Here is a 144179-nt window from a genome sequence, read left to right on the forward strand (position 1 = left end):
TGCATTAGGTGCTGTGTGTTAGGAAAATGTTTACCTCTGCCTCATTGTGCATTCCCTGCATTGTGTACACTGTCTATGTTTGCTAAGCTGTCCTAGCAAGACTTTTATGGTGCCGTTTAGTTAAATCGTCCCCTGTGGCTTATATAATAGACTACAGTAGAAAGTTCACACTTACCACGACTCATATGGGTAAAACGCCAGCGCGGGAGAGTTACTATATATTGGGCCTGACTCTCTATGATTCGCTATTTAGAGAATTCGCAAGACGACTGATTATTGGACTGCTGCATATGTGCAATTTACAATAAAATGGCATTGTAGCAGCAGTTTCATTGACGGGAAGACGGCGATTCTGGGTGTGTTTGAAAAAAAACCCGGCGTGCCCAAGCGTTTTGGGGGAGGGTCTCGGACGTCACCGATCACCACTTTTCCAGCCTGCCTCAGTCGCAGATTAGCGACAGCCTCAGACACTCACAATTGCTAAGATGGAAAGTTGCCATACGGGTTCCGGGATTTGCAAATGCATCTGAGAATATATCACTATTTGTGATGCATTCTCAATTTTGTAAGGGGTGTTTTTATTCTACCTGTCTGTCTACTTGCAGCTCATTGTACAGAATTTCTGTATGTTCAATTTGCAAAGCTGCAACTCTAGTCACAAAGCAATACATTACACTATGGTGCCCTCATACATGCCAGGCGGGGGAAACAAGGGCATAGCTACCTTAGGTGCACCAGGTGCAGCTGCTATGAGGCTGTTACATGTGTATATACAGGGTGTAGCTACCATAGGTGCAGGGAGTGCAGCTGCTATGGGGCCCAGAGCTGAGAGGGGCCACCTTCCCTGTCACAGTTACATGTGTTATATACAGGGGTGTAGCTAGCATAGGTGCAGGGGGTGCAGCTGCTATGGGGCCCAGAGCTGAGAGGGGCCACCTTCCCTGTCACAGGTACATGTGTTATATACAGGGGGGTAGCTACCATAGGTGCAGGGAGTGCAGCTGCTATAGGGCCCAGAGCTGAGAGGAGCCGCCTTCCCTGTCACAGTTACATGTGTTATATACAGGGTGTAGCTACCATAGGTGCAGGCGGTGCAGCTGCTATGGGGCCCAGAGCTGAGAGGGGCCACCTTCCCTGTCACAGCTACATGTGTTATATACAGGGTGTAGCTGCCATAGGTGCAGGGGGTGCAGCTGCTATGGGGACAAGAGCTGAGAGGGGCCACCTTCCCTGTCATAGTTACATGTGTTATATACATGGGTGTAGCTACCATAGGTGCAGGAAGTGCAGCTGCTATGGGGCCCAGAGCTGAGAGGGGCCACCTTCCCTGTCACAGTTACATGTGTTATATACAGGAGTGTAGCTAGCATAGGTGCAGGGGGTGCAGCTGCTATGGGGCCCAGAGCTGAGAGGGGCCACCTTCCCTGTCACAGTTACATGTGTTATATACAGGGTGTAGCTACCATAGGTGCAGGGGGTGCAGCTGCTATGGGGCCCAGAGCTGAGAGGGGCCACCTTCCCTGTCACAGTTACATGTGTTATATACAGGGTGTAGCTACCATAGGTGCAGGGGGTGCAGCTGCTATGGGGCCCAGAGCTGAGAGGGGCCACCTTCCCTGTCACAGTGATAAGGTGTACACACGGTTCGACGTAGTCTACTTTTCCACTTGATTTTGCTTATATAATTGAATTGAAATCAAACACATACGAGAGGTACTGTCCACAGTGACCCTCACAAACGTTGCCTTGGGATCTACAATATTTGTAGTTGTGCCTCTAAATCTGTTCAGCGTAATGTGGTATAACATTAACTGGAGGGCATATATTGTTACATAAAATGATCTGGTGTATTGCAATGTGGCATAATATAACATGGAGATACTATAGGCCCTTATTCTGTTTCGGTCGGTACGGCCCGCGTGCGGCCGTACCGCCGATGTTTGGACTCTGCACATGCGCAGAGGTCAATCTGCGCATGTGCAGCCCCCTTCGCCGCAGACGTATTTCGTCCGCCGCAAAGGGGGCGTATAGGGGCGTGAGAGGCTTCATGCCCTCATTTCCCTATGTGTACGCCCCGCGTTTCATGGGCGTTCCCATGCAAACGCGGGGCGTATGCATGGTAATGAGGGCATGACGCCCTCATTACCATGACATGGGGGCGGAAAGCTGACGTCGCCGGATGTCAGCTTTCAGCCCCCATACAAGCTACCACACGGACGATTGTCCGTGTGGTCTTAGCTTGCGGGAGCTGCCGCGGCGTGCGGGCCTGCCTTCGATGGTCGACGACCATCGAATGCAGGGGGCAGCTCCCACCATGGTGGAGGCGTAGCCTCCACCATTTTAATGCGGATCGCCAGCCGTCCGTGTACGGACGGCCGTGGCGATCCGTCTGGTGGGCGGCCCTTGGTTTGTGCGGTCGGAGCCCCGTGTGCGGCTCTGACCGCACCAACCAGAATAAGGGCCATAGTTAGGCATAATATGAACTAGGGGTACTGTATGCCATTATGTGGCATTTTCTTGGGTGATCCTGCAGCCCTGTTGGTATATGACTAGAAGACGGCTACAGCTAGCATATCAGACAATACCGTTGGCATAACACTGGTCTAATACTGGTATTACCAGACAATACCCTTTCCACCACCAATATTATATAGGACTTGAGTGTATGCTGCTGCTGCCACCCTGCCTGGTATCTGGGCACAGACATCAGGGCCTCTGGCTGCACACTAGTGTGTTTGTTTGTGTAAATGTGTGTCCTCTTTGTTTGTGTGGGAATGTCTTTATATCTGTGCAGTTTCTCAACAGGAGTCCCAGCCAGAGACTCATTTAGTGCTGCCATAAATCCGTCACAGTGTTAAACTGAAACCCAAGTAGATGCTTGTTTAACACTCCCGGGCTAAGAGGAGCGAGCAAAACCAACAACTGCAGCAAATGAAGATCAAGGCAAATGGCTGCCCTGATCTCATTCCCAGACACACAAGTTAATAGGGTTAATGGTCGATCATTATTTCGGAAACAGTTAAATGACTTGTTCCGCCAGTCTCATATTTCCCTACCAAGTTACGGTAAAAGCTGACACTTATTTCCAGCTCAGCCGCCCCACAGATTAACACCAGCAAACTACGTAATTCCCATATCAAAATGTGGTGGTATTGTTTTGTATATGCAGTTACAGTCAGTCGTCCAGTATATCCCATTGTTCTGTGCGGGATTTCGTTTTTATGACTCATTTTCAGCACCGGTTGTAGGCATTCACCTCCTTATCTGGGAATAGAATATATACAGCGTCAGGAGTCCAAACCGTTATTAGGTGGCATCTGGGTAATTACCCGACACATCTCCAGAAATAACTGGTCTGTTTCAACTACAACCACCAGCAATTAAAAAGTTAATAATTCAGAAATTGCAGCAAAGACCATTTTAAAAGCATACCTATGCACTCTTCCAGGAGGTCTGTCAGACTCCTAATTTTTAGGGTAGTCCCCCCATGTTGAAGACCGAGATCACTATTGCACATACGCCATATTTTCTCTTTGAGCGAGGCTTCATTCGTTCAACCAAGATGGCCGCCATCTGTGCTTTTGCACATGCATCTCGTCAATGTTTTAGAACACCACAGTAGGACATGGACCTGTTTAACCGGTGGGTGACCCGTGTGTTTCCCTTCATGCTGAGAGTCTGTATATGCATAACTGTGTGAGTACAGCTGTACAGATCACATATATGCTGAGTAAACCACCCCACTAGTTAAGTGCCAAGCTGTCCACTGACTTAGGGCATCTGCTGGTGTCTAACCAATCCAATATAGACTCCCGCGCATGCCTTCTTTTTTATAAGTCCTGGGGTGTACACAGTAATTATAGAAATGTTGGGCTGCCCCAGGATTCCTTGGCTTTACTGCTAGCTCCTCCTTAGTGATAGGAGCTGGGTGCTCCAGATAATGTCACACTGCAGCATCAGGTTCTCATCACTGTGGAGGAGCTGCCATTTTGGTGTCACTCCCACTAAAGTACACACTCCCGTTGTGACGTATGTGCTCCCAGTGGAGTTTGGGTCTGGCATTCTCAGAGATAAAAAAAGGGCAGGATGTATTAAAATACATCGCCGCCCGCTGCAATGCCAGGGCATATGTACTAACATACGTGGCTGGCATTGCGGTGCGGTGATGGAGACCCCCCGCGATACCTGTACTGTGGTGTGCGGGCGGTCTCCATCTCCCTGCCGCCTGCTTCTCCTTTCATGCCAGGGACAGCTAAGCAGGCTGTCCCCAGCGCCTCCTCCCCCCCACCCCCCCCCCCCCCCACCCCCTGCAGCCGGAAGGATGTCCGGCTGCTTTTCTAGGGGGAGGAAAGGCTTACCTTCTGGGTCCAGGAGGACCAGGACTAAGGTAAGCCAGAGGGAAGGGGACAGACAGCAAAACAAATGTGGCCAAGTAGTGTAGAAAATATAAGTGCAGAACTGGTCACGTATTGGGAATTACAGAGCGACTCTTGCCTGAGGTGATAGGGTGGTAGCCTGACAATTAACCCATGCCTTATTATTATACACAGTACCACTCCCTCAGATCCACTGCCTTGCTTAAAGTTAAACTTCCAGCCACACACAGAGGAGAAAGCCATTTTGTGCTGGTCACTGTTGGCTCAGTTACAAGTTGCAACCTCAAGGAACCAGACTGGCCACAAAGTGTGCAGAGATTGGGGCAATCAATTTATCAAGGAAGGCAACCGCAATTAAGGGGGAAATCAGTTTACGTGAGGAGGGGTGAATTTTCTTTACATAGGGTGAATCAATTTATATATTTTTTTTCTCCAAGAGAACTGTTATTCTTTTTGTATTGTGTAAAGGACACTGGAATGCTTTTTTTCCCCTACTCTGCGATTGTGGAGTCTGTACTGTGCTCCTCGATACTGGTCTGGTGGGACTCCTCCAGCGAGAGAGACAAATTCAGGCTCCAAAAGGTAGTCAGAACTGCGGAGAAGATCATCTGGACGGACCTTCCCTCTGTCCAGAGCAAAAAAGCGGGCAACGAAGATAGTCAAGGACCAACTACATCCTGGCCATGGCTTGTTTAACCTGCTGCCATCAGGCAGACGCTACAGGGCTATTCCCACCAGGTCCACCAGAAGACTAAAAAGTTTCTTTCCTCAAGTGGTTCACCTGTTGACACGTGAACTCATGAACACCTCACTGTCTAGTCACACCATTACCCTTTGCACATAATCTAACAAGGTGTCCCCTCGGAATAACTTTCTGTATGACTGTACACGTTCCCCCACCTGTTTATATTGTTTATTGTTTATACCATATACTGTTTACTTGTTACCCTCCTGGCTGCTGCACAGCAAACCAGAAACAAATTCCTAGTATACGCAAGTATACTTGGCCAATAAAGCTGAATCTAATTTTCGTATTGAATGGCGACTACTAGGGTACTCTCTGTATTGAATGGTGATCACTGGTATGCTCTCTGTATGTTACGATGGTCACTAAGATGTATGGCGGTCACTAAGATGCTCTGTTTTAGTTAGAATTAAGTCATTTTGTTTTCTTTGACCAGTGGCGGATCCAAGGGGAGTAGCGGTTGGGGCGATCATACCGAGCTGCTGATGAGCCTGGCGGCACTCTGTCAGAGGAGGCACATTCTGAATCCTCTTGCTTATAGTCGACCTTAAAAAATGGAACATGCAAATTACAATTCTATTGGGGAATTGGTGGCCTACAATGCCGACTTTACAGTGGGAGATATTATCTTCTGCCCTGGCTCATTCATACATAAACAGGAAACAAACTGGAATAAAAACACGAGCGGGGGAAGTTTCATACATAGGCCCCGGTCTCCTTTAATATTATGACTGCATTCCCCTGCATGCAGCGACATTCACGCTCTGCTGCCACTGCTCCAGCAACACTCTTCCCAAAGCGGTTCCTTTGTTTACTCTCTCTCCGGCATGCACCTGTATTATGTCACTGCAAGGCATCACTACCTGCAAAGACCTATCTCATCTTGTCGGGAGCATGAAACCCTTTGCATAAAATAAACGTCTTTGACAGAGATAAGGAAGAGTAAAAGACATGTTTAAAAAACCTGTGACCGGCGTCTGACCCCTTTTTTCCTCACCCTCCCACCAATGGAGGGGAACAGCTGGGGGTCAGTGGGGTCAGGCTGCTGCTGCTGCCATCCTAAAAAATAATTTCTCCTGCCAGAAAGTATCAAAGTGCCTGGAATAGTGACCCTGCAAGGGGCAGCCTTCTGGTGAAAGGCTGCAATGTTTGCACTGCGGAGAAGGTCACCTGAGGTTAATATAGTATTAACATGTGGACTACAAATGTTCATTAAGTGCTTAAACAAGAGAGGGAGAGAGGTTTTCGGCCAGTGGAAGAGCACACAAGGCGGAGATGCCGGTCCCGGATGAGGCCCGAGGACCTGCCCGCTAAACTTCTGTAATTAACAACAGTGGGCATAATTCAGTCCTGACCGCAGGGCAAATTGTGCTGAAAATGGCCAAAACCATGCTGCACTGCAGGTGGGGCAGATGAGCGTTAGATTTGGGTGGGGGTGTGTTCACACTGAAATTTGCAGTGTAAAAATAAAGCAGCCAGTATTTACCCTCAGGGCTGCTGCTAGGAATGTTGGGGCCCGGGGCTGATTTTTAGTCCACACCCCCCACCCCCACATTACCGCCCCAATTCGGGTCCCAACCCCCTTCCGCTGCTGTGCTGCCTTCTGCTCAGTGCGCTGTGGATGAATGAAGCCCTGCTCCTAGAGTGCAGGCTTTTTTTCCTCTGGGCCCTGGCCACCAATTAAAATGTGGCACGGCTGGTGAGCCAATCAGAGCTCACATACTGTTAGCCAATCAGAGCGGCTGCCAGTGGTATGCATGCTCTAATTGGCTGCCAGTGTCCGGAGCTGAAGAAGCCTCTGGGACTCTGCAGGGCTTTGTTCAGCGCATTGAAAGCGCAGGCAGCACAGTGGAGGCAGTGACGGGTGCAGTGGGCAAAATGAGTTACCCGGGCCCTTCCCTCTCTATCAGAGAGGCCAGGCCCGGGGCAGCTGTACCCACAACACCCCCCTAATGGCAGCCCTGTTTACTCTGCACAGGCACAAAATAACTCACCCGAATCTAACTCTCTCTGCACGTTAAGGCGCGTACACATGGTGAGATATTGTAGGGAGATTTTGGCTAACCTTCTAGGAGATTTTGACTTGCTAGTCAAAATCTCCTGCCAAAATCTCACCGTGTACACCCCTCAACATCTGCCCCACCTGCAGTGCAGCATGTTTATGCCCATTTCTAGCACAAATTTGAACTGCAATCAGGTCTGAATTAGGCCAAAAGACCTTAATGATGATTATCAAGTTCTGACATCATCACGTTATGATGTCATGACATAATCAGTGACATTTGATTATGTCATCGCATTATTCAAACCTGAAAATGATAATGCACAATTCATACCATACTGTCATTTATAGGATGCCGATGCTACAGGCCCAGACTTTCAACCTGTGACTGTACGGAATATTGTATTGTGAAACTATAAGTCCCAGCATACCCTGCCACCTATCATGTAAGAAAGCATGCTGGGAAATGTAATTTAAACACATCAGAATGATCCTGCATGTAGAACAGGGATGGAGACTTTGGTAAATAGCCCCCCTGCAGAGCTACAGGTTGTTCGGTGACCTTAGTGACTTCTAATACACATATAATTCACAGTAGGGAGCAAATTATCCAATAAACCACAGCGGGGAGAATGGAACCTTTACAGAGCTAATGAAGATGATGAATAAAGACAATTTATCACATGTACAGTGTTACATTTTATTCAAGAGCAACTAATTACTTTGACCAATATATAAAATTGTCAGCAGTTATCATGTCAGGAGAGAACACCATCACGGAGGCAGCTTTTTCCCTATGCACACAGCATGGTTACCAACATCTTATAAGTACCCTCGGGGAGAACCTGGAATGCTGACAGAGGTGGGAGGTGCCAGGTGGCACACTTTGAATCTGTGTCCGTGGAGGACGGGAGTCTTAAAAGGCGTAATTCACCAAAAATCGAGTAATTAAGCCCATGGGAAAGTGAGCAGATCTGAGTGGTCACAAATTTAAGGTCTTCTGTATATTCTGGAAGCAAGTTTACTCATTAGTCTACTGCAGGCATGTCCAAACTGTGGCCCTCCAGCTGTTGTGAAACTACACATCCCAGCATGCCTTGCCACAGTTTTAGCATTCCCTAATAGCAAAGCTGTGGCAAGGCATGATGAGACTTGTAGTTTCACAACAGCTGGAGGGCCATAGTTTGGACATGCCTGTACTGGGAGAGATGTGTGCAGGGCACCAACTGGCATAGTGCAAACCTATGATATGTCATTAAACTTTAGCACTCTCTCTGCCCGTATAGGAACAATGCAATCTAATCATGATTGACAGTACCTGAGCATACCAATCACTCACGTATTTATTGCCTGTCATCTGTTTTGTACAGAGGCCTAGGGATGTCCATCCTTGCCATCGATGGCAATAGTGCAACTGACCATCGATAGTGGCACACTATGCAACAGATCACATCAATGTTTTTAACTATCAATGGTGATCTATTTTCTTTGACTGATTGGCCTGTGGGCCAATCAAAACATGAGGGTGGGGCTTCACAGGTGTTGTGGGTGGACTTATGATCCGTGTTTTGGCCCCTTGGGGGAAAACAGAAAAAAAAACTATTTGTTTATGCTTGACATCGATGGAGGGAAACCTTCTGGTTTTCCCCCATCGATGGCAAAACTATTCTACATCGACGATAAACCATCGATGATTTTGAATCATCGGTGGTCGATGGCCATCCCTACAGAGGCCACGTAACTGTTAAGGAATAAAAAGAAAAGAAAATCACTAAACTGTGCAGACAAACTCATATAATATATGCACAATGAGTGGACCTACCAACTTCAGAGGGGAACTGGCGTTCAGCCAATCAGACGCAGCTACAGTAGCTATTGTCGTCATCAACCATCAGCCCCCACTATTGATACGATTACTGATAGATGCATATGCATTTCTTAGGAGTAAATTTAATAAAGGGTGAGTTTTTAGAAGTGAGAGATGTTGTCCATAATAACCAATCATATTCAATCTACTATCCTCTAGAAGGTGCTAGATAAATGATAAGTAGAATTTATTTATTTACAGTTTCTTATATAGCGCAGCAGATTCCGTCGCGCTTTACAGTTGGAAACAGACATAAAACAAACTGGGTAGTAACAAACTCACATAGAGGTAGGAGGGCCCTTCTCGCAAGTTTACAATCTATATAATCTGATTGGTTGCCATAGGCAATGACTCCACTGGCTCACGTCTCCACTCTTTTCACGGCTTCATACATCTTCTCCGTAGAGCTTCCATTTAGCATAGGGTATGATGTACATTTTTTTTTTTTATAACTAGCTTGCAGAGAACTTAAACGTTAATCCTTGCCTCTCCTGTACATCAGTATTACCCTCACCAGGTTCTGTGAAAATAGGAGGTGAATGCCCCCTCCAGTTTAATATACACTCGTGACCCCTATGGCAGGCTCCTGCAGCCCAAGTACACCACCCGACACCCGTCACACCTAAGGGGTGATCTCATTGTCCTTCAGAATGCAAATAGTCACCACTACTCAACAAGGATCCGGGCCACTTTGTGCTGTGGTTATGGCACCGGGTGACTCCTATCTGGTGTTTCAGGTAAAACATCAGCACAAGGAATAAAAGTGGAACTGATCCCCTAATACAGGTAGAGTAGCCGACACAATTTGTGCCAGGTGGGTACTAGATTGCCCATCATGCAGACTCATTGAGAACTTGGTCATCGTATCTACAGTGCCCAACCCACAACAGCAGGAGAAGAACAAAACAGAGACTTTTAGTATATACATGGATAAGATTATATTGCTCCCGCCTGTCATCTGACTAATGAATTTATTATGACTTTGGCACAAGCAATGGCCGGTGGGCACAGAATCGGAGAGTTTGGTGAGATGAGACCAGTAAAGCTGACATTCTAGCCACAGACAATGAGATGACTTTTAGATGTGTTCCACCAAGTTCAGTAATTCAGACTTAGAAGTACTTATTCGGCAGCCGAGGTGACTCGGAGGGTCCGGTGCAATCTGCATGGGGCCGTGCATTGCATCAGAACCACTGTCATACCCCTTTCAGACAGAAAAATCCCAAAAACCCAGGTATTTCCCGGATACAAAAACCCGGGTACAACTAGGCAGCAAGGGGCTGACCCCCTTTCACACAGGAGCAAAAACCCGGGTATTTCCCGTGTCGACCCCTTTCACACAGAAGCCGGATTTTTCCTGCAAAACTCTGTGTGTCATAAGAAAAGGACAGTTTTAAAGGCACACAGAGATGAGATCATCAAAAGTGGGAGGTGTCTGCTCACTGCATTGCATTAAACATGGCTGACAAGTTGCAGAACCTGGAGGTCATGAGTGCTCTGTGTGTTTTGCTGCTTACAGCAAATCAGAGCATTATGCAGATGCTTACACTGTGCTACCTGGCACAGTGTTATGCCAGGAGGAGGAAGGCACAATTTTTGGTGGAGAGGGCTTCCACTCGACGCAGGTATTTGCACCGGAGGAGAGCCCTGATTTTGTCCAGTGTTACCTCTATCCTGAAGTCTACAAGTGCCTCAAACCGGTCGTTGTGGGCCAGAGACCGCAGGCATGGAGAAGCTTTCTGGGAGACTGTGGAAGCTTTTGCACCTGAGCAGTGGCTGGCACATTTCCGGATGTCACGAGCCACCTTCTACTACCTGCTGGAGCTGGTCACCCCGGCACTTACAAGGGGATGCACCAATTATCGGAAAACCATTGAGCCATGCAGGAGACTGGGGATTGTGTTGTGGTGGTACGCAACACCAGGGGAATACCGTACCATCTCATGTCTGTTTGGTGTGGGCATTTCTACGGTGTGTGTTCTAGTGCGGGAAGTGACACAGGCATTGTTGGAGAGCCTTTACAAGCGTTTCATCTGCTTACCACAAGGCGACCGACTGGATGAGACCATAACAGGTTTTCTGCGAAGAGGCTATCCGCAGTGTGCTGGAGCCATCGATGGGACACACATACCCATTATTGCACCCCCAGATAACCCAGCAGATTACCATAACCGTAAAGGTTGGCACTCCATCATCTTGCAGGCTGTGGTGGACCATAAGTATTGGTAAGTAGTACAGTATGCAGTATTTACATTAGTGATATGATTGGGCCGCACTGTATATTGTTAAACACAAATACATTTTCTGTTCAGTTTCACAGATGTCTACATTGGCTGGCCTGGTCGTGCTCATGACTCACGGGTACTTGTTCCAGATCGCGGAGGAGAAGAGAGGTGGCTGGTTGTTCCCTAGAGAGGTAACTTTGTCTATTTTTAAAAATGTGCTCTTTAACCACTACACTTGCCACCTATACAATTCTAATGTTTTTTTTATACCGTTACAGTGGTCAAAGTTTGTATCCGGGGTGGAGATCCCAGTCCATATTATTGGAGATGCGGCATACCCTTTGAGGCGTTGGCTTATGAAGGGCTTCACGCAACATATCCCACTGTCTCCTGACCAAGTCCACTACACCCACACTCTGAGCTCGGCTCGAATGGTGGTGGAAAACGCCTTTGGAAGACTAAAGGGGCGATGGCGGTGTCTACTGAAGAGGAATGACATTGCCATTACCCTGGTTCCAGATGTGGTGGCAGCTTGCTGCATTCTGCACAATGTGTGTGAGCTACAGAAAGAGAACTTTTTACCTGAGTGGAATGTGGAGGACTATGACCTGGCTGATACCCCTGTCGAATCAGCAGGGTACGAGGGTGAGACAAGTTGTTCCACCGCTGAGGTTATCCGTAACACCCTCACTATTAACTTACAGAGTATGACACAGTAGATAGAAGGACACATTGGTTGGATGTTTGAAAGAACTTGTTTTATTTTTCACAAAATATGTTTTATGCTTGTTAGTTCACTTTTAAATATAAAATGTTTTCAAATATATCTTTAGTGGTCATAAATACCCTTTCAACACTGAAACAACATTGAACTATTGCAACACGAGGTAGAATAAGTATTTAGCATAGGTCTTCTATCAGTGGTGGGTGAATAGGTTGTGCTGCCATCCAAGCTGGTATTGTACAGGGGAGACACATTAGTTTGACTGTCCAGCAGCCACACATTTTCATCCGGCACTGTATATATAAACACTTGTATTTGCAATTTTTGGTACCTGTAGGGCACAGGTCTTCAACCTGTGGCCCTTCAGATGTTGTGGAACTACATGTCCCCGCATGCCCTGAGTTTTTTTGCCATCCTACTATAGGAAAAAATGTGGCAATGTATGGTGGGACATGTAGTTTCACAACATCTGGAGGGCCACAGGTTGAAGACCTGTGCTGTAGGGCAATTCGAAACACTCTGGCTCCTGCCGGGCAGTGAAAACCCGCACGGCCAGGAATCTGTGCCGCACACAGCAGTTTACAATGATGGGATCCGGCTGAAACCAGGCGGCCTGGGTGAATGGTCACATCTGTGCCCATTATTAACTACGGTGTGTGGCACGGCTTCCTGGCCGTGCGGGGTTTCGCCATCCGACAGGAGTCGGAGTGTGTGAAATAGCCCTTATTACACCCCAAAAAAAATATAAATATATAAATATAAGCCCCAAACAGGGAATTTTTTTATTGCCTTAAAGATAAAGAAGAAGGCATTCTGTGTACACATTATAGATTATGTTCAGCCACATATCTAGAGTATACTCTATTTGTACACATTTAAATAAAAAATAAATTTGAGAACTTTGATTCAGCTCCAAACTGAAGAACCAAATGAGCTTTTTTGAGGCTCATAAACTAAAGAACCATAATACTCTACTGTGTACATCAACATGGAACACAGCATTTAACGGGCCTTGTAAGTGCCACTTTTTAAGCAAGAAAAATTGAACGAGCCCAGAAAAAAGAGAAAAAGAACAACCATATAGCAACATTACTACAAATGCCTGTAGGCAGTGCTGATTACAGTGCTAACAGGAGTGTTATGATTACTGGCATTCACTGAATCATCAGCATAATTTTTCACATTGCCATATTGCCTACTATATCCTGTGCCATTGACAGTATCATGCACTGTCTCCTGTGGACTGGTATTGGCATGTGGCCTACTTGGCTGTGTGGCATGTGAAAAATTATTGCCCATGTTTTCAGTATAACTACGCCCTTGGCCCTGCACAGTAGTTTGGCTTGAATTTGAAGGCATAAATGTATGGCCTCTGTGTGGAGGATTACAATAATCACCCTCAGCGTACGGACTACACAGCTTGTAAGGCTGCGGATTCTGTAATGTAGACACCATATTGGTAAGGAAGGTCATCTGTGCATCTCGATTTTCACGCGCTATGCGTTCGTGCAGACCCACCAACTGTGTGAGAAAGGAATCTTGCAACTTTCTCTCGTTGTCAAAGAAGCGCTGCAGTCGGGCATCCTCTTGAGTTTGAAATTCAAGATCGGACTCTCGGAGATGATCTACCAGGATTCTTGACATTGAGCGCGTAGCAAGCTCCATCTTAGACGTTTTTTTCTTCCTTGCAGGTACATCAAATACTAAAAATAAAGGAAAAATCATTACAATCCAATAGCAGCATGTCATTATTTTTATATATATATATATATATATATATATATATATATATATATATATATATATATATATATATATATATGTAAATATATATATAGAGAGAGAGAGAGACTACTACTACTACTGGTAGTGGGTGCGGGGTTGTTACCTGTGTTACAGTGGGACTACAGGTCCCAGCAAGCCTGCAACACGTGCTGATACTTGGGAGAACCACAGGTACCAGCATGTGGGGCATTAAAGGCCTGCTGATACCTATAGCCCCCTGTACATCTATTAAAATAGATACACAAACAATACTTGAAAAACTTACTGTTACGACGCAACGTTGGGGTCTCAGTCTGTGCAGGAGTGGGTGTCCCAGATGGAGTAATGGTGCTGGCTCCACTGTCCTCAACCTCAGCGTCTAATGGATCAATTGTGTCCTCCATGGCAGCAATAGGATCAGGGATGCTGTTGTCTATGCTGTCTTCCAACTCCATTATAGGTGGGCAAGATGGGCTGCATTCTGGAGTTATGTTCCGTGATGAAGCTGCACTGGATGATGATATGGCAACAGGGTTCACCAGGGCAGAATTGCCAAAGACCTCGTTACATTGGTCGAAGTAAACCCATTCCATCCTCCCAGCACCACTTTTCCTCCTGTTGTTGTCACAAACTTTGTTGTAGTACCTGCGCAGAGCTTTTAGTTTGTTGACAACCTGCTGCTGGGTACGCACAATGCCCCTTGAAGTGAGGACCTTGGCAATATTGGTGTAGACTACAGCGTCCTTCACTGTGCCAGTAATCTGTTTTCGGATTTCTTCCTCCCCTCTGACACTGAGCAGCTCACGGATCTCCTCATCTTTCCAGTGTGCCATGGCCATTTACTGCTGCGCTGCACGCCTCTGCCACGTGCGCTCAGCCAATCAGGGAACCTGTAAAGATCAGCCAATCACGCAGCGCCATGCTGCACAGCCAATCAGCATGATTTTTCAACAGTCGGGAGAAAAACACGGGTCGGACCCTTTCACACAGCCGCAAACACGTGTCTGACACGGGAAAAACCCAGGTAAATACCTGGGTCGAAGTCCCGGAACTTTAGACCCGTGTTGACCCTTTCAGACAGAAGAAAAACCCGTGTCGACACGGCAAGAGCAGGGAAATTACCGGGTCTTTTTTTCTGTCTGAAAGGGGTATCAGTCACCTTTTCTGCTGATTGATCGCTGCAATCTCAGGAAAAGAACCCAAATTGCAGCTACATCGCCCAGTGTAATTCCAGGGCCTTCAGACCTGGAATTACTCTGGTTATCAGTCATGACAGATAAAAGAGGACAAAAGACAGATACAGAGAATGCAATCTGGATAAAATAAACTCTGCAATTGAAAGCACAGACACAGCAGTTAAAGTGTCAGAGAATCACCCTTCCCATCTCTACAATCCCACTCATGTCCTACATAACTGCAGCCAGGGACACTCAGAAGAGGAAGGGAGCAGGCAAAGTGTCTGGGAATCAGCCTTCCCCACACTACCATCCCAAACATGTCCTACATACCTGCAGCCAGGGACACTCAGAAGAGGAAGGGAGCAGGCAAAGTGTCCGGGAATCACCCTTCCCCACTCTACAATCCCAACCATGTCCTACAAACCTGCAGCCAGGGACCCTCAGAAGAGGAAGGGAGCATGCAAAGTGTCCAGGAGTCACCCTTCCCCACTCTATAATCCCACTGATGTCCTACATACCTGCAGCCAACTCAGTGGCGTAACTATAAATTTTGCTCCCCCGCTGCCAAAAAGTTTGTGCCCCCCCCCCCCCCAGGCTCCTCTCCAGCGCGTTTCCCCAGCGTGAGGTGATGACGTCACACGCATAACGGAGAAGCTAAAGCATGATAGAGGAAGTGAAACCAGCAGAAACTGCGGATTCCCTTGGCTCTGACACATCCCAGGCCGCTCATCCGCCCGCCCATCCTGTACACAGTAGCCAATAGCCGGCTCTGTGTACAGTCAATTGAATCAGTGGGGGGGGGGGGGGATTTGTCGTCTCTGCCATGGCCGCACCCGCGCTGACTCGCCTCCGGTGCTCAGCCAGTGGGAAGTGGCAGGCAGCAGCATGTCAGTGTGTCCAGCGGGTGCTGGCGCCCACATAGACCCCACTGTGGCTTGCTCCCCCAAGCGGCAGCTGGGGCTGCCTTACAGTAGTTACACACAGAAGAGGAAGGGAGCAGGCAAAGTGTCCGGGAATCACCCTTCCCCATTCTACAATCCCACCCAAGTCCTACATACCTGCGACCAGGGACACTCAGAGGAGGAAGGGAGCAGGCAAAGTGACAGAGGATAACCCTTCCCCACTCTACAATTCCACCCAAGTCCTACTTTCCTGCAGTCAAGGATTCTCAGAGGAGGTTCCAGTGGCCATCCCTATGCTAAGGAGGGGATGCAATACTCTCGAGGTCTCCACGTCCCAGGGTGCAGAGTGATGGTTGGCCTTCACCCCCAGTCTGGGCATGCTGAAAAAAGAAGGCTGCTCCTATCTGACTCCTGCATCTACGGTACCTGAGCAAGGACATGAATTCCAATTACAATAGCAATCTGCTGGTGCGCCAGTGAGGACTACGCCCTCACCTTTGGGCACTCCAATAGAAACCTTGCAGGTTGGGGATACTGAGTCATTTAAAGTCCCAAAATGTAACCCCAGACTCTAATGTCCCCCAAGTAGACTAAAGAGAAATCCATTGGGAAAATTACACAAAAAACCCCAAAGATTTGAAAGAAAACCAGAATACTTCCATTTATAGAGCCAGAATCCTTTGTAGGGGCTGTTGCAAGGATCAAGTAGAGTACATGTGTTCTTAGTACTGTAGGGTAAGTGGCTGTTATCTGTACTCTAGTGTTAGATGTTGGACACTGATAAAATGCCCAGGAGAAAGGAATAGACAGTTTTACAGCATGTCAGTGTATTGTGTCCATAGACAGTTGGAATATTAGCTCTCTGCCCTGTAAACACCTCCAGCTGAGTCTAGTTACAATGTCTTTCCAAGGGCAGTAATTACATGACACCTATCCTTGACAAGAGCTTGATATCCTAACAACTCCCCTAGTCATATGCGACTTGCCCCTTGCACCAAGGTGACACTTCAAGAGGCTGCAGTGAAAGGACCTCTCTGTGACATACATAAGTGGTGTCTCACCTTCTCCCACAGCCAAGAGATTTATGTCTGTGCCGGAAATAGTGGACAGGTAGGACAGCAAAAACTGCAACCCAAACCTGATCGGGACTTGCCCTGCTAAAGGGGTGGGGGGGTTTAAAGGCTACAATATACTATGCGACTCAGGCCCGATTTCACCCGATATGGCGGATAGGGCCAAGAAATCAGGTGAAATCGTCCCAAATCGCATGTGTATGACATCCAATCCGATGCACGGTCCCATACACACCGGACCGCAGTCAGAGGTCGGAAGGGCTGCACGTAAGATAAGTAGTACGTGCACCAGTCAATGGAATTGCATCCAATACTAGGTGTGTGCCAACGGTGCCCTGACGGTTGGCGATCGGCGGGCGTCAGGCAGGATCATTTAAAATAAAAATCAAAATATTGAGCGGCTGCGGATTGGCTGAGGAAGCTTTCTCAGCCAATCAGCAGCTGTCCATTCATTTGAATGTTTTTTCTTTCTTAAATTATCCTGCCCCCGCCTGCAGCTCCCCGGGAGTTATAGGTGATAAATCTCATGTGATTTATCGCATGTAAAAATGACACATCAAGTGCCAAATGGTAAGTGAGCCCTCCCGGAGCTTGGTGCACATGCTGTAAGTGGCCAAACCTGCAATACTCCCTGAGAGCGATCTAATTGGATCTTCCAGCTAAAGGCTTGTGCTTAGGCTGCCTAGTGGATAACCCAGGTGTGATAAGGCAGGCACTGCCATAGTAAATGGAGCGGTTATTAACCCAGATCAGAATATCTCATTCTATGGCATTAAATTCTCCAGCAGTCGCCGCAACCTGAAACCAGCACGGTCATGTCATAGGTCACACTGCTGCCGGTACACATCCGGCAGAATACTAGAACATGCTTTGCTTGACCGCCGGAATGAGTGAACCCAAATACAGCTGACACACAGTATACTCCATAGCGTTAATATCCCTGATGCCATCGTACAAACTGGGCATAGGGCCTGATTCAGTAATAGGCGCTGATGCCGACGCAGTTGTGGATGTGTACACAGAGACTCTGAACAATCAGTGTATGCCGCATAACAGGTCTAATAACTGAGGGCATTGGAGATTTCCAAAGAGGACGTGTTCCCCAGATTTATACAGCCCATTCATAAAATGCTGGAGTTTCTCCATGTCTCTGCGCTTACAGAAAGTGAGGGTACAAGAGAAATCACTATAAGTTATTGTGGGTGCGCTCTAAAAGATCTACAGTATTTAGGTCAACGCCAAATGTCATTAGACCAACAGAAAAAAGTTGACAGCGGGGTAAGGCTGACATGCACAAAAGGGCTACAGGGTAAAAAAACTGACATGACGATCGTCAGGACACGGTAGACCCCTTTATTTATGTTTTGGGGTTAAATCTTGTATGTTTGTTAATATGTAACCACCATCAGAAAAAAAAGTGTACCCGCATCGGATAGCTGATCTTCGGGCAAAGTGGCACGCTCCACTACCACTGGGCTCGCCGGAGGTTACTATTCTCAATCATAGTCAGCATTTACAGTAAATCCACCAAATGTTGAGATAACGTAAACTCCCCCCCCCCCAAAAAAAAGAAGAATGTTGACCACTGTCACATTGACCTGTTGACCTTAAGCAGTGTTGACCTTTCACCTAGCGACCTTATAGTGTTGACCTACTGGCTATCACCCTAGGCACGGTCTGTACATCTTCCAGATACCAAGTAACAGTATATATGAAAACCCAACAAATCCTCTGTACATTTCTGTTGTGGTTCGGATTACCTACTGACCGGGCGGCGGTGGGCTTCCAAACTCTAACTTCCCAAACTGGTTCCTTCACTGAGGCGTTGTCAGAGGCCTTCTAAGATATCCATGGCAGAGCTGAGGAACAATAACAGAGTAAGTTGATAAACATGAAGGAATGAAACCAAAGAGCCATGGACACTTCATAAAAACAGGCTCAACCAGTTGAAAGTAGCGTTGTGTGACGGCTCATGTGCTGCACCCAAGCCATCCAAATTCATGTAGGGCCTATGAAGAGTTGGGCGGTTGGCTGAATAAATAGCAGAACTTTAGAAGAATAATGTCCGATACTCTACAGCGGCAGTCTAACACAAACACAAATCATTTTAGGCAATTTGATGTACAACTCAACCTGGAAGAGACATTGGTAGACCTCGCGATTTTGCCCCATGGTTTGATGGCCCAGAGATCACACCAATTGTTTGATATATATCATATACATTTACTAGGGATGACATTGGATACAATATCTGCTGCAGTCCCTCTATTTCCAATTGCAGATGTTGCCCTTATAGTTTTCTCTGGAGGGCTGCTTGGCTGTCAGGTTTACCAAGCTCCGGCAGCTATCACAATCTTTAATCAATCAAAGGATCCCTAAGATCCCTCCCCACTGCTACTGGAGCTGATGTGATCACTTCAGTTTTACTAATAACTAGGACACGTACTTGCCTACTTTTTGAGTTTCTTCGCCGGGAGAAGCCCAGAGAGGAGACTCTCTGCAGCACTTCCTGGGGTGGGGGCGGAGCTTCATGGCTTTAAGCCCTGCCCCAATAAGTCAACGTCGTGATTCGCGGCTCTTTGGGCAGTGGCTAAAATGTTGCAATTTTCTTCATTCTAGCTGATGTGGCTGGGCAAGGATGCGGGAGGCTTGCCCACTCTTCCAGAGGGGGAAGGCGACCAGATTTTTGGGAGCCCCTCAGCTATTCTGGGAGGTAGGTAAGGATCCTGGGACAGGAGGTGGAGGGGGAGGGAAAGTATACTTACCTGACCCATTGTTGATATTCAGTCCTTCAGGTGTTGGCATAGTTATTCGGAATGCCGGCATCCCAACTACCAGTCATCTGCAACATTCTCACTGGTCCGCTACTACACAATTTTCACTGCTTGATACAGCGCCTGCTACAGATTTCCATCACCCCACATGAACGCGCATCAACCCGGGATTCCTGGTAGAACCCGGAATCGACACGGGATGCGGTCAGTGTGAACAGGTATTCCGGGTCAGCGTGACCCAGATCCCATTCACCGCAGTGAAAATGCGCCGCTGGGAGGTGCTGACACCTCCCAGCCAAGCCTCCAGATGACGCCACCCGCCCGACTTCACTCCGGGTCGGGTGGCCAGTGTGAATTGGTACATTCCCGGGTAGTGTCTCGGTTGCACCTGGGAACACAGTCCCGGGTATGACCCGGGACTGCGAATGTGAAAGGGGTATAACAGAACCATTGGGGCCCAGGCCCTTGTAGTGATGGTAGGTCTTTGACATTCAGAAGGCAGCTGATCTCAGGTGTCAGGTGTCTTGTCAACGAGGATGTCCTAAAGAGCTTTAGAGGAATGCAGAACCGAAATGCCTCAATGAAGCCTCAGGGTCAAATCTGACCTACATGTTCTTGTCTATCGGTCTTGTTGCCCAAAGGCTGGTGCAGTATGTCAGAGTGAAGTTACTAAAGGTTCTAAAAATGAAAAGAGGTGATGTTCCCCAAAGTAACCAATCAGATTCGGTCTGTCATTTCTTTATTCCATGACAGACAGAATCAATCATGAATCGGGCCAGAACTCTGCAGCAGCATTGGAGAGACAGGGAAATAATAAAAAGGATAAATCAAATAATACACAAGTGAAAGTCATGTGTGTCAGGACACACGTGTAAGTTATCCAAGGGGGTATAATCATACGAACGAGAGTATGCACAAATCATATAATGCTCATACAGTCAGAGACAGTACAAAGGATGGGCTGTGTGTATAGCTAGATGCAGGGGGGAGAGGCCGACATGGGACATAAGGGTCAGAGGGCCCTGCTCGTTAGGGATTACAGCCTGGAGGGAGGCGGCAGGGGGAGACATGAGCTGAAGGTACAAGTAGGAGGAGATGTATCTCAAATTGTCACAGTCTTATCAATAGAGGTGATGAAACAATCCAATCTATTATACACTACTGCAAAGCTCCGGTCCTCCAAATTCCTGGAGGACTCCGTGTTATTAGAGTTAAAATATTACTGCTGGCTTCATGGTGGGATCTCAAGAGAGAGAGACCCCCAACTTGCTGCTACATTGGTCCCATTTGAAGGTCCCTCTGAGGACAGTGTAAGGTTTCATATGGAACATATCATACTGATGCAATATTTTGTAGCAGTCATTCGTAATAACTGTATTAGCACAAATGACAGAGAAGAGCTCAGCAGGTTCAGAGCAGGGTATCAATAGCAGACAGTCTGAAACTGGCATGTCCAAGCCTAATACACAAAAACTAATAACATCATGAATAATAGCAGGCTTGGATGGCCCAGTCAATGTGGCCACCTACTATGGTGGTGGGGTATAGCTCACAGACATCGTCTAGGTCAACAGTCATTATGTGGACAGAAAAAGGTCCACATTGACAAAAGCAAAAGGTTGACATGAGTTTTTCACTTTTTTCATGTTAATGTCAACACTTTAGCACGTGGAGCATAGGTGCCGATTCTGTGGGTGCTCAAGGGCCCGAGCACCCACAGAAATTAATGAGCACCCACGTGCCTGTAACTCCAGAGTCCCAATGCTGGGCCGCTGTATTTGCTTGTTGAGCCTTTTTAACAGGCTTGAGCACCCACCAGCAAAAACATAAATCGGCACCTCTGACGTGGAGCCCTAATTGACTTAGACATTGTCTGTCAGCCATCCTTATACAATACCGCGGTAACCCCACTTGATCAGGCTCCCCCACAAATCGGCGAAAATCTAACCGAAAAATGGAATAACAACGACAGTATAAAAAAAGGTTATTCGATTCTTTTGATTCCTGTTGACATAACATTTACTCATATGATGTTATTATTAAGCCAATATTTCTGAGCCTACTATGTAAAAAATCACGTTTCAGGCATTTTTTTTTTTTGTATCATTATCCGATACGATAATTTCACTTTCAATTTTTTTTTCGAACACTTGTCGCAAATTGTAGCCTAAAACAAAAACTCGTCAGCGCTCGGTAATTGCAAAAATTTTTGCTTTGAACATACTATAATTTAGGGAGCTCTGGGGCAGAGATCCATTGTGATGTTTTTCAGTAGCATACAGTGTGATTATGGCTATTACTGCGGCATTATTAAAGTGTTATTCCTACAAATCCCTCTTTAGCTCCGAGCTGTGGTGCCGGTGGAAGGTGGTGGAACATGGCAGTCCTCTTATCTCCCCATCAGCAGAGGAACGGCTATGTGATTCCTAAGTGGGCTATTAAGCACAAATGTGTGCAGCTAGGTTGGCCCCAACGCTTGACCTGTTTAACTTGATTTTTATTACTCTGAAGCCAAATCAACCATAATTGGCTGACTCACACAGCCCTGGGGTTTGTGTGGGAGATCAGACACAGGGGAAGGCTGCTACTCTCTACACTGATGTCAGTGGAGTGGTACTGCCCTTGGGTCAGGCAATTAAGTAAAGGACTAGCCATGGAATAGTGGGGCAATAAGCAAAGCATTATCGTAGGGTTGCCTATGGATACGTGAGCAACAAAGTACTCAGGATTGTTATCAACTATCGATGGTTTTATCCCGATGGTACATCATTTTACCACCAATTGGGTATTTCCGATTTCAAAATCAAATAGTTTTCACGTGCTGGACATGTGACCAATTGATGATCATGCGCATTCCCGAGCAATCAGCAGTTTTATAAAATGTATGGTTTCAGATTGATGGTTACGTTGTTGCTATCCAGGTCTGTCTGAGGAAGGGACCTGTAGCAAACCCAAGATGTCCCCCCGCCCTAGTAATCAAGCCCAATTGATCTTTTACAGCCCAGGTTAGGGCATACATGTCCTAATGTATGTAATATATGTACTGGATTATTCCCCCGAGGATCAGGAGTGTTGTGTGCATTACGCAAAACTCTGCATTAGGCGTCACACTTCGGAGTTCCTGTGAAACTAGCCAATGGGAGTCTGGGAGAGGGATTATGCAAATTCCCCAGTGCCTCATGTCCTGTGATGCACACAGAGCTGTAGATCCCTGGGCTAGCCAGCCAGCACATATATCAAATACATTACAACATGTATGTTTATCTGTGCAAGCAATGAACATTACTGGTGGCCATCTTGGTAGAAGGAATGAAGCTTCCCTGGAGAAGTAGCAACATGGAGTCTGCACACTGGAGAGCTCCACTTAAGTTGCATCATGGAGATCCACAGGCAATATAAGAAAATAAAGTTGACAAGAAATATTAAAGAAAATAATTTTGTTTTAAATAATTCTTTATAGATTAAAAAACATGTTTAAAAAAAAAAGTAAATGTTTTAACAATTGTCACCTTTAACGAGATGTAGTAGTGTTATGTTATACCCCTTTCACACTGCAATCCTGGGTCCTAACTGGGTGATAGAACAGCTCCCAGTACTGTGGTCAGAAGGTCGACATAATCATTATGTTGACAATGGGAAGATACACAGTCAAAAAGGTCGACATGAGATAGAGGCAGTATTACTAATAGAGACAAATGATAGGTGGATGAGGGTAGTAGTAGTAGTAGGGGTAGTGTTATTGATGCAGGATTATAGATGAGGGCAGTATACATAGTAGAGACACATGATAGGTGGATGAGGGTACATAGAAACATAGAAACATAGAATTTGACGGCAGATAAGAACCATTTGGCCCATCTAGTCTGCCCCTTTTTTACCCTTCAGGTAAACTCAACCCTTTTTAATCCTTATTTCTTTGTAAGGATATTCATATGCCTATCCCAAGCATGTTTAAATTGTTCTACTGTCTTAGCCTCTACCACCTCTGATGGGAGGCTATTCCACTTATCCACTACCCTTTCTGTGAAGTAATTCTTTCTAACATTTCCCCTGAACCTACCTCCCTCCAGTTTCAGTGCATGTCCTCGTGTTTTATTACTTGTTTTCCTTTGAAGAAAATTTCCCACCTGTACTATGTTAAAACCCTTGATATATTTGAAGATTTCTATCATGTCCCCCCTTTCCCTTCTCTGCTCCAAACTATACATGTTAAGATCTTTTAGTCTATCCAGGTAAGTTTTGTGATGTAGGCCATGCACCATTTTAGTTGCCCTTCTTTGTACACTCTCCAATGTATTTATATCCTTCTGAAGATATGGTCTCCAGAACTGGACACAGTATTCCAGATGAGGTCGTACCAATGACCTATAAAGTGGCATTATTACGTCTTTTTTTCTGCTACTGATTCCTCTCCCTATGCAACCAAGCATCTGACTAGCCTTCCTCATTGCTTTGTTACATTGCCTCCCTGCCTTTAAGTCACTTGAAATAGTGACTCCTAGATCTCTTTCCTCCTCAGTAGTTTCCATTATAGTACCCTTGATACTATATTGAGCCTTTGGGTTTTTGAGTCCCAAGTGCATAATTTTGCATTTTTTAGCATTAAACTGTAGTTGCCATTCTCTTGACCAATTCTCAAGTTTACTTAGATCATCAGTCATTTGATTTACCCCTCCTGGTGTGTCTACTCTGTTGCATATCTTTGTATCATCTGCAAAAAGGCATACTTTCCCTTCAATACCATTTGCAATGTCACTAACAAAGATATTAAAGAGCACTGGTCCAAGTACAGATCCCTGGGGTACTCCACTGGTAACATGTCCCTCCATAGAATGCACTCCATTTACGACAACTGTCTGTTTCCTATCCTGCAACCAGGTTCTTATCCATTTAATTGTTTTATAATCCAATCCCACACTTTCAAGTTTATTTAGCAGCCTGCGATGTGGGACAGTGTCAAATGCCTTACTAAAGTCTAGATATGCCACATCTACAGCCCCCCCTTCATCTGGTATTTTGGTCACGGAGTCAAAAAAGTCAATGAGACTTGTTTGGCATGATCTCCCTGCAGTAAAACCATGCTGTTTTGGATCCTGTAAGTTGTTTAATTTAAGATATTCCACTATTCTTTCTTTTAATAGTGTTTCCATTATTTTCCCTACTACTGATGTAAGGCTCACTGGTCTGTAGTTACTTGCTTCTTCTTTGCTTCCGCTTTTGTGCAGTGGAACTACATTTGCTTTTCTCCAGTCCTCTGGAACTGCACCTGTATCTAGTGACTGATTGAATAAATCTGTTAATGGCGCTACCAACACATCTTTTAGTTCTTTTAGTATCCTTGGATGCACTCCGTCTGGCCCCATTGATTTATCCACTTTCAGTCTTGAAAGTTCTGTTAGGACTTTCTCCCTAGTAAATGTACCTCCATCTACCTTATTTTTATGAATGTCCTTGCAACTTAACTGTGGTCCCTTCCCTTCTCCTTCTATAGTGAATACAGAGCAAAAGTAATTATTTAGATGATCTGCAATTGCCTTGTCTCCCTCCACCAAATTCTCAGTGTCTGTCCGCAGTCTTATTATTCCTCCATTTGATTTTCTCCTTTCATTTATATACTTAAAAAAAGTTTTGTTTCCTTTATCTACCGACTGAGCCATTTTCTCCTCAGCTTGTGCCTTGGCACGCCTGATCACTTTCTTAGCCTCTTTGCGTCTGGCAAGATACACTTCTTTGTCATTATTATTTTGAGTCTGCTTGTATGTCCTAAAGGCCATCTTTTTTGCTTTTACACTAGTTGATACCTCTTTTGTAAACCACACTGGCTTCCTTTTCCTGGTACTTTTCTTAACCCTTTTGATACAAAGGTCCGTTGCCTTTAGTATTGCACTTTTTAATTTTCTCCACCTCTCCTGCACTCCTTTCAAGTTCGTCCAATCCGCTAATGAGTCGCTTAAACATCTCCCCATTTTTGCAAAGTCAGCCTTCCTAAAATCCAACACCTTAGTTTTTGTGTGACTGGAGTTGGACCCTGCCTTGATACTAAACCATACTGCTTGATGATCACTGGATCCCAGGTTCTCACCCACATATATGTCTGATATCCTGTCACCATTTGTGAGTATTAAATCTAATATTGAGTCTTTGCGAGTAGGCTCCCTCACCAATTGCTTGAGAGAGGCTCCCTGTAGGGAATTTAGAAATTTGCCACTTGTAGATGATCTTGCAAAAGACTCCTCCCAATTCACATCAGGTAGATTAAAGTCTCCCATGATTATGACTTCCCCCTTTAAAGCCATTTTAGTGACATCAAGCAATAGGCTCCTGTCCAAATCCTGCCCCTGGCCTGGTGGCCTATAGATGACCCCAGTACGAATAATGTCCTTCTCCCCCATTTCTATGGTCACCCAAAGGGCCTCAGTTTTTTCTTCAATGTTTTGTATTAAAGTAGCATTTATGGTTTTCTTTACATACATTGCTACCCCTCCTCCGATTCTTCCCATTCTGTCCTTCCTAAATAAATTGTATCCTGGTATAGCTACGTCCCAGCCATGGTTCTCATTCCACCATGTCTCTGTGATAGCCACAATGTCTAGGTCATCCCTTGTCATTATTGCGATTAGATCAGGAATTTTGTCTCCTAGGCTTCTAGCGTTTGCACACATAGTTTTAAAAATTTTGCCTGTGCCTCTGTTATTCCTAGCCATGTTCATACAGTACAAAATCAAAATCTAAAGTTGAAATTACCTGTTTGATGATGTTGTTCAATGTCTGTTTTTATTTTTTTACTGTTCAGAAAAGCTGCAGGTCACTAATTCTAAGAATATAGTGAGTCTGTTCAGGTCAGGCTACACCTGAACACTAATGGCCAAAATGGTCAAAGGAGATAATTTGCACTGTGAAGGAGATAATTTGCACTGTGTTTGAGTAGACATCAGGCAGAATGCAACACTAAACTATACTTCACTGAACAACTTCACCAAACAAGTAATAACAATTACAAACAATTCATTAAATCAGAACTTTTCAAATCATACAAGAGTTTGCATAACACAGAAATAAAGAGAGCATATTGGAGATGAATTACATACTCATGAGGTATCAATGCAGTCCATGTGTGTTTTTGTTGATTTGGAGTAGTTTGCCTTCAGTTTTCCTTCGGTGTAACGCAGGTATAACGCTCGTAGTTATGACTCTGTTTTCCCACTTTAAAACGGTCCACTTCAATACAGGGCCACAGCTAAACTATGGCCACAGCCGTATGCAATGAGAACTAATATACTCTAACAATGCCTTCTTCCCAATTTCCAATAATTGGAAGAATCTACACCCTCAGTCCCCACCCCCTGCTATACAGAGCAATAAAAGTGGCTTACAAAAACAGTTCTGGCATTCCAGGATACTATATCTCTTTTAGAATAAAAAATACATGCCTCACTACACACAGGCAAGGTACTGTTGTTATTTACACAGATCAGATATTTGGTTGAATTTACCTATAAGACAATCCCACACACAAGGGATGCAATGTTCTGCAGTGAAGACACTTGCTTGCAAATGTACCCAATAGAGTTCAAAAGCATGTGGATGTTACAGCAGAGAGAGATAGTCTGCACGTATGCCTGTGACAAAGTTGAATTTACCTATAAGACAATCCCACACACAAGGGATGCAATGTTCTGCAGTGAAGACACTTGCTTGCAAATGTACCCAATAGAGTTCAAAAGCATGTGGATGTTACAGCAGAGAGAGATAGTCTGCACGTATGCCTGTGACAAAGTTGAATTTACCTATAAGACAATCCCACACACAAGGGATGCAATGTTCTGCAGTGAAGACACTTGCTTGCAAATGTACCCAATAGAGTTCAAAAGCATGTGGATGTTACAGCAGAGAGAGATAGTCTGCACGTATGCCTGTGACAAAGTTGAATTTACCTATAAGACAATCCCACACACAAGGGATGCAATGTTCTGCAGTGAAGACACTTGCTTGCAAATGTACCCAATAGAGTTCAAAAGCATGTGGATGTTACAGCAGAGAGAGATAGTCTGCACGTATGCCTGTGACAAAGTTGAATTTACCTATAAGACAATCCCACACACAAGGGATGCAATGTTCTGCAGTGAAGACACTTGCTTGCAAATGTACCCAATAGAGTTCAAAAGCATGTGGATGTTACAGCAGAGAGAGATAGTCTGCACGTATGCCTGTGACAAAGTTGAATTTACCTATAAGACAATCCCACACACAAGGGATGCAATGTTCTGCAGTGAAGACACTTGCTTGCAAATGTACCCAATAGAGTTCAAAAGCATGTGGATGTTACAGCAGAGAGAGATAGTCTGCACGTATGCCTGTGACAAAGTTGAATTTACCTATAAGACAATCCCACACACAAGGGATGCAATGTTCTGCAGTGAAGACACTTGCTTGCAAATGTACCCAATAGAGTTCAAAAGCATGTGGATGTTACAGCAGAGAGAGATAGTCTGCACGTATGCCTGTGACAAAGTTGAATTTACCTGTTGGAGACAAGGATAGAGGAGGGGTCAGATGAATCAACGCAGGTATAACGCTCGTAGTTATGACTCTGTTTTCCGACTTTAGTAGGGTAGTAGTGGGATACAGTATTATAGATGGGGGAAGTATTAGTAGTAGAGAAACATGATAGGTGGATGAGGGTAGTAGTACTGGGATACAGTATTATAGATGGAGGTAGTATTAGTAGTAGGGACACATGATAGGTGGATGAGGGTAGTAGTAGTGGGATACAGTATTATAGATGGGGGTAGTATTAGTAGTAGGGACACCTGATAGGTGGATGAGGGTAGTAGTACTGGGATACAGTATTATAGATGGAGGTAGTATTAGTAGTAGGGACACATGATAGGTGGATGAGGGTAGTAGTACTGGGATACAGTATTATAGATGGGGGAGGTATTAGTAGTAGAGACACATGATAGGTGGATGAGGGTAGTAGTACTGGGATACAGTATTATAGATGGAGGTAGTATTAGTAGTAGGGACACATGATAGGTGGATGAGGGTAGTAGTACTGGGATACAGTATTATAGATGGGGGTAGTATTAGTAGTAGAGACACATGATAGGTGGATGAGGGTAGTAGTGGGATACAGTATTATAGATGGGGGTAGTAGTAGAGACACATGATAGGTGGATGAGGGTTGTAGTAATGGGATACAGTATTATAGATGGGGGAAGTATTAGTAGTAGAGACACATGATAGGTGGATGAGGGTAGTAGTACTGGGATACAGTATTATAGATGGAGGTAGTATTAGTAGTAGGGACACATGATAGGTGGATGAGGGTAGTAGTAGTGGGATACAGTATTATAGATGGGGGTAGTATTAGTAGTAGGGACACCTGATAGGTGGATGAGGGTAGTAGTACTGGGATACAGTATTATAGATGGAGGTAGTATTAGTAGTAGGGACACATGATAGGTGGATGAGGGTAGTAGTACTGGGATACAGTATTATAGATGGGGGAGGTATTAGTAGTAGAGACACATGATAGGTGGATGAGGGTAGTAGTAATGGGATACAGTATTATAGATGGGGGAAGTATTAGTAGTAGGGACACATGATAGGTGGATGAGGGTAGTAGTAGTGGGATACAGTATTATAGATGGGGGAGGTATTACTAGTAGGGACACATGATAGGTGTATGAGGGTAGTAGTAGTGGGATACAGTATTATAGATGGGGGAGGTATTACTAGTAGAGACACATGATAGGTGGATGAGAGTAGTAGTGGGATACAGTATTATAGATGGGGTTAGTAGTAGAGACACATGATAGGTGGATGAGGGTAGTAGTAGTGGGATACAGTATTATAGATGGGGGTAGTATTAGTAGTAGGGACACATGATAGGTGGATGAGGGTAGTAGTACTGGGATACAGTATTATATAGATTGGGGTAGTATTAGTAGTAGGGACACATGATAGGTGGATGAGGGTAGTAGTAGTGGGATACAGTATTATAGATGGGGGTAGTAGTAGGGACACATGATAGGTGGATGAGGGTAGTAGTAGTGGGATACAGTATTATAGATGGGGTAGTATTAGTAGTAGAGACACATGATAGGTGGATGAGGGTAGTAGTAGTGGGATACAGTATTATAGATGGGGGTAGTATTAGTAGTAGGGACACATGATACGTGTATGAGGGTAGTAGTGGGATACAGTATTATAGATGGGGGTAGTAGTAGAGACACATGATAGGTGGATGAGGGTTGTAGTAGTGGGATACAGTATTATAGATGGGGGTAGTATTAGTAGTAGGGACACATGATAGGTGGATGAGGGTAGTAGTACTGGGATACAGTATTATATAGATTGGGGTAGTATTAGTAGTAGGGACACATGATAGGTGGATGAGGGTAGTAGTGGGATACAGTATTATAGATGGGGGTAGTATTAGTAGTAGGGACACATGATAGGTGGATGAGGGTAGTAGTACTGGGATACAGTATTATATAGATTGGGGTAGTATTAGTAGTAGGGACACATGATAGGTGGATGAGGGTAGTAGTAGTGGGATACAGTATTATAGATGGGGTAGTATTAGTAGTAGAGACACATGATAGGTGGATGAGGGTAGTAGTAGTGGGATACAGTATTATAGATGGGGGTAGTATTAGTAGTAGGGACACATGATAGGTGGATGAGGGTAGTAGTGGGATACAGTATTATAGATGGGGGTAGTAGTAGAGACACATGATAGGTGGATGAGGGTTGTAGTAGTGGCAGAGGCAGTATTACTAATAGAGACAAATGATAGGTGGATGAGGGTAGTAGTAGTGGGATACAGTATTATAGATGGGGTAGTATTAGTAGTAGAGACACATGATAGGTGGATGAGGGTAGTAGTAGTGGGATACAGTATTATAGATGGGGGTAGTATTAGTAGTAGGGACACATGATACGTGTATGAGGGTAGTAGTGGGATACAGTATTATAGATGGGGGTAGTAGTAGAGACACATGATAGGTGGATGAGGGTTGTAGTAGTGGGATACAGTATTATAGATGGGGGTAGTATTAGTAGTAGGGACACATGATAGGTGGATGAGGGTAGTAGTACTGGGATACAGTATTATATAGATTGGGGTAGTATTAGTAGTAGGGACACATGATAGGTGGATGAGGGTAGTAGTGGGATACAGTATTATAGATGGGGGTAGTATTAGTAGTAGGGACACATGATAGGTGGATGAGGGTAGTAGTACTGGGATACAGTATTATATAGATTGGGGTAGTATTAGTAGTAGGGACACATGATAGGTGGATGAGGGTAGTAGTAGTGGGATACAGTATTATAGATGGGGTAGTATTAGTAGTAGAGACACATGATAGGTGGATGAGGGTAGTAGTAGTGGGATACAGTATTATAGATGGGGGTAGTATAAGTAGTAGGGACACATGATAGGTGGATGAGGGTAGTAGTGGGATAAAGTATTATAGATGGGGGTAGTAGTAGAGACACATGATAGGTGGATGAGGGTTGTAGTAGTGGCAGAGGCAGTATTACTAATAGAGACAAATGATAGGTGGATGAGGGTAGTAGTAGTAGTAGGGGTAGTGTTATTGATGCAGGATTATAGATGAGGGCAGTATACATAGTAGAGACACATGATAGGTGGATGAGGGTAGTAGTGGGATACAGTATTATAGATGGGGGAAGTATTAGTAGTAGAGAAACATGATAGGTGGATGAGGGTAGTAGTACTGGGATACAGTATTATAGATGGAGGTAGTATTAGTAGTAGGGACACATGATAGGTGGATGAGGGTAGTAGTAGTGGGATACAGTATTATAGATGGGGGTAGTATTAGTAGTAGGGACACCTGATAGGTGGATGAGGGTAGTAGTACTGGGATACAGTATTATAGATGGAGGTAGTATTAGTAGTAGGGACACATGATAGGTGGATGAGGGTAGTAGTACTGGGATACAGTATTATAGATGGGGGAGGTATTAGTAGTAGAGACACATGATAGGTGGATGAGGGTAGTAGTACTGGGATACAGTATTATAGATGGAGGTAGTATTAGTAGTAGGGACACATGATAGGTGGATGAGGGTAGTAGTACTGGGTTACAGTATTATAGATGGGGGTAGTATTAGTAGTAGAGACACATGATAGGTGGATGAGGGTAGTAGTGGGATACAGTATTATAGATGGGGGTAGTAGTAGAGACACATGATAGGTGGATGAGGGTTGTAGTAATGGGATACAGTATTATAGATGGGGGAAGTATTAGTAGTAGAGACACATGATAGGTGGATGAGGGTAGTAGTACTGGGATACAGTATTATAGATGGAGGTATTATTAGTAGTAGGGACACATGATAGGTGGATGAGGGTAGTAGTAGTGGGATACAGTATTATAGATGGGGGTAGTATTAGTAGTAGGGACACCTGATAGGTGGATGAGGGTAGTAGTACTGGGATACAGTATTATAGATGGAGGTAGTATTAGTAGTAGGGACACATGATAGGTGGATGAGGGTAGTAGTACTGGGATACAGTATTATAGATGGGGGAGGTATTAGTAGTAGAGACACATGATAGGTGGATGAGGGTAGTAGTAATGGGATACAGTATTATAGATGGGGGAAGTATTAGTAGTAGGGACACATGATAGGTGGATGAGGGTAGTAGTAGTGGGATACAGTATTATAGATGGGGGAGGTATTACTAGTAGAGACACATGATAGGTGGATGAGAGTAGTAGTGGGATACAGTATTATAGATGTGGGTAGTAGTAGAGACACATGATAGGTGGATGAGGGTAGTAGTAGTGGGATACAGTATTATAGATGGGGGTAGTATTAGTAGTAGGGACACATGATAGGTGGATGAGGGTAGTAGTACTGGGATACAGTATTATATAGATTGGGGTAGTATTAGTAGTAGGGACACATGATAGGTGGATGAGGGTAGTAGTAGTGGGATACAGTATTATAGATGGGGGTAGTAGTAGGGACACATGATAGGTGGATGAGGGTAGTAGTAGTGGGATACAGTATTATAGATGGGGTAGTATTAGTAGTAGAGACACATGATAGGTGGATGAGGGTAGTAGTGGGATACAGTATTATAGATGGGGGTAGTAGTAGAGACACATGATAGGTGGATGAGGGTTGTAGTAGTGGGATACAGTATTATAGATGGGGGTAGTATTAGTAGTAGGGACACATGATAGGTGGATGAGGGTAGTAGTACTGGGATACAGTATTATATAGATTGGGGTAGTATTAGTAGTAGGGACACATGATAGGTGGATGAGGGTAGTAGTGGGATACAGTATTATAGATGGGGGTAGTATTAGTAGTAGGGACACATGATAGGTGGATGAGGGTAGTAGTACTGGGATACAGTATTATATAGATTGGGGTAGTATTAGTAGTAGGGACACATGATAGGTGGATGAGGGTAGTAGTAGTGGGATACAGTATTATAGATGGGGTAGTATTAGTAGTAGAGACACATGATAGGTGGATGAGGGTAGTAGTAGTGGGATACAGTATTATAGATGGGGGTAGTATTAGTAGTAGGGACACATGATAGGTGGATGAGGGTAGTAGTGGGATACAGTATTATAGATGGGGGTAGTAGTAGAGACACATGATAGGTGGATGAGGGTTGTAGTAGTGGGATACAGTATTATAGATGGGGTAGTATTAGTAGTAGGGACACATGATAGGTGGATGAGGGTTGTAGTAGTGGGATACAGTATTATAGATGGGGGTAGTAGTAGGCACACATGATAGGTGGATGAGGGTAGTAGTAGTGGGATACAGTATTATAGATGGGGTAGTATTAGTAGTAGAGACACATGATAGGTGGATGAGGGTAGTAGTAGTGGGATACAGTATTATAGATGGGGGTAGTATTAGTAGTAGGGACACATGATAGGTGGATGAGGGTAGTAGTAGTAGTGGGATACAGTATTATAGATGGGGGTAGTATTAGTAGTAGGGACACATGATAGGTGGATGAGGGTAGTAGTGGGATACAGTATTATAGATGGGGGTAGTATTAGTAGTAGGGACACATGATAGGTGGATGAGGGTAGTAGTACTGGGATACAGTATTATAGATGGAGGTAGTATTAGTAGTAGGGACACATGATAGGTGGATGAGGGTAGTAGTACTGGGATACAGTATTATAGATGGGGGTAGTATTAGTAGTAGGGACACCTGATAGGTGGATGAGGGTAGTAGTACTGGGATACAGTATTATAGATGGAGGTAGTATTAGTAGTAGGGACACATGATAGGTGGATGAGGGTAGTAGTACTGGGATACAGTATTATAGATGGGGGAGGTATTAGTAGTAGAGACACATGATAGGTGGATGAGGGTTGTAGTAATGGGATACAGTATTATAGATGGGGGAAGTATTAGTAGTAGGGACACATGGTAGGTGGATGAGGGTAGTAGTGGGATACAGTATTATAGATGGAGGTAGTATTAGTAGTAGAGACACATGATAGGTGGATGAGGGTAGTAGTGGGATACAGTATTATAGATGGGGGAAGTATTAGTAGTAGGGACACATGGTAGGTGGATGAGGGTAGTAGTGGGATACAGTATTATAGATGGGGGAAGTATTAGTAGTAGGGACACATGATAGGTGGATGAGGGTAGTAGTACTGGGATACAGTATTATAGATGGGGGTAGTATTAGTAGTAGAGACACATGATAGGTGGATGAGGGTAGTAGTAGTGGGATACAGTATTATAGATGGGGGAAGTATTAGTAGTAGGGACACATGATAGGTGGATGAGGGTAGTAGTAATGGGATACAGTATTATAGATGGAGGTAGTATTAGTAGTAGGGACACATGATAGGTGGATGAGGGTAGTAGTAGTGGAATACAGTATTATAGATGGGGGAAGTATTAGTAGTAGGGACACATGATAGGTGGATGAGGGTAGTAGTAGTGGGATACAGTATTATAGATGGGGTAGTATTAGTAGTAGGGAGTCAGGACACATGGTAGGTGGATGAGGGTAGTAGCAGGGCTATAGGATTATAGATGGGGGTAGAGTTAGTAGTAGGGACACATGCTAGGTGGATGATGGTAGTAGTAGTAGTGGGATACATTATTATAGATGGGGGTAGTATTAGTAGTGGGTGGATAAGGGTAGTAGTAGGGCTGTAGGATTATAGATGGGGGTAGTATTAGTAGTAGGGACACATGGTAGGCAGATGAGGGTAGTAGTAGGGCTGTAGGATTATAGATGGGGGTAGTATAAACATACATGGCATGGGAGGATAAGATCAGGACACTGGTAGTTCTCCGGGACCTGGGACACACTGTCCCCTCACAAGCTGAAATAACAATCGCCATATCTGCCTGCCAGCTCATTAATTATAAGGCACACAGATATGCCACTGGGCTGACAGATTGTACTTCTATAAACAATGTGTCTGAATGTGAAACTATTTAATACAGTCCTGTGTGTACCTACCCCTCACTCCATCATTGTAGATGTTCCCAATAAGCCTTGTATTGTGATGGACTGAAAGTGCCTGTGTGGCTCTATCTCTCACCCCCACCCCCTCCAGAACAGCGCAGTGGTTCTGCCCGCACGGGTTCTGTTGGAATGTAGTTCCTTTTCATGGAATGTGGATTGGGGGAGGCAGCATGACCCAGCATGTCACAAAAAGGGCACTGTGGGTTATGACCTTTTGATGAGGGAGGGGGAGAGGAGACACAAGAAATCCTGTTGTTTCACTTTTTAGGAGTAGTAGCAGCACCCTTCCTCGGACTGCAGTAATCATGTGCTGGGTGGAATGGGAGCTGCAGGCCAAGGAGGGGCCCCTGGGACTTTAAATAGAGGTTTGCAAAGTTGTAAAAAGAATATTAGAAGACAGGACCAGGTCAGCTCCATAAACTAGATGGTAACTTTCCAGGAGAGGCTGGGGAACATGCCTTAATAGCTGGACATTACAAAGCAGCGTGCACAGGGGTCGGCCTTAGCTAGTAATATGCCATTAGCGGCCATATACAGTGACCATTAAAGTCTGGTTTCTTGGAATGGCCCTTGGAAATAACACAGCGGGGCCAGTAGAACCTCGAAAGTCACAGTCGCCATAAATTGTCGCACCGGCGTTGGAGAAGCAACTCCCCCAATTACCTCCCATAAATGCTCACTGACTGTCAATCATTTTGCGGATAAACCCTCGTTGCCGCCGCTAATCAATGGCCGCCTGTGCGCAGTGCAACTATGATGCATGGCCAGCCCCCGCTAGGGATGGCCATCGATGGTTGCATCGATGGGGATACTGTAACCAGCCACCAACGGGTTATCCATCACATAGTTTAACTATAGATAGTTATCCATTTTTTTTGACTGACTGGCCCACGGGCCAATTATAGTGTGGGGGTGTGGCTTCACAGTTGGGGGCAGAGCTAAGCTCAATATCCTGGCACCTTGAAAAACAAAACAAAAAAACAACATCGGTTCTGCTGTGCCACCGATGTAGGGAAATCATCTGGTTCTCCCCCAGCGATGGCAAAAGTATTCGACATCAGCCATAAACCATCAATGATTTTGAATCATCGATGGCCATCCTTAACACTCAAAAATCGCTGAGGCCAGCAAAATTAAATTCCCCCAAATGAAGCACAAGCCAATCAGCTTTAACTGACATGTTACCGGATGTATTTGAAAAATGAAAGGAGCTCATTGGTTGGTGCTTTATCTCTCCACTGTATTTCTCCCCCCCAATATATTTTCCAGCAAGAAACCCTACTACACCCAAGGCAGCCATTTTTGTCACACTGCAACAGTTGAGGCACACATATGTAATATAAAGTACAAACTACCACAGACGGTGCAATGGATAGCATTACTGTTTCACAGCATTGAGGTCATGGGTTTGATTCTCACCATAGTCCTGTGTGGAGTTTGTATATTCTCCCAGTGCTTGAGTGGTTTTCCTCCAGGTACTCCGGTTTCCTCCCACATTCCAAAAATATACTGGTAGGTCAATTGGCTGCCAACAGAAAAATTAACCCTAGAATTAATGTGTTTAATGTATGTGGTAGGGTATATAGATTGCACGATTGGAATATGTGTGCACTATATAAATAACTGTTAATAAATTAATAAATATAAATAAATATATTACCCCCCAAAGTCATCAGTCTACCATTGTAAAGCGCAACGGAATCTGCTGCGCTGTATATAAATAAATAAATAAATATATAAATAAATCATTATTCATCCATACCATGACTGTACCGGAAGAGGCAGCCATATTGGACACAATACATAAACGGCCATCTTGGGCACACGACATAGGTAGAATAAGCACTTTGGGGATACAGTACATTATACAAACTACAGAGTGCCCACAGATTCTTAATACCCCATAGAGTATTATAAAACACTCACTGAGAATATCATACTTTAATTGTAAGCAGCAAAATATTTGTCCGCACTGTTTTTCAACCCCCCTGTGTGTAAGTCCTAATATCATTACACAACTAAGGCTTCTAAAACTAATAAAACAGTATAAACAATGTATAACAAATTTATTTTGATCAAAATATGATGAAAAACTTATTACTCAATAAATTATGATGTTCAACAGTCCTAGCTCAGTATCTTAGATACTCGCCTACTCTCCCAAATTATCCCGGAGATTCCCTGATACGGTAAACTCCTGAAGTGGGCGGGACCGCGATGACACAATTCGCTGTGCGTCATGACATCATGACCCCGCCTCCTGTATCTAAATGCAGGAGTTATGAAGTATGTTGCACCTGGGACCTCCCCTAATGGATCTCCCAAAGACATGAGTGATTACATGTATTTCCTCCCAATTTTAGGGTTAATTGTGTATGAGAATCTGCTTTCCCTCTGCTCATGAACCTGATATGAGTATAACCATTGTACTTTCCCCTAATACTAATTATCTGTTAGCAGAGATGCAAAGGGTCCACATAGAAGCACTTTATCTTATCTGGAAGAGGTTAGGTGGTGTCTGCTCCCTGTACAGGGAAAGGTCACTCTTGAAAATGTCCAGGAATCTGTCTGGCATCACCATCCAGGGTTAGAGTCCAGCTGAGTGCTCTCAGTTAGAGGGTCTGGGCAATTGTCTCTTTCATCAGACCACTTCTACACCTGCTGAAGTAGCTCTTAGACATGCAGTGTCCTTTACAGATAGGTGACAAGTGACTGCGTACAAGTGCTCCCAGCAGATTTGTCCAGCCATAAACGCCACGCTCTGTCTCTCTTTTGGGCGCCTTGTGGAGCCGTAAGGACATATTCCCACCAGCCCGGTAATCTAGGACATCTGTATAGAGTGTCACATACTTTGGGGAAGGTCCGCTTTCTAAAACACATGGCTTCAGGATACACAGGCCCGTCAGTAGGTAAATTCTTTGGAAATAATACCAACTGCACATGAGGAGTCTGACATCGATGGTTATTTGCTGACTGCACTATTGGACCCCACCACATTACCTAAAGGCCAATTGTGATCATTATAATCGACTAATAATGATCTTAATCGATGTCATCTTCCAGGGTTCAAACAAACATTTACTAACAGATGATTTTTTTATATTCATTTTTAGATGATACTAAATGTGTGTTTTAGCCCTTGAAGCCAGACCCACATTAAGATCGGTTTTTAATCGATTTGAAATTTATCAAAATCGGTCTGTATTAAATATACCTCTATTGGAACCAGTCTTTCCACCTGGCACCCAAACAATTGGATCTATCAGTTCACATTTGTGGCCAGACTGGATGAAGATCTGACTCTTTGGCTGAACAGCAGGATCTTAATGTGTCCAAACAGTAGACCAGGCATGTCCAAACTGTGGCCTTCCAGCTGTTGTAAAACTACACATCCCAGCATGCCTTGCCATAGTTTGTGCATTCCCTAATAGCAAAACTGTGGCAAGGCATGATGTGACTTGTAGTTTCACAACAGCTGGAGGGCCATAGTTTAGACATGAATGCACTAGAACGATCTCAGGCACGAGGCCGAGAGATCGATTATGTGCACATCGTGAGGAATATCGGTGCAATGCATGATCCCCCGGGTCGAGCCTTAGGTCATATACAGGTCGTTCTGATGTATGGTCAGCTTTAATGTGTCAGAATCTGTACTGGCCAAACTTTAACTTTAAAACAAGTCGCATCTGTTTTAGCGAAAACGGCCGTGGATTGTCGAATTCACGACTTTGACAATCCACAGCCATTTTCGCCGACATGCCCACTTTCCAACGCTCGAAGCTGGAACATTGAATTCCGACTGTTGAGCTGACCGAAAACAGCCCGGGATTCCAACTGTCGGGACATTCTGACAGTCGGAATCCCTTAGCCTTGCCCTTAGATTCTACTGCATATCAGCACAATGGCGAGGCAGATGCAGTAGCGCACGCAGAAACCCCCCCAGGAGTCTAAGGGCCCTACGCTGAAAGCTGAGGGTCCCCTCTTTCCATGGGTACAAGAATTTAAAAAAATCGGCCCTTGGGAACCGGAGATATCTGACTTCAAAGCAGTGCTCCCCATCCAAGCCTGTTAATTGCTCTTCCCAGTCAGATATTTCAGGTTCTGTCTGACTCAGAGTTTCTCTGAGGGTATATTCCAAAAGCTGGGACTCTCCCCCATTGGTGGACACTAGTAGCTTGTCTCTACTTTTCCCAGAACCAGAGATATCAGCCTTCCAGCAGCTGGTTACTGCTCCAGCTCCACACACCTGGTATGTAGTTTTATATTCTCGTTGGCAGATTGCTCTGCCTCCTGAACTCTGATCCCCTAGTCCCCAGTACCATTAGTAGGTGGGATTCTCTAGTTTTTAAATCCATTAAAATCTAATAAATGTATTTCTGGGAACTGGAGATATCTGCAGTCAAGCAAGCTGTCCTCCCACCAGAAAATTATGAATAATATGCCCACTCTACTATACACCCCTCCTCTGCGTATTAAACATCTTCTACCACCCTGGAAGTTATGTATCAGAATTCATTCAGCCCAGTGCCCCCTTCTCACACCCCATCTCCCACCATCTGTGCAGTAAAGGGGTAATAAATGGAAATTACTGATCCAGGCGCTACATGCTGAGCAGTTGATATAATACCCCCTACCAGTCGCGGGACATCAAAGCTTCCCCCACCCCTACCGCTGGAGGATCAGTAGTGGCCCCAATACATTGCTATGCCCAGGGGTCTACACTGCTGTTGACGCCCCTGTATATATATATATATATATATATATATATATATATATATATATATATATATATATATATATGTGTGTGTGTATATATATATATTTTTTATTATTATTATTATTATTATTTATATACATTTGGTCTATCTATAATACTTTAACTGACCCGACATATACTGGGTCACCTAAGTGACCATCTATGTGCTATGCTCCGCCCCTCTGGAAACCCCCTTCTGAAAATCCTGCGTTTGCCACTGAGATCGCACGTGTGAGTTTCACCTCAGGCTGTCAGAGCGAAGCATATAGCACTCTGGGGCCGTGGAAATATCAAACCTTGGCGAGAGATAAAGTATTGGACCATCAGCTACTAGCTATCATTTGAAAGGCTTTGTATGAAAATGTTAGAAGCTGATTGGTTGGCACTTTCTCTTTCCATGGCTTGATACAACTCCACTTGGGTCAGGGTGCAATACTGGTAATCTCTGCAATGTACAGTGCAGGGTGTAACCATAACGACTCAACTGAGGAAACCGCATCCTGGACAGCCCGGTACGATGCATCACACACTCCGACCTTAACCCCGCTGTGCCAACCTGGTTGCTCTCTCCCAGAGGGAGCAGTCAAAAAGTAGGCCTTAAAAAATAAAATAAAAACATTTTGGGGTGGGGGGAACCCACAAAAATGAATATCTAAGTAATAGACAGTTATTTTCTTTAAATAATGCATTAAATAGAAGATTAGTGAGCAAATGATCACAACCCTGTAAGCATTTACAAAAGTACCAGGGCAAGCAAATCGTTACACCTTCTGTAGAGGTCCTAAGAAATGGCCGACGCACGGAGACAACCGTTATGAAATATGGAATCGTGTATTAAAGGTGAGTAAAACATTTTTAATTAAGAATGTTAGCCTTCATAAATTCACATTAAACGTAAAAAAAAAAAAAAAATACTAAGACAGTGTCTCCGGGAACACAATACCCGCGCAGACACACCCGTCCTGAGATATGGCTGCCTCACGCCACATAAGTCAGAAAAAGCTGTCTTGAGAAATGACTTGTTTCCTCGTCACCCTGAGGTTAATTGTAAGGTAGATATATTGCACGGTCCTGCGTCACAGGGCTGCTGGTGACCCCAGTGGATGGACTCACTCCTGTTTGTTTTGGCAGATTTCTGTCAGTTTCAAAAGTCAACAAGTCTCTCAGACGGACTCTCTCCTCCTCAGCCACCAACATGTCCCCCAGCCCCCTGTCTGCACTGAGAGATTGTTCACACTGGGGATGGGGTATAGATGTAAAAATTCACAGCTGCAATCTAAACAACGGCATGGCTATATTCAGCCGTCAAGTCATATGTCCAAACCATTGCCCGCTCTTCTCTGCCCAGTATTATTTCACCACAATTCTGCCTTTTGCTGTTGTTTAGACAAATAACGCGGCCATCTGGAGGCTGCAGCAAATGGGCCCCTGTATTCTTTAACATCATGTTACCGACGCAAAGTTTCTTGCTTTAGTAATAAGCAAGAGTTTTGATGCCACATTATGCAGCTTGCAGGTGACTGATTAATGCAAGTTAGCAAAAACATATTGCCGGGGCAATTCAGGCCCATAATACATACCCCAGGCTGGGGGTTAACTTATCAGGAGAGAGAGGTGGCTGTGGCCATCTCAGACTTTGCTAAATCAGCCCCAAAGTGTTTATTTAGGTAGCTCACAATTGCCCCTCTGTTTCAATTGGTGGTTAACGTTGAGATGTAAACATCACTGTCCCTGCTGTAAAGTGCATGCACATTATCTGCAGCCATTTTGTGAGGTAAATACATATGGTGACATCAATGGATCCTAGTGAATTGATAGGCTGCTTTCTCAAAATGGCTGCCTCTTTTGTGTACACTGCATTCACACTGTCCCATTTTTTACGTCCATTTTTATTACTAAATATTGCCCGCCCTCTGGGTCTACTATCCAAAGGTAGTGCTGTAACAAAAGCGCTTTACAGGGAAAATGCTCTAAAACTATAGTAGTGCTTTGGGGTGAGAGCATTGGGATGAGGTCTGTCAATTAATTCTTGTAAGTCTTGTAGTTGTGGTAGGACTTGGAAACATGTGCTGCCATTTTGTGGCCAAATGGGGAACATGGGGAATATTTTGTGTAAATATGCTGTCTGTTTCACTCATCTCTTGCTCTGAAGCAGCCCAAATTACATTCTAAAGTAAAATATTTAGGGTGACGGTTCCTGAAAAATTATTTGTTCAGTGCTGCAATGGCAAGTGTGTATGCCGGGTCCTGTTGCCCACGATGTTGCGCTGGGTACACATAATCTAGCTGTATAATTTTATCCCTTTAAAATAACATATTTTAATATATATCAACAAATATTTCCATGATAAAAAAAATTATTTGTTTTTAAAATGAGATTTTGTGAGGTAAAAGGCCTGTATTATTATAGTGCGGGCGGTTATGTAGTGAGTTGTGGAGTACGTTGTCGCTGCTGTCTGCTTCTCACATGATTAGGTAATTCCAGTGATTTGCAGGGATTTGCACGTTGGGATGTCAGGGGATAACATGGGAACTGCATTACACGGACAGAACGCTGCTACTTTGTATGTTGTGACAGAATTGAGATCATTACGTAGACACTCACACAAAGGCAAATCCAGGAGCTTACAGTACTGCGGATAACAGGCAATTTAGTTTTATTATTTAATGGATTTTGTTTTTTTGGGGAAGTAGATAATGAATACCACGCTTGAAGTGATCTTAAAGTATGTTGTTTAGTAGTTAGACACCTAGGAACTGTATTACAGTGAGGAGTGAATTCAGATAGAAGGGGCAATTTTCATGGTGGTAACTAGGGTGACGCGGAGAGTGCGATTGCACACCAGGGCCTGATTCAGAATCAATTGGAGTTTTGAGAAACTTTGCAAAACTGGCAGCACTAGGCTGCAGGGGGCCGCCCAGAACAGGGCAAGGCAGGCCCACACGCTGGGTCCCTTCCCTTGATGTCTAAATAGGTGAATAAATCATGACATTTTTTAAACCTTTGAGTTGCTTTGAGAGATGAGCAAAATGTCCGCTAAAAATGCCAGGGTCGAAGTTGAGGACTATGAATCACTTTAGTTATTGCCGGCAAAGGATCTGAAGTCAATTCATTGACGTTGTGTTAAACATTGCGCAAAAAACACAAGAAAAGTCGTTGTGAGCGATGCTGGCCTTTTTAGCAGATATTTTGCTAATCTCTCAAAGCAACGATGGCAGAGAAAGGGTTAATGTTGGGATGTGTACCAAACTTCCGTAAATTAATTATTAAACTATTTTTTTTTTAAGACCCTTTAGCCGCCAGACTCAATTACCCTCTAGTCCTAGTAATATTATTTTATGCGCCATTAATTACAAAAGCTTGTGAAAAATCCAAATATATCACATCCACTAAACCACCAATATACAACATGTAACGGCCTCATAAAAAAAACAATCAGGTTGGCAGATATTTAGTAACATAATTAAATGACATTAGTTGCGTGTTTTATTTTTCAGGTGCAAATAAAATGGAATCGTAAATTAATATTTTTAGCGAGACGGCGAACTAGTGCTGCCATCGAATCCATTACAGTGTGAACATTTGGGAATTTCGTGTTGGAAGATATAACGTAAAAGTGCTCTTCACTCAAGTTAATTGGCTTCATAAAAGTGTACAGTCAGGAGGATAATTGGTCTGTCTTATTATTTAGTAAATCTTCGTGAAAAACAATTCCGTCCTAATGCAATGGGCCCGATAAAGCAGTGTGAGTTCCACCAGGTCTGAGCGATTCAAATCTGAATTCAGTTGGGCAACCGACGGTGCAGGTTTGGGCATGAGTAATTGAAAAAAATACACATGTCCAGACCCGCTGCGCGAATGCCAGGTGGGAAGGGGGCAGACAGATGGCTACCACACGGGAGTACTCAGTTTCCTGGCCATGCCCACAAAAACGGCATTTATCCACGGACATTCGCTCGGTGGACCCAAATCTAAAAAGTGCCCATACACTAGGGCGATATACATTCGAAAAAAACTTCCAAATCGCATGTGATTGACATCAAGACAGATGCGATGTGCAGTCCCATGCTGAAGGAGAGATGTGCTGCATCACGGACAAGCGGGGTAGGCTTGGCTGGAATTGCAAACAATACATCGTATGCAAAAAGGAAAGCATGTGGTGTATTGTACGCGGTCCTGCCGCCCTGATAGCTGCTGCGTGGCTAACGGGAGATCATGTGTGACTTATTCCCACAGAGAAGTCGCACATGTGTATGGCCACCTTAACTTTTCTGCACGTTATATCTGCCCCACCTGCCGTGCAGCATGGTTTTGATCAGTTTTGTACTTTTTTGCTTTGCTGATAAACCCTTTTAAAGTGGGTCTGCCGTTTGAATTTACCAAGCTGAATCATCTTGAAAATGCAGTATGGATGGTGTAATGGTTAGCATTACTGCCTCACAACGCTGAGGTCATGGGTTCGATTCCTACCATGGCCCTAACAGTGCGGAGTTTGTATATTCTCCCCGTGCTTGTGTGGGTTTCCTCCGGGTACTCCGGTTTCCTCCCACTATCAAAAATATACTGGTAGGTTGTTTGTTTCTTGTGGTAGGGAATATAGACTGTAAGCTCCACTGACTGGGGCAGGGACTGAGGTGAATGTTCAAATTTTCTCTGTAAAGCGCTGCGGAATATGTGTGTGCTATATAAGAAACTGTTAATAAATAAAAATGAATTACATAGTGACATCACAGTGGTGGTATGATCTACAAAGGGTTAAGCCTACAAACTGCCAGCTGCTGCTGTTTGTATATAACAGTACAATGGCCGAGATGTCTTAAAGCTTGGAGCGAAATAAAGAGGAGAGAGATAAAGTGCCAACCAATCATCTGCTGTCCTTTTCCCAACACAGCCAGTAACACAGTTGGTTGGGACTTGATCTCTCTTTAGGCTTTGACAAATCTTCTTGCAAAAAAAAACCAAAAAAATCTTTATTAGAATTTCAAAGCGAAACAACTCTGCTCATTAGACTATTTTTGGACTGCCAAACACCGCCTCTCATTTCTGCTTTTTTGTTTCCCAAAATCGCATTCACTGGCAGCGGTCCGCACATTTCCAGGGACAATTTTAGAGCTGGTATTTCGAGTTGGCAGGTAGTCATGACAGCGAAATACAGTGTTAACGCAGTTTTAGAACTTTGGGTGGCAGAAAATGTTGGCAAACGTAAGACGGCAGCTGGAACCAAAAAAGTTTTGGCCGGTGATTTAGATAAGAAGGATCTGTTGTGATAGTCAGGAATGGACATCAAGCGTTGAGCGTAGGCTGAGAAACAGGCAGCGGAGAGGAACATAGGATAGTAAAAATAGGATTATTCAGAATATATAAAATCCATTGAAAGTAGGCCTGTCCCAAAACAGTGGTGAAGACAATGCTTAGCTTCAACCCTCAATGCGCCCATGAGCACCACCCCCAGGTTCTGATTGGTCCAGAGGCCAGTCAAACAAGAGGGATGACCATCATTGGGTGAAACCATAGGTGGTCCTCTGTTTCATAATTTGCGATCATCGACGGTCATTAGCTGGTACACCATAGCTGGTAGCCATTGTTAGTGAATGTACGGATGGCCGTCCCTAGGTAAATAGATTGAAATCCCAGAAAAATACGCTTTACACTGTGCTTTTTACTAGGGATGATGATCATTGATGGTTTACGGCCATTGTAGAACAGATTTGCCATCGATAAAGGAAAACCAGATGGATCCCCTCCATCAATGGCAGAGCATAACTGAATTTTTTTTTTTTGTATTTTCCCCAAGGTGCCGGGACACAGAGCATAACTCCGCCTCTGGCAACCGCAAAACCCCGCCGCCAGGTTCTGATTGGCCCATGGGCCAGTCAGTCAAAGAAAATGGATGTCCATCGATATGTAAAACCATTGCTGGTCCTACCATCGATGACCATTTGTATCATTTTCATTGACAGCGATCACAACGATGGCCGTTCCTAGTTTTTACTGTTTGACTGCACAACATGCTGTAAATAGCAGCTGTGCCAACATGAGATTATTACTTATCCAAATACAATGGTAGTTGGCAATACCAGATGCAGCTATCAGTACAAAACTGCAAAGGGTAGAAAATAGTTCCCTTCGTTTTTGTGAGTGTAAAACTTTTCTGAAGCTGAAATGCAAATTTAAAAAAACTAAAAATATTATTATTACTAAAGAGTGTCGTCTCCACTCTGTAGAAAAACCTGTCTCTCTACCTGTTTGATATCCTGTCATTTTAGCACAGGATTATGGGTATTGTGCAAATAACTGAAAAGGTCAAAGTGATTGATTGGAACAATGTTTGGAAGCAATGCTCATCTGTTGCTAGCACTACGACCCCCCCCCCCCCCCCCGGGATGGCCGGGAGGCTCCCAAAAATCTAGTCCCCCTCCCGGCCCCCTGGGAAGGTGGGCAGGACTCTCACATCGCCCCCGGACCCCGGTTCCCCGCTTAAATAAATACTGGATTGTGCGGGTCTGCGTGAGGGGGCGTGGCCAAAATGAGAGGAATAGCATGATTTTGCATAATTTTAGCCCCTCCTCCAATGCGCAGACCCGCAAATTGCAGCTTTAACTGGCATGGGGGCAGGCCTTGGTGATGTCAGACTCATCCACGCCCCCCTGACATGGTCTCCTCACCTAGCTTCTACCTGAGAGGAAAAAATCAAAAGTAGGCAAGTATGTTATATATGAGGTCAAGGAGGCTTTATCACAAGCCCCTTTTGGTGAAGGGAGGTCTCACCAAATGTGGCTGGCGTGATACTGGCTGCCGCTAACTTGCTATCCGATGGCTGGCCTGCAAACCAAAGGATTATAAGGCTTATATAAGTAGATCGTGTGATGCAAATATGTCACTGGGTGGCCTTGTGACCTCCATAAATGCCCAGGGATTATAATGCAAAGTGTGGCTGGTAAGATGCAGCGGAATCCAAGTTGTATTAGCCATTAGGTTAAAGGCCGCTTAAAGAAAAACAGAGGGTTCTGCACACAAGGCATTTAACCCAATGCATGCCGAGTCGCTATACAGAGCGTCAGGCACCTCTAGGTTACCTCCGAGTGATCCGGTACATATAGTGTTATAGCATGGCCTGTTATGAAAGATCCATTGTGCAGGGAGGTAGGGAACAGTGGATTCTCAGTTCCTTAGGGCTCAGTTCTCATTAGATTAAGCCTTTAACTATTTAATTACTGATGGTGTAGTGTAGAGGGAACCTTGGCGGCAAGGCATTGGTGGAGAAACAAGAAATTGCTGGGCTGGCGCTCCGACGATGCGTTCTTCCAAACTGCAGCTACGAGGCACAAAACGGGTAAAGTAGTATAGTACAGCAAATAAAAGCCCGGCAAAATGGCAGCTTCTGCAATGCACTCTCACTTTGAGCTGTGACAGTTTTTACTTTGAAGATCAGTGTCCCAGCAAAAATATCTTTGACTTTCTTTTAGCACACATGGGAATATTTTGATCAGTCGAGTGTTCTCTAGTGGTCAATGGTGGTACTTACCCTCATAGAGGGTAAAAGTAGTTAGCGATAGATAGATAGATAGATAGATAGATAGAATGTTTAGAGCTCAACAAAATGTGCTTTTTACAAAGTCAAAGTTGCTTTTTGTCTGTGTGTCCTTCACTAGGTGATGGGTGTCCATGAGCATTCCAGCTCTTATCTCATTCCAATAATCTCCACAAATAGGTCCCGGCTCGGCCACCCTTATGCTTTGCTAGGATTGCCTTCATTCTGACTGATTCAGAGATGTACGATAATGCAGTCACTGCAGCAGCGGCAATTGTGTATTCGGTGCAAAAAATGTGCAAATAACACACCTGTATTTGACACCCACCAACAGCATTGCATGTCCCAGAGGCTGTGCACAAAAGAACAGTATCAAATCATCATGGCTGCAGGATATGCATCTGATAAACAGGGTTCCGTACAGCTTTGACTCAGGCCAACTGCCATTGGCGGATCCAGGGGCGGAGGAACTTGTAGTGTCCGGTCCAGGTGGTGTCCCTTCCGAGGGGGTCGGGGGGGGCTTCACGTGATAGCTATCACCTGGGAGAGAATAAAGCCTCCATGTATTGTCAGGGCATGTAGCAAAAAACGGAATGGTCAGGACCACATGTGGAAGCTGTAATCTCCCCTTCCCCATGTCCCTGGTGAAAGCTATCACAGGCATCCCAACCCCCCCGGACAAGACACCCCCCGGTCCGGACACTACATGCTCTGGACTGCAGATTTTGATGTCTGGTCCAGCGCTCCGGGGTCTTGTTCCCTGCTTCCTGCCCCTCGTTCGTTACAGGGCGCGGCTAGGCTCCTTGCCCACCTGGTCATGCAAATCACACCAACAAACAGGATAAAGGCTCTCAGCAGCAGTGCTGAATGAAAAAACCTAACCATCGTGTAACTATTGGATAGTCAGCAGTCGATGGTGCATTTGCCACATTGAATGGCATTTCTATTTCTATTTGGAGAAAAAAAAAAACATTGATGGTTCATTGCCATCCTCCAACTATAGCCATCCATAGTAGGGATAGCCATCGACCATCAATGATTATAAATCCTCGATGGCTTATGGCCGATGTCGAATAGTTTTGACATTGATGGGGGAGAACCAGATGGTTTCCCACCATCGATATCAGGCTTAACTGAATAGTTTTGTTTTTATTTTTGCATCAAGGGGCCGGGACACAGAGCATAACTCCACCCCCACCCTCCGCCCCCATATTTTGATTGGCCCACAGGCCAATCTGTCAAAGCAAATGGATGACCATCGATATGTGAAAACATCGATAGTCATCCATTGCATATTTATACACCATCGATGGCCAGTTACACTTTTGCCAACAATGGCAAAGGCAACGATGGCCATCTGTAATCCATAGTGCAAAATATGCTGCAATCTTGCTCCACAATCTCACCTTTCTGCGTCATGCTCACTTTCTCCACAGTCCAGGCCAAGGCAGGAGCCTGTAAAACACCTCGCAACTTCATCAGTCCACAGTAACTGCGTCCCTGTTGCTGAGTAACTGCGTCCCTGTTGCTGAGTAACTGCGTCCCTGTTGCTGAGTAACTGCGTCCCTGTTGCTGAGTAACTGCGTCCCTGTTGCCGTTTTCCTGTGGGACAGTTGCCAAATGGCTGCAGAGGGTGTCCTGTCAGGCTGTAAATTTGGAGACCTCTCCATTCTTCCAGGGCCTGACCCAGCCTTGACACCGCTGCCCTCCAATTCCTTTAGAAAAGCAGCAGTTGGTGCTGTCACTTTCTGTCCCATCCTATGCAGATATATAGTGTTTGCAAATCATTGTGTGTGGGGATTTTTTTTTTTTTGTTTTCTTTTTTATTTTCTTTGTTATTTTGTCTGGCCGCACAAGCAGGGAGTTTTCTCAGATCCAGGATGAGGCCCTTTCTAAAATATGGGGAGGCGTCAGGGATTTATCATGGCCTCCTCTCTGCGTCTGACAGCTGGGGCAGGAACAAGATCTTATCGTTACAGAGGGCAGGTCAGAAGAAGGCTAGGCCCTCCCGCCGCAGCAATCCGCAGTGTAACTCTTCAAACTTCTAACAATTTTATTAGGACACTTATTACTTGTGCCAAAGTGTTTTATTGCGCGTCTGGGCCCTTAGGAAGCAGCCTTGATGTATAAACAAAAATGGGAGGGAAGGAAGTTTTTTTTCCCCCAACAAAACACACGAGGACCACAAGACATTCAGCATAAATACCCTAATTATTTATTGCATTTGCTTGGGTGGCTAGCTACCCCTACTCTCTCTTACTGTATCTCTCTTCTACTTACCCTAGCAGTGGCAGAGTGGTGATTGGTCGTGACATAATAAATGTTGTCACACTCCCAGCCCATCAGAAACATGCATGACTGAAGACGTTGACTGACGACCCAGTCACATGACTGAAGGCATGGTCATGATGAAGGCACTGGCTGCCTTCGGGGACAGATATTCTCTTGGTGACGTGACACATATGGCGGATCAGCAGGCTGCGCTGTGCCAAGCAGGCACCCAGTAAGTTAAATACTGGTGCCATTATGCATTAACGGTGCCGCACCCTAAGTTTTGCACCAACGGGGTTGACAACACTGGCGCATACCTAGTTACTATCCCCAGGACCCAAAGGCCATTGAACTGCCACTGTGTTCAGGACTGACCTTCCAACATGCCTGTCAATCAGGTCAGAGGTGCCAATTGTTACTAATACCCCTTTCATACAGAAAATCCCCAAAAACCCAGGTATTTCCCGGATACAAAAACCCGGGTAGAACTAGGCTGAAAGGTGCTGACCCCCTTTCACACAGCACGAATAACCCGGGTATTTCCTGTGACGACCCCTTTCACACAGAAGCCGGATTTTTCCTGCAAATCTCCGTGAGTCATAAGAAAAGGACCGTTTTAAAGGCACACAGAGATGAGGTCATCAAAAGTGGGTGGTGACTGCTCACTGCATTGCATTAACCATGGCATGACACAAGGATATGTTGTAAACAAGTTTTATTGTTTTTATATACTGGAAGGTACATGTTACCTCACATGGCTGTCAGTATATTTGCAATGTTTGAGTACACTGTGGCATCTTTGACTGTCCCAGTCATATGTTTGCGGATCTCCTCCCCTCTCACTGCCAGCAGCTCTCACCTCTTGCCTCCAGTGGGCCATGCTATCCTTTCTTCAGCTCCCTAATGACCTCAGAGGCCAGCCCCATTGCCATGCCCTCCCAGCCAATCAGAGAAGCCCATCCTCACAGCCAATCAGCCAGCACCCCACCAGGAGAGCCAATCAGTGCCTAACAATGTGTAATAATCCCAAAAACCCGGGTCGTTTCCTTTCAGACAGCCGGCGACCCGGGTTTTTGGAATTCAAACCCGGGAAAAACCCAGCTAAATTCCTGGGTTGAAGCCCTGGTATTTTAGACCCGGGTTGACCTTTTCAGACAGAAAAAAACCCTCCTGGACCAGGGAAATTCCCAGGTTTTTTTTTCTGTCTGAAAGGGGTATTAGGCTGTACAGTACCAACAATTCGGCATGTGGTATCATACGCTGACAGTAATAATAGTGACGCACTCCGTTCTATCACACTAACGAAATGCCGACATGTTAGAGTAATGACATATAGCCAATGGTGGCCAGCAGTCAGTTACCCGCTCCTCATGGCTGCAATAAAGCTTCCAGGTCCTGGCGGTCATGTGACCATCACTTCCGTGTCAGTGCCCCCCCTACACATTGCCTAAACATAATCGTATTTAACCTTTGAGTGCCAGAGTGTGAGATGTGCAAAATATGCAATAAAAATGTCAGTGTTGCTCACATTTGTTATATAAATTCAAATAAAAAATTGCTGTGTCAAAAAAATATTATATTTCCGATATAAGTTAACATTACAGGACATTATGATGAATAATTTGTTTTCTTGCCAATTTTGACAAATTCATTTGGCACCTCAAAGGGTTAATCGTATTTTTGAAGCGGCAATTTAACAGCAGGGGTGGGCCACCTGTAAATGTCGCTGAACTACAAGTCCCAAAATGCCCCGTCAGCCGTAAAACTGAGGCTTTGCCCGGTCTGTTTAATAACAGTAGCTACAGCCAAACAAAATGTCACCACATATTTTCAGATGAATCTTCAGCAACACATGACCCCTGAACTCGGATTTCTTTTTGTCCTGTCCAAACCACTCTCTTCTGGCTGTGAACGAAGCAGGAGCGGTGTTTGAGCTGCATGACGGAATGAGAGATTCACCAGCCGAGCATATCAGCCTAATTCTGCAGCTGTGTTTTTCTTTCCGTTCATAAGAAGGGATTAAAAATCCCAGCTACAGGGAGCGCTGCGTCTGGGTGGAAAGGGCACAGGTTACCGCAGCCTCCAAACCCAGGTGTGCAAGCCCATGGAAACAGCAATGGCTGCGGTCACACACTGGCCCGCATTACCCAAACGTCTTACCAATTCATTGGGACCAACAAGTTGTAGAGGGATTAAAAAGATCATTAAAGATGAGGCAAAGTGGGTCAAAAGGGACTAAAAGTCGTATTAAATGCAATAAACCACTAAAATTCCAAAAGGGATCTGCAGTGCCCAATTCCAGAGTACATAAGTGAATAAGCAAAACAGGGAACCGTGACGTACAGTTGAACACAACAGAGGACAAGTACAGGGTACATATCAGCAGATGACATGGACAAATCAGTTTAATAAATAAGGTAGGAGGCAGGCTCCTACTATTAAATAACGTCCCTGCGCTATGCTGCCTGCCCCGCATCGCCACACTTAAAACACCCGCATCACGGGTGTCATGCATGTAATATATATGCTGGACCGAGGGATCACCAGCGCTGAACGCATAGGGCGCCTTGCAGTGCCTGGGAATCAGCATAAGCAATTTCACTAGGTTACGCATGCTCTGCGCTCTAATGTGAAACTAGCCAATTGAAGTCTTAGGGCGGGCTCAAACATAACAAGTAGACCGTTCCCAAATAGCGCAGAGAAGCCTGCAAATGAAAAATCATTGTTTTCTAAAGTGCACACCTGTATTCTGTGCTAAATTATGATTGCTGACCAGGGGCGAGTTGTACTTAGCCTTGAAAAGTGATGAAATGGAGAGATAATTCTCCAATCAATCAGCACCTACCTATAGTTTTTCAAACACGGCCTGTGGCATGACAGTTAGGAGCTGATTGGCTGGTGGTTTATCACTCTCCATTTGATCACTTAGTACATCTGGCCCCAGAACCACTTTTCACAATATAACCTGGTATACAAAGGGTACATTTACTAAATTACAGGTTTAGAGAAATGGAAAAGATATTTTAGAAAGTAATGACTGCGCCTGGAAGGCTGCAGCCCCAGATACACCTGAGACTTCCCAGAATCTCACACAACAATACAGTACAACAAATGGTGATCTTTTGGGCGCTGAGTTCCCCTCTCCTTAACGCGGCTAAGATACCAGGCCTGGTCCTAGGCTTAGGATCTTCCCGTGTGCGCACTCCCTCAGTCTGGTCGTTCCTAATATAGTAAATAGAACTGACCTTGGGGAAGTGCCCTATGTGCACGTAGCACAGGGTTGCCGACCCTCCCGGAATTTGCGGGAGTCTCCTGAAAATCGGGTCCTTCCAGTGGCGTAACTACCGTGGGTGCAGGGGGTGCAGCTGCTATGGGGCCCGAGCTGTTTCCAGGGCCCGCAGCTCCCCCTGCACACACTGTAGTCTGCCCTCAAAGCTTAACACTTGGCCCTCCCTGCCGGAGCAGAGCCAGCACCTCCCGGCTACTGTAAGCAGCAGCAGCCGCGGAGGATCTAGCAGCGGCGCCCTACCCCGACCCCCACAAAGTTTTCACTAGCCTGTCACTGTCAGGTGGCAGGCCTCGCTTCGGGCTTCTGTCCGAGACGCAATTTGCGGACATTTAGGGGGCGGGGCTTAATGCCGGGAAGGCCCCGCCCCCATCAGAGACCTCTCTGGCTGACTTGCTCAGGGCTGCTGTTGTAAGGTAACTTTCTCTCAACTCCCTTCCTAGTTCTTCCTTCTCTCTAGTCTACACCTTCACTCAATTAATCTCTCTGAATCCAAGTGAAGCAAGCAGTGTGTTCATGTCACTGACACTAATAGGATTTTTAAATGTTTATAATCTGGACATACATTAGCACCTTGATTTTATCTGAGTTAGGATAGAGGGGCTTCCTGTGTGTGAACTTTCCCCACAAGTAATAGCTGACTGCCCCTACTACTGTAAGCGTGCTGGTGGTCTGCCAAATGACTATAGGTGTACAACTGCTACCTCATTTGTGTGTGTGTGTGTGTGTGTGTGTGTGACACCCAGAAACCACCTCCCAGCTGTGTAACCCCTTCCCTTTTGTGTGACACCCTGTGCTTCCCCGCTGTCCCCACCTTGTGTGACACTGTACACCCCCTATCCATGTGTGTGTTACACCCTATAACCTCCTCCTCACTGTATGTGACACTGTGCACCCCCTTCCCCGTGTGTGTGTGACACCCTATAACCCCCTCCTCACTGTATGTGACACTGTACACCCCCTACCCGTGTGTGTGTGACACCATGTACCCTCCTATCCCTATGTTTTGTGATGCCTTGTACCCCCAATCAACCTGTGCATGTGTCACCCTATACCCGCACTATACCTGTGTACCTCCGCTCCCTGTAGAAGGGGGGCCCCTTCAAAATTTTGCTATGGGGCCCACCAAGTCCTAGTTACGCCCCTGGGTCCTTCCACCCGGCCCCCGGAATGGTGGGCAACCCTCCCGGGAATCAGGGGGACCCCCACTGAGCCCCCCGATCGCGGCATTTATATGCCGCAATCCGCGGGTCTCAGGGGAGGGGGCGGAGCTAAAATGGCACAATCGTGTCGTTTTAGCCCCGCCCCCTCCATGGATATCAGTTATTTCGGCTATTTGCTGTAATGGGGGCGGGGCTTAATGACGTCACAGTTAAGCCCCACCCCCAAAACTCGTAATGCAAGATTCCTCTCCGGTCTTTTCCCAGAGAGGATTTTTCGAAAGTCGGCAACCCTGACGTAGCAGTTTCTTTTCTTCTATTCACAATATGTAGGTAGGTGCAAACCAAGACAGGGATCATCAACAGATAGCCAATAGGAAGTGAACTCACCATGGGTCAGTGCCCTATGTTCCCAGAAAGGTATCTTTTTGCTTGATCGCTCCCCTCACAGAACTCGCTCACTCCAATGGTAAATCCACAAAACGATTTATTTTCCACAGCATAAAAAATACAAGATAAAAAAATACAAGGACAGCGCCTGGGGCTTGTGGTGGCCTGGGTTGTCTCCCTATCCGGATGAGACGGTCCCCCACCAGCTGAAGATGACTCACAGCGCCAAAAAACCACAAGTACCCTGGTGCTCCTTATCCTCCAACGACACAGGTTTATAGAAATGGTTGCCCATAGCAACCAATCAGATTCTACGTACTGTGTATATAGCGCCTTCTAGTAGATAATGACTAAAACTTCTATAAACCCGCATTTGGTAAATAGCCAAAAATAAGATTTTCTATCTAATTCTAATTAAAATTAGTGTAAGAATAGTTTCAAACTGAAGTAAAAATGAGTGTTCGCCTATTTACTGTATTTAGGTTGTCAGTAAATAGGGCAATATCCAATGTTCGACATGCGACAGGTCCTAAAGGTCAACGGATAAAACAGGTGAGAGGTCAAAAGGTCAACGGGTACAAAAGGCGGCAGGTCAAAAGGTCACGGAAATGGTTGAGACCCATTTTTTTATTTCCTGATCATATCTTAACTTTTTGTACCTGTCAACGTAATGCAACATCGACCTATTGACTAGTAGACACTGTCGACCCATCATCCAGATACCGATAAAAATAGAATACAAAAATAATATGGTAGGATCATTAGTACATACCACCATGAATGGCAACCAATCAGTCAATCAATTCATTATTTTCCCAGGTGGAACCGTGTTATACAAGTGAATTAACCTCATATGAACTTACACTGTCTGCGCACAGGTAGCACATGCAGGGACAAATGTTCATTCACGTGTCAGTCCAAACACCTGGATGTCAATGGTAATAAAAGCGGCGCCTACCCCTTTCAGGACAGTCAGTGACCCTACACGTGCACTACGGATCTCGTCGGCACATATGCTTTTCCATTCTGCCAATCAAAACCATCTTCAAGAATTTTTTTGCATGTAGATATGAAGAAAAGTACCATTACTATATAAGTCACATGGAAAGAGATGCGTGTCCAGTAAAGCTGCATGTACATTGTCAGAGGAGGTACAGCCATACAGTCAGGGCCGGATTTGTGCCTAGGCCCGTGAGGCACCAACCAATTAAGGGCAGCAGGCAGGCTGACATTCTGTTAAATGGCACAGCGGGTGGGCAGCGGCGAGTGACGAGCGCCGCCGCTGCAGACATGAATTATCATATGTCGGTGGCAGCGCCGCTCGTCACCCGCCACTGCCCACCCACTCTGCCATGCACATTACGTCACCGCTTAGTGGCTGGGTCCGACGGTCCCCCTGCGCGTCCGGAAATGGCTCAGACTCACTGCTGCCGGCTCCCGCCCATTGGCTACTCTACACACACAGTCTATTGGCTGCTGTGTATCCAGCAGCTGAGCGGCGCTCAGATCCTCCCTGCGCTCAGTCAGTCACAGTGCGTGAGCCGGAGAGAGACTGACGGAGACACTGTGCTAATCACTGTACTAATAAGTGCCTCCCTCCGTACAGTGAGCAGTCCAGAGTGCTTAACAAAATATTAAGGTGGGCTACAGTTACATTTGTATGAAATATATAAATAACAATGTATATACATATGATTACATTAAAATAGGGGGAGGGGGACACAAAAATGTTGTGCCTAGGGGCGGCCTGACCCCTAAATTCGCCCCTGCATACAGTGGGACCAAAAGCATACTTACCTACCTGGCCCTCTCCATGAGGGAGAACATTCCTGGACTTCCCTGGTAATGTATGATTGCCATCACCTGTGGGGATCTAGGTAATTGATAAGAAAGGTGTCACCACAGGTGATGGCAATCATACATTACCAGGGAAGTCCAGGAACAGAGCATGTTCTGCCTCAAGGAGAGGGTCAGGTAGGCAAGTATGACATAAGGTTCAGAGCTGGGGCAGCCAACTCCAGTCCTCGAGAGCTACTAACAGTTAATGTTTTCCAGGTCTCCTCACAGAATCACAAGTGGAGTAATTAGCTCCACCTGGGGATCTTTTAAAATGTGTCAGTGAGTAATGAGTGCACCTGTGCAGCTGCTGGGTTGTCTGGAAAATGTGACCTGTTGGTAGCTCTTGTGGACTGGAGTTGGCTACCCCTGGTTCAGAGGGTATTGCTCATTGCAGCTCACGATCTGGAGCAGTGGTTCCCAATCTTGGTCCTCAAGTACCCCCGACAGTTCACATTTTTTAGCTTACCCAGCAGCTGCACAGGTGCACTCATATTCACTGACACATGCCCTAGGTCAGTGGTAGCCAACCCTAGCCCTCGAGAGCTACCAACAGTGCACATTTTCCAGACAACCTAGCTGCTGCACAGCTGCACTCATTAATCACTGACACATTTTAAAAGATACACAGATGGAGCTAATTAGCTCACTTGTGATTCTGGGGCAGATTTATTAAGCTCGGTGAAGTGATAAACTGTCTGGTTTTTATCACTGGCCAATCAGCTCCTACCTGTCATATTTCAAATCAAGCCTGTAACTTCACAGGTAGGAGCTGATTGGCCAGTGATAAAAACAAGACAACTTATCACTTCACTGAGCTTAATAAATCTACCCCTCTGTGAGGAGACCTGCAAAACATGCACTGTTGGTAGCTCTCGAGGACTAGGGTTGGCTACCCCAGCCCTAGGTGATCCAGCAGCTGCACAGGTGTAATCATTATTCACAGACCTGTTTTCCAGGTTATTCTGGGTACACACCTACAGATTTATCTGTCCAATCTATCTGGTGGGAGCAAAAATCTGGCAATATATGGGAGGGGATACGGTCATTAGGTCTACACAGCAACTAGGTCGATAACACCACTAGGTGGACAGGCAACAAGGTCAACATGTGTCTAGGTCAACATGTGTCTAGGACGGTCGACAGGTCATTAGGTTGACACAAGCATTAGGCCGACATGTGCTGACAGGTGGTATTTGATGCCCTACCATCGACTAGGGCGTGGTGGGAGAATAAAATAGTGTGCCCGAAGCATGGCGAGGCACTGAGCCTGAAGCATTGCCAGCAAAGCGGTGCACTTCAAACTGTGTCCATGTCGACTGTGTTGACATTCGGGTCAAAAAAACATTTTAAAAAACCATGTCTGCCTTTTGACTGTCGATCTTGCCCATGTTGACCTAATGCTTGTGTCGACCTAATTTCCTGTCAACCTAGACCCATGTCGACTCGATGATTGTCGACCTAGTTGTTGTATACTTAACAACCCACACCCATATGGGAGCATATGAGGCAACCATTTCCTCCCAAATGCTGGAAAACAAAGACAAGTAATTCAGATAAATTGGTTAAAGTGGTTTGGTTTATGAAATTTAACTGAACAATTATCAGCCAATTAGCCTTCCAGCATATTTTTGGATTGTGGGAGGAAACCGGAGTACACCGAGGAAACCCACGCAAACACGGGGAGAATATACAAACTCCACACAGTTACGGCCATGATGGGAATTGAACACATGACCTCAGCGCTGTGGTAGTAATGCTACAGCAAAGCAAATAAATTGCAGCATTTTGTGAAAGGGCCGACCGTGTAGATTGCCGGGTGGCCGGTCACCATCATGTCCGACATGCGAGGCAACATGCTACATTAATGAGGGTCCACTTACTTATGTGTTGACATTGACACCAAAAAATCTGGAAAACTCACGTAGTACCAGCTCTCCTCTCCGTCCAACCACAAATACCACGTTCTATTTATATCTCTACAGCAAAACTAACATATAAAATGCCCCCAACATTATAACCTTTGCTTCTCTCTGTAAAAATTCCCAAATCTTTCCGAATTAAAAAAGGGGTCCAAACCAGCGTTGGAAGGTGCACCTGAGAAGCCACATTTGCTGGAATGAATAATGACTGGCCAGTCTCTCTATCTGGACTATAAATCACTGGGAAAGCCTGAGGAATCTCTGACCTTTAAGAGAAGGATTTCACTCCAGATAAAAGTAATGAATTTTACCTAAAAGGGATCCAAAACAAATTTATGTGACTGGTTGGCCCCTTGGCTCTGCCTGCAGTGAATAATGGAAGTCCGAGTGAAAGATTTTATGAGCAATTATAAGAAACAGCTTATTTACAGTCCCCTTTGACCAACCGCAAAGCTTAAAAGGGTCCACAGATGAGTGTGTCTAGCAGCAGCAGCCAGATTTCAGTCTTGTGCTCTGAGGACCCTTTCCTGTATGTGTCATCTCAAATCTGCCTTCCAAAAACCCCACACACCTCATTTCCATCAGGCCCAGTCAGCATGCTGCAATGCGGATTTATGTGGAACCCAGTCCTAATTAAAATAAGAAACTCACAATTCTCTACAGAGCTTCTTTTTTAATAAACATGAGGAAATTTAACAGAGCTGTGATAGGGGTTCTGTAAAATTCGGCTATAATAATCAACTTGGCTGAAATAGCATTTAAAAGTTGCTCAGTGCACGCTGCCATATCTGATCCAGTGTTATGTTCGAAGATCATTTAAAAATCACAAAAACAAAATGATAAATCGGTGGCATATGCTTGTATACAGCTGACGATGGAGTTGAAATGATATATCTTTTTCCAAATTCTAGTCCCTCATGCATTGCGTTGTTTCACTACCATCGATGTTTTTGTTTTGATGGTAGTAGTTTTACCATTTGATGGTGGCATTTCGATGTTTGCCGCCATCAGATGGTAAGCATTTGATGTTGTTATGATGGTCCCAACCACCAGCTAGCCACGCTGCAGTGCTTCTGCGCATGCTTGGCCAGGCTGAAGATGTTTGCGCATGTGCAAAAAAGGGCTTTTTTTGAGCATGTGCCAATCATATAATTTTTTTTCCTATCGAATTCTTTTGATGCGATGGTCAGTGACAATTGCATCGAAAGAGTCAAAGGCGGATGCCTAGCCATTATTTGATGGTGGGCTTTGTGCGTAGGCATATCCATCCCTATGCACAAAGTCCCCTGCTTTAGGCATAGTGTGGTGGTGCCCCATAACTAAGTATGTGTCCCCTTTTCATGGGATAATCTCCCCTCATCATATATGGGGTCCCACTTTAAAAAGTATTTTCCCCTCACAACATAATTGAGGGTAACTCCCCTTCTCCAGAAAAATAAGGTGATGAGGAACCCCAGGAAATCCTTCCTTGGGTGCTGTTAACATGATCAGCTTCTTTACTGACAGAAATCACCACAGTAGGGATGGACATTGGCCATCAATGGTGGGTTTCCCCTTTCAGCAGTATATAACTCCACCTCTCTCCCTCTGACAGGACAAATCACTCAGAGCTGTATCACTCCGCCCCTCTCTGCTCACCTACAGATCACACACACAGAGCTGTATCACACTCTGCCTCATGTAAGCAGGGACAGTACATGATGTGTACAAATATACAAGGCAGAATATATTGTTGGTTCAACTTCAGAACATGGACCCCCTGATTTAGTGTAACTGAACTGCTTCAGAGCATCAGAGTAAACTTGTTGAGAATGCTACTTTTTATGTGATGCTTTAGCAACCTGTTACTTACCAATGAAATACTTCTATATCTTCTCATTCCTTCCTGGTGTAGTGCTTGTCAGTGTCTGGAAGGTGTAGAATACTTTCTTGTTGCCTGCTCCTTTATTCTCTGACTGACTCTCACTCTGACTCTCACTGACTGACTGACTGAATGCATATTCTCCAGCATGACCCATTTTCCATGAGGTACAAAATGCTCTGCTCCTGCACCTCCCTCTATGATTGCTGACACCTGTGCAGAAACACCCTTCTCATCCATGACCTAGTTCACCACAGGTGACGGCAATCATACATTAGGCCAGTACTAGATGGGTACAAACCTAAAGATTTGTCTGTCCAATAAGTCTAGTGGCAACAAACATAATCTGGCAGTGTAAATGAAAATAAACCATTAGCTCCAAAATTCGGGAAAATGGTCAAAAACAATTGTCTGCCTAAATTTGTTATATTACAAAACTGGGCCATGGCATGATGGGAATTGTAGTTTTACAACAGCTGGAGGGCCATAGTTTGGACATACCTGTATTACATGGATCTAACCAATTTTTCTGAATGAGAACTGTTTTATTTTTCAGTGTTTGGGGGGAAATTGTTAATTGTTATGTACTCCCATAACTTTCCAGATTTTTGTTCTCACCACACTGATTGGACAGATAAATATTTAGGGGTGTGTACCCAGCTTTACCTGTAAAGGTGATAAAGTGGAGAGTGATAAACCACCAGCCAACTGGCTAATAACTGCCATGCTATAGGCTGTATTTAGAAATGACAGTTATGAGACGATTGGCTGATAGTTTATCACACATCCATTTTATCACTTTTCCAGGCTTAGTACATCTGGGCAAAAAGTACTGCCAAACCTGTCCTCAAGATCTACCAACAGTGCATGTGTCTCAGGCCACCTGTGGATCTATAGTAGGAATGAATGCAGCAGGTTTGACAATGTGACAGTTAGTAATGACGACAGCTGTGCATTAGCTAGGTGATCTGGGTCATGTGAGTTAGTAATGATGACAGTTGTGCACCAGCTAGGTGATCTGGGTCATGTGACAGTTAGTAATGACGACAGTTGTGCACCAGCTAGGTGATCTGGGTCATGTGACAGTTAGTAATGACGACAGTTGTGCACCAGCTAGGTGATCTGGGTCATGTAACAGTTAGTAATGACGACAGTTGTGCACCAGCTAGGTGATCTGGGTCATGTGACAGTTAGTAATGACGACAGTTGTGCACCAGCTAGGTGATCTGGGTCATGTGACAGTTAGTAATGACTACAGCTAGGTCATTTGGAAAACATGGGCCGTTGGTAGATCTCGAGGACCGGTTTTGCCACCCCTGGTGTATTGTATGCGATCCTGATGCCCGGGAAGCTGCCGGGCAGATCAATAGAGATCATATGTGACTTCTCCCCTCGAAGAAGCCGCATAAGGGTACGTGGGCTTTGAGATTGACTCACTGGCTCTAATGCAGTAGGGTGCAGTATAGCTCTGAGCCAAAGTTATCCTGGCATGGCACATGTTTTGTGCCAGGTGCCGAGCGCACTTTTACCATTCACAATTGCAGTTCTCGTGGATGGAATATATACAAAAGTACCCCCAAAAATAATCATGAAAAATGACATTTATTGTGTGGCCCACCGGCATGTCGACCCATTGATTGTACTGACCTTTTATCAATGTCAACCCTCTGCACATCGACCTATTGACTGTTAACCAAGAATTTGTCTGTCAGCCATCGGGATACCAATTCGGTACAGTTTATAACATTACAAAAGCTCTAACAATGTATCCCCCCCCCCCCCCGCATGTATCCTGACTATTTGTTTTTCTTTCTGGGTTTGGAAACGAAGAACATTTTCCAAGGCCACTAAGAAATGGCACAGGATTATTAGACGTTACTGGTACATATATCTCTCTATAATTTAATTACAGAACTGGCTTAGTGGTATGACCAGTGCTGTGAAATCTGATGCTGGACGGGAGCTAATCTGTATTTTTCGGCTTTTTGCTACGGCTACGCTATCACTAGCAGAACAGAGCTGGTAAGGATGGACCTGTTGTAGAGCTTTGTAGCTCAGGGCCAAAGTCCATGTTTTGTAGCCTCTCGCTTTATAAAGGCTTAAAAAGAAATACAAAATAAAACTAATTAGAAGCTCCTGCAGTTCTAGAGTAGGAGTCCCTGCAGTTCTAGAGTAGGAGTCCCTGCAGTTCTAGAGTAGGAGTCCCTACAGTTCTAGAGTAGGAGTCCCTGCAGTTCTAGAGTAGGAATCCCTGCAGTTCTAGAGTAGGAGTCCCTACAGTTCTAGAGTAGGAGTCCCTGCAGTTCTAGAGTAGGAGTCCCTGCAGCGACAGAGGGGGAGTTCCTCTAGCTCCAGATGAGAAGATCCTTCCGCACCGGAGTAGGAGTTCCTCCAGCAACAGATTAGGAGCTCCTGCAGCCCTAAAATTAGAAGATCCTTCTGCACCAGAGTAGGCGTTCCTGCAGCGACAGATTAGAAGATCCTTTCGCACCGGAGTAGGAGTTCCTGCAGCGACAGATTAGAAATTCCTTCCGCACCAGAGTAGGAGTTTCTGCAGTTCTAGAGTAGGAGTCCCTTCAGAGACAGAGTAGGAGCTCCTCCAGCCCCAGATTAGAAGATCCTTCCGCATCAGAGTAGGAGTTCCTGCAGCAACAGATTAGGAGCTCCTGCAGCCTTAAAATTAGAAGATCCTTTCGCATCGGAGTAATAGTTCCTGCAGCGACAGATTAGAAGTTCCTTCCGCACCAGAGTAGGAGTTTCTGCAGTTCTAGAGTAGGAGTCCCTTCAGAGACAGAGTAGGAGCTCCTCCAGCCCCAGATTAGAAGATCCTTCCGCATCAGAGTAGGAGTTCCTGCAGCAACAGATTAGGAGCTCCTGCAGCCCTAAAATTAGAAGATCCTTTCGCATCGGAGTAATAGTTCCTGCAGCGACAGATTAGAAGTTCCTTCCGCAATTGAGTAGGAGTTCCTGCAGCGACAGATTAGAAGATCCTTCCGCAAAAGATTAGGAGTTCCTGTAGCGACAGATTAGAAGATCCTTCTGCACCAGAGTAGAAGTTCCTGTAGCAACAGATTAGAAGATCCTTCCGCACCAGAGTAGGAGTTCCTGTAGCGACAGATTAGAAGATCCTTCCGCACCAGAGTAGGAGTTCCTGTAGCGACAGATTAGAAGATCCTTCCACACTGGAGTAGGAGTTCCTGCAGCACCTCAGTGGAAAATACTGCAATACCAGATTATGATGGGATACGGTCTTTGGGTCAACATACATTGGGTCGACACCCTTAGATCAACAGGCCATAGGTTGACACCTGGCTTTAGTCAACATGGACTATAGGTCAATAGGAACTTTAGGTCAAAATGGCAAAGGTCAACATGAAAAAGGTTGACATGGTTTTTAAAAGGATTTTTTGGAGAAAAAAAAGGTGGTTTTTCATACCCTACCATCCACAAGGGTATGGCGGGAGAAAAAAATAGTGTGCCGAGCGTCACTTATATGGTGTCCATGTCGACGCAAGTCAACATAGACACAAAAAAAAATTGGCAAACCTTTGGCATGTCGACTTGACCTAAAGTCCCTGTTGAACTAAAGTCCATGTTGACCTAAGCCAAGCCAACCTTTTTATAGGTGTCAAACTATGGCCTGTCGACCTAAAGGTGTCGACCCAATGTATGTCAACCTACATTTGGTCGACCCAATCACCCATACCTATTGTGAGTTCCTGTAGCACCAGAGTAAGAGTTTATGCGCAGCCAGAGTAGGACTTCTTGCACCACCAGAGTAGGACTTCTTGCACCACCAGAGTAGGACTTCTTGCACCACCAGAGTAGGACTTCTTGCGCCACCAGATTAGGACTTCTTGCGCCACCAGGTTAGGACTTCTTGCGCCACCAGATTAGGACTTCTTGCACCACCAGAGTAGGACTTCTTGCGCCACCAGAGTAGGACTTCTTGCGCCACCAGATTAGGACTTCTTGCACCACCAGAGTAGGACTTCTTGCGCCACCAGAGTAGGACTTCTTGCACCACCAGAGTAAGACTTCTTGCACCACCAGAGTAGGACTTCTTACACCACCAGAGTAGGACTTCTTGTACAGTTGTACCACCAGAGTAGGACATCTTGCACCACCAGAGTAGGACTTCTTGCACCACCAGAGTAGGACTTCTTGCACCACCAGAGTAAAACTTCTTGCACGGTTGCACCACCAGAGTAGGACTTCTTACACCACCAGAGTAGGACTTCTTGTACGGTTGTACCACCAGAGTAGACTTCTTGCACCACCAGAGTAGGATTTCTTGCACCACCAGAGTAGGACTTCTTGCACCACCAGAGTAGCACTTCTTGCAGCAACAGATTAGAAGATCCTGCAGTGCCATAGTAGTTCTTGTAGTATCAGATTGAGTACCCCTGAAGCACCACAGTAGAAGATCCTGGAGCATCCTGGAGCCGAAGTTGAAAGTATAACATAGCCTTGAGACCAGCCTGGAGCTGGAACTCCGCTAACTGAGCAAAGCTAATGTGGTTCAAACATGCAGCTCTGCCATCTCTACTGAACAGAGTGTAGACATACAATGATGTGCATTGATTCACTGTATTATCATTCCTTCTGTAGTAAATTATAAGGTTCATTTACATCACCGAGGAGCATATAAAGGCACCGGGGTCTTAGACCGAGCAATTTCATTGAGACCCCAGAGCTGATTAGTAGTATCATTATCTACAGAAGATGGGACATTATTCCACACAACATACTATAGTCTCATTCACTCTGTCCCCATTATAGATGACCACAGTGTAATGAATACATAGCAACCCAGTAAAAATGAAAAAAAACATACATACTGTATGTATGCGTCATTAATAAACTCAATATTATCCAAGCACAAAATTATCTGTCTAATTTATGTTATGTTAAAAACTACAAAAAAAAGACGCAAAGATAGATCACCAAAACAGCGCTGCAAAAAATATATCTTTGACACTATATAAGTGTTCCTGGGTGATTTAAGACGGTGGATGGACAATGTTGGGATTATCGATGCCTCTTCCATCCTTATATTACTGCATAAGCAGAAACGACCGGTTGATCTTTTGAAAGCTCATTCTTCGGCCAGAGAGGGAGCAGAGCACAAAATAAAAATGAATTTAATACAAGAATCTCTCAGTTGTCAAATGCTGGAAACTGAAAGCGCTTTCAGTAACCACTATGAATGCACACTGCTCTGATTAAACCAAAAGTGTTATAGTATTGTTTTCTAGCGCTGCTCATTAGTATGCAGAAGATTGCAGGCCGCCGGCAGCATACCTCTTTGTATTTGTGTCTGGCTTAACCTACAGGATGGTATGATCGCCACCTTTTTATGTTATGTAGTTCAGCTGCCAGTCACGCCGGTGTGCTACCCAGAAATGTATTCCAGGGCTCCAATAATGTTATATTTACCTAGCAGACAATATTGTCCGTAGCCCTTTCTGGATCCTTTGCACAGTAGCACAAAGATGAATTCAGCAAACCAGTGCAATTTAGCTCAGCAGATGCCAAAGGGTTTCAGTGCACCTGCCTGTCCTGTTACACAAGGGAAGCAGATACACGGAAAATCAGATCAGATGCAACCTAGGAGTTACTATGCGTGCAGAATTCATTGAAAGTTTCCGTCCTGGTGATAGCCACTGAACAAGGGCAGGGATTATCCGTACATAGTGTGTTACTTTCCATTGTAAGGGCCCTTCACCCCGGTTCTCAGTCCTATCTTGTTTACGCGTTCTGTACCTCCGATTGTAACGTGTTGTGTACCTCCGGTTGTGTTTTTTTTTTATTAAAAAAAGTCATAGAGGTTTAACCCTTTGAGTGCCAAGTGAAGTTGTCAAAATAGGTGTGAAAATTGCCAAGGAAACATTTTCATTCATCGTAATGACCTGTAATGTTTCCGTTATATAGGAAATGCAATCTTTTTTTACAAAATATTTATTTGAATTTATATAACAAATGTGAGCGACGCTGGGATTTCTTTTTAGCAAATATTTTGAACTTCTCTCACAGTGATGTTGGCACTGAAGGGGTTTATATCGTTATTACTGTACCTGGAATATCATAAAATAACGGCGTTTTAGGAGAATCAAGAAATGAAGGCCCCAACGGAACATATGTAATGTTATATTTCATTATTGAACAGTCCTGTACAGGCTCACTGTCTACTGCACTGTGTGTGTGTCTATGTCATTTTCAGTATAGTTCTGTATAAGACACTGATCCTGTTAACAGTATACTCATGAAGATTTTCTTATGGAGGAAATGGTAACAACCTTCAGACTAATATATATATATATATATATATATATACAGTATATATATATATATATATATATATATACTTAAAAGCAACTTAAAAAATGTATTTTTCTTTTTAAAGAAAATGCAAATTTGACATTTTAATGTAGGAGGGTATTTCTGTGATTATTTATGTTCAATCAGACAAAGATTAGAAATACTTTGCAATTGCATATCAATAAAATAATTGCTGATAGATCCTTGACAATTGCACTTATTCGTGTTTCCGTTTCTCTGTAACCATTATCTGTTACCTAAGTGACTCTCGGATTAGCATAACCGTACTTTAGTGTACTTAAAATGCCTGCAAGGAAAACAAAAAGATGAAATAGAAAAAAATTTGTTCATTAGAAATTGTTATTCTTATAAGCGAATTTTTTTTTAAAGTGTCGTCAGATGCAAAAAGGAATATACAGTATGCATAGTTTACATAGTTTGTAAGATTTGTGTTCAAGATGTAAATGGTACAAGCACTAGCACAAGTAAGCCGCAGCAGAACAGCAAATACAAACTGTATTTGTCTGACTTTTGTGTTACACTTTCGAATCACTAAATATCAAAACAATTTAAAAAAATAAAAATCTTTACATGTGATGTTATAAGTTGGTGCTAAATAAAGGATGATAATAATAATATAATAATAATATAATAAATTATAAGAACAAAACAAGGAAATAAAGTACTAACCAATCAGCTACTAATTTACATGTTACAGGCTGTGTTTGAAAAATGACCGGATCTGATTGATTGATTGATTGATTGATGCTTTATCATTTACAATTTTATCTCTCTCCAAACTTTGATAAATCCCTCCCTAACAAAACAGCACTGATAATATGTAATTGTGTCTGATACATCATTTCCTACAAACCACACCATATATAACTCATTTTCTAGACCACATAGTAAGGAATTGGATAATCACAGTGCGTTAAATGTTCCGCTGGGAGAAGACACTCTGGGGATAATCCTCTATATCCCAAACACACATAACAGCAACCAAAAAAGTTAGTGATCCCCTCCGCCAGCGCTTCAAGGGGAATTTTACTTCCCTCAACAGGATAAGGCATTCCTAAATGTACTCCAATTCATATAAGGAGAACTGGTCATCTCATTCCTTGTTATGTCATTGACGCGGGTACATATGAGAAGAATTACCGAGACTGGTGGAATGCTCGTCAAAACAGTTCAATGAGGGCACCAGTTGTACAATACCAGGTAGCAGCCGGGTAGCTGACCAGATGCCATCTGCAGTCACCTCCTTGTGACATTCCAACCCAGAACCTGTCGATTTGTATCTACCTCGTTCTGAAGGGTACGGCTCATTGGATAGACAGCAACTAGGTCGATAATTATTAGGTTAACACCACTATGTCGACATGATTGAAGGTCGGCATGGGGCTAGATCAACAGGGTCATTAGGTCGACATGGGGAAGGTGACAGACACAAGGTCAACATGGGTTTTTTTTTTTCATTTTTTTGGCCCGAAATGTTGACACAGTCGGCATGGACACTAGAAAAGCTGCGCTCGCCATGCTTTGGGTATGGTGCCTCGCTATGCTTGTATTCCCCCACCACGCCCTAGTGGATGGTATGGCATGAAATACCGCCTGTCGGCACATGTCGGCTCAAAAAATAAAAAAGAAGGGAAAAACCACATGTCGACATTTTGACTGTCTACCTTCCCCATGTTGACCAAATGACCCTGTCAACCTAACCCCATGTCAACATAATTGGGGGTGCCCCACCCAATATGTGATACCTACAGACATGGATAGGGGCAGCATTAGTATTGGGGTGCAGCGAGTTACCACACAGCACCAGATTTGAGAGCACACACTGTGATTTAATACAACATATCATAGATTATAATATACCGTGTGTAACAGAACACTTGCTGTTATATGTGCTCTCTGGTACCATCCTGCCAGCGGACTGGTGGTCTTTTCTGAGTGTAGAGAAAGCCCCCTAGCAGGTGAATGAGGGGAACAAGGCAGCATGCAGCAGCAGGAGACAGCCCCTGTCAGTAACAGCGCCCCCCCCCCCTTCTCCTCTCCCAGCCCCCAAGCCAATCATTGCTGACTCTCTCACCCAGAGCATCCCAGCTCCCTGCAGAATCCACACACTGCCCTTATATGGAGCGCCTGCCCAAATCTGGAGATCTCCATGGACACCGTGTAAATGAGACTTTACTGTCAGAGTCCAGTGTCTCCCACTGCAGCCCAGGAGCCTCTGCTGCAAGCTGTAGAGAGAGAGAGAGAGAAGGACAGGGCAGGGTGTTACCAGGATCCAAAACCTCTCTCACTTTTCAAACTTTTCCACCCACTCATTAGCAGGGGGGTGTCCAGCTGCAGCATTGTCCTCTTCCTATGAGACAGTAGCAGCACCAGTCACCAGATCGCTGATTGCTGCGTCCTGCAGACCCGGGAGCCCTGCTGCAAAGGAGGTAAGGCTGGCAAACTCCCGGCTGTCCGCCGCCCCGATCCTCTGATTGCTGGGCATTGTGTGCAATGCATTATTGTACCCTCTGATAAGGCGCTGGCACAGCATAATGCATTTCCTCCCCTCTCTGCACAATTTGCAACATGCTTCCACCCTTTTTTTTTTGCAACAATTGTAGCTATAAACGTCCTGTGCTCTGTAACAGTGTAATATTGTGGGAGATGCGTGTCACGTTGCTGATGTGTCTTGTGTTACTTTTGCAGGGACAGAATAGGGGCATTGGTGGTGCGCCTCTCCCTCCCTCTACTGCTGCTGGAAGGAGGATCTGAAGGCACCCGCTCGCTCACGTCTTCCTGTTTCCCTGGAGAGGGTATTTGGACTCTGGACACGCTTGGGGGGACTGCACAGGATACTACACTCTTACACCAGCCAGCATTGCGCTGCGTGAAGTCTGTGCCCTGCGTCGCAACTTTGGCCAAACTCCTGCGTCCATTCTCTCCGCTCAGAGCTCTGCTGTCTCCCGGTGGACCCTTGTGTCTGAGACTGTATTATGGCCATGGTAGTCAATCCTTGGCAGGAAGACATTCCAGGGGTGGTGCAGGGGACCCAGGTGAACAATCCACCTGGGCTGTGCAACCAGGACCCGGGGGGCCCTCCGCAAACTCCAATGACCCCGAAAGGATCTGTGCCAGGCCAGGACCCTGTTCACTCTGGCGACAAAGGGGTCCCCAACGTGGACTGCATGGTGTGTGGGGACAAGTCAAGTGGCAAGCACTATGGGCAGTTTACCTGCGAAGGATGCAAGAGCTTCTTTAAGAGATCGGTCAGGAGAAACCTCACCTACACGTGTAGGGGTAACAGAGACTGCCCCATAGACCAGCACCACAGGAACCAGTGCCAGTACTGCCGCTTGAAGAAGTGCCTTAAAGTTGGAATGAGGAGAGAGGGTGAGTCCTGGTAGGGGTGGGGAACACCAGCAAACACTCACCTGTGTCTGGGTTAGGTGCCAACATTTCATCCTCACTAGTTATCTACCTTAGGTTCCTCCTCAGGAGCCTGGCATAATCAATAATGCATTTATATCACATATTGCCAATGTTAATCAGTTAGTAATTAATAATAAGCTTTGGGGTGGTGGTTATTGTTGAGAGATACAGTACCAGCCAATCAACTTCTCCCTTACAATTTACAGGCTGTATTTGAAAAATGACAGTTATGAGCTGATTGGTTGCTATTTTTTTTATCACCCACAATTGTATCTCTCTGCAAGCTTTGATAAATTACCCCCCTATATTTTTGTCCCTACCCCAGCCTATGCTAATAGGAGCCAGCAACAATTGTTTAGTTTGGGTAATCTCTTTCTACAGCAGAAGGGCTTATAGAACACTTAATAAACTTTGCAGAAAGACAGACACCATGGTATTGACACAGATCATTTGGCCTGTAATCCACCCATATCACTACATGGGTGGCAGTGTATTGCAGAATATATCATAGATTACAGAGGATTACTGGCGAGTGTTATAAAAAGATTGCCTTCTCTGTGCTCGTCCATCGATGTATCCCTTAAAAGCTTAAACCATGAAGACAGAATTTACTAATACTACTAATTGTGTATCTTAATATCCGACCGCGTCCACCGCAACTTCACAATTATTTTAAGTACTTCCGAATTAACTATATATTGTGCACTTCGCAGTACTTTATATTGATTAATGTGGAACTGATTGAAATAAATCTAAAAAATTGCCACCGGAACGAAAGGACACGAGGGTTGGATGAACAGATTTGTAATCATAATGTAAATCATTCGCAGTGTTTATTACAATTAAAAAGAAAAATAGTATAGCGCTGGTAACTTGGGAACACGCTGTTAATAAATTATACACCACATTTCAAGTATAGACAAAAAGTTTCATCATTTTCTTGCTCAATATTTTTGATTTAAAAGAAAAAAACTTGCTTAACCCTTTGAGTGCCAAGAGAATTTGGCAAAGTAGGTGTGAAAATTGCAGAGCAAACAATTTTATTCATCTTCGTGACCTGTGATTTTTACCTTATATAGGATATATCTATTTTTCCACAAAAATTTTTTTTTTTTTTAGTTTTTATAACAAATGTGAGCGACGCTGGTATTTTTAGAGGATATTTTGAAAATATCTCTTACAGAGATGGTTTAACAAGTGGAGTTTACACAAAAAGGGTCTAGTAATCCTGATTGTGTATTTTTGTGTATGCTTGTATGTGGGTTTGGTGTCCCAGGACGGTACACGGCGCAGCAGCCTCAGTTGGCGCGGCTTAAACTTTTTGCTTAAATTCACTTTGGTAACAAGTGGAGTTGGGTCTATAAATATCACATATGGATTTGCTATAGGTAGAAAATTAACTCCTAAACCAATTATATTATAGTGTGTGTGTGTGTGTCTTTGGATCCGTTCTTGTTTTTTTTATTCTAATAAATATTACTCTAGCTACTAATTCATTTAATTTCAGAAGCATTTTGTAAAGTTGGCGTTTCACAGAAGATAGGAGCCATGCACTAATCGTAATATATATATATATATATTACAGTATATAGTGTTTGAGCTGGTGTGGCTCAGTGGATGGGGGACATATGTAAACACATTTAAATTAAATTAAATTAAATCACTTAAACAAGTATCAAATTTACTATGTGACTTTCACATGAGAAGTGACTATGGCGGAAGGTACAATAAAAAAAATACATTAAATCTACGTATATTCTCTATTAAGAGTTTCAGATTATCCCATTGTTGTTATATTAGTAGTAAATGAAATGTGTAAAGTTTATATAACAAAACTAATCTTCCCTTATGAGCCACCTGGTCTGACAGCATTCCTGTGTAGCTTATCAGACTACAAAAAACCCAGATACAATTTACTCTCCACACAGTGAGCAATGCACCGGAGAGCAGGCCGTGACGTATTAACATGCTGTACATTTATATTTGTAAGGTCCATAAATCTGGGCTCCAACAATCATAAATGAGTTGTGACTAATGTTTCATTGAATGGCTGTACCTTACCCAGGGGAAATCACACCTCTCCTGTGTGGGTATTGTTACAATGTAATATCTGAGCACAAATATAGCAAATATTATTTTCCCTAAAAGAATATGACGCATGACAATAAATATATAATAAATTGCATAAAATAATGGTGCATTCAATTTCAAAACAAAATTGTGGAATATATATATATATATATAGTGTTAATGTGTGTGGTCTCTAATTATAGTTCACACATATTCTGTATATATACTCGCAAGTACACACAAACATCTATACATGGCAGTCACAAAGAACACCACACAAATAACTATACACACATTACAATATATTCTGTATGATAATGCAGCTGTATGATGCAGGACTACCGTTAACTTTATGAATAAGACATGCACACATGTAGTCTGACATGAATCCCTTGTGATTATACATGAAACACCTCATTATTATTTACTAAAGTCATTTCAAGAATCCTACTGTGTCCGATTCCCAGTGATCTCTTCAGATCCTGTTAACCCTCACACCAATACCATTATAATTATTATAGAAATACATCTCTTTTACATTTATTTGAAGAACAATATGTTTTTGTTAATTTGTTTTTCCTTATACATTTTTTAAAATGATAAAATTAGATTTTAAAATCACCTAATTTCTTTAAAATTAAAGGAATATACTTTTTTTAAGGATCTCTAAAGTGAACTAAACAAAACACACATAATAAACATGTATTAAAACATATTTATTTAAACATAAATATTAAAACATGTTTAATTTGAACACATTTGGAAGATAACAAAATAGTCAAATAAAATACATAAATATATCGAATAAAGGCTTTAAATTAAGTTTCAGATATTATATTGTTCTTTGAAAATCTGATAAAATACTTTTGAAACTAACAATATTATTAAATTCTCATTATAAGAATAAGAGGACTATGTATTATGATAAGAAAGAACCCTGTATAAAAAAAAAATGACACAAATCAAATACGGTAAATCTAGACTATTCTTTTTTAGAATAAAATGAATTATCTTGGCATACCTCTCATCAGAAAACATTTTTGTTTCTGATAATGTTTAAGTTAAATAATTTTTGTACGGAAATGTTGAATTTAACTTTCTTCCCTCGTTAAATATTTATTCCGATTTTACTTTAAAATTGGGGGACCGGGTACAGGTTTTTTTATTTTTCTGTATTATGTGAATAAGAAATGACTACTTTGTGAGTTATTTTATAATATTTTATATATATATATATATATATATATATATATATATATATATATATATATAATAACTCACTATATATTTATACAGCATCTTGTATTATGCATTATATTAAACAGGATCTAGTGAAAAATAGATTAATGCTCACAGTAATTAGCTATGTAGACAGCAATCTCTAGATCTGCTGGCATTGCTGTCCCGCAAGTTATTATCCATCAAGACATTAATTTATTATCATCTATTCCCTTGTATAATCTATAAACTGGCTTCAACAAATTATACAGTGTCACATACAATATGGCAATACTGGTGGTGGCACTATGACCTCTGAGATCACTTCCTGCCTTCACGCGGGGCTCCAGTTATGGTGAATGTCTTGGCCAAGCATGACAACAATCGTGGTTTATTGCAAATAGTAATCGCATTTGATCCAATCAGGTATCGTTTCTGACAACTGTGAGGAACACTCTGAACACTACCTATACTGCGATAGGATCAGCCCACCTCTCACGGTGTTTCAGAATAACATCTGATCTTCCTGACTGGCTACTCCAGTGGGTTTAGCTGCTAAGGTGCTTTATTACTTAAACTGTATTGTTTTGGTTTTTTTTAGCTGGTCACTCCAAAGGGGGTAATTCTATAAAGACTTCTCAGGATTGTGTTTAGGCTCTTGATCCGTATAGCTTTAAATTCTCTTTGTATCATATTACAGGGTCACATTATTGACTGCAGACCATTACTTTTCCAGTATCTACAGACCATTACTTAAACAGGTTTTGCAATATGCATAAAAAGGGTGGAAAAGTAGGTGCAATGCATTGTGGATGTTTTTTTTTGTTTTATATTTTAACCAGCGAATTGAATTTACATTTACACCCCAGTGTTTTTCCTAAAATAACCACCTGCGTTTTACCCTCTGTGGTTCCTGAGTTGCTCAAATTGAAAAAATAAAAATCCCTGGGAAGTTGGGTCTCTTTCAAAGAGCTCCCACTGCTGCTTCCAAGGTTGTATCTTCAAATCTGCCTAAAACAACAGTGATTCTAGGCACTAAGGCCATGGAGAATGAGTAATTCTGCTGAGAACCCCTCTCCCGCGGTTCCAATCTGACCCAGAGATGTTGCGATAACAGAATCTGCTTTCAGCACTCTGGTAGCAATGTAAAATCGAAACAAATATCGAAGCAAAGTAAAAGTGTTTTAAAGACAGATAGAAAAAAACAAACCTGCAACAAAAAAAGTAGAGAAATACATATGTAAAATAAAAGTCAAATCTTTTATCAACCCTTTGATTGACAACACCTCTGTTAGAGATGTGCAAAATATTGGCTAAAAAATGAGAGCGCCGCTCACATTTGTTATATAAATTCAAATAAAAAATGTTCTGTAAAAAAAGATTATATTTCCTGTATAAGGTAAACATTACAGGTCATTATGATGAAATAACAATGTTTGCTTGCCAATTTTTACACCTATTTTGACACATTCACTTGGCACTCAAAGGGTTAAATCAGAACAAATCCAGGATTTCTACTTGTAAAGGGTATTTGATTGTCATAGAAAATTTTAAAATAGTTATTTGACCCCTCTGCTATTGTGCATTACCCAGTTAGAGTAAAAAATGTGAACTGTATTATTATTATTATTATTATTATTATTATTATTATTACTACCATTATTATTACTCTTGCTCTGTGTTATTTAATGTCTGCCCTTCCAATTGACAAAGAATTCATAATCCCCTGCACACGGTCCCTACCCTAAACACATTGCACAATGTTGGGTCAGGCCAACGTAGGACAGCGGTGGGGCTGGGAAAGTACAGCTGATCTGATGGACAGGCTGTCACAAATATAACCACGAGTTACCTTTCACTGGGCGGATTTTTTTTATGTTTTTTTTTTTTAACTCTTCACTTTTGACAGTCAGATAAACTTTTTCTTCTGACGATATAATTAAAATACCAACATTACACGGGCAGATGAACTCTGGCAGCTGAAAGTCCTGATTTTCTGGAGAAAGGCAGTGATTAAATGGTTCCAATCAATCAATCAATCAATGTGAATTTTCTTTAATGGTCTGATATGAACAACTCAAATTGAGTGTTGTCAAGAAACAACTATGTAGGTATGAAGAATTACCATAGAACGCCCCGTGGGTGTATTAAATATATACATATAAAAAAGAATAGGGTTGAATTTTTTTTTAGACCTTAACAAATAGCACATTTTGTGTATGGGACAATAATCATTTACAATATATTTATTGCGAATGCGGGATGCGAGGACATCTCACAAGTAAGCTTAAATGGAATTAGGAATTAGTGCTGGCGGAAATGTAAGTAGGGCGCTATCTGTGTTTAGTTTGTATGTTTTCCCCACGTTTCTGTGGTTTTGGTGCAATGGTTTCCTCTGCAGAATCCTACGAGAATTGGCATCTCACAACAATTGGGCCCAGAGGGTATTTTTGTGCCTGGGCTAGGGTCAATAAGATTGTAAGGTCAAATGAGTCAGGGGCTAATGTGTATAGATACATATTCTCTCTGATTGTAAAGTGCTAGCAGAATATATGGGTGCCGTATAACAGTCTTATAGAAAGCTGTACACTACTGCAAGAGGTTAAAATGAACATTAACACTCGCTACACTATCCAGTTAAAAATAAAATATCAACTATTAAATATGTAAAGTATCTCAATTAAACGCCTTAACCCTTAATTTACCCAGGCACAGCTGTGTCTCCTATGCAGTGTCAAATTGGAATCCCCCCCCCACCCCCCAGCCCATATTAAAAGAATAATCTTTCTACATATGTCAACAGCTGAATAAAGCATTAGTTACTTGCTGAGACTCCTACAATTGTACCAAGCTTAAGGCTGCTTTCTAAAGAGCTTGTCAACAAGGCACAATAGGACCGTACGTATCAAAATTCCTCAACTAGCGAGAGACGGTGGAGTGTAAAAAAAAAAACAAAAAACAAAAAAACCAGTGAGGAGGATTTTTGGAATTTTAAAATGTCTTATTTTTGAAGCTAAACGATTGTAATACACCGATGATTGTAATGTGATTATAATGCAGCTAATAGCTCTATAGACATTGGACGTACAGCCAAACTGACAGCGCAATTTATCAGCGATAATTGTGCTTCAATTCTTATTTCCGCCGTTATTGCATTGTTATTCTACATATTCAAAATAAAGGAGTGAACGGTTTAATGTGGGGGGAAATAATCTATCTCCCCAATATATTCTATAATTCCCAGTAAAAAGATGATTTATTGAAGCTGACATTTTATATCATCTTATATCAGACAGGTTTTTAGGTGGCGAGAAATAAATAAAATATATAAAAAAAAAAAAACTAAAACCTTTTAGTCTCTTTTTTTTTTTTTTTTTTTTTGTCCCCTCACCGGACCATGAACTCTGATCTACCCAGCTGTTCTTCCCTGTAAATATCTCATCAATGAAATTACCGGCCACTGGGTTTTACTGAACCATATAAAAAAAAATAAACTGCCAAACTGTCAATCACCGTTTCTGACTAAAAAAATGTTAGGATTGGCTTCCATTCAGATCGTCATTGATCGGTGGCGCAGTGGTAAGTATTGTTGCTGCACACCTCTGGGGTCTTGGGTCCACCCTGACGAGCACATTCCGCAATAAAAAGACAATAGGGTTTTTCTTGTGTTATCACTGCGCTTTCGCCATCCTGAGGCGGGGATGGCGTGTCCTTGATAAATAAGAGATAAGTAGCTTGCTCATGCAGGAGAGCTACATAATATAGGAAAGCGACAAAGATGGCTACAGCGGTCAATACCCAGCTGTAGCCGTCACCTGAACTGATCTGATTGGTCTTTTGCACATGTGTGCACAGTCCAAAATTGGACAGACTGTCTGGTAGGCATGCGTGACCATACTAGCTCATGCATGATCTACGGGCAAGGAAGTTGAAGGCATTACGCTGATGCCAGGTTGCGGAAACTCACTGTCCGGAGAGGTTGGTATAAGGAGAACTCCTGCGTTTCATGTTTTACTAAGTGTAAAAAGTTCTTAGACTGTAAGCTCAATGATTCAACGGGATGCGGTCAATTTCCCGGCGGTCGGAATCCCGACCACCGAAATCCCGAAACTTTCTCCCTCCGTGGGTGTCCACGACACCCATAAAGGGAGAATAAATTAGCATGCCGAGCGTAGCGCGGCACCGGGCCCGCAAGGGGGGGCGGGGCGATCCATGTCCCCCCCTTGCCGGGATTCCATACCGAATCCGATTCAACAGTCTGTGTAAAGATTACAAAGCACATACATGGTGGGGGTTATTCGCACGGGGACCGATGGGGGGTGTATGTGCATGCGCAGGGTCATTTCTGTGCATCCATTCGCAGGCCCTGCGTGCGAACACACGCTGCGAGGGGGGGGGGCGGCCCGGGGAGAGGGGGGGGGGTTTGGTGGACTTGCAAAGCTGCGAATACGCAGCCTTGCGAATCAAACAGAATAACCCCCGTTATGTCCTAATTTACAAAGCACATGACATGTATGTGCCTTGTAAATGAGGAATAATAATATCTGTAGCAATGACATGTAGCGCTTACCGCAGAGTAAGTTGAAGTTCACCATTAGATACAAGGGGGCGCACTATTAGGAATGGAGCCTTACTATTAAAGGATCTGAGATTTACATTTTAGTAAAAGGGAGAATTTCCCTATTAACAATATCCTAAATACTATGAGCCTCAGTCAGCTTTGTTAGCAAAGCAAAAAAGCAAGCAGCTGGGCAAAACCATGCTGCACTGCAGCTGGGGCAGATGCAACATGTGGGCTACATACAAAAGCAGACATTATTTATCCTGCACAGAGACAATATAAATGCATTTGCTTCCCTTGCTTATACCCAGATAGGGCAGTGGTTGCGTTTCAGTGCAGACGCATTTACTCACTGTGCAATAATTGTGTTGCAGAACACCGCAGCACACGGAGGTATTAGAGAGAGCTACCACAAAGCCTTCACCCTACTGAGTGGGCCCCTATGTGGACTTTGTCTTATGTAAAATCAATAGCACAGTTTAGTGTGGTGTGTTTAGCGGTTACTGGTTTATTCTTGACATTTATATATGCATTTACAGACCACAACTATGGGGCTGGTCTGTCCGATGATATTTAATCTGTACAGATCTTGTCCTGCGACGTCGGACGCCTGAAACGTGCAGCACAACTGACATACTGCTGGCTTTTAGGGGGCAGGGACATAGAGTTCCAGAAAATGGGGCGTGTCTTCCCCGTTGTATGGGCGTGCCAAAGTCAGTGGCTGCACCTTTGGACGCGGTATAACTGGACACGGGGGTTACATGGATGGAGCGGTGTTCAGACAGATCTCTCTTGCACCAGATATAGTGCTGGTGGGAATGTACCATGGTAGTGATGATGACTATGGAACTAAGTGTATGGCCAGGGGAGATGTGGTCTCATAGATGTGTACAACCCTTTCTGTACGCATTTAGGTACATGCACCTACTGGGGGTGTAATTACGGCTGATTTGCGACCAATTCTGCGCCAGCCCCAGGATATTAACTGTTTTGGAAATGCTTTTTAAAAAAATTGTCCGTCAGTGTCATGACTCCTACTGGCAATGCGTGGTACTGCAACAGCAGCATTCTAAAAAAAGTAGCCTGTAGTATTCATATTAGTTCTCTATGGTCTCACTGTTACAGTACAATTTTGGCTGCAGGTGGTGCATCTATGTTGGCAGCAGACATGGGAACTCCTGATATGTGTGATTCCATTATAGTGGCTGATGAAGAACCAGGCTCATTTAAGGAGCAGGTGGGAACAGTAGCTTGTCTAGGAGGCCAGCCATCCCTGGCAAAAATGGAGGCTGTCTGAGTCTGGGCAGTCGGGATCCCGACGTCGGCCTAATGACTATCGGGATCCCGACTGTCGGAATCCTATACAACACCCGTTACAGGCTGTGTTTGAAAAATAACAGGAGCTGATTGGTTGATACATTCTCTCCCCGCCAGCTTTGATAAATTGTGCCTTAGGGTGGGTACACACCTGGTCGGCACAGACACGACATTATGGCCAAACCGGAACAACATATTGTACATATCGGGCTGTGCGTCGCATGCAACCGGTTTAGTGCAATGTAGGACGGAACAAGATTTGTCATTCATTACTTTGGACAAGCATATACCGGTAATTTGGCATAATGCTGGGTGATGGGAAATCCCTGGACCATCGGCCCGATTTCCAGACGTATTACTGTGTTCCCACCCTTACATGGAGAGAGAGGTTTTGGGAATGTCATATCTGAGGTTTCCCATCAGCTGCTGGATACATATCAATCAGCGGCTAAAGCGTTTGTATCAGGCGCAGCAGCTAAAAGGTTAAACCATTTGCCAGCATCTCATCAGCTCAATGAGTGCTTAATATATTCATTTCACTTGACCTCTGAACAGAATTACCATTTTATATCAGAGAAAGGACCTGATTTACACTGAAAATCAGCTGCCGGCAAGAGACAACCTGGCTGTTACGTGCCGCCTCTGACGCAGTCCAGCACAGCGGCTACTAAGTTAACTCTTTGCAGTTTGCCCTTGAAAATGAAGAAACAAGTTGATTGGGACAAACATTACTCACTTATAATGTCCGGTCAAACTGGACCAGCTCCAAAAAGATATATATCTCCCTTTTGATGCTTTACAATCAATTTAGGCTTCTGTTAAAAGCAAAATTGTTTACCCTAACAATTTTGTCCCCCCCCCCCCCCCCCTTTGTATAGAATAGAATTTGTCAGGCATCCACTTAAGTTTCTCTAATTCACTGACATAATGCTGTGATTGTCTGATTATCCCTTAAGCCAGGTACACACTATGCAATAATCAGGATGATCAGATGATTTTCAGCAGCTTGTTAAACTCGTTAATCTCAGAGTATGTACATAGTCCCCAGGGTTAATTATCCAGAACCAGTCGGATCGGATGATTGGATCTGACCTGCTGTGTGACATTTCTTTAAAAAAGTTTCTTATATAGCGCACACATATTCCGCAGCGCTGTACAGAGAATATTTGAACAGTCACACCAGTCCCTGCCCCAGTGGAGCTTACAATCTAAACCCCCTACCACATGTACATGCACACACATTCACTCTTAGGTTAATATTGTTGGAAGCCCATTAACCTACCAGTATATTTTTGGATTGTGGGAGATAATGGTATTGTGCAACTTTTGTTATGTGTAAACATTTCCTATCCTATGCCCAACATTTCTCCCGATAGCTCATTAAATATGACTGATGATTGTTTGGATCAGTGTATGCTAGAAATCGGATGTTCTACAGATCTGTCTTTATAGGTATTCCCCTAGCATTAGATCTCATACACCTAGGGTTACCACCTAGACCCTTTAATTCCGGACACATATTAATTACACAGGTTCTGTGGCTGGCTGACTTCAAGACTCCACTTCACCTGTTTTTAAACTGCCACAGAACCTGTGTAATTAACATCTGTCCGGAATTAAAGGTCCTAGGTGGTAACCCTACATACACCGGTCCCAACCAGGTGTAGTAAGGTACTGGTGGTGCTTCACAGGGCAAAACCACACCCGGTGCAAGCACTGCACAACCGCTTAACTGTCAGGAATTGGATTGTGAGCTGAATGAGTTAATTGCTAGTAAATTCCCGGTTAGAGGAGTGATCTGGACATTTCTCTTGTTATGACGTTGCAGAATTATGATCAATTCGCCTCCGTAATTAGATTGTTGAGCAGATGTGCAGACTGCACTTAAAGCCAAGTGTCCATTATTATAATGGTCCAGACTCCCCAAGTGCTATAAACGGTGATCCTCCCTTCATAAACGCAAGCTGCCTTTTTATTATTATTTTATTTCTACGTTTACACAAGATGGTTTCAGCAAAACCACCCTCAAGCGTCTCGGTTGAGATTTGGATTTTGGCTCGGTTTAAAAAAAGTCGATAAAAATAAAAACGATAATCAATAATAAAAATGGATAAAAAAATTCTAAATCCGCCTTTTTTGCAGCCCACAAACCATTACAAACACCCGACTGGGCTTTGGTTTAGCTCAGATCCACAAAATTCGGACAGATTTGGATTTTTGGAGAAGCAATTTTTTTATTTCGTACATGAACCATGAACCTATGGCCTCCGAGCTGCAATTGTTATCTCTGTACATTTTCTTTCATCGTATTAATACGACTCACGGGCTTTGTAGGTGACATAGCAGCACAGTGGCTAGCATTGTGACATCATAGCCCTGAGACCATCATCTCAGTTGCGTAGTTTATATATTCTCCCCATGATCTGTACGTTTCCGTTTCGGGCTCCGCTTTTCTCCCACAGTGCAAACAAAATAGACTGTTGCCGCAAATTATTCCAGAAATACGTAAGGGATCATAACAAATAGTGTGCAATAGGTTACCAGACTGAACGAAGACGTCACCAGTTAAGACCCCGCTGGAGTTTGCTATTAAAATGACATTTTGTTATAAATAATACTGAATACGTCTCACTTTCAACTCTCCTGTTCTACCAGAATTTTAAATGTCAACATTTATAAACCGCCGGGACTAGACGTCAGGGTGAAATGTCAGTTAGTACCCGTGTGTGGTTTGGTATGAAGCCATTATCTTTCCGAGGTTACTACCTGCAGTACTACCGGGTGGATGTATCTGAGATTACCGTAATATCATTAGGATTTATGAGTTAAAGACATTTTGATACTAGAAGAAAAGAAAGTTATTTATAATTGTGAAGATGTCTATAAGACATTTTTGTTCATATTTCCTGGTTACCATGAAGGGGTTAGTTCTAAGTGGATGATTCTGGGATTGTGCATAGGTCCCAACAGTACCGATTTAAGGGGGATAAGGCCAATTTGAGAACTCTGTGCCATCATCCTGATCAACTTTGTCCTATGCGGGGCTGGATTAAGGCTTAGGGGGGCCTGGTGGCCTTCAGACAGGGTGACCTTTGTGAAGGAGGGGGGGGGGGGGGTTGCATAAGATTGTGCATTCCTCCCAACATGACCCATTCCAGTAGGGACTAAATGCCCCCTACCTGGATGTCCCTCTTAATATATGACTTTATAATGAAGCCTTGATCACCCCATTGCCCCTTTGTCGTGCAATTGGTTAAGTTGTACCCTTACCACCACATTTTACAAAGCTTATTCATTTAGGAGTCCAGGAATTGGGAAACACCTTCCAAAATTAGGATTAGTGCCCTATACGGAAGCTGTGCACCCTCTCTGGGGGCCCCCAGTTGGCCAGGGGGACCCATCCATGACTCCAACATGGCGTGGCTATGCAGCCCTCCGTGGGCGTACTTCCTGTAAAGGGCACGCGTAGCCATAAAGCCAAAGCTTGGGCATGGTCTTGCGTACTGAGCGATATATAATATACTGTGTATTATAATTTAACCTTACAGAGATACTTAGATCTCTATGGGCTGCAAAGTTATTTCATTCTCAGTTGTTTGATTTTCTTTTATATATAGGATTGTTGTGAGTTACAGTAGACATCTGCTGAATAAGCAGCTTTGCTTATTGCATGGGTTGCCGTACATTTGTGTGATTTATACCTGCACAGCCGTCAGTCAGGCTATTATTAGTGTGTGTTTGTGTGTGTGTATGTGTGTGTGTGTGTGGGGGGGGGGGTTATCTTTTGGGAAAAGCAGCCATTGTTTCCTGTCACAGGATTCCGTGGCCTTAGCGGGTCATGTGAATGTTTCCCTGCTGGTTACTGGCTACGTCAGGAGTATAGCTGGTATAAAGATCAGATGTCAGAGTTTACCGGCTGGTCAGGAAAGGTCTCCTTTGTACGCCTCAGCTTGCTTAGCTTGTGGCTGTATAAATGGGAACATACATAGCTATTGTGGTTTATATCGGAGGACTAATTGTATTGTATTCTTCGATGTACCCCAAATTCTGTAACAGAACCTGAATAGTGATCCACTCCTTGTCTTCTCTCCACAGCAGTCCAGCGTGGTCGAATGTCGCACCCACAGACCAGCCCGGGCCAGTACCCAATGAACAGCGTTGACCCTTATAATGGTCACTCGTACCTTACGGGATTCATCTCCTTGCTTCTCCGAGCAGAGCCCTACCCGACCTCCCGCTATGGAGCCCAGTGCCTACAGCCCAACAACATCATGGGCATTGAGAACATTTGTGAGCTGGCTGCCCGATTGCTCTTCAGCGCCATCGAGTGGGCCAAGAACATCCCCTTCTTCCCCGACTTCCAGCTCTCTGACCAGGTCTCCCTGCTTCGCATGACGTGGAGCGAGCTCTTCGTCCTCAACGCAGCCCAGTGTTCCATGCCCCTTCACGTGGCACCCTTACTGGCAGCAGCAGGCCTCCATGCTTCACCTATGTCCGCTGACAGAGTGGTGGCTTTCATGGACCATATCAGGGTCTTTCAGGATCAAGTAGAAAAGCTGAAGGCACTTCATATTGACTCTGCTGAGTACTCCTGTTTGAAAGCCGTGGCGTTATTTACCCCTGGTAAGTTACCTGCACACTACCGACAACTGGCTACAACAAACAATAATCATGCACTGTAGTATAATTGACCTATCAGATGCGAACGCTTGTGAATTCTAATGAACTTCTGTTCTGTACACCCATAAATGCATTATTGTACATAACAATGGGCAAGTCTGCCGGCCACACCAACTCTCCCCACATATATAGACAAATAGGTGGCCTGGGGGTGTCTGGTTACACAATATTGAGTAGCGGGGGCAAAGCAGTAATGCCTCCAGGTCCTCCCCCATAGCCACATTACAGTGCCTTACCACCCTACCACAACCCCCCCCCCCCCCCCCCCCCTCATGCCATCCCTTCTGCTCCACCTTGGAGAGGGCAGCCACAATTTTGGCAAGTATGATGTACATATAGGTGTTCACAGTTAAACATATCATATTCATTATATTATTGGTAGGGAGACTAAATGGGCAGGATTCCGAGGAAAAATAATGTTTTGATCAAAAAGGCGCTGATCAGGAATATGGTGCTGTTCTCACATTGCATGGCGCCATATTCCCTACATTTTTTCCCTCAGAGTCCTTCTCCCTGTGTCCTCATTGGTCTCCCTACCAAATATGGAGGCTCTGAGACCAATCAGTAGGCAGCTCTGAATGAGGAAAGTTAAATGACGGCCATCTTGTAAACGTTTTTCTGTGGAACCTTTGTGAGGCGATTGGTTATTTGTGGCCACTGGAAACATCCTAAATCTAAATGTTTAAGCAAAATTACTTAATGACGGCCATAAATACTTATATTCCTCAGAACAAAACAGTTTTGTGGCTGAGCAATCGGTACAATCCAAGCACAGATGCGTCAGCCCTGTTGTCTAAGCCGTCAGCTATTTCTCAGCGAGCTCACTGCTTCCCAGGACTACGTGACCACCACACACTCATATGGATGTTTGTACAGCCGTCAATATACAGTAATGTCAAACACCGGCTATACTTGCGCTGTAAGGAGGTTTATTTATTATTATATTTATCAGCTTAAAGACACATTTACCCTCCTCATTACCGCCAAAAATTATATTTTGCATTAAGTGCGAAATAGGGTAACTGAGGTGTAGGTCCTGCGTACCGGGGATGTGGCCATAGTGGACATGAAAACATCTTCAGTGGGTGCTCTCAGCACTCCTGTAAAGCTTGGCCACCCTCAGCCTGCCTTTTCTCTATAAGCACCTATCCTACAACTATGTAATAACAGTTTCTTATACAGCGCAGCATATTCCGCAGCGCTGTACTGAGTATAGTTGCCCATTCTGTCCCTGCCCCAGAACTACAGGTCGCTCGCTGCGGTCATACCTCCCAGCGTCACTTGAATCCAGAGGTCGATCAGGACGGTGGTGATGGTATGTTACCATTTTTTTTATATATTTTTATTCTCTTTTAACAATTTTTTTGTAATCCTTATTAAATCTGTGGAAGCCAGTTCCATGCATGCCCTCTGCGACACCTTACTGGGACAGCAAGCAATGAGGATAATCGCACCGCGGCTGGCCACAGTTGACTGGTAGCTAAGGAGGGCAAATTACTAGCCCCCCCCCCCCCCTCAATAATTAGCATGAAAATCAATTTCTATCACATGATCAGAGGTGGATTTTTTTTTTTGTGGGTATAGATTTTTTTTCCCCGACCAATTTAATGATCAGGCCCCTAATAAGGCATACAGCTTCCCCCGCCTGGGTTACATTTCCTCGTATAGATTTTATCCGGGACACATCCTAAAAAACACGCATGTTATTGTAGCAACTTATTTTACTCATGTTAACTGCGTCATTCCGAGGTGAAACACCTATTTTAGGAATGACCTGGATCAGACCGTTCAAAACCGCAGAACTGGCGCACATTGTTCCGAGCCGATTGGTGTGTCCTACACTTTATCTCTCTCCAGTCTTGTCAGTAAATATTCTCAAACAGACTAAGCGAATCCACCCCTGGTACGTCTGGGTGGCTGCACACTGCATTGTGGGAAATGACTTGGCCACTTGGTGAAATCATTCAGGTGGAGCGTAAAAACCTTTCACCTGTTGTGACCTCCCAAGCCCTGGAACAGATATTGCACTCCACGTGCACCAGCCGCAATAAATGTGGCTGGTGATACGGCTGCACTAGATTGCTATAGATTGAAAGGTATCATGTTATGACAATAACAAAGGCCCAGTGTATGCAATATGGGGCCCTCACCTCGGTGACTGGCCAGACAGTAAATTGATGCTTTGTGCTGTGTCCTGAAGTGTGTCAGTGCTAGTTGTGACTCTCCTGTATCAGGACACACTGGTGTCAGGGGCTGACGAGGAGCGTCCGAGTGATTTATTGTGTGCAGGGGCCCCTGGCAGAGTGAGCTGCCCGGCAGGTCAGATATTTAATGTCAGGCAGCCATACACAGCCACCCTTGTGACATTTCCAGTTGACCTTCAGAGATCTCAGCTCTCACAGCTGAGACATTCAGTCTTGTCGGGTGTTCCTGGTAATTCTGCCATGCCCACCTGCTCCCCTTATACAAGTGCTGGAGACGTCAGGAGGGGGGGGGGGGCTGAATGCTGGGGATTCCAGATATGGGATTCCATTGTGTAAAGGCGGGTAGAGCATGCTGGGACGTGTAGTTACAGTGTTGCAAATCCTGATTTTGAACTGTCCCTTTACATTTTGGAGGCGTTATTTTGAAGATTAGTTAAAAATCTCCTCAGCACATTATATCTGCAGAGTATGCATCTTATTTCAATTCTAGGAACATACCGATATATCCCGCACAAATAGCTTATTCCTAAGAAACAGAAATGTTGGGAAGCTTTATATTTTTGACCCCTTTATTCTTGAATAACTGCGGTAGTTACAGGAATTCTTGAGAAATATTCCCTTACAGGAACCGTTGTCTGCATTCTCTTACCCACAGCCCCGCATGAATCAGTGGCACACATTTTTTGTTAATTAGGACAGACATGTGTATTCTCATTTACGGAATAGTTTTATTTCCAGAAACAATGATGATGCTTTTTTTATTCCTCCGAACCCCAGTACAACATAGAAGAAATGGTGCATTTACACTGTTTTACAGTCCTGGAAATCAGAACCTTAGTTTTTTCCTGTTGGAGAACAGCACTATATAAATGAAATTCTTATGACCTCATAAGTTGCAGCAGTATTCTATGCTGCACACACTGGACTCTAGCGCAGCGGAATCTTGGAGTGGCAGATCAAACAGGTTCCCAATAAATCATGACGGTGCACAGTTTACTGCTCCCTTTGTGATATGTCGGAATAATGTACAGTGTAATGCCCCGTACACACGGGGGGAGATATATGGCTAGTAATATATTGCTTGCAATATATTGCTGAGCAATATATTGCTCAGTGTCTCCTTTTCATCAGCGACCAGAGATGGTCGCTGATGAAAAGGAACCTCTGCTGGGGGAGCCGCAGGAGCAAGCTCCTGCGACCAGCGATTACAATGGGGCAGAAAACGGGAGCGCGCACCCGGTGATTTATCGCCGGGGCACACTTCCATCACTGGCAATATGGTGGCCTGTGACCATATTCCCAGTGATTAAAGCCCCTATCGCCCCCGTGTGTACACAGCTTTACATATTCTGCCCTGGCACCGATGCAGCATGTGTACCTCACAGGATACTGTAGATCAAACATCTATGCCCTGGGCCAGATTCTTTAAGCTTCAAAAGTGATAAAATGGAGAGTGATAAACAGCCAGCCAATCAGCTCCTGTCTGACATTTTTCAAACACAGTCTGTGACATGGCAGGTAGCAGCTGATTGGCTGGCTGTTTATCACTCTCCATTTTATCACTTTTGAAGCTTAGAGAATCTGGCCCCCTGTATTTAAGCTTGTCCATACCTTTCTCAGCATTATATCATCCTGGTGGCTCTAACGCCAGTGTAATATAGGGACTATACCTGATTGCAGGACTAATTTGTTCTCAAAATGGGCAAGCCCTTGCTGAACAGCTGGTGGGGCAGATGTAACGTGCAGAGAGCGTTAGATTTGGGTGAGTTATTTTGTTTCTGTGCAGGGTAAATACTGGCTGCTTTATTCTTACACTGCAATATAGATTTCAGATTCAACACACCCCACCCAAATCTAATTCTCTTTGCACTTGTTACATCTGCCTCACCTGCAGTGCAGCAAGGGTTCTGCCCATTTTGAGAACAAATTTTTCCTGCAATGTCCTTGCTTTGCTGGAGTTAAGTAAAAAGATTATTCTCTGCACTCTTCCTCTAAAGCAATGGTTCACAAACTCAGTCCTCCAGGATCCTCAACATTACACGGTTTCCAGGTCTCCTCACAGAATCACAAGTGAAATAATTAACTCCACCTGTGGGTTTTTAAAATGTGTCAGGGAGTAATGACCCATGTGCAGCTGCTCGGTCACCTAGGAAACAGGTCTGTGAGTAATGATTGCACCTGTACACCTGCTGGCTGACCTGAGAAATGGGTCAGCGAGTAATCAGTACACCTGTGCACCTGCTGGGCTGCCTGGAAAACATCAGCATGAAAAAGTCCTTCTTCCCCAGTGGTAAAATACTCCTTTGGCTGGCAGAAGTGGCAAATGCTGCTAGACTATAATCTTGCTGGCCTATTCTGTAGCAAAACAGCTAATAATTAGGCACCACTTGCTGTATCTCTTAGGCCTTGTCATCAGAACAAGTGTAAACAGAAAAGCAGGTGGTTTTATGTGTGAGCGCTCAAGCTGTTGTGAAACTACAAGTCCCAGCATGCCATGCCACAGTTTTAGCACTCCCTGACAGCAAAACTGTGGCAAGGCATGCTGGGACTTGTAGTTTCACAACAGCTAAAGAACTACAGGTTGACTACGCCTTGTCTATTTATTATTTATTTATTAACAGTTTCTTATATAGCGCACACATATTCCGCAGCGCTTTACAGAGTATAGTTGAACATTCACATCAGTCCCTTCCCCAGTGGAGCTTACAATCTACATTCCCTACCACATGTACACACAGACATTCTAGGGTTAATTTTTGTTGGGAGCCAATTAGCCTACCAGTATATTTTGGGATTATGGGAGGAAAGCGGAGCACCGGGAGAAAACCCACGCAAATACGGGGAGAATATACAAACTCCGCACAGTTAGAGCCATGGTGGGAATCGAACCTATGACCTCAGTGCTGTGAGGCAGTAATGCTAATCATTACACCATACATTCTGCCCCTTGTCTAGTAGTTATCTCTCAGTTATCACCAGAACAGTGGGAACCAATTAGCCGGCTACAGCCGCAATGTCTGTCAGGACCGACTGCTCTACGTGTGGACTGGGGGCACGAGTCACTTCATTAGTATATGCGACACAGCCGGCCGTTAGTATATGCGACAGAGCCGGCCGTTTGGCAATAATCATGTTTCTGTCGCATATGCCGGAGACCGCTAGCACATATAATAAGGCTGTAATGCATTCCTTCCCACAGATGGGTGTACACTGTAATCTTTCTACAAAGGACATGACTTGTTTGGCATGGCCCGTGTACACTAACCAGTGCTGAGCTGTGACATACCACACAGGCCATTGACTCGTGAGGGCGGTAGTTGCTAACAGGCCAGATATATGGATGTGAGGGGTCATTAGTGCCTCTGGATTACTCTGTGATTTAACCGTGTGCAAATCATTAACCTGGTGACGTAATATTCCCCGAAAGCAATACTCAGAACTGAGTCACAGACAATATTTATCTGTCTATTGATTTGGTCACAGTCTCCCATTTAGGCCCTCATTCTGGTTGCTTCGGTCCCCGGCGAATTCGCAACGGGGACTGATGTTTATGCACTGCGAATACGCATATAATGTATGCAAAACAACCATTCACAAAGACTTAGGGATGTGCGGACCACGGCGGGTGGGGGTGGGCATTTTCGCAGGCGGCGTTTAATTTTGCTCTTTAGTGAGTCAATCAGAATCACCCCCTTGGTTCGGACGGTTGTTGAGCTGACACTCTCTGGTTTAAAACATTTTTCGTCACTGATCATTCTACACCACAAGACAGGAAGCCTTGCAAATAGGGGAAGGCGACTCAATTACTCATGAGTTGCTGCTGACACAGCTTTGGGCAGATTAGCGGGATTTAGCGCTTTGGTCTGCAGCCTATTGAAGTGTGAGCCGTATTTCTTAAGCACACAACGCCCGTTTAGAAATGCTGTGCGCACTTGTATCAGAATATACCCCTTATTTTCTGTTTGGTAACGCAAGTCATCGCTGGTTACTAGTGAAACGATAATTATCAAGGATGTCGTCTCAAACCAAATTATGGCTGCCTGTAGGAGGCAGGTACACGTTAAATGCACAATACACTACAGTTCCCAGAATCCTTTGGGTATTCTATGAGTTGTAGTTATTTAAAAAAAAAACCCTGGGTCATAGGTAGTAGGGGCCCGGTGGTGCAGGATTAAGGCAAGTTCTCCATTGTATTTATCTCCAAGGCTTGATACATCTCATGAAAATTGATTAAATGGAGAGTGATAAACTACCAACCAATCAGCTCCTACCTATCATTTTTCAAAAACAGCCTATGACATGGCGATTAGGAGCTGATCGGCTGGTGGGTTACCACTTTCTTTTTTTTTCACTTTTCAAACTTAGTACATCTGGCCTTTAAGGTGTCATCTATAGAGATATAATATTGGCTTGGATTCACCAAGCGATAGCAGTGGAGAGAGTCATGTCTGGGTCTTATTGTGGCTGGGATGACGTTACTGTTTTCTTTGTTCACAGTATTCACCGCTAGATGTTTGTGGCTGTATTGGAAGCTATATATAAATATATAATGATTGTCCTTTTGTTTTTGTAGATGCAGTGGGATTGTCTGACATCGGCCACGTGGAAAGCATTCAGGAAAAATCTCAGTGTGCCCTAGAAGAGTACGTGCGCAACCAGTATCCAAACCAACCAACCCGATTCGGCCGGCTCCTGCTCCGCCTGCCGTCCTTGCGCATTGTGTCGGCACCAGTTATAGAGCAGCTTTTCTTTGTACGTCTAGTCGGCAAGACGCCCATTGAGACTCTAATTCGAGACATGCTCTTGTCCGGGTCCAGCTTTAACTGGCCTTACATGCCTCTACAGTAAAGAGGGTCTTCTCCACCTTTTTGGACCGCTGATGTCCAACGAACCTGTTTTGTTTCCTCAGAAATTTTTTACACTGCAGCCAATACCACCAGAGCAGGCCTGGGAGCCGAGCGAACTGGTTGGGCATCCACGATGATGACCATGACTATCCCTGAAGGATTACGGCTATGTTACAAAATCGTACCTTCGCACCTCTGTCTGAGGTTCAACTGGTGGGTTTGGCGCTTACTTAGTTTAAAGTTGGGTTCGAGTGAACCTGGTCTTCAGGGACCTCTACGTTACACACCTGTGCAATTCAGACTAGTTTCGCCGTGGTAAATATTTACATCTGTTGTTCCGCCCGCACCAGCAAGCGTTCTGACCAGATTATATGCACTTTTCTACGGGAGTTTGCCGGATATTCCAAAACATTCTACGCAGCAGAATGTGAGAACAAAGCAATCCACGTGTAAGGGAACAAAGGAAGAAAACAAAAAGACTGCGATTGTTCACCGTGAATTGACACTTGTGAATTGGTTACTTCACGTCAAAGACTGGCTAGCACTGCAATCTACAACATAAAGCACTGAATCAGCCTTGGCCACTTAATCCCCTGTCGGGGGGGGTGTTCAACAATAGACTATTTATAAAAGAAAAGAATGGGCATTTGAGATGTAAGAACTGCCTGCTTTTTCACAAAATTACATGTATATTTTTTCCCCGCCATCCCCTCATTTTTTCCTCGCTTATTTTTTTTCCTTCTATAAGTATGTTTGTAAGATATTTTTTTGGTGTGTGAATTGTGGAATTTTTTTGTAACCTGGCAGCGAAATATTGTTTATTTTGCTGGTTGACCTGGCTAATTATTAAATACAGTATCAGTTATTAATTTTTTGAGTATTTGCGTCATTTTGTGCCTTTCTGACTTTCGTCTGTACGACAGAGGTGCCCACCCCTGTGATACATCATAGGTGCAGTCATGCCAAACAGTCCCAATTGGCATTCCAGGTCCTGTAAGACTCTGCCAGCATTGTGCGGATTTATTTTTTCTAAAAATGCATCTTAATCACAGTGCAATGTGACTAGAGGTGCGTACACACTGGCCACTATACCAGCCGATATATCAATACACCATCGGGCAGTATAATATATATGTGAATGGAGTCGTTCACAGATATATTGCGTTGGCTGTGCAACACATCGCATCATTCTGTGTGTACGGGTGATCCGCCGACCCCCATACAGCCTCGGTGAGAGTCGCAGGTGATTGACAACTCAGTAAAATACAAATACGCCCGCCCATTTGTGATGTCAGTCGGATCGGGCAGCGTGTATGGAGAATATGCTGCCCGTTCCTTCTGTAGATATATCTGCAGGTCAATTGATCTGTAGATAAATATACGAGTGTGTTCCCACCTTAAGACACACAGGAGACTGTGCTGTGTTATTTGATATGACACTTTTATATGTGTGTGCGAGTGAGTCTCTGACTCTGCCAGTATTTCCATAACTAAGACTATCTATTGTCTCTTAAGAAAAATGCTTAGGTCTAAAGGTGCGCATACACTGACCCGATTTGGGCCGATTTCGGTCGATTCCGACTAATCGGGCCGTTAAATCTGCCCAAATTGGCTCAGTTTGTTGTCCCCGTGTGTATCGGACCTGAGCCGATGGTCGGACTTGCTGGCCGTCCGACCACCTGACCTGGGACCTTCCTCCACGTGCGGCGGGCAGCTCCTAGTGGTGAGGGGCAGGCAGCTCGTAGTGGCAGGCAGCGGGATCCGTCTTGGGGGTGCGGCGGCTTGTAGCGGCATTTCTCTCAGCCAATCAGATGTGATGCCACTGATTGGCTGAGAGAATTCTCTCAGCCAATCAGTGTCCGGCCAGTCATTGCAAAATATTCAGCAGCAGCATCCCGCCCCACCGCATGGCAAAATAAGGCTACAAGCTCCTAGCCGCCGCCGCCGCCGCTGCTCGGACAGACCTCGCTGTCTGCCCCCCGCCACCACCACCATCTACTGCCCACTAGACAACCAACCAAAATAATAGTTCTAAATAGCCTAATAAAAAATAAAATGATAAAGCATCCATTAAAAGTGAGGTAGTGTAGCACGTAGTATAGCCAAATACAGATAAGCTCTTTATTGAATTTCTGATTTCATCAGGGGAAACGCAACAGGATAGAACTTACTTATCTGCATAAGGAACACACCAGGAGTTCTAATAACATACCACAGGCTGCTACTTTACTGATACAGACAAACTTCTGTGTCCTGGATGTTATTCTCAGTGTGTGTATGCCTGCTTATGTCTGTTCCATGCGCCTATGTTCCGCTGTGTTACATATGCATGCCTGTGTGTCTGAGTATCCTATGCATCTAAGCTTCACTGCTGCGTCTTTGAACACAGATGACCATTTTGAATTGAAGCCATTATGGTCGGCGCCTAATTCACCAATAGGCTGCAGTCTAGGGTGCCAGTACTGGAGGGCGAGGCGCCTTGCAGGTGACAGCCGTGGAATAAAATGAAGGCCTAATTATTTAATTTGTTAGCTATCACCCATCCTGACTGTGGGGGGTAAAGTTATTAACGTGACTGCCAGATGGCTGTGCCAATGTAACTTACTGATAGAACCAGTACTCTATGTGCATTGTGCTACAGTGCCAGCTGGGCAGCCTAAAGCCAAAGCCTCCTTCCCACACTACAAGGATTAGATCCTGCATGCCAGCTGTATAACTTTGGTGACATGCACATGGGCGGTATGGCTGGTGAGTCCCTGAGCACCTATACATGTGTGTATAGCAGCATTACATGTGTGTTAGCCCAGGGCACCTGGAACCTTTACTCAGGCCCTGACTGTGGTTGCAGCATCGCCCATTTCAGAACGTCTGTCTTACCTGTGTATCTCAGGGCAGACAATCTGCGGATGCACAGGGATGCTGCGCGGCGTGTCGCTGAAAGAGGTCAAATACAAGGTCGTATTGGAGGCCATACACTGTCCCTAGCACAGGGTTGGAAGACGTTTAGATGGTGCGACCGATGGTGGCATCTAAAGATGCACCGAGCGATATTATAGATGCTGAAAGTGGGTAGATTATTTTAGCGCAGACGCCTTCTTCACATGTGTGATTTCTTTATTTTGAATGTAGACATGCAGTAATAACAAGTATCCAGCTCTCATCAAGCCCGAAACATTGTTACATTTAATCTCATGGAAGAACCAGAGAGTCTACTTTTTATTTAATAAAACACAAGCCCCGTCCATAACGTCTGAATGAGGTGTCCAGCGTCTGGCATCATATGTGAGGAATTGCAGGACACTCGTTCTCAGAGCATGGATTCCATTCATTGATGTATGAAGACTTTGGATTAGGGGAGGGCATATCCTCCCATGCGCAGGCCCAAGAATCCCCCCCCCCCCCCCCCATCGGAAATGGGGGCCAAATTTGGCCCATCCAATCAAGCCTGAATCAGGCTAATTGTTTCTTGTACAAACCGTGTTACCATGAAAGGGGAGCAAATACATGTATATTATTTCTGTGCTGGGTAAATACTGTCAGCTTTTGCATGTACAGTAGCTCACAGATGTCAAGCATTTTTATTTTTACACTGTCATTTAGATTTCAGTTTGAACAGCTACCACCCAACTCCAAATCTCTCTGCACATGTTACATCTGTCCCACGTGCGGTGCAGCATGGTCTTGCCCAGTTGCTTGAGTTTTTTGCTTTACTTACAAATATGAATTACAAATGGCGAGATGTCTGAAGCCTTGGAGCAGTTGCCCAAAGCAACCAATTTCAAACACTTCTAGATAAATGACAGAAGCGTATTTGAGTACTTAACTATTTTTCTCTCTCCATGTCTTGGTACATCTCCCCCGCAATGTTTGTGATTAAGTCATAGTAAATGTTCCCTCCTGACAACTGTGTAAGCAGAGCGGAACCACGGACCAGTACTCCATTGTCATCCATCTCTGGGATCCAATCCTTTTACCTGACCTCCAAGCACTGAATAAGTTTATGATGAGTCTGTAGGTACTGTATAAACACAAGGCACAAATTTCCCGCACAGCCTGTCATTTGGCAGATGCTGATTGGTTGGTACAGGAAACCTCTCCACTTTATCTCTCTCTAACATTTCTCCTTCTCACAACCTTTCCCTGCCTGTGTAAGCAACTCTCCAATGTCTACATAGGGGGGAATTCAATCTTGGCCGATATTTCCGCCCGGTGGAGATTTCGGCTGTCGGTATTCAGACCCAGCCAGGACTCACCTATGCAGATAAAACTTAATAAAATCCAATTAATAAAAATCCAATCTGTATTGTCGAAAACGGCCGCTGGATTGCCGAATCTATCTTTCAACTATCGGCGGCTGTTTTCACCGATGTACGGAGCCGACATTGAATAGGTTGAATGTAAATTGGTAGAAATATTGGTCAAGATTGAATACCCCACTAAGCCTACTAAGGTCCTGTGCAGTAATTTCCTCATTACTTAGAATATTTGACCATTGTACGAGCGGCTGTGTCACAGATTTGTCCCGATCTTCCAGATTTTTCCTTGACTAAAACACTTCCCCTTATGTTCCATTTCTTTCTGATAGCCAGAACACCAAGCTGGAAACAATTAGATATCTTTGCAGAGCTTTCCACTGCGTTACAACAATTATCTTCCTTTTCAAGTCCTTGGTCAGCTGCTCTGAGGACCCCGTGGTGGATGAGAATTCACACAACATTCTGAGAGGTTACAGAGGTCAGGGTATTTATTTCACTCCTGAGTTCTCTTCACCTGAGCTATTCTGAGGTCAAATGAGTCAACCACGTTTTGAGGACTTAAACCTTAAAACATTTTAGAAATGAAATGGACAAGAGTGTGACTTTTACACCTGCCCACGTCACTCAAATATGGTAAATTTACCTTATAAATACTAAGTACTTAATTGGTTGGAACGATAATCCAGTAATTAATTGGAGCAATTGACAATTGATATTAAACAGTAGATATTACACACAGAGTCATAGCTGTGGAACAGTAGCTAGTACACATGGAGTCATGGCTGTGGAACAGTAGATATTACACACGGAGTCATTGCTGTGGAACAGTAGATATAACACATGGAGTCATAGCCGTGGAACAGTAGATATTACACATGGAGTCATGGCTGTGGAACAGTAGATATTACACATGGAGTCATAGCTGTGGAACAGTAGATATAACACATGGAGTCATAGCTGTGGAACAGTAGATATTACACATGGAGTCATAGCTGTGGAACAGTAGATATTACACATGGAGTCATGGCTGTGGAACAGTAGATATTACACACGGAGTCATGGCTGTGGGACAGTAGATATTACACATGGAGTCATAGCTGTGGAACAGTAGATATTACACATGGAGTCATGGCTGTGGAACAGTTGATATTACACATGGAGTCATGGCTGTGGAACAGTTGATATTACACATGGAGTCATAGCTGTGGAACAGTAGATATTACACACGGAGTCATGGCTGTGGAACAGTAGATATTACACACAGAGTCATGGCTGTGGAACAGTAGATATTACACACGGAGTCATGGCTGTGGAACAGTTGATATTACACATGGAGTCATAGCTGTGGAACAGTAGATATTACACAAAGAATCATGGCTGTGGAACAGTAGATATAACACATGGAGTCATGGCTGTGGAACAGTAGATATTACACACGGAGTCATGGCTGTGGAACAGTAGATATTATACATGGAGTCATGGCTGTGGAACAGTAGATATAACACATGGAGTCATGGCTGTGGAACAGTTGATATTACACATGGAGTTATGGCTGTGGTACAGTAGATATTACACATGGAGTCATGGCTGTGGAACAGTAAATATTATACATGGAGTCATAGCTGTGGAACAGTAGATATTGCACATGGTGCCATAGCTGTGGAACAGTAGATATTACACATGGAGTCATGGCTGTGGAACAGTAGATATTACACACAGAGTCATGGCTGTGGAACATTAGATATTATTCATGGTGCCATAGCTGTGGAACAGTAGATATTACACATGGAGTCATGGCTGTGGAACAGTAGATATTACACACAGAGTCATGGCTGTGGAACAGTAGATATTACGCATGGTGCCATAGCTGTGGAACAGTAGATATTACACATGGAGTCATGGCTGTGGAACAGTAGATATTACACATGGAGTCATAGCCGTGAAACAGTAGATATTACACATGGAGTCATGGCTGTGGAACAGTAGATATTACACATGGAGTCATGGCTGTGGAACAGTAGATATTACACACGGAGTCATGGCTGTGGAACAGTAGATATTACACATGGAGTCATGGCCGTGGAACAGTAGATATTACACATGGAGTCATGGCTGTGGAACAGTAGATATTACACATGGAGTCATGGCCGTGGAACAGTAGATATTACACATGGAGTCATGGCTGTGGAACAGTAGATATAACACATGGAGTCATGGCTGTGGAACAGTAGATATTACACATGGAGTCATAGCTGTGGAACAGTAGATATTACACATGGAGTCATGGCTGTGGAACAGTGGATATTACACACGGAGTCATGGCTGTGGAACAGTAGATATTACACATGGAGTCATGGCTGTGGAACAGTAGATATTATACATGGAGTCATAGCTGTGGAACAGTGGATATTACACACGGAGTCATGGCTGTGGAACAGTAGATATTACACATGGAGTCATGGCTGTGGAACAGTAGATATTACACACGGAGTCATGGCTGTGGAACAGTAGATATTACACATGGAGTCATGGCCGTGGAACAGTAGATATTACACATGGAGTCATGGCTGTGGAACAGTAGATATTACACACGGAGTCATGGCTGTGGAACAGTAGATATTACACATGGAGTCATGGCCGTGGAACAGTAGATATTACACATGGAGTCATGGCTGTGGAACAGTAGATATAACACATGGAGTCATGGCTGTGGAACAGTAGATATTACACATGGAGTCATAGCTGTGGAACAGTAGATATTACACATGGAGTCATGGCTGTGGAACAGTAGATATTACACATGGAGTCATGGCTGTGGAACAGTAGATATTATACATGGAGTCATGGCTGTGGAACAGTAGATATTATACATGGAGTCATAGCCGTGGAACAGTAGATATAACACATGGAGTCATGGCCATGGAACAGTAGATATTACACATGGAGTCATGGCTGTGGAACAGTAGATATTACACATGGAGTCATGGCTGTGGAACAGTAGATATTACACATGGAGTCATAGCTGTGAAACAGTAGATATTACACATGGAGTCATGGCCGTGGAACAGTAGATATTACACATGGAGTCATGGCCGTGGAACAGTAGATATTATACATGGAGTCATTGCTGTGGAACAGTAGATATTACGCATGGAGTCATAGCTGTGGAACAGTAGATATAACACATGGAGTCATGGCCGTGGAACAGTAGATATTTTACATGGAGTCATGGCTGTGGAACAGTAGATATTACACATGGAGTCATGGCTGTGGAGCAGTAGATATTACACATGGAGTCATGGCTGTGTAACAGTAGATATTACACATGGAGTCATAGCTGTGGAACAGTAGATATAACACATGGAGTCATGGCTGTGGAACAGTAGATATTACACATGGAGTCATGGCCGTGGAACAGTAGATATTTTACATGGAGTCATGGCTGTGGAACAGTAGATATTACACATGGAGTCATGGCTGTGGAGCAGTAGATATTACACATGGAGTCATAGCTGTGGAACAGTAGATATTACACATGGAGTCATAGCTGTGGAACAGTAGATATTACACATGGAGTCATGGCTGTGGAACAGTAGATATAACACATGGAGTCATGGCTGTGGAACAGTAGATATAACACATGGAGTCATGGCTGTGGAACAGTAGATATAACACATGGAGTCATGGCCATGGAACAGTAGATATAACACATGGAGTCATGGCTGTGGAACAGTAGATATTACACATGGAGTCATGGCTGTGGAACAGTAGATATTACACATGGAGTCATGGCTGTGGAGCAGTAGATATTACACATGGAGTCATAGCTGTGGAACAGTAGATATTACACATGGAGTCATGGCTGTGGAACAGTAGATATTACGCATGGTGCCTTAGCTGTGGAACAGTAGATATTACACATGGAGTCATGGCTGTAAAACAGTAGATATTACACATGGAGTCATGGCTGTGGAACAGTAGATATTACACATGGAGTCATAGCTGTGGAACAGTAGATATTACACACGGAGTCATGGCTGTGGAACAGTAGATATTACACATGGAGTCATGGCTGTGGAACAGTAGATATTACACACGGAGTCATGGCTGTGGAACAGTAGATATTACACATGGAGTCATGGCTGTGGAACAGTAGATATTACGCATGGTGCCATAGCTGTGGAACAGTTGATATTACGCATGGAGTCATAGTTGTGGAACATTAGATATTACGCATGGAGTCATAGTTGTGGAACATTAGATATTACACACGGAGTCATGGCTGTGAAACAGTAGATATTACACATGGAGTCATGGCTGTGGAACAGTAGATATTACACACAGAGTCATGGCTGTGGAACAGTAGATATTACACACGGAGTCAAAGCTGTGGAATAGTAGATATTACACACGGAGTCATAGCTGTGGAATAGTAGATATTACACACGGAGTCATGTCTGTGTAACAGTAGATATTACACATGGAGTCATGGCTGTGGAACAGTAGATATAACACATGGAGTCATGGCCGTGGAACAGTAGATATTATACATGGAGTCATGGCTGTGGAACAGTAGATATTACACATGGAGTCATAGCTGTGGAACAGTAGATATAACACATGGAGTCATGGCCGTGGAACAGTAGATATTACACATGGAGTCATGGCCGTGGAACAGTAGATATTATACATGGAGTCATAGCCGTGGAACAGTAGATATTACACATGGAGTCATGGCCGTGGAACAGTAGATATTATACATGGAGTCATGGCTGTGGAACAGTAGATATTACACACAGAGTCATGGCTGTGGAACAGTAGATATTACACATGGAGTCATGGCTGTGGAACAGTAGATATTACACATGGAGTCATGGCTGTGGAACAGTAGATATTACGCATGGTGCCATAGCTGTGGAACAGTTGATATTACGCATGGAGTCATAGTTGTGGAACATTAGATATTACACACGGAGTCATGGCTGTGAAAAAGTAGATATTACACATGGAGTCATGGCTGTGGAACAGTAGATATTACACACAGAGTCATGGCTGTGGAACAGTAGATATTACACACGGAGTCATAGCTGTGGAATAGTAGATATTACACACAGAGTCATAGCTGTGGAATAGTAGATATTACACATGGAGTCATGGCTGTGTAACAGTAGATATTACACATGGAGTCATGGCTGTGGAACAGTAGATATAACACATGGAGTCATGGCCGTGGAACAGTAGATATTATACATGGAGTCATGGCTGTGGAACAGTAGATATTACACATGGAGTCATAGCTGTGGAACAGTAGATATAACACATGGAGTCATGGCCGTGGAACAGTAGATATTACACACGGAGTCATGGCTCTGGAACAGTAGATATTACACATGGAGTCATGGCTGTGGAACAGTAGATATTACACATGGAGTCATGGCTGTGGAACAGTAGATATTACACATGGAGTCATAGCTGTGGAACAGTAGATATTACACATGGAGTCATGGCTGTGGAAGAGTTGATATTACACATGGAGTCATGGCTGTGGAACAGTTGATATTACACATGGAGTCATAGCTGTGAAACAGTAGATATTACACACGGAGTCATGGCTGTGGAACAGTAGATATTACACACGGAGTCATGGCTGTGGAACAGTAGATATTACACACGGAGTCATGGCTGTGGAACAGTAGATATTACACACGGAGTCATGGCTGTGGAACAGTAGATATTACACCTGGAGTCATGGCTGTGGAACAGTAGATATAACGCATGGAGTCATGGCTGTGGAACAGTAGATATTACGCATGGAGTCATGGCTGTGGAACAGTAGATATTGCACATGGTGCCATAGCTGTGGAACAGTAGATATTGCACATGGTGCCATAGCTGTGGAACAGTAGATATTACACACGGAGTCATGGCTGTGGAACAGTAGATATTACACATGGAGTCATGGCTGTAAAACAGTAGATATTACACATGGAGTCATGGCCGTGGAACAGTAGATATTACACATGGAGTCATGGCCGTGGAACAGTAGATATTACACATGGAGTCATGGCCGTGGAACAGTAGATATTATACATGGAGTCATAGCCGTGGAACAGTAGATATTACACATGGAGTCATGGCTGTGGAACAGTAGATATTACACATGGAGTCATAGCTGTGGAACAGTAGATATTACACACGGAGTCATAGCTGTGGAACAGTAGATATTACACATGGAGTCATGGCTGTGCAACAGTAGATATAACACATGCAGTCATGGCTGTGGAACAGTAGATATTACACATGGAGTCATGGCTGTGGAACAGTAGATATTACACATGGAGTCATGGCTGTGGAACAGTAGATATTACACATGGAGTCATGGCTGTGGAACAGTAGATATTACACACGGAGTCATGGCTGTGGAATAGTAGATATTACACACGGAGTCATGGCTGTGGAACAGTAGATATTACACATGGAGTCATAGCTGTGGAACAGTAGATATTATACATGGAGTCATAGCTGTGGAACAGTAGATATTATACATGGAGTCATAGCCGTGGAACAGTAGATATTACACACGGAGTCATGGCTGTGGAACAGTAGATATTATACATGGAGTCATAGCCGTGGAACAGTAGATATTACACACGGAGTCATGGCTGTGGAACAGTAGATATTACACACGGAGTCATGGCTGTGGAACAGTAGATATTACACACGGAGTCATGGCCATGGAACAGTAGATATTATACATGGAGTCATGGCTGTGGAACAGTAGATATTACACATGGAGTCATGGCCGTGGAACAGTAGATATTATACACGGAGTCATGGCTGTGGAACAGTAGATATTACACATGGAGTCATGGCTGTGGAACAGTAGATATTACACATGGAGTCATGGCTGTGGAACAGTAGATATTACACATGGAGTCATGGCTGTGGAACAGTAGATATTACACATGGAGTCATGGCTGTGGAACAGTAGATATTACGCATGGAGTCATGGCTGTGGAACAGTAGATATTACGCATGGTGCCATAGCTGTGGAACAGTAGATATTACACATGGAGTCATAGCTGTGGAACAGTAGATATTACACATGGAGTCATGGCTGTGGAACAGTAGATATAACACATGGAGTCATGGCTGTGGAACAGTAGATATTACACACGGAGTCATAGCTGTGGAACAGTAGATATTACACATGGAGTCATAGCTGTGGAACAGTAGATATTACACACGGAGTCATAGCTGTGGAACAGTAGATATTACACATGGAGTCATGGCTGTGGAACAGTAGATATTACACATGGAGTCATGGCTGTGGAACAGTAGATATTACACATGGAGTCATGGCTGTGGAACAGTAGATATTACACATGGAGTCATGGCTGTGGAACAGTAGATATTACACACGGAGTCATGGCTGTGGAACAGTAGATATTACACACGGAGTCATGGCTATGGAACAGTAGATATTACACATGGAGTCATGGCTGTGGAACAGTAGATATTACACATGGAGTCATGGCTGTGGAACAGTAGATATTACACATGGAGTCATGGCTGTGGAACAGTAGATATTACACATGGAGTCATGGCTGTGGAACAGTGGATATTACACACGGAGTCATGGCTGTGGAACAGTAGATATTACACATGGAGTCATGGCTGTGGAACAGTAGATATTACACATGGAGTCATGGCTGTGGAACAGTAGATATTACACACGGAGTCATGGCTGTGGAACAGTAGATATTACACATGGAGTCATGGCTGTGGAACAGTAGATATTACACATGGAGTCATGGTTTCGGAACAGTAGATATTACACATGGAGTCATGGCTGTGGAACAGTAGATATAACACATGGAGTCATGGCTGTGGAACAGTAGATATTACACATGGAGTCATAGCTATGGAACAGTAGATATTACACATGGAGTCATGGCTGTGGAACAGTAGATATTACACATGGAGTCATGGCTGTGGAACAGTAGATATTACACACGGAGTCATGGCTGTGGAACAGTAGATATTACACATGGAGTCATGGCTGTGGAACAGTACATATTACACATGGAGTCATGGTTTCGGAACAGTAGATATTACACATGGAGTCATGGCTGTGGAACAGTAGATATTACACATGGAGTCATGGCTGTGGAACAGTAGATATTACACACGGAGTCATGGCTGTGGAACAGTAGATATTACACACGGAGTCATGGCTATGGAACAGTAGATATTACGCATGGTGCCATAGCTGTGGAACAGTAGATATTACACATGGAGTCATGGCTGTGGAACAGTTGATATTACACATGGAGTCATGGCTGTGGAACAGTAGGTATTATACATGGAGTCATGGCCGTGGAACAGTAGATATTATACATGGTGCCATAGCTGTGGAACAGTAGATATTACACATGGAGTCATGGCTGTGGAACAGTAGATATTACACATGGAGTCATGGCTGTGTAACAGTAGATATTACACATGGAGTCATAGCTGTGGAACAGTAGATATAACACATGGAGTCATGGCTGTGGAACAGTAGATATTACACATGGAGTCATGGCCGTGGAACAGTAGATATTTTACATGGAGTCATGGCTGTGGAACAGTAGATATTACACATGGAGTCATGGCTGTGGAGCAGTAGATATTACACATGGAGTCATAGCTGTGGAACAGTAGATATTACACATGGAGTCATAGCTGTGGAACAGTAGATATTACACATGGAGTCATGGCTGTGGAACAGTAGATATAACACATGGAGTCATGGCTGTGGAACAGTAGATATAACACATGGAGTCATGGCTGTGGAACAGTAGATATAACACATGGAGTCATGGCCATGGAACAGTAGATATAACACATGGAGTCATGGCTGTGGAACAGTAGATATTACACATGGAGTCATGGCTGTGGAACAGTAGATATTACACATGGAGTCATGGCTGTGGAGCAGTAGATATTACACATGGAGTCATAGCTGTGGAACAGTAGATATTACACATGGAGTCATGGCTGTGGAACAGTAGATATTACGCATGGTGCCTTAGCTGTGGAACAGTAGATATTACACATGGAGTCATGGCTGTAAAACAGTAGATATTACACATGGAGTCATGGCTGTGGAACAGTAGATATTACACATGGAGTCATAGCTGTGGAACAGTAGATATTACACACGGAGTCATGGCTGTGGAACAGTAGATATTACACATGGAGTCATGGCTGTGGAACAGTAGATATTACACACGGAGTCATGGCTGTGGAACAGTAGATATTACACATGGAGTCATGGCTGTGGAACAGTAGATATTACGCATGGTGCCATAGCTGTGGAACAGTTGATATTACGCATGGAGTCATAGTTGTGGAACATTAGATATTACGCATGGAGTCATAGTTGTGGAACATTAGATATTACACACGGAGTCATGGCTGTGAAACAGTAGATATTACACATGGAGTCATGGCTGTGGAACAGTAGATATTACACACAGAGTCATGGCTGTGGAACAGTAGATATTACACACGGAGTCAAAGCTGTGGAATAGTAGATATTACACACGGAGTCATAGCTGTGGAATAGTAGATATTACACACGGAGTCATGTCTGTGTAACAGTAGATATTACACATGGAGTCATGGCTGTGGAACAGTAGATATAACACATGGAGTCATGGCCGTGGAACAGTAGATATTATACATGGAGTCATGGCTGTGGAACAGTAGATATTACACATGGAGTCATAGCTGTGGAACAGTAGATATAACACATGGAGTCATGGCCGTGGAACAGTAGATATTACACATGGAGTCATGGCCGTGGAACAGTAGATATTATACATGGAGTCATAGCCGTGGAACAGTAGATATTACACATGGAGTCATGGCCGTGGAACAGTAGATATTATACATGGAGTCATGGCTGTGGAACAGTAGATATTACACACAGAGTCATGGCTGTGGAACAGTAGATATTACACATGGAGTCATGGCTGTGGAACAGTAGATATTACACATGGAGTCATGGCTGTGGAACAGTAGATATTACGCATGGTGCCATAGCTGTGGAACAGTTGATATTACGCATGGAGTCATAGTTGTGGAACATTAGATATTACACACGGAGTCATGGCTGTGAAAAAGTAGATATTACACATGGAGTCATGGCTGTGGAACAGTAGATATTACACACAGAGTCATGGCTGTGGAACAGTAGATATTACACACGGAGTCATAGCTGTGGAATAGTAGATATTACACACAGAGTCATAGCTGTGGAATAGTAGATATTACACATGGAGTCATGGCTGTGTAACAGTAGATATTACACATGGAGTCATGGCTGTGGAACAGTAGATATAACACATGGAGTCATGGCCGTGGAACAGTAGATATTATACATGGAGTCATGGCTGTGGAACAGTAGATATTACACATGGAGTCATAGCTGTGGAACAGTAGATATAACACATGGAGTCATGGCCGTGGAACAGTAGATATTACACACGGAGTCATGGCTCTGGAACAGTAGATATTACACATGGAGTCATGGCTGTGGAACAGTAGATATTACACATGGAGTCATGGCTGTGGAACAGTAGATATTACACATGGAGTCATAGCTGTGGAACAGTAGATATTACACATGGAGTCATGGCTGTGGAAGAGTTGATATTACACATGGAGTCATGGCTGTGGAACAGTTGATATTACACATGGAGTCATAGCTGTGAAACAGTAGATATTACACACGGAGTCATGGCTGTGGAACAGTAGATATTACACACGGAGTCATGGCTGTGGAACAGTAGATATTACACACGGAGTCATGGCTGTGGAACAGTAGATATTACACACGGAGTCATGGCTGTGGAACAGTAGATATTACACCTGGAGTCATGGCTGTGGAACAGTAGATATAACGCATGGAGTCATGGCTGTGGAACAGTAGATATTACGCATGGAGTCATGGCTGTGGAACAGTAGATATTGCACATGGTGCCATAGCTGTGGAACAGTAGATATTGCACATGGTGCCATAGCTGTGGAACAGTAGATATTACACACGGAGTCATGGCTGTGGAACAGTAGATATTACACATGGAGTCATGGCTGTAAAACAGTAGATATTACACATGGAGTCATGGCCGTGGAACAGTAGATATTACACATGGAGTCATGGCCGTGGAACAGTAGATATTACACATGGAGTCATGGCCGTGGAACAGTAGATATTATACATGGAGTCATAGCCGTGGAACAGTAGATATTACACATGGAGTCATGGCTGTGGAACAGTAGATATTACACATGGAGTCATAGCTGTGGAACAGTAGATATTACACACGGAGTCATAGCTGTGGAACAGTAGATATTACACATGGAGTCATGGCTGTGCAACAGTAGATATAACACATGCAGTCATGGCTGTGGAACAGTAGATATTACACATGGAGTCATGGCTGTGGAACAGTAGATATTACACATGGAGTCATGGCTGTGGAACAGTAGATATTACACATGGAGTCATGGCTGTGGAACAGTAGATATTACACACGGAGTCATGGCTGTGGAATAGTAGATATTACACACGGAGTCATGGCTGTGGAACAGTAGATATTACACATGGAGTCATAGCTGTGGAACAGTAGATATTATACATGGAGTCATAGCTGTGGAACAGTAGATATTATACATGGAGTCATAGCCGTGGAACAGTAGATATTACACACGGAGTCATGGCTGTGGAACAGTAGATATTATACATGGAGTCATAGCCGTGGAACAGTAGATATTACACACGGAGTCATGGCTGTGGAACAGTAGATATTACACACGGAGTCATGGCTGTGGAACAGTAGATATTACACACGGAGTCATGGCCATGGAACAGTAGATATTATACATGGAGTCATGGCTGTGGAACAGTAGATATTACACATGGAGTCATGGCCGTGGAACAGTAGATATTATACACGGAGTCATGGCTGTGGAACAGTAGATATTACACATGGAGTCATGGCTGTGGAACAGTAGATATTACACATGGAGTCATGGCTGTGGAACAGTAGATATTACACATGGAGTCATGGCTGTGGAACAGTAGATATTACACATGGAGTCATGGCTGTGGAACAGTAGATATTACGCATGGAGTCATGGCTGTGGAACAGTAGATATTACGCATGGTGCCATAGCTGTGGAACAGTAGATATTACACATGGAGTCATAGCTGTGGAACAGTAGATATTACACATGGAGTCATGGCTGTGGAACAGTAGATATAACACATGGAGTCATGGCTGTGGAACAGTAGATATTACACACGGAGTCATAGCTGTGGAACAGTAGATATTACACATGGAGTCATAGCTGTGGAACAGTAGATATTACACACGGAGTCATAGCTGTGGAACAGTAGATATTACACATGGAGTCATGGCTGTGGAACAGTAGATATTACACATGGAGTCATGGCTGTGGAACAGTAGATATTACACATGGAGTCATGGCTGTGGAACAGTAGATATTACACATGGAGTCATGGCTGTGGAACAGTAGATATTACACACGGAGTCATGGCTGTGGAACAGTAGATATTACACATGGAGTCATGGCTGTGGAACAGTAGATATTACGCATGGTGCCATAGCTGTGGAACAGTAGATATTACACATGGAGTCATAGCTGTGGAACAGTAGATATTACACATGGAGTCATGGCTGTGGAACAGTAGATATTACACATGGAGTCATGGCTGTGGAACAGTAGATATTACACATGGAGTCATGGCTGTGGAACAGTAGATATTACACATGGAGTCATGGCTGTGGAACAGTAGATATTGCACACGGAGTCATGGCTGTGGAACAGTAGATATTACACATGGAGTCATGGCTGTGGAACAGTAGATATTACACACGGAGTCATGGCTCTGGAACAGTAGATATTACACATGGAGTCATGGCTGTGGAACAGTAGATATTACGCATGGTGCCATGGCTGTGGAACAGTAGATATTATACACGGAGTCATGGCTGTGGAACAGTAGATATTACATATGGACTCATGGCTGTGGAACAGTAGATATTACACATGGAGTCATGGCTGTGGAACAGTAGATAGTACACATGGAGTCATGGCTGTGGAACAGTAGATATTACACACGGAGTCATGGCTCTGGAACAGTAGATATTACACATGGAGTCATGGCTGTGGAACAGTAGATATTACACATGGAGTCATGGCTGTGGAACAGTAGATATTACACATGGAGTCATGGCTGTGGAACAGTAGATATTACACACGGAGTCATGGCTATGGAATAGTAGATATTACACACGGAGTCATGGCTGTGGAACAGTAGATATTACGCATGGTGCCATAGCTGTGGAACAGTAGATATTACACATGGAGTCATGGCTGTGGAACAGTAGATATTACACATGGAGTCATGGCTCTGGAACAGTAGATATTACACATGGAGTCATGGCTGTGGAACAGTAGATATTACACACGGAGTCATGGCTCTGGAACAGTAGATATTACACATGGAGTCATGGCTGTGGAACAGTAGATATTACACACGGAGTCATGGCTGTGGAACAGTAGATATTGCACACGGAGTCATGGCTGTGGAACAGTAGATATTACACACGGAGTCATGGCTGTGGAACAGTAGATATTACACATGGAGTCATGGCTGTGGAACAGTAGATATTACACATGGAGTCATGGCTGTGGAACAGTAGATATTACACATGGAGTCATGGCTGTGGAACAGTAGATATTACACATGGAGTCATGGCTGTGGAACAGTAGATATTACACATGGAGTCATGGCTGTGGAACAGTAGATATTACACATGGAGTCATGGCTGTGGAACAGTAGATATTACACACGGAGTCATGGCTCTGGAACAGTAGATATTACACATGGAGTCATGGCTGTGGAACAGTAGATATTACACATGGAGTCATGGCTGTGGAACAGTAGATATTACACATGGAGTCATGGCTCTGGAACAGTAGATATTACACACGGAGTCATGGCTGTGGAACAGTAGATATTACACATGGAGTCATGGCTGTGGAACAGTAGATATTACACACGGAGTCATGGCTCTGGAACAGTAGATATTACACATGGAGTCATGGCTGTGGAACAGTAGATATTACACATGGAGTCATGGCTGTGGAACAGTAGATATTACACATGGAGTCATGGCTGTGGAACAGTAGATATTACACATGGAGTCATGGCTGTGGAACAGTAGATATTACACACGGAGTCATGGCTATGGAATAGTAGATATTACGCATGGTGCCATAGCTGTGGAACAGTAGATATTACGCATGGTGCCATAGCTGTGGAACAGTAGATATTACACATGGAGTCATGGCTATGGAATAGTAGATATTACGCATGGTGCCATAGCTGTGGAACAGTAGATATTACACATGGAGTCATGGCTGTGGAACAGTAGATATTACACATGGTGCCATAGCTGTGGAACAGTAGATATTATGCATGGTGCCATAGCTGTGGAACAGTAGATATTACACATGGAGTCATGGCTGTGGAACAGTAGATATTACACATGGAGTCATGGCTGTGGAACAGTAGATATTACACACGGAGTCATGGCTGTGGAACAGTAGAGATGATATAGTAAATACTGGCCAATAAGTGATGTTTATGGCTTAGCAGATACAGAAGTCAAATGGTAGGTGTAACGTGATGTGCACATCGACAGCTGTGTCCAGACAAGAAAATCATGATCATTAAGAATAATAAATTATTGTGTGTGAGTGTTTGTGTGTGTGTGTGTGTGTGTGTGGGGGGGGGTGGTACCAAAGTCCTGTTCCCAAGGGCCGGATATCAGGGGTTAATTTATCACGCTGAGTAGAAATGTATCTGGCACTGGATCTCTCCGTATATATTAAAATACCTTTTAGTAAGAATTTATTGTCATAGACCGAAAGTGCATGAAAATGAATCCAGTGACAGAATGGGCTGTAGGAGAAGAGGAGGGGGGACAGAGGAGAGGTGTGAAAGGTCCTTATTAGTGAAATGGGCTGGGTGGAGGTCATCGGTGCAGTAAACCCATCTTTTAATTGGGGACACGCTGGTAACAGCCATCGGAATGGGTGCCATATGCAAACAGTGGGGGCAGCATCACCGAGAATGGTGTTGCCGGGTGGGTTGCTGTGTGATCATTGTATTTAGGGTGGGATGCGACGGATGGAGCCTGGGTGTACTTGTGTGGTTGCTAAGCGACGGGAGAGCTAAGTGGTCTCACTCTAGGCATAGAGGTGACCTCGATGTAGTCCGCCTGTCAGGTGCAGAAAGACTCGTTTGATTCATTGACATGTTGCCAAATGAGGTCCTATAGTCTTGGGGAAAGAGGTCTAGATGTCGAGGGAGGGAGGAAGGGACTGGGAGAAATCTCTGTCCGGGGCTGAGAAAACAGCGCACATTATTCACACCAGCGTTGCATCATTTCTGCATTATCTCAACTCTCTTAAAGAAATACATAAGGTCTATGTTGTACAATGTTGTGAATAGGTCACTTGAGCCCCGGAAATACAGATACCCAAGAGCTTGCAATCTAACTAATCTACATAATACAAAGGTGTTGGAAACAATAATAAGCTATATACAGAGTTATCTATGACGGGGAACGATAAAGAGTACACTAACAGATATATCTACAGACAGGTCGAGCACGCTGTCCGATCCATTGGGACTGACATCACATGTGGGCGGGAGCATTGCATGCGCCCGCTCACAGCTGTCAATCACAGGCGGCTCCCAGTGCGGCTGTACGTACGGTCGGCGGATCACCTGCACACACAGCACGATGCGCCAATATATCCTTAGATATATATCGAACATCGGCTGTGTTGCACAGCCTACGATACTGTATATCGATGGTACACACTGGCTGATGATGCATCAAAATATATTGGCTGTTCAATCGAACGGCCAATATATTGGCCGGTGTTTCTGCACCTTTAGACTGGAATCCCAGTCTACAATAATTGAAATGTTTTTAGGTCGACACAAGCATTAGGTCGACATAGGGAAGGTGACCAGTCAAAAGGTCGACATGGAGTTCTTCACATTTTTTTTAATTTTTTTTTTTAAATTCCCAGATTTACAGAGATGACATAGTTCATCATTCTATGCATTACCACCTCCCAGTACTGAGGTCTTGGGTTCTATTCCCAACATGGCTCTGACTGTGTGGAGTTTATATGTTCTCTCCGTACACACTGGTTCCCTTCTACAATCCAAAAATATACTGTTAGGTTAATTGCCTCACATAAAAAATAGAATGCAGTGTTCTGACCCTAAACAATTACCACGAGGTATGTACTTGCCGCATCCAAGTGCCGCCCTCAAACAAGTACCGCCCCTATGCATGTGCCTAATGAGAAAGTCACCACTGTGTACACACCAGAAGGTACCATGGGTAAATATTGAATGGCCACATACCATTCCGTGGCCCCACCTGTTCGTTTCTACCGTAAAACGTACCCACCACCTTCGCGCCTCGGTCACATCACTTTCTTCTAAAGAAAGAAAATTCTGCATTCTGATTCGTCAGCCGTTAAAGCTGTCAGCGAAAAACAGTGAAGTAGCCGCAGCGGCAGCAGCAGAGAAATAAAGATTTATAATATATCACTGAGTTCCGATAAATGGACTAACAATTCTCATGTGTCAGACGTCTGAATCATCATCTGTCCTCTACCCACATCTTGTTGTGCGCCAACAAGGCCAGAGTGGCTTAGGCAGCGTGAATCACCGCTGATTAATAGCTACGATACAGCCGGCGCAGGCTCCATCTGTGATCAGGGGGCAGAGACAGTTTGCTGCATAGTGTTTTTTGGGGCTGGTTCTAGTTGACTCCCAAAGCTGCAAATTTTGCAACATTGCGAGTCATTTAAACGCTGCACGCATGAACGCCCGCCGCACGCACCGCAAATCTCCCCACACGTATGCAAATGGTTGTTTTGCATAAATATCCATTCACAGCTTGCGCGCGGTTACCGACCATCAAACGATTTCGCCAGCGCTCGCAGATCTCAGTCAGTCTCTGCTGGCCTTAGATCTGCGGCGCCCTGCACGGGAAGAGGGCGGGCAACTGACACCCGCTGCAAACGTGCAGGGGATCGAATCCATTAGAATCAGGGCCTCAGCATGGTAAAAAATAAATATATAATAAAAACAGTGCATTCTGGAATCATTTTGGTAATCATTTTGGTAAAGTCGGGAAATAATTTATTTCTATTATGATTACTTTTAATTGCAATTAAAAAAAAAAACAACTACAATCAAATGTAACTGATTGTGGCTCCAGTGCATTACGAACGGCTTCTTGTTCTGCGTCTGTCAGCTCAAACCTAACGACGTTTCAATTCTTCAGACGATTTTTATTAAACACTGGTTGGTACTCTTTACCTAGAACGGCACCCATCGCGACCATCGCGACCATCGAATGCACTAAAAAACGGGTGCGATGTGATGCCCGCGATGGCCGTGATTTCCCATAGGGATCAATGTTAAAAGTGAGATTGGACGCGATTTTAGTGTTCAATGCCTCAATACCACGATTTTTACATAGGAAACAATGTTAAATGGGCCACAGAGCCCAAATAGTCACCGTGAAGTCTGAAATGGTCCCCACAATTGTTAACGCCACCCCACGATCAACGTCAACCCGAAGCGTGGCGAGCGCAGCGAGCTTGCGAGGGGTGGCGGTACGCGTCCTCCGACCTTTTCATACCCCCACTATCCACGTCGGCGTGAAGTTGAGAATAAAATAGTGTGGCGAGCGTAGCGAGCCACCGAGCCCGAAGCGTGGCGAGCGCAGCGAGCCCCGCGAGGGGACGCGGATACCTTCACAGTTATACGCGTCCCCTCGCGGGCTTCCCAGGTGTCCATGGCGATGCGGACACCTGTGAAGCCCGCGAAGGGACGCATTTACCTGTGAAGGTATCCGCGTCCCCTCGCGGGGCTCGCTGCGCTCGCCACGCTTCGGGCTCGGTGGCTCGCTGCGCTCGCCACACTATTCTATTCTCAACTCCACGCCGACGTGGATAGTGGGGGTATGAAAAGGTCGGAGGACGCGTACCGCCGCCCCTCGCGTGCTCGCTGCGCTCGCCACGCTTCGGGTTGACGTTGATCGTGGGCTGGCGTTAACAATTGTGGGGGCCATTTCACAGTTCAAGGGCACTATTAGGGCTCTGTGGCCCATTTAACATTGTTTCCTATGGCCAAATCGCGGGCATTGAGGCATTTAACAGTAAAATCGCGTCCAATCACAGTTTTAACATTGATCCCTATGGGAAAATCGCGGGCATCGCGGGCATCGCGTCGCACTCGTTTTTTATGTACCCGCGATGCCCGCGATGCCCGCGATTTTTTACCCCCGACGCTTGCGATGCCAATCGCGGGCGCCGTTCTAGGTAAAGAGTACCCACTGGTTACCAGCTGGTCAAAATGACAGAAGCACATCTGCGCCAAACAGTGCACACCTTCACTTTCTCCCTCGACGACATCTTGTTGCCGCTGGTGCATAAAACACTTGAATTCCCCCAATATAGGTGAGGTGCAGACTTAGCCTTGTATTATATAGGATAATAGCGAACAGCAGTCAATATTCATGATCTACGAATTTTGAATCCACATTTGAATTGTTACCTATTGACGGAATTACTAGGAACACTTGGGGCCTTAGAATGAGTGAAATACGAACGAAGTTCGGACACTTCTGCTGCGTGCCGGTGTCTCATTCTGACCACGGCCTTCTGTGCATCAGAGAACGGAAACTCTAGCATAGACAAACCCACCACACTGCCATGACAGGCCCACTGAACCGCCCATTTTGGCACATACTGTACTACTGGCCACCTCCCACTGCCCAAAAGCGGCCATTACATTTCAGAGATATGTCTGATACCACCTGAATCGATAGGGATGGCGCCTTTTGTGTGTACAGTCTGTGTAGCGTGTGCGTCGTAGAGATTTTTCCAAATTTTGGGGTATCAATGTACTTGTAGATGCATAGCCACAAGTCAGGCGAGAAACAGTTTCTGCCACAGGTATAGGAGGCCATGGTCAGGCGGAGAAACAGTTTCTGCCACAGGTATAGGAGGCCATGGTCAGGCGGAGAAACTGTAGCTGCATTTTTATAAAGTCGCGGCCGAAAAATGCACAGAGACGAGTCAACCCCAGAGTTATGTAACCTTTGCTGGGCATTATTATATGTTGGGGCTGTATAGAAGAAAGATGGCGCTACAGTATACATGTCACTCAGCACTTCCTCATTGGGTCCTATGCACTAAGCTTCAAAAAGCCTTAAAGTGGAGAGAGATAAAGTAGCAGCCAATTGTGTTTGAAAAATGACAGTTAGAAGCCGGTTAGCTGGTGGTTTATCTCTCTCTTCACTTTATGCCTTTTTAACCCTATGAGTGCCAACGCTGCTGTGAGCGATCCTCAAAATATCGGCTAAGAATGGCCACAGCGACTGTCCTTTAAGTGGAAATAAATACGAATACGGCCACATCAATGAATTGAAGTTTAGTTAAATATTGCACCCAAAAAAAGAACAGTTGCTGTGAGCGTCGCTGAGGTTCTCTGACAGCAACATTGGCACTCGGAGGGTTAAGCTAAGTACATCTCGCTAACTGTGCTCCGAGACGCTGGAGAAAGGCAAAGTCACAGAACTGCGTTACATCCATGTTTCCCGATCTCCACATGCATCCAGCATTCAGTCTTACGCACTGCAGTTTGGATGCTTTAGGCCGAATAGGCCGCATATTGGCATGCGTTTGGACAGAGACAGAGGGCTGATCACAATCTGGGACGTCTGCGGAGCCATCAGATAATCAGCGAGACAGACTGTAGATATAGATGGGCGTCTGTAATAAGTAGGTGCCCCCGTACACAATGCTGTGGAAGCCCATTTGCAGGGTGGCAGGCCCAGACTAGTATTCATATGAGAAAGCACGCCATGGCGAACCATCAGCAATCAATTACATTACTAAGGAGATATGAGGCACCATGAGGTATGCCCAGAAAATGGTGGGAGGTACAAGGTACTCAATCCTGGGGGTGTCTAATGTCCCAGGCTTAGTAGAGGTTTGCCTGCAGGAACCAATGCCAACCAACCTCTAAATATCTACAGTTGTTCTAGATCAAAGAACCGCTATAATAGTAATGGAGTAACGGTTGGTCCAAGACTGTCATCGGAAATGCGGCATCATCTGGTGAATGGTTTCAAATGGTTTCGAAAGACAAGAAGGACAAAAGTAAAAGAGTGGAACCCAACACAAAACAATGTTTTTAATTTTTGTTCCCCAAAATGGTCATAGCGATAGGACCACAGATCCATTGAGCTTCAAACAAGCCTAGAGACCCAACGCATTGTGACCATTGGGGGTCTTCGCCTCTCTGCAGTGCAGCTGATTGGCTGATGCCTGCAAAGATTTCTATGAAATTAATCTGGATATAAATCAGACGTAAGTAATACAGGAGCTGCTCCTCATACAATAATACTACTCAATCTGTCTTCATTGGTCCTTATCACAGGTCCCACCTAGACTTCTTACACAGCCTCCCCAGTTCCCGAAGAACATTATAGTGGTCAGTGTTAAGTGACAAGGCCTAGAGTGCTGGGTGCGGGAAGGGGGGGGGGGCGTTGATGACCTATTGCGGTATTAGCTCCCTTAATGTAGGAGTGAAGGATTACTGAGCAGGGGATTCCACTCCATTAGTAGATTAGTGACTCCATAATGGAGTTTATAAATTAAACAGTGTCAGCCCTTACATTACCAGGGAGAGAGGCGAAGATGGAAACAAGATTTTGCTAAACAAAGCGGAACTGCGCCATGCTATTAGCATTGTTGTTGGGGAAGGTCTACCAGCATTAGAAGCTGCGCTGGAGTGCGGCTGATTTGTAATGAGTGAGTTCACGTAAGAACGCCCCAAATCAGACCAAACACAAATCTCTACTACAATTACATAACTGTATCCAGACATGTAGCAGGCAGGGGCGTAGAAGGCAGGGGCGTAGCAGGCAGGGGCATAGCAGGCAGGGGCGTAGCAGAGGGGCGGGACCAAAGGAAAGCTGAGCGTTCTTAGGTGCCCCATAAGTCGCCTATGGGTTGCCAGTATGTCCCCTTACTCATTTCTCCAGTTTGTCCAAAATATCATCATCATCATCATCTCCCAACCTGACTTCCAAAGTAGCTAATAGCTTGGTGTTACATGAGGATAGCAGGGAACAGAACCCCTGAAAGATGATTTTATCATATTTATTTATAGAAACACCCTGATTTAAGGTTGATAATATGCATCAACTTGTAAAGGAGCATTAGTGAAAGGCAACTGAACACCAGACCTCATGAATGAAAGGCCGGCTTCAGAACGTATGGCGAGCCAGGCAGGAAAGGGTGAGGAGTTGTGGATTTCTACACTCACTTGCTTTCTACCTGGCATCGTAAAAATGCATCAGTGCTCATGAGACACCCCTCCCGCCTAAATCTGTAGGTGTGTTATGGGGGTCCAGCAATCGGGATTCCAACGGTCATTAGCCCAACTTCGAAATGCTGGCTGCTAGGACTCAGACAGCGGGGCGAGCGCATAGAAGTCCCTTGCAGGTTCTGTTCTCCCTCCATGGGGGTTATGGACCCACACGGGGAGAGTATAGCCCCTGTAAATTGGGATTCCGACTGTTGGGAGAACGACATCCGAATCCCAACTGTCAGGAGGTCATCCGGCACCCAAATCTGCAACATTGTGACATCACTCTTAGAACTTAGAGGACCGGACCACCGACCCTGGAAAGCAGAACACTGCCCCGAGTGTGCAAGGAATGGTGTAGCACTGTTGGCTGCAGGGTGCTATTCCCAGGTGATGCCCACACACTCCTTATTGAGGCCCTGGAGTAAATATAATAGGGTCCAAGTTGCCAGAGGTCCAGGATTTCGTCCAGGAATGGTAGAAGTTTCAAAGGGGCAATCATTTACAAGGCAAAACCAACCTGGTTTGGCCTTGCAAATGATTGCCCCTTTAAATAAAAACACGGGATGACATCCCAGACCTCTGCCAGCTCAGACCCTATTACATTCACCTCCCCCGTGTCTACCCATAACCATCTTATGCAAGTAGCTAGTTGTTTAACTAGTTTATTCTGCTTTATCAACAAGTAATTTTCCCTTAGTTCAGAGTCCCATAAACCCATTTTTGGGTTCCCATACCCCCAAAGAGATAAGGATACCCCCACAGTAAGTAGTTCCTGATCTATCTGTATGCTGCAGTGTGTTTCAACCACCGTGCCGTGGCACACTAGTGTGCCTTGAGCTGTTCTCAAGTGTGCCCCCAGATCTAGAGATGCCCAAACCAGTTTACAGCCACCACCAGCTCAACTGTTATTTACTCGTCTCTTCTTTTCATGTAAAGGGCCAATGTATTATTTTTTTTCCTGTGGGAACCAGTGTGATTGTTTTTTTTTATATGGGGGCCAATAGGTTTTGTTTTTTTCCTGTGGGGGCCAATGTGTTTTACCCTGTAGGGATCTCATGGTGTGCCTTGGCAATTTTAAAATCTTATTTAGTGTGCCGCAAGGTAAAAAGTTGAAAATCACTGGTGTACTGCAATCACAGTAAAGTAGTGCAGGAACCCCAAACCTCTTAATAGGCCTCAACTAATATTTTATTTTACATCTTCGCCTTCAGCTCGAGGAATAGATGCCATGCCATTGACATTTTTTTCAAAGTAATTTTTAACCTAGTGAGGTGAAATCAAGAGTACGCAGAATGCAATTAGTTATTAACCCCGGCGGCGGTGGTGGTGGTGGGGGGGATTTAAGTTAAAGGGAAAAGGTGAAGTCCTCAAAGATCCAGCCTCACCGAGTGAAAGACTTAACGCACTCAGTTCTATTAATTGTCTGAAGCCGGTGCACCTGTACGGCGGAATTATGGTGCATGTTTTTCATTTGAAACAGTTGAGTGGGTCCCCTCTCCCTACTTCCTTCCTAATTAGTGTTTTTCCACCTCCACAGATCATTGTTGAATAACTTTCTGTTTGATCTCACAATTAATGAGCAGGCAGCCCGACAATTAGTCTGTGGCTACATTTGATGGAATTAATGAGAGGTCCGTGCTCTCACCAAGTAACAGATGTATCCCAGAGCTGGTGCGCTGATCTGTAATTCTTGCAGAAATCCGTCTGCCACCAGACGATAGGATCTGAAAAAGATACAGGGGAATGTGCTCTAACACCTGCCAGCTATGGTGAAGGCTTCCAACCTGACAAGATTGTCACCACCGATCAGCCTTCAAGTGCTAATTGTCCGACTGGGCAGCAAAACTCTTACTAACTTGAGCATCTGTCGGTTAATGAAATGCAACAGGTCGTAGGGGCAGCCGGAGCCCAGTGCGTAATTGCTTGTAGGAGATCTCCACTAGGCCAGTTACCGAGATCTCCCCCCTGGGTAACCTTAAGGCTTCTTTCGGGTAGTTCTGTTAAGGTATCTGGACTTCGTTCCACCAGGGCAGGCTACATCTACTTCTGGACCTTTCGGTTCTAGAGACCTGGAAACGAACCACGTCATTTAAAAAAGGAAAAACCTGGACGATGAATGTTTACTGGTGAAATTTGCTTTCATAGAACTTTTTAGGAACCTGTACTCAGTTATCATGCTAATTTGGAGGCAACGGGAGTTTTCACTATGGGAAAACTAGCGACCTTCCCTGACTTCGCATGCAAGCAAATTTGAATTTACGTCAATTGGCTTTTTTAACCGAGAATCAGATTCTAATTATAATTTTTAGTATGCAATAGAAAAAATAATCTGATTGGTTGCTATGGACAAGATCACCTCTTTTCATTTTTAGGAGCTTTATTAAATGTACCCCTTAGGGTTAAATCAGGATTACCTACTTTTGTGGCAGCCCGCTCTGTGAAGTAAGGGGTCAGGGCCGCCGGCGTGCCGTGAAAGAGGTGAGGGCAGAGCTACTAGGGAAAGGTTTGCTTTGGGGCATGGCCAGCATGATTGCGCCCCCTTGGTCACGCCCCTGTCGTGCAATGCCGGTATTACAGGCATTGCACAGCGATGGGCGGTGCTACAATGTTGCGATGCGTTTCATTTGTTCCCACTGGCACCCCCCAATGGGGGCTGGAGGCGGACCTGATATTCATGAGCCTCCTGGCCATTCCGGGAGCGTAGGCAATCCTCCTGGCCATTCTGGGAGAGGGCAGCCAGTTCAGCCGGTTCACTGACAGGGCTGGATGGGGATGGGACGGCTGGTGCATTGTCAGTGTGGGGGCGTGGCCAATGTGATCGTGTCCTTGTGGCCACGCCCCCTGCCGTGCACTGCCGGTATTTCAGTCATTGCACAGCGGGGGCAGGGCTACAAAGATGTCAATCGCGTCATTTTCTCACACAGACCTCCTGCCGCGTGCGCGGGGGTCGCGGGAGGCTGCCCGGATTCCAGGAGGCTTGCCTACCTTTCCAGGGGGGAGGGGGGGTGCGGGGTTAGATTATCCCAATTTCCGGGGCCCTCATGGCCATTCCAGGGGGGGTAGGCAACCCTGGCTTAGAGTGTAAGATCCACTGAATCAAAGACTGAAATAATAAAAATAAAAAAAAACACTTTGTACAGTGCTGTGAAATAAACTGGAGCTAAACATATTATGAGTAATAATACCAGTTATAACATAAAACACATCAATCCCGGCCTTGCTGCAAGTGGAGCAATAAGAACAGCTAGACTCAGGATGATTATCTGCCCCTGTTCCTTGGAGTATGCCCAACTCCCGGACCCCACACCCAGTTCATCCCTTGCCATGGTAGCACTTGCCCCGCTACGCTCCATAGTGGAACATGTGGTCCCTCTAATAGACTGTGGCCCCGGATTTCCACCCCAACCCCCCATATGCAATGACTCTGCTATATACTGTATTACTATTAGATATTATTCTGAGGTTGAACACTCACAAGATGTATTGTGTATACGGCAGAAGATGACTTACCTAGGAGGTCAGTGACCTTGTCTCAGCGCTATAGAATGACAAATGGTCTTGTAGAATCCCCTGACAGTACATAGTAACACCCAGTGTTCCCAGCTTGCTGCCTGCACACCAAGCATGTGTGATAAGACAAATATCTCCTCATGCGTATATCACCTTGGGGCGCCAGGATGCAGGAACACAGCTTCCATTTACAATACACTGAGACAATACAATATACAAGACAAGCACAGCGGAACTGGGTTTTTTTTTGTATTTTATTTTTCTGTTAATAACTGTGCGCAGTGAAAAGACCCCCCACCGCCACTCCCCCCCCCCCCCCAACACTGCTCTGTGCTACGGGGACCCTGCTCCTCCCACGGGATACGGTCATTGGTCACCAGCAAGTTGCTAGACAGTCTTTAGGTCACCACCATTAGGTCGACATATAGTTAGGTCGACATGTGTCTAGGTAGACATGCAGGGAGGTCGACATGGGTTAGGTCGACAGGGTCATTAGGTCCACAGGGTCATTAGGTCTACAGTCAAACAGGCGGTATTTCATGCCCTACCATCCCCGAGGGCGTGGTGGGAGAATAAAAAAGTGTGCCGAGCGTAGCGATCCACCCTGCCCGAAGCATGGCGAGCGCAGCGAGTTTAACCTGTGTACATGTCGACTGTGTTGACATTCGGGTAAAAAAACTGCGAAAAATCCCATGTTGACCTTTTGACTGTCAACCTAACCCATGTCGACCTAATGATCCTGTTGACCGTATGACCCTGTTGATCTAACCCATATCGACCTAGACTCATGTCGACCTTCCTGCATGTCTACCTAGAGACACATGTCTGTGCTGCTGGGATCCCTGCTCCTCCCACTATATAACTCTCAGTCTGTGGCTTCCTGCTGCCTCCATTCCCCTCCTCACATCATGTCACTGCCCCTGTCACATGCAGCCCTGTCCTCACTGACAAATCACCCATCTCCTGATATACTCTGCGCTGCTGGGGACCCTGCTTCTCCCACTATATAACTCTCAGTCGGTGGCTTCCTGCTGCCTCCATTCCCCTCCTTACATCATATCACTGCCCCTGTCACATGCAGCCCTGTCCTTACTGACACATCACTCATCTCCTGATATACTCTGTGCTGCTGGGGACCCTGCTCCTACCACTATATATCTCAGTCTGTGGCTTCCTGCTGCCTCCATTCCCCTCCTCACATCATGTCACTGCCCCTGTCACATGCAGCCCTGTCCTCACTGACACATGACTCATCTCCTGATATACTCTGGGCTGCTGGGGACCCTGCTCCTCCCACTTTATAACTCTCAGTCTGTGGCTTCCTGCTGCCTCCATTCCCCTCCTCACATCATGTCACTGCCCCTGTCACATGCAGCCCTGTCCTCACTGACACATCACCCATCTCCTGATATAGTCTGTGCTGCTGGGGACCCTGCTCCTCCCACTATATAACTATCAGTCTGTGGCTTCCTGCTGCCTCCATTCCCCTCCTTACATCATATCACTGCCCCTGTCACATGCAGCTCTGTCCTCACTGACACATCACTCATCTCCTGATATATTCTGTGCTGCTGGGGACCCTGCTCCTCTCACTAGATAACTATCAGTCTGTGGCTTCCTGCTGCCTCCATTCCCCTCCTTACATCATGTCCCTGCCCCTGTCAAATGCAGCTCTGTTGTCACTGACACATCACCCATCTCCTGATATACTCTGTGCTGCTGGGGACCCTGCTCCTCCCACTATATAACTCTATGTCTGTGGCTTCCTGCTGCCTCCATTCCCCTCCTCACATCATATCACTGCCCCTGTCACATACCTCATCTCCTTATATACTCTGTGCTGCTGGGGACCCTGCTCTTCCCACTATATAACTCTCAGTCTGTGGCTTCCTGCTGCCTCCATTCCCCTCCTCACATCATATCACTGCCCCTGTCACATGCAGCCCTGTCCTCACTGACACATCACTCGTCTCCTGATAAACTCTGTGCTGCTGGGGAGCCTGCTCTTCCCACTCTCTCTCATAGAAACATAGAATTTGACGGCAGATAAGAACCACTTGACCCATCTAGTCTGCCCCCTTTTTTAAACTATCTTTCATATCCTGCTTTAAGCTGCATTACCATGGGGTCATAACTGCAGTAAATTGGGCATTACACGCATTGCATCTTGAGTTGAAAAATTAGGCAAGTACCAACCGATGACACATAACATTAGGGGGTACAGTCCTGTGGGCAGGGATGACCTGTGGAATAGGGGGTCACTGAGACGGGGCACAGGCTACTGGTGGTGGCGCAGCTGTTGTATGGTAGGGTCGAGTGCAATGAGGGGACATGGCTGCACGGTGGGCAAGGTTAGGCTTCCTCTGCACCCCCTTCTATACTGCTGCTTCATCTTAATATATACTTATATGACAGACAAGAGGAGTTACATCAGGCTTTAGAAATTCTGTGGCTCTAGTCATGGAGGAACTACAGATCCCAGCACACCAATACAGACATATATAACACAATTCACTTATACTTTTCTCCGGCTCTTGCGGAATCTGAATGAAATCTCCTGCTGGCCTTTCTTGCAGCGTTTCAATGGTTAATTAGATTTAATCCGAAGCAATCAGCCCCACTCTGTGATCCACCTAAATCCCGTTTAAGCCTTAAATAGTGATGAATCAATACACCATCAGGCAGTTGTGTGCCGGGGTTTCTGTAAGTGCTCCCCATGTGAGGGGGGACCGTGTGATGGCCCTGAGGTTAAAGCCCGCAATAGTGCCCTGTGGGATCTGCGGCCCAGGAATGTTTAACCCAGCGTATGCCAGGCGGCAATTCAGGCCTGACATAGTTAATCGCACATTCACTACACTAAATGGATAAAGAGCTTTCCAGTTTTTTCCATTAAGGAGATTTGTGGGGCTAATGAGCGAGAGACACAAACCGGTCTGTTTGCTTAGGTGTAAATGGCGAGATAATGGCGGCATTATGACGCATTTCTGTGTGGTAATGCCGCATAAATCCGCCCATGTAGCTCCTGCAAACTGGATATTTGCCCTTTAGGTGTAATTACTTTTCCTGTTTCGTAAACAACAGAGAACACAGTTACTTGCACCAGGATTCCGCGGTGACGCCAGCTGCCCATACATACAGCGCTCGCGTGTTGGGAGAGGGCCGGGAATCGGGTCATTAAGTTATTGTGTAAGGGAGAGTTTTAAAGATGAATGCCTGGGAGGCAGCCAGTGTTGGATCTACCATGGCGTCTGGGCCCACAGGACCAGGAGGCCCCCCAACTGCACTTCCTGCACCCAGGACCGACCACTGGGTCTGCTATTCGGCAATCCGGGTCCCTAACCTTAACCATGGCAATGCATTTAGAGGTCCACCTGTTTTGTGGACCTCAAATGGGTGGAACAATTAAAGTTCTTTGTAGATGCTGTTATGCGCCGGGCTGTAGCCAGCTCCCACTGTACAGAAGCCAGCAATAGTGAACAGATGAGAAGCTTTCTGGGAAGGGGGATGTGAGTGTGGGGGCATTGCACCGATCACCCCCCTCCCTGGATCTGCCACTGCATACTTTGAACTATCTCACATTGGCCCTTATTCTGATCGATGGGGATATTCCCGCTTGCGTACGGGCCGCCGATGTTTATCTTCTGCGCATGTGCAGAGGTCACTCTGCGCATGTGCAGGCGATTTCGCCGCAAGGATTCTCTATACGCCGCACAGGGGGCGTGAGGGGCTACTTCTCCTCATTACCCTATGCATACGCCCCGCGTTTCATGGGCGTTCCCATGCAAACGCGGGGTGTATGCATGGTAATGAGGCCGTGACGCGTGGGTACGGGGCGGGCATCTGACATCGCCGGATGTCAGCTGCCCGCCCCCATACATGATTTCACACGGACAAGTGTCCGTGTGGTCTTGTGTTGCGGGACCTGGTGGAGCGTGCGGCCCTGCATTCGATGTTCGGCGACCATCGAATGCAGGGGCTGCTCCCACCATGGAGGAGGCGTATCCCCGTCCAATTTCATGCGGATCGCCACATATCCGCGTACGGACGGCCGTGGCGATCCGTATGGAAGGCGGGGATTCGCCTGCACGGTCGGAGCCGCATATGCGGCTCCGGCCGCACCAACCAGAATAAGGGCCATTGTGTGACCACTGTATCTCCCGGTTTCAGCCAGCCTGTCCGTTAAAATGTCTGGCGGCCTGACATAAGTTGTCCATCATAAAAGTTTGGATTAAATGCATTTAGGCGCAGAATATACATTGTACCGTGGCAACCAATCAGCAACTTACGTTTATCTGTTTAGTGCAAGATAGAAAATGGGAGCAAGAATATGTTCATGTAGTTATTATTATTATTATTATTATTATTAATGGTAATTGTTTTACATTTTGCCCCGGTTAAGTTTCTAGACCCGCTAGGTTTTTGTTTTATTGACCCTGTGGGTGTGAAGTGTGAACAGGCACAATGTTGCCGTTTAATATTTTGGGATAATGACGTTTCCAGCCGGCCTACACTCCTCACACGTTTCACAAAGGTTTACGTACTCGTCGTCTGCTGGTTTTCTCACAGTGAATCGCACAATCGAGCTTCACACGGTGCACACTACACCCCCTTGTTCCAACAAGTAACAGACTGCCTCATAAATACGCCCCGTTTTCGCTGCTGAAAATTCTCACCCCGGGGGGAAGGATCAGCCGTACCCTGACCTCCTTATGACCTTGTTAGATTTCAGACACAAGAGAGCGAGAGAGATATAGTGAAGTTTTAGGTGTGAGAACCAGATCGTAACACTTGTGCGCTGTTCCATTGGGATCTATAGGAGGATCTGTCTATGTTCTGCCCTATAAACCACCCAAACAATAGGCCCTCTCCTGGGCTAGACAAAGAGGTCCCTTCATCCTGGCAGAAGTTCACATTTACTGGACATTGCCTCAATTAGGGAAGGTGCTTGGTTACTCCGTATCTCCACGGTCCCCTTGTTTCTGATCAGTAGAGGATGAGACAACGATTGAAACCAAATCTAACGCGCCTAAGCGCGTGCCAGGCTCCTACCGCCATTATCGCCTGCTTAGATATAGCCGGAATATGCCGCACAGGGAAGACGATGTCGCTTGCTTGATACAAGAGCCTGATATTTTGCATTCAAAAATAGTTTTTGGCATTATTTTTTATTTTTCACGTGCAATCAAACTCCCCCGCAGCCATGTTAGAGGTTGTGTTGCCCCTAAGCACAGTATTATCGGTTGCCCCCCATCACCCCTCTGCTTCTTTCATGTGAGTTCACGAGTTTGATTCCCATCATGGCTCTTTGTGTGTGGAGTTTGTACATTCTCTCCGCGCTTGTGTGGGTTTCCTTCGGGTACCCCAGTTTCTTCCAACCCCTTAAAATACACCGGTAAGTTAATTGGCTTCCATGAAAGTCAGGAGGTGATTCAGACTCACTCGCTGCGAGCCGAATATGCGCATTTGCAAACCCCCGGAGCGAACGCCTTCCGCGAGTTTCACACACGCTGCGGCATTCATTCCAGGAAGAGCGGGCAGGGGGTGAACGCAGAAGACCATCTACCGTTTCATGGGCGTTCCCTCAAAAATGGTCGGTGCGCCCTCCTAAAAACACTGGGCGTATCCCTACAAGCGCAGATGTGTCGATGCCTGCTTGGAGTAGGTGGCTGACGTCGCATGCCACCTAGCGAAAAAGGTCTGAATCAGGCAGACTAGATGGACCAAATGGTTCATCCCCCCCCCCCCCCCCCCATACACCCAGAGCACAGTGACATCACTAGCTCTCCTGCTTCCTGTCCAAGAGCACAGTGACATCACTAGCTCTCCTGCTTCCTGTCCAAGAGCACAGTGACATCACTCGCTCTCCTGCTTCCTGTCCCAGAGCACTGTGACATCGCTAGCTCTTCTGCTTCCTGTCCAAGAGCACAGTGACATCACTAGCTCTCCTGCTTCCTGTCCCAGAGCACTGTGACATCGCTAGGTCTCCTGCTTCCTGTCCAAGAGCACAGTGACATCACTAGCTCTCCTGCTTCCTGTCCCAGAGCTGCTGCTGGTCCTGCAGGTGACCAGATAGATGATACAGTAGATGTTATTGTATACGCACTAGAGGATTATCTTTCCAACCTGGTTGGTTGGAATGAAAATCTGAAATTTTTTGGGAGTAAATGACAATTGACCATTTGCTCCTAAACATGGAAAACAGACACAAATTGGTCCTACAAACAAATTGGTCATTTTAAGGCCCATACACACTAGAAGTTATGAAAGACGAAATAATTTCCTTGAGCTGATCATGAAAGTTATTGTGCATCAACACTGAACGATGGGTGCAAATGGCATGAGCAATTCTGGCAGATTGACCTGCATGTCCGGAAGATGCCGATATCGTTAACAATGAGTAGGGGTGCGCATTGTTAATAATATTAGGCATACACACTAGAAGATATTGGCATCAATATCGTTCAGAAGCCCCTTTTATGATGATTGATACCAATATCTTCTAGGGTGTATGGGCCTTTATGCAGATGACGGCTTTTGTCCATTTTCCAGCGTTTGGGAGCAAACGGTCGAATAAAATTTAATCCCAGAAATGTCCAGATTTTCATTCCAACCGGCCAGATCGGAAATATAATCTTTAATGTGTATGGGCCTTTAGTTTCAATCTGATATACACAACCGATACATGCCAAGATGACCCATCCAGGAAGGACTACCTGGAATTCCCTATTTATTCATGATTGCAATCACCTGTGCTGAATACAAATTACATAGTTCAACAAAGATGATGCCAATCATAGATTAAGGGGGGAGTCCAGGTGCAGAGCATTTTGTCCCTCCTGGATGGGTCATGTTGGGAGGTATGTACAATCCAGGGGCGGATCCAGGAGAAAATGACAGGGGGGGGGGGGGAGGGGGGGGGGGGGGGGGGGGGGGCACCATGATAGGAGAGGGGATGAGAGGGGGGAGGGGGGGTTGTTAGTGGTGCCAGTGTACATGATCAGAGAGCGGTGAGAGAGGAGAGCAGAGAGAGGATTGTGCCAAAATTCATATAATACAACACGGATTGAGCCAAAATTCACATAATGCCACACGGATTGAGTCAAAATTCACATAATGACACAAAGGTTGAGCCAAAATTCACATAATGCCACACGGATTGAGCCAAAATTCACATAATGCCACACGGATTGAGTCAAAATTCACATAATGACACACGGATTGTGTCAAATTCACATAATGCCACACAGATTGAGTCAAAATTCACATAATAACACACGGATTGAGCCAAAATTCACATACTGCCACATGGATTGTGCCAAAATTCCAAAATGCCACACGGATTGAGTCAAAATTCACATAATGACACAAAGGTTGAGCCAAAATTCACATAATGCCACACGGATTGAGTCAAAATTCACATAATGGGCCTTATTCGAGTTCACTCTTTCTGACAAAATCCTTCTTAGATGGACAAAACCATGTGCACTGCAGGGGGGCAGATGTAACATGTGCAGATAGAAATAGATTTGGTAATTTTTTGGTGATTCTTTGCAGGGTAAATACTGGCTGCTTTATTTTAACACTGCAATATAGATCTCACTTTGAAGTAAAACCCCACCCAAATCTAATTAGATCTGCACAAGTTACATCTGCCCCCCTGCAGTGCACATGGTTTTGTCCATCTAAGAAGGATTTTGTCTGAAAGAGTGAACTCGAATAAGGCCCAATGACACACGGATTGAGTCAAAATTCCCCTGAAACTGGGCCATTTTGGTTCCAGAGTAATCTGCCCTCAAAGAACAGCCATGAAATTACATTTCAGAAATAAAAAAAATTTTGGAATCAAATGACCCATATGGACCAGTCTGGTATCAGATTGAAGGCCCAGCGATTTGGGTTTGAATGAGATCAACAACGAGCTTCTGTGATGCTGGGGGAGGGGGAAATGGCAGCCATTGGAACCGGCGGGGGTCGGAATTAGCGGGTATCATGTTATCTAAAAACGTTCCAGCTTTGCCCCGCGGTATCTCCAGTTTCCGGAGGCTAGCGACACGGGGCCAAGCTCATTGGAAAGCCCTGGTTCTCAGGTATGTCAGAAATGACAGGAGGGGCATGTGCCCGGGTGCCCCTCTCAATCAGCCACTAATATATACCCCCTCCCTCTGATGTCTACCTGCTCTTATGACTGACTGGTGCATGGGGTGGCTGAAATAAATCTGCAAGTGATATTAGGGAGGACTCGGAGCTCATATTTGTAGTTTATACACCAGAGACAACCCCACCTGAGCCCATACCGATGCAGAGCGTTGTGCACAGGAATCAGTGGGCTGCAGATGCTTGTCAGAAGCTGGAATTGGACTTTCTCCCCCGCACACACAGAACAGTCGAGTAGACGCATATTTAGCGGTTAATGAATCACCTCCTGATAATGTTACATGGGGTGATTCACTATGACAGCATACTGTGAGCGTAATATTCTAATGGAATCATCAGCGACATTTCCATGCAATGGGAATAAGACACAATGATCTCTATGGCTACATATATGGAACCATGGGCCTACTTAACTGCTACGTAAGGGTTTTAGGCGAGGAAGTACCCCACCCTCTTGTGTCCACGCCACCCTCCTAAAGCCCTGTACACACGGGGGAGATATATTGCTCAGTTTCTCCTTTTCATCAGCGACCAGAGATGGTCACTGATGAAAAAGAAACTGCAGGGGGAGCCCGGCAGTGGTAATCAGCTGGTCGCAGGAGCATGTTCCTGTGACCAGCGATCACTACAGGGGTAAAAACGGGAGCGCGCACCCGGCGATATGTCACCGGTGCACACTCCCATCGTGGGCAATATGGTCGCTTGGCGACCATATTTCCCGCGATATTGTACAAAATCGCCCCCGTGTGTATGCACCTTATGTCCGAGTTGTGGCGAGCGACCGGACAATGGTGCTACGTAAGTTCCGTAGCGTAAGCGGTGGCCACAAAGATGAGGAAGTACCCTAATCACTACACCATGCTTGCTGTCAATGCACCTGTGTCTAGGAAATATCTATCTTTCTACTGCCCTATGATAACGGTTCCTGCTAATTACCTTTAAAATCCTAATTCTGCAAATCACTGTCCTATAGGAACCGTATTACCATGTATGTATAGAATATTCTGACCTGATTAGAGATAAACTCCCTTAATATTATGGGCTGGGTCTCTGTTCTTCCCATAAGGGGTTAACTGCGGCTTGCGATTAATTATTCATCAAACCAGCCTTTGTCTATGTGTCTAGAAATTATAGTCTATAATAAAAAAAAATTGCATTGATGAGTAGACTACAAATTAGCTGCATATCGGAGGCAGCATCTGAATTATTTTTTTTCTCCCTGCGAACGCCATTCTGTCTTAGATAATTGCATGGTAAGCGCCGCCATTCACAGCGCAAAATGCCCACTGGAAAAAAAAAATATGAAGACTTGGTGAAGATCTAATTGACAAGGAGAATAATAAGTACACTGGCAAGCTGTGAGGAGGGGGCCACGGAATTCAGCAGAGGGGCCTGGTGCACGGAGGGAGAGACAATGGAACAATCAGATGGTGGATCTTTTCTCTCTATCCAAACAAACTCTGATAAAGGCGAACTAACTGTGCATAATAAGGAGGGGAGATAGCGGAGGGAGATTGGGGAGGGGGGCAGCGCAGAGAAAGGAAGAGTGAGACATTACAGACGTGACCAGATAAAGCAGTCTAATAGTCATACGTGCCACAGATGGGGAGCCACGGCACTCACACCGTGACACGCATCATGTATGTTCTGCATGAGAAACTAGGATTTATTTATTCCTAACTTATTTATATATATATATATATATATATATATATATATATACACACACATGTGTAAAGCCTGCCTCTTTATATCCATCTCTGCCACAGTTGACATGGCTGCGGTCGACAGGGTTGGAAGGTCGACACAAGCTCGACAATGGCAAGGTTTTCATTTATCGTATCTCATCTCATCTCATCGTATGCCATATACAATGGTATACAATTTTAAATTGTATAAGATGCCATAAGATGGAAATCGTGGGCGTCGTGCTAATACACAAGTACCCAATTTAAATTTCAATTTGAACTCACCCCACCCAGATCTAACTCACTCTGCACCTGTTACATCTGCCCCAGCTGCAGAGTGATAGAGAAGTGTAGCACACACACACACACACAGGTTGGCAATAACTATAATGAGCAATGCCTAGTTCCTGTGTGCTTACTCCACTTCCATTTGCCATGAATACAGTCATTAGGCTTTACACACAGACAATAGGGGTGACAGCTAAACCTGGGATTTCTCAGGACGGGCGGCCCGGGGGCCTGTAAGAGGAGACCAGCCCGCAGATGGGGATAGGAGAACCATGACATGAGCCCGGACAGAAGGTAAGTCCCCATAACAGCACATAGATTACTCAGGCATGCTGTTGGATCAACAGGAGCTAAGCTTATTAATAACCCCGAGAGGATTCCCTTTATCCGCTGGGGACGGCTATTGATTGGGCTCCATTTTGCAGCTGATCTCTTCCATAGAATCCTCTGTGCCTCGGAGGCTGAAGGACTGTTAATCTGCCTTGTCTTTAAGTCCTCCATAGCTTTCCCATGCTGATGTGGCTATTAGGGATAATGGGCCGGTGTCTTCTGCTGCTCTTGTTTCTGGGACTCTATGCAGATATCGCCACAAGCCCTTCCCTGGGGTACAAGCTTGCGTCCTCGTGCAAGGACTGAGACGCCCGCTGGAAGTGTCTTTAGACTCCCAATTGCCGCTTGGTGCGTCTTTAGACCCAGCCTCTGATCACACCATTGTAACTTGCCCACGTTGCTTATGGATTTGCCAGTGGATAGCGATTAGCGGTAGTGTAAGTTAGAAAGGGGCGTTTCCTTTCTGTCTGGGAGGGGCTTTCTCCTCGCAGTCCGAGTGGCGTAACAATAGTGCAGACCCCGCGGTGGTGGGGAGGCTGAGTAAGTGTGGGTGCCGGGGGTCTGTGGGGGCTATTGTTATGCTGCCACTTACCAGGACCTGCTTTATCCCCCCTCCCCCTGACACTCCTCCTGGCTCCTTATAAAAAATGTCCCTCACAAAATGGCCACCCTGATACAGCAGACAGTTTTTGAGGATACTAGAGGAGGCAGCGGCCTCCTGTAAGTGGGCAGCCATTTTGTGAGGGACGTTTTTTCATAAGGAGCGCCGAGACGCAGACAAGCAGATCTTCGGGTCCAGGCCACAGATGCAGAGGGGGGTAAGGCAGGCCGGGGTCCCAGAAATTTTCCTGTGTGCTAAATGTGTGGATACGCCACTGGCTCCTGCCCGCTTTGCTATAAGACAAGGCTATCCGTCACCCCCCTCTGCCCCCCCCATGCCTGGTCGAGTACTAACGTTCTCATAGAAGTACATTTCTTCTACTTCTTCAGCAGACAGCAGAGTTTCTGTCCCTTTCAAGCATCTTCTTATGAGAATACTTTAGTAATGCATTATGGCAAAGCCTGTACTATTTTTTTTATTGCTCACTTAATGAGAGGAGACAATCGGTAAAGATCGATAAAAGATTATTTCATTAACCAGCCGTGCCAGTCAGCCCGCTGTATAAACCTTTATTTCTGTGTCATTAATATGCAATTGCGTTCTGGCACAAGATCTGCTGTCCTATAATTCAGAGACACTTAATAAGTGATACAGCAGAGTGTAGATAAGTGGGGAGGATCAGACTGATCAGCGAGATGGAATGAGCTGTGTAGGAAGAGCTTAGTGTTCTCGCCCTGTGTGTGCATATGACTATACACCCCTTATATGCGGCAGCAGTGAGTTTATTTTTTTATTATATTGCCAGTTATTTATTTAGTGCACCGATTTTACGCTAGCACTTTACAGATTGTTTCAGTTATTCACATCAATCCCTCTCCCAGGGGAGCTTACAATCTATCATTCTAACTATGCGGAGACACAAACATACCAACTGCTATGTTTTCAGAGTGTGGGAGGAAACTGGAGAACCAGAAGGAAACACACACAAACATGGGGGACGTACAAACTCTACACAGATCTCTTATTGCAGGCATGTCCAAACTGTGGCCCTCCAGCTGTTGTGAAACTACAAGTCCCATCATGCCTTGCCACAGTTTTGCTATCCGGGTCTAAAACTGTGGCAAGGCATGCTGGGATGTGTAGTTTCACGACAGCTGGAGGGCCACAGTTTGGACATGTCTGTCTTATGGACTCCACGCTGTGAGGCAGCAGTGCTAACCACTATGCCAACTGTCACCTAAGCAAAAATAACAATAATAAAATTAAAACGATTCCTTGGGTGACTAAAGAAAAATTTAGCAAACAGCTGAAAGTTGTCTGTCATGTATTAAATAAAGAAACTAGGTCCCTAAAGCCAGGTACACACATCGTCCGATGGCACAACAGATCATACTTCCCTACTTTTGAAAACTAGTTTCCGGGAGATTATAGTTGGTAGTAGAATTTTGCACAGTGCCCCATTGAGGTGGTGCGGCATGCGCCAACCAAAGGGCGTGTCTAGTTCCATATATGGAGAGATTGTGAAAAGAGATTGTGAACGTGGCACCTAGAAGCGTGGGTGTGCACTGCTACACCTGAGAGGAATATTTAAAATGACTTATATCCAAATGTAGATGAGCCCCAAAGCAGTCAGTAAGAGATACTATACTTAAAAGTACTGGGAAATGGTGCTGATGATTCAATGTAAATGTATCTGTCTCTCATTCCTTTTTCCCCAAAAAAATGTAACAATGTATTGTGGGCTAGATGAAATGAGGGAGATTCCTAGACTAATGAGGGAGAGAGGGAGATTGCTGCTATTTCAGGGAGTCTCCTGCAGAATGCAGGAGGGTAGGCAACTATGTAACATACATATAACAATATATTGGCAGTATCGTACACACTGAACAATATACACTACATGGAAGAAAGTCATTGGACACCACATGTCAACGGAAACCATGCGTTTATTTGCAATCAATAGGGGATAGGTCCACCTTTTGCAGAAATAACAGCAGCTACTCGTCGTGGTAAACTTTCCACAAGTTTGTGTAGCACACATAGTGGGATATTGTGCCATTCCTCCTGCAGTACAGTCACCAACTGTGGTAGTGTAGCGAGGCGATCGCGACCGCAACCTGCACTCAAGTTCGTCCCACAGATTCAAATCAGGGCATTGCACAGGCTGGTGACGCGATTTTCGTCATACCACTCCATTGTAGCCCTCGAAACATGACACGTCGCATTGTCGTCCTGGAACACACAATCGCTGTTCCCATAGAAACGCCACAACGTAGGTAACATGGAGTTATCCGGAATATCTCGGTAGGTCGCCGATGTCATGTTCCCATGCACCTGTACGAGTGAGCCCACGCCATGCCAGCAGAGACAACCCCAAAACATGACGCCTCCACCTCCAAATTATACTGTTGGCACTACACATTCGGTAATAGGCGTTCTCCAGGCAATCGCCATACCCACACTCTCCCATCTGATCGAAACAATGTGAAGCGTGATTCATCGCTCCATAGGACTTGTTTCCATTGCTCCACCGTCCAGTTTTTCCGCTCCTTACACCAACAAAGTCTCTGTCGTGTATTGGTTTTTGTGATCAGAGGCTTGTGAGCCGCAGCTCGACCATGATAACCGAGTGCGTTTCCTGTCCGTCATTTTATCAGCAAATGATCTGCTACGACGCTTGCTTCCATATTTATACATGCAGGAAGAGTCTATATTCACCTTGTCCGGAAGATTCCATTATTTCAGAGTTAAACCAGGGGGTCCAATGACTTTCTTCCACATAGTGTATATTGCACGATATATATATATATATATATATATATATATATATATATATATATATAGAAGAAAACGCGTCACTCCAGGGACTTCAAACCAATGTGTAATTTAATGGCGCATATCAACGTCGTTTCGGGACACTTCCCGTCATCAGGATAATTGCCTTACATAAACAATAAGTGATTTATATACATACCGGCAAAGTAGGCTCCCCCCTCCTTCTGGCGGTTCTCCGTCCCGTCTACCGCTCCAGCTTCCGGATCATATATATATATATAGTTTATGGCCACATTCCTGTGCATTTGGCAAATAAGTCAATAAGTCGGCCACTACTGGTCAACAGGCAAATGGTTGACACATGAAAAATGTCAATACATAAATTAGTTTGACATGGTCGAAGGGCTGTCACAAGCAATAAGTCGGCGTGGAGAATGTCGACATGAGTTTTTCATGTTTTTTTATGTCGACGCAGTCTAATGCCGGGCAGCTGCCCAGCTGTTCCTGACCCGGCATGCAGCATGACCTATGACCAAATCACGCTGCGCAGGCCACACAGCTGCATCTCCGCCGCCGGAACCCTCCACCATACCACCTCTCCGGTCACACACAAGCGTCTCTCTGGCGTTACACCCGCCGCGTCCCTCCACTCTTCCCTGCCCTGCCTTTCTTTTAGAGATGCCATTCCCGGGATCCCTGGAATTCCGGGATTGAGCATTTTTCAACCCGTTTCCTGGGATGAAACAAATTCCTCGGGATTGGCATCCCTACTATATCGTATATCAGGCATCGCTCATTCACATCTATAAGGGGATACTGGCACTGGGTTTTATGAACAACACTTTAAGGCTGCACTTTATGAGAACTTTCAGCCGCCATCGTGCAGGTGCGCAAATGTCATGCAGCCCAGGAAAATGCTCACAGGGCAGGGTCGTTGTACAGTATATGCAAGATGAGAGTACACCCATCACGTGATAACACTTGGGCTCACCAATTCTGGTGGCATCACAAAGGTACCTTGGTGCTTGTGCACTGCGGCCATGATGGTGTATAATTTCGATTACTGGCCCTGGAAAAAAAAAAGTATTTGCAGCTCCACTTCTGAGGGTGACAAGGGGGGTACCATGAGCCCCTCAAAACAGAGGCAAATCCAGGGGGGATGTGACCAGTGTGATCGCTTCCTTCCCCCACCTGCACAGGCAAAGATATAGCTGTGGACTCTCTTGCGTCACTGCATCCCAGCACACAGCAGCTGGCTGGGGAGAGAGGTTGCTTCTGCCACCAGGTCAGACAGCGGGTCCTCCACCTAGTAATCAGTACCCATTATGTGAATGTGGAAGTTTACATGGATAAGGGTCTACAGTTTCTAGGTGCACAATCAATAGGTCGACAGTGACAACATGCAAAAGGTCAACATGAAAAGGTAGATGATTTTTTCCAGTTTCAATGTTGACACCTATCGACATGGACCCCCAATCAGTGCACCGCGTACCTTCGCATTGCCGTTCCCAATAGGAGTTCAAACGTTAAAGTAGGAAAGTCTAAAAACTGAACAAAACCAGTGAAGAAATCATGTTGACCTATTCATTTGTTGACCTTCAACCTTCTGTCAATGTCGACATGTTGGTGTCAACCTAGACTTTATTAACTGGATACCATGTATTCCTGTGGCTGATAAGCCCATTCAACAGGGGTGTGGATTGTTTGGTCGACCACTATTGGTCGACAACTCAAAACTGTCGACATGAGTTTCAGGGGGGATTTTGGGGGGGGGAAGGGGGTGTCAATGTCGACATAGACACCATATTGGTGGCATAGACACCGCTTGGCTCTATTCACTTTATATCTCTCCAAATCTTAGTGAATAGATCCCGTAGTCCATGGGGGCTCCTGGCGGGCTCTCTCCGGCTGTGTGATGACCTCTGAAATCATCTTACACCAATTTCCATGTTCGGCGAGTTGACCGGAAAGACCCAGAGTGAAGTTTCCTTTCACTGTTTAGTGCTTTCTCCATGGCGGCAGAAAGCCTTCGCATGTGACCTAACAGGACACCTCCATCCCCTGTCAATGAGCGCTGACAAGCAGCTGACACTTGTTTTGTCCAAGCCAGGCCAGGCTCCCATAAGTGCTCACTGACCCAGGAGCATCCTCTCCACTTCCCATTGTCTTGTTCCTGTCTTGATTCAACGTGTCAAAGGGGCCGGGAGGAGAAGAGAAGAAGAGAAGGAGATTAACGCTGCCACTGGTCCACAGCCTGTTGCACACACAGGGTTCTCTTAATGAAGCATCTCAAGGAGATCATTTATCTTATAAAGTTCTAGGCATGGCGTGAACAAAGCGAGATATCTTCTTTAGCGCTCAGCCGTTGCGTTCCAGTCAGCGGAGAGGTGTCGGATAAGGGAATTACATAATATACCTTCACTCCGGCACATTATATATCTCTTTAGGAACAATTGTGTATTCTAAAGACAACTCTCACCTATTCTGTAGATATATATATATATATATATATATATATATATATATTGGTGTGTGTGCTATGTGTACAGATACATTATAATCTATATTAACCAATCAGTTTGCAGTTGTCATTTGTCTTTTACACTGTAGAAAATAAAAGCCAATGTTTGATTGGCTGATCAATGTTACAGGGCATTTCCGCACATTGCACCGTTATGACTATTATTTTATGTACATTATATTTTATATCTAGAACGAGGGGGTTGTGACCTTCCCTGCGCTGTTTGGGTAGCTGCACTTCTATGCACCTCGCTGTTAATAGAGGTACAGAATAAAGATGAAGAAAGAAAGGGTATAGAGGTGCGCTAATAGATGTTTCACCAGAGACATATACACATCGGTAAAAAATTATATAAATGTATTCCGTTTAACAATATAAAAGACAATACATTTTCATAAAAGGTTTACAAAATTGTCCAGTGTTTGATACCACTTTAAGCCAATGTTTTCCTGAAATTACCCTACGCGTTTCGTCCCAAACGGGACTTCTTCAGGGGTAACATTTTTACAATGGTCACTCCCAGCATTATTTCTGGCCCGGGCTGTTATTAAGACCCCCGACTAATTGGCCAGTTTCCATCCCCAGGCGCATACTTCCTGTCGATCACCTTGCGAATGGTGTGCGAATAGAAATAGTAACAGGGTTTGATCGCAGCATGGGAACCGTACGCATGCGCAGTGTACCGATGATTGGACGCTTGCAGGAGTAGTTAGTCTAAACTGACCTTTTCCCCCTCTGATCAGCAAAGATGGGGGGGGAGGGTGCTGATGTCATGTGATGTAAGCCACCCACCCCGAGCAGGCATCGCCCAGCACCTTCATGGGGAAACCCATAAAATACTGGGTGTTCCTCTGTTACGGCCCGATGTCCGCCCCCTCGGGAGCAGATGGCCCAGCGAGTGGGAAACTCTCTGAACCGTTCACTCCCGGGAGTCTGCACGTTCACTCCCGGGAGTCTGCACGTTCACTCCCGGGAGTCTGCACATGCGTTCGCTCCCGGGAGTCTGCACGTTGGCTCCCAGGAATCTGCACATGCGCAGATACGGCCCCTTCCGATTAGGCCCAGAATCTGATCAGTTGCTATGGGCAACATCATCTCATCATTTTTAGCTGCTTTAGTTACTTTACCCCATAACTTAGCATGCTGTCAGCACTATCTATTCACTGTATATGTAATTATGGCACATTTAGGTTAGAATTTATGAAGTATATGCCTGGAAGCTTGCAGCCGTCCAACCCAGCAGCGGCAGATGAAACATGATTTAGTGTCCTGCAAAGTACTGGCACAAATCTGTCAATTACCGCGCTCCTAAGCACCCAAAATGCTCCGTAATTCTTCTAAATTGACAGATTCTATCACCATGAGAACAAAACCTGTACGTCTGCCCTCAGCTGCGCTGTTCAGGGGAACATAGATGCAGAGAAATATATTACAAGAATTGTTCCGCATAAGAAAATAGTCATAACTCAATTATCCAATGCGAAAGAATAAACCTACTGGATATAGTTATTGCTTACATGAAATAAGGTGCGTACACACAATGTATGCACTGATAAACATCGGTGACCAATTTCCCCGAAACTTCCCTAGTGTCCTGTACGACAAATGTAGTGCCGACACACCAAACGATTTAGGTATGGGTCATTCCATCGACTCAATTTAGGTCTACACGCATTGGGTCGACATTTGGATATCCACATTGAGCTGCCTGCACAGTCGATGAACAACTTTGATGAATGACCCATGGGACCGTGTATCGCCATTCATCACATACACACTGAACGATATTTTTGACCAATATCGCTCAAAAGTGGCAAAATGAAGGATATTGGTTGAAAAATTGAACAGTGTCGACGCCTCTATAGTAACTAGTAAGATACGTTACGGAGGAGAAGTGGTATCGACACACGTTGTCGCGCTGATGCTGCTGCTCCCCCGTGTATGATGGGGCCCCTGCACGGCGATATGCAGGGTAATGTATGAAACGTCCGCACTACTTCCATGTTCTTGGGTAACAAGCTGTAAAACAAGAAATCCAAAAATAAAACCATGCAGGGGTTGTTGTACCAACAGTCAAAACGTGGACCAGTGGAGAGGTTGCCCATAGCAACTAATGGGCTATCATTTTACTGCAATGGACTTGATCATTGCTATCTGAAACCTCATTGGTTGCCATAAGCAACTTCTCCACTGTTTGATACATGTTTTCCCATCCTTTATGCATTATTTTAGTATCCCCCCCATACATTAAAGGGCAGGATGAAGTGACGTGGTAGGCCACGGGCAATCTGAGAACCACATAGGTTTCATCTTTTACATCGGAAGCCTGTTGGCCGAGGCGAAGTATGGGAAACGCGGTAAAACCCAGAAAATGTGGTATTTACCGCATTTTCGTGTTCGTTTAGTAACCTCTAATGAGGGAAATTTACGAAACCTACTGCTATGAAATGTCAACTAGCATCTTCTTGGCTACGGGCAAAACCTCTACTTTCTACTTTTTTGTAGAAAGTTCCATAAATCTCCCCCCGTAATATGCTGACATTTAGGTGGAAAGTTACTAAGATGGGAGTACTACTTCACATGGGATGTTTGTTACTATGGGCAACCAATCAGATGCAATCTATTATCTTCTAGAAGGTGCTAACTAAATAAGATGTAGTTTCTGAATTATAGCAACATCCCATGTGACATAGAACTCTTATCTTAGTCTGGTGGTCGGATCGCCCACCACCAGCCGCCGGAAGGGTGGTGCATACGAGGCGTTCACGCGTCCCCTTCCAACAGAGCTCCCGGCCGTTCCTCGTCGCCGGTCCCCGCAGATCGCCCTCACACCATCCCCCATCCTTGAAGCAGAGACGGGCAGGGTTCGCGACCCCCGCCGCCTGGAAGCTGGGACACGCCTGCGTGAGAGACGATCGCACGTCCCAGTCACATGGAGTGCCATCTTGCCAGCGGGGGCCTTCTGGCGAGCCCAGGTGCTAGCTAAGAGATCTCAAATGTCTGGATAAATGTCATCACCAGCATTTAATAGGAAAATGTGTATTATACAAGGGAGAGTTTACTCACTGCTGCAATGTTTTCATGAGTATAATGTTAACCTTGAATTTTACACCGTATACCCTATTAGTACTTTATTATAACCATGTGTGCTTAAACATGAATATCCGTAAGACCAGGACTGTTAAGATCTGAGTTTGAGAAGGAAAGACTTACAGTACAGGTTATACTATGCTCTACAAAAAGAAACATGTTGAGTGGGATTATATAGAGTAGCATAGCAGCATAATAAAACCTTATTATACCCCAAAACACTGAGTCCACTGGTAATAACTGCAGTATTGGCAATAGGACATTATGTACCAAGCATGGTGGTGAAACCTTATCAGCTTCACTGATGCGTAGAACGTTACATTTCAAGGTTCACCTTCAAAAACATTCAGTCTATAAACTGTGATCTGGCTAGCCGCGGCTCAGGCTGCGGAAGTATCTTCTAAGTGCTCGTTGAGTATATAAATGACTGTAAGTGATAAAGACCCAGAAGGGCCATTGAGCTGTGTTAATGACCTGGTGCCTTAAGTCCTGATTTAAATAAGTTTTGGTCTGTGCAGTGGTGGCCTGTTTTCCCGTCAGGTCACCTGCCCTGTTATCAATTACCCGACAGACGGAAACTACACGGACACGTGCCCACTGTAGCATTGAGTAGAACACATGCATCAGGAGATCAGTGGCTCTTGTTTCCATAAGCGTTACAGAAAACCGCAACCACTATACCAAAAGCAGACCCAAAATGTTCCGTGATGCCAATAGTTATCAGAAACTTGAAGTATTTGGCACTATGCTCTAGAAGTTCTTCTTTTCTCTGCTCTTCCTTTTTCTGTTCACTTACATGCGCTCGCTGTTTAACCCCCTTGCCGCCCGCTCACCCTATTCTACGTTTCAAGACAGCGAGGATTTCCCCAAACAGCGAGACTCGCGGCTAATGCAGGGAGCCCGCAAGTCTCGCTGTTTCAGCGGCCACATAAGCCAAAAATGGAGCGAGGGGGAATCGGCGTATACAGGGGGGTCAGTTGAATACTGACCCAGCTCACTGTCACAGCTTGCCCCCAGCATTGAATATACCCCAATATCTAGTATTTAACATCAAGATGGCGACAATTATTTAATTCATATGACATTAATGGGTAAATTTACTAAAGCTTCTAAAAATGAAAAGAGGTGATGTTGAAAATAGCAATCAGACTCTATCATTTCTCTATTGCATCCTAGAAAATGGTTACTATGGGCAATAACACATCATTTTCATATTTAGTAACTTTAAATTTACCCCCATAAGTCTAAAATGATTTTTTTTTAAACTTGCTACAGCAATTATTGTATGTATGTAATAAAAGTAATTTTATATATATATATATATATATATATATATATATATAATTTCTTTTTTCTTTTGCCCAGTTGGCAGCCAGCTGGCATCCCGTAATACTGCAATGGCTGCTTGCATCTCATTTTCCTAATTGGACATATTATCTTCCAACATCAGTACAGGGTAAGGGGGCAATGTGTAACCCACAGTGTACCGGGGGGAAGCAAGAAGAAGCATTAATGGGGAGAACATTAAGAAGGAAACAGTTCAATGTGGACAATAAAGACCCCCTTTTTTTGCTCTTAAAAGGGAGTCTGATAGCGGGCCATGCCAACAGAACAGAACTAAGATGTTTTCAGCCTGAAAACGAGATCCCAATGGATAGTGGGAGTAAAAGGATACTACAGCTGTACAGTACTTGGATCTATAGGGGCACTGTTTTCTGGGTGACCCTAAAGGTCAAAGGTGAAGGGTTTCCCAGGAACGTCTTTGATGGGGGACGTCTTTGATGAGAAAGGAGCCTCTGTACAGATGTCCCACAATTAGCATGAGAATGTGGAGCACATGCTAGAAAAGTGTAGCGGAGACGGAGAGCTTTAATGGAATTTAATTAAAACTGCCACATTCTTTTACTTTCCATTTTTATCCCCCCCCCCCCCTCTACCTCACACTCTAGTACCACCTTGTTTTCCCCGTGTTCACGTCCACTGTGTCTCACACTCCCAATAACCTTTCAAGGGTTGACCCCTGCCAATTTTGCCATAGATAATTGAAAACATATGCCAATTCAGAACTGGTATCTTCACCTCCAATTTAAAAAAAATGAAATTAAATTGTAGGAACAAAACTGCATCTGGAAAAACAAACCGTATACAATTTTTAAGCATTAAATTAATTTACGTCTTCATTATTTTTAGTTTTATATTTAGTATATTGGCCTAGATTGTATTATTCTGCTATTTAGTAAAATTTAAATGCAGAGGGTTTTTTTGTTTTTGTTTTATCATTATATATCTATTTAAACAAACCAAATAATTTTAGGGTAAATTAACAAAGTTGGTGAATTAGAAGATATTATTATTATTAATTTACAGTACTAAATTACTAATATTTTGTCAGAAGATATTTAATAAAAAATCAGGGGTCTTTTCTTGTGGTGAAAAAAAGAAATAAATAGATTTTACAATTATAATTATTATTATTATTGAGGTTCTCGTTCTGCAATGTTAAGTCTTTATCGTACAGCACTAGACATTGTTAGAAATACAGAACAGATAATTACTAGAATTCAATAATTTAGAAAAAGCATATATAACTACATACATTTTACACGTAAACATGAATTTATTCTGACACATCGTAGGACAATCTGGAAGGTAAACACAAGATAAAGTAATTATCTCTATAAAAGAAATTCTATTTTGGTACCAATATCTAATCATACACATAACCAGAAGATAATTCTCAATAATATTTTTACTTGTGCATGAAAAAACCTCAGATTTGCTCAAAAAATTTGGAATCAGATTTTAGATATGGGGAGAAAGCACCCTGTAATATAAAATATTTTGGTAAAAAAAAATAATTAGATATATGATATATATATATTAAATTACCAATATTTAAAATAGTCCATTCCCACCATGGCTCTAACTGTGCGGAGTTTGTATATTCTCCCCGTACTTGCGTGGGTTTCCTCTGGGTACTCCGGTTTCCGCCCACAATCCAAAACTATACTGGTAGGCCAATTGGCTCCCAACAAAATTAACCCTAGAATGTCTGTGTGCGTGTACATGTGGTAGGGAATATAGATTGTAAGCTCCACTGGGGCAGGGACTGATGTGAATGTTCAAATATTCTCTGTAAAGCGCTGTGGAATATGTGTGCGCTATATAAGAAACTGTTAATAAATAAATAATAAATAAATAGTCAGGTTTCACGTCTTTACCATGACTCAATTTCTTAAGTCCTTAAAAATAATTTTTGAATGGGAAAACTTATTTCTAATTCAAAATTTATTTTTCTGAGGTTTTTTTTTTTGGCAAAAATATAATACAATAAAATTAAATTAAACAATTTTTAGATAAAAAAAAAATGTAGTCCAAAAATGACTTGCAATGTGCTTTTGTGCACATTCAGGACAATAAAGCAAAAATAAAAATGACAGAACCCTAAAAGGACCAGAGCGGGAAAACTTCAGCCACGGAGGAACCAGAAGTCCCAGCAACTAGAGAGCTAAAGATATCTTATGTCAGATTTTGGCAGTGATTGGCAACGTATTCACAGCTCTTCTCTTGATTAGGATAGCCAGTTTTATTACATTCACCAGCAGTCAGGCTGGTGATACACTTAAGATATAGATATAGATTTAGAAATATAATTAAATAAAAATATATATATATATTATTTTCTATGTGTATAGGCAGAACAGTGGCATAGTGGCTAGCGTTGCTGCCTCACGGCAATGAGGTCATAAGTTCAATTCCTGAGCAAGTCCCATCTGTGTGTAGTTTGTATGTTCTCCTTGTATGTGCTCTGTATTATTCCTACAAATTTCCTGGTAGGTTTATTGGAATTTTGATTAGATCAACATGTGTATGTATGCTAGGTTATTTATACTGTAAGCCCCAGAGGGACAGGGGGGCGGGATGTACCAACCCTTTGCGTTCTATCCCACCCCACATTGCGCCTACACTAGTCTCGCAGGTACTTTCATTGACAGGGGTGGCGCTGTCTGAGGGATTATAATGCGTGGCAGAAACTCTATGTCCACAGAGATCCACGCAACAGAATTCTCAGTATTTCTTAGTATTTAACGTTAAGTAAGAAATCAAAAATGAAAAAAACAAAACAAAAATGACAGCTGTATCCCGGCCTGTACATAAATGATGCTCTCCTGCTGGGTCCTACAGATAATGCACGCGTCATTCACGTGGCTGGCTGCAACCAATTACATAGATCTTTATCACACCTTTATTCAAGTAAATGGGGATTAGCTGGGATATTCTGAGAAGTCTTCATCTTGTTACCTCCACACAGGAAAAATGTTTTATTCCTTAATTAAAGCATTTTCCAATGTTCAAAAAATGTTAATTAAATTTTTTTTTGGTACTCTTTACCTAGCACGGCGCCCACGATGTCCATCGCAGTCATCGGGTGTAAAAAATCGCGGGCATCGCGGGCATCGCATGCACTACAGTAACGGGTGCGATGCGACCAACGCGATGCCCGCGATTTCCCTTAGGGATCAATGTTAAATTTTTCAATGGACGCGATTTTTCATTTCAATGCCTCAATGCCCGCGATTTTGCCATAGGAA

General features: G+C 44.5%; 1 protein-coding gene and 1 long non-coding RNA gene across 3 annotated transcripts; one reads left to right on the forward strand and one right to left on the reverse strand.

Annotated features, from left to right (window-relative positions):
• Window positions 1-18628: 18628 nt before the first annotated feature.
• On the reverse strand, window positions 18629-68449 carry LOC146050016 (uncharacterized). The gene is made up of 3 exons (XR_014466252.1): window positions 68362-68449; window positions 36565-36670; window positions 18629-18715 (listed from the first exon to the last, which is right to left on the reverse strand). It is a non-coding gene; the product is annotated as an uncharacterized LOC146050016 (long non-coding RNA).
• A 231-nt stretch (window positions 68450-68680) lies between these two features.
• LOC146050557 (nuclear receptor subfamily 2 group F member 5-like) lies at window positions 68681-91682 on the forward strand. 2 transcript variants are annotated; one of them, XM_083167623.1, is made up of 4 exons: window positions 68681-68930; window positions 69190-69873; window positions 83177-83701; window positions 90536-91682. In XM_083167623.1, exons 2-4 carry the CDS (start codon window positions 69477-69479, stop codon window positions 90808-90810), a joined length of 1197 nt encoding a protein of 398 aa, XP_083023749.1. In that variant the 5' UTR covers window positions 68681-68930; window positions 69190-69476; the 3' UTR covers window positions 90811-91682. The 2 variants fall into 2 exon arrangements, with proteins under 2 accessions (XP_083023749.1, XP_083023748.1); XM_083167622.1 differs by having other exon boundaries at window positions 68682-68930; window positions 83174-83701.
• The last annotated feature ends 52497 nt before the right edge of the window (window positions 91683-144179 follow it).

Source organism: Crinia signifera, chromosome 12 (assembly GCF_055691185.1).
Source record: "Crinia signifera chromosome 12, ASM5569118v1, whole genome shotgun sequence".
In the NCBI taxonomy this organism is placed as follows: Eukaryota; Metazoa; Chordata; class Amphibia; order Anura; family Myobatrachidae; genus Crinia; species Crinia signifera.

Excerpts from the sequence above, each read along its gene's own strand:
- LOC146050557 (XM_083167622.1), top strand. The coding sequence starts at position 69,477 with ATGGCCATGGTAGTCAATCCTTGGCAGGAAGACATTCCAGGGGTGGTG. Across the intron at positions 69,874-83,173 it reads AGTTGGAATGAGGAGAGAGG|CAGTCCAGCGTGGTCGAATG; the intron begins GTGAGTCCTGGT and ends TTCTCTCCACAG. Across the intron at positions 83,702-90,535 it reads CGTGGCGTTATTTACCCCTG|ATGCAGTGGGATTGTCTGAC; the intron begins GTAAGTTACCTG and ends TTGTTTTTGTAG.